Raw genomic sequence first — 118,290 nt, forward strand, 5'->3', positions numbered from 1 at the left:
ACAATATAATAAAAAAATGCTAATTAACTGACACACTGAATTTTAAGATCGGTGAGTTTATTTTTTTATTTTTTGTCACTTAATAATTATTAATTTTATTCAGAAAGGATGCATTAAATTGATTTAAAAAAAGTTAACTTAAAGACATTTAAAATGTTACAAAAAAATCTATTTACAATAAATGCTGTTCTTTTGAACTTTTGATTGATCAAAGAATCCTGAAAAATTTCTCATGGTCTCATAAAAATATTAAGCAGCATAGCTGGTTTCAACATTGATAATAATAAGAATAATGTGTCTTGAGCAGCAAATCACCATATTAGAATGATTTCTGAAGGGTCATGTGACACTGAACTGGATTAATGATGCTGAAATTTCAGATTTCCCTCACAGGAATAATTTACATTTAAAAATATTAAAATAGAAAAGTTATTTTAAATTGAAAATAATATTTCTTAATATTACTGTATTTTTGATCACACCTGAGACCTTGGTGAATATAAAAGACTTATTTTAAAAACATTAAAATATCTTACCAGCCCAAAACTTTTCAATAATAGTTTATCTTATACAATATATTATGCATCTTATACATGAATTTGAAATATTTTTCAAATACACTTGAAATATATTTCAAGACAAAAACAGGAATATTTGCAGTGTTTTAGCCGATTGTTGATTTACATGTTTTGACCAGTGCACAGTAAGGACGACTGACATTCTGAACTAAAGCTGTTTTTCAGGTTGATTTTCACAACCACATTTATTTGTTCAGTCCTTCCCTGCGACCCTGGACTCCAGGAGGCTTTTGTGTTGACTTCCCCTCTGCAGTCAATTTCCCACAATCCCAATATGCGGTTGAGGGGTAAAGAAAGGCAAGCTGTTAATTGATTGGCAGCAGTTTGCATATACAGTACTGGAAAAATGTCACGTCAAGCTGTTTGTGTGACCTAACTGGCTCTCGGTTAGAGTGACTGAAGAGGGTAATTTATCATGTGACAGTCTTTAGAACGGGCTGTCCGTGCTGTCTCGCTATTGTTAGCGTCAGCGGTCAGCTGTCACGCATGTTGGATTAGCAAGCATAGATGAGCGACTCAGCAGGATGGACACAAGCAAGACCACACAAGGAAATGTCAGGGGAAGACAACCATCGCATGACGATCAGAGCCAATGATTAATAATCTGTGCAGAGAATATTAGAGAAGGGGCTAAAATTGCTATGGGTTGGAAAACGGTTGAATCATTTTTTAATGTACCATTGGCTTTTGAAAAACGAGCAAAGCAAACAAGCATTGAAATTTTGGTTTTTTCATGGCTTGTTTTTGTTGCATTGTAAACTATGGCTGGGTTGAACATTGATTTCTCAATTTTAATTGATTCCCAGTCTATGCTGTTTTCAGTTGATGCATGAGCAAAACGTCACTAAACATTATTTATAGCGTACCTCCCATACAGTAAATCACAATAATCTGTGCTTGCTACTTCCGCTTTTGAATTATGTCAATGGGGTATATGTCAAACATCACCTGACAAAACAGGAAAACAGGTCTCTTCGCATTCACTTGTCGGAGAAAGTGTTAACAACAGTATAAACTGATGAAGACATCTATGGACTTTTATGGTAATCAGCTAACCTAGCTAGTTATTTTTAATGTTAGTGTTTTATTCAATTATAATATCCAAATGTTACTTAGATATCTATCTGCATATGTGATGGACGTCTGTCATGGTATCTCATTTGAAGGCTCCATATTTAACAAAGTACATAAAAAACACCCGAACTGGAAGTAACACAATACAGAAATTTGTTGCGCAAAACCCCTATTTCACTACAAAATTCAATAAATAGCCAACTGCTTCGACACTTTTTAATTCTGAGACAAATCGCGGTAGCGTCTCAGTTCAACCAAAGCGGCAGCGCATGAACCGATCACCTCTTCATCTTTACTTCAAATAGCATGAAATAAACACCAGAAAGTATGCTGAATGATACAGTCCAATTTACTGAAATGTTTTATTTATCATGTAATGTCAATCCTGCAAAAATGTCAGTAAATCGGTTTATAACAATGTCACGTTGCATTACATTTGACCTTAGAATTGCCATTTAATGACCATAAACTTGATAGTTTGCTAGAAACTCTAGCCGCGTTTTTCTAAATATATGCACTATATTACATATTCATTATATTTTTATTCAACCTGTTCTTTAATGCATGTTAGAATGAATCTGTCATGAAAACCATTTTTATGATAGCCATTGTTCAAATGTTCATGTTTCAAAAAACAGTATAAAGTATAAAGAGTATAAACCTATTTCTATCATTAAAATAGTGATTTATTATAACGTTGTCATACAAACTGCCTTATGTTTAAAATGATAGTTCACCCAAAAATGTCAATTTTGTCATCATTTATACACCCTCAAATTGTTCCAAACCTGTATCAATGTTGGTAACCAGTTGGCAGTAGCCACTGAATTCAATAGTATTTTTCCCCATACTATTAAAGTCAATGGCTACCATCAACTGTTTGGTTACATTCTTCAGGATATCATCTTTTGTACTCAACAGAAGAAAGAAACTCACAAGGTTTTGGATTTTTAGGGGGAACTATGCCTTGTTTGTATACAATTCAGTTGTAAAATGTAACTATTTTAACTTGAATCTTCCAGTGACTTTCGCTTCTGGTTATTTTAGTTGCACAAAAACAGTCTGCTGTGCTGCTTTACATTGCAAACTAGTATTTGTGACCCTGGACCACAAAACATAAAGGTAATTATTTTATTTTTTATTTTTTTATTTTTTTATTGAGATTTCTACATAATAAATAAATTAATAAGCTCTCTATTGATGTATGGTTTGTTAGGATCAGACAATATTTGGCCGAGATACAACTATTTGAAAATCTGGAATCTGAGGGTGCAAAAAAATCTAAATATTGAGAAAATCGCCTTTAAAGTTGTCCAAATTAAGTTCTTAGCAATGCATTTTACTAATCAAAAATTACATTTTGGTATATTTACGGTAGGAAATTTACAAAGTATCTTCATGGGATACAATCTTTACTTATGATCCTAATGATTTTTGGCATAAAAAGAAAAATCGATCATTTTGACACATACAATGTATTTTTGGCTATTGCTACAAATATACCCATGCTACTGGGTATATTTTGGTTTTGTGGTCCAGGGTCACATTTGTTATCATGTTCTTTACATTTCTATTAACATCATCATAAACACACTGGTGGTTTTTAGTGCAAATAGTTTTCAGTTTACTGCACTTTGTTATTCTTAGTTATTTACCAATGCTAATGAATCTAAAGACTTGCACATTCAAATAAAAAATGGCTTACTTCTGCATTGGAAAATAAAGTGGAACGTTTTGAGCATTAGTTAAGAGAGAGATTTTTTTAACCAGAGGAAAAACCAATGTACTATACCTGATACACATCCAAATGAATCAGTAACAAATCAAATTGAATCGAGATCGGATACAAATCGAATCGCATGCCTGGTAATCGAAATCGAATTCTGAAATGTGTGCCCTATAGTGCACCCCTAGGCTACTGTAGCGCAGTAGAAACATATTAAATGACAAATATTGGAAGTTCCTTTCGGGTCGTGACAATGACATCGCTTCGGCTTGTACTAAATATCCTGAGCTGGAAAGATGAACGAGGTGAAGAATGTGAGTATGATAGAAAATGAAATGAAGACACTGACATCAGGCCCTTATCAGATGTTTCCAGCAGGACTTGGAGACTCCTGGAAATGAAGACTTAGAGACCTCTGTAGCGAAATGAATGTTCCCATATCTCGCCGTTGTCAGCTGTTGCATTCGGTGCACTTTCGCCCTCGTGCCCGTCTTCCTCTCTGTGTTCGTGCATTAAGTTCATATCTCGCTGTGCCATAAGCATCCCGTTCCCTCTCACCTCTGCTCTCTCTTTCAATCACTCTGTGCAGTGAATGGCAGCCATGTGGAAAGGTGACATTCAGGTGTCTGGTGAATCGTAGACGTGAATCAATCAGTTTTGGTAGATTCAGCTCAGAATGGCTTGCGGTCAGAGGAACGCTGCCTTGCCGGTGTGCATCTCTATAATCCTATTTTGCAGGCGGCCCTTGCGCTTCAGTGTTTGGCTGTTGCACGGCTGACACCGGAGGATGCTGTTTTGTAGCGCAGCACATTACCGCTGAGAGCTTTACCTCTGACATAGATACTGTAATGAAAGGTTTCTGGCTTGTTTCTGTAGAAACGTCCTCAGCTAGGATCATCAAAGCTGTCGTGACCTGTAGGTAATATGTGCAAGGTATTAAGATGTTTGTAAGTTCCTACTTATAGAAATTTGGTTTTAGCTCTAATGCAACATTATAAAGCACAAAAGGTGCACATTGGGTGTATAAATGATGTTCATCTGTGTATTTTATCAGGGAAATGTTGTTTGGAGGTACAAGTCTTTACCCTCATAAATCAGCTAAATGAATGAGAGTTTTTTGGCATGTTGCATCTCTATTCTCTTATTTATGGAATGGAAAATGCTGTTTATTTTAACAAACTGATTATACTGTCATCATTCATAATTACATAATACTTTATAAAGCTGACATGAAATAATAGTCAGAAAATGTAAAAAAATTTACATGTTTTTTTGAGTATCATATTTGATACATCAGGCTTTTATGGCTCATATAGTAGCCCATGATACAGTGAGAATATGGAGTTCATACTCGAGGATCCTTTACTCAGAGATCCAAACTAAGCAAAAGTATGCAATTTATTGCAGCTGTTGTTTAAGTAGCCAAAAAGTAAGATGAAAATTTGCTGGCTTGTAATGTAAATCAATGAGATTTTAACAGTGTAACAAACTACCAGCATAAAATATTATAAAATTCCTCAGAAGCCTGATTTTAACATGACTTTTCCAAAAATGATACAAGGGATGTGGAAGTTTTATGTTTACAATTTAGAGGCTTGAGAAATTTGCATATCAAATATGATACAGTAGGTTTTATAGGGTTAAAAAGTACCATTTTTCTCACTTATAACTTTGTTGGCATTCCCATGCACTGAAACTCAATCATTCTGACATGATTTGAATGCACTGTTGCTTTACAATAAATAAAAAAATTACAATCTACACCTATGCAGAAAGTCATGTAAGGACTGAAAGAGTTCTGCACAGAATTTTTCTTTTTTTTTTTTATAATTAATTTAAGACATTTTTATAATCTTGCCTGAGGCCTCACAAACCCACCGGCCTGCCCTCCAGGTCTGTAAAATTCAGGGTAATATATGTAACAACATTTAGGGAATTCTGCATCCATCCTGAAGATTAGCGCTCAGAAACTGAATCACACTGACATATCTTTGACCTTCAGTTCAGTAACAATGGCAAATACGTCATGCTTAAATGAGAAAAGGAGTCTTCAGACATAATTTGTTACTGTAGGATACTCCAGGACTCTCGTTCAGAGACTGTCCCGCAGGAGGTCAAATATGCCGCATTCATGCTTCATGTCCTGCTTATGCTGACCGTGTATTCAGTGAACAATTCAATTAATTCTGAGGAAACATTACTTCATCCCGCGTGACCCTCAAAGTACTCGCCCGAATCAAAAATTACCCGGGCAATGTGAAGAGTATGTTTGGTCCCATTGGAAACTATCTCCCTTAACAAAGTCACCGTCTCCGCTTCATCTCTATGGTCCCGTGTGAAGGACCCCAAGGGGCTGAAGGTGGACAGGTAGGGTGACAACCAGGTCTCAGTAAGGTTTGGAAACACATTCCAGACCTCTTTTGAGAATGGGGACACTGGCCAGAGATGATTAATGGCGGGCGTGTGTGACTGCTTGAAGGGCAGACCATAATTCACCACACGGGCCTGGAGGAACTCGAGCAACGTCCGCCTACCCCGTGGGCAAAGCGTGTCCCTCCACTTGCGTTAATCTCAGGTGCAAAGTTGTCTTCCTTTATGTGTGCACTTGTTTTTATCATGCTAATACATAATTGCCCACTCGCAATTATCAATAATTGCGGGGAGTTCTCCTTCGGTTTTGCCTTAATCAGAAATTTGCACTATAAAAAGAGTCCTGGGTTTAGATTTCACACAATTACACATTCACTGCTTTTCATCTCTTTTTAATCTCCTGCAAATCTGAAACATGGAGTTTGTTCATAAACACAGCTGAGGCCCTACGATTTGCTTTGACATTTTGCTAAACGAATGAAGCAATCCTATCAATGTTGTGCCTCTCTGTCTACTGATTAAAATCATTTGAATTGCAGATGACGTCTTTGTCTAAAGAGTTCAGTAAACAGAGGCATCACGTTGATAGGCATGCCAATTTTTAATTGAAATAAGATCGCCACCCGCTTTGAGCCATAACGCGCATAATGATGTGTGACCGCAGAAAGACTTTTTTCGTTGATCAAATGTGGCTGTAATGACTGCGATAATCCGGATTATTTCGGAAATCTATTATAATCTGTGTCATTCAAAATTATTTGGAGAAAACTATCAGCTGAGGCGCAGAGCTACGAAAATCAAAGCGCCTGCCTTGTTGTCCTTTCATTCTTTTTCGGGTTTTTCCGCCTAGGCGAAAAACTGTGGCTAATTTATTCATAGCTCAGCATTTAGTACCTCTAATCTACGGCTGATACTGTTACTGGTGCTCGTAATTGTATGATATTGTTAAAGCTGGTTTTCAGGCAGGGTGCTTATCAGGGCCTGTTTAGTGTGCAGCTTGCGGGAAGGGAAGCCCAAATTGAGGAGAAATCAAGTGGCGCCTTGGTAAGCAGGGTCGGAATTACCGTGATGGACTGGGGCTGGATTTCTCTCCCGTGCATATTTTTGCCCATTGTCACGATCTTCGTCCTTAATAGGAGCTGACAGAATGTAAATGGGATTTTAAGGGAACTGGCAAAGTCTGTAATTTTTCTCATTTAGTCCATGGATGAGTGAGCCAAGCCGGTAAGATTTGTATGGGAATTTGAGATGGTTCAGTGCGACATGTCAAACCCTGATTATGAACTCAAGGGAGCCTTTTTACCTTAGCCAATCATCTTCGTGCCATGCCGCCGCCTTCCTTGCAGGTTGTCTTAGAAGGGCTAATTGTTCGCAATGACATTTTCAGTGGATAAAATAGATATCAGCAAAATGACCAAAAAAGATGACTGTACAACACTTACTGCTGAATATAAAATGGCTCGTTTTTTAAACAGGATTAATCAAATTATGCCACAGATTAAACCCATAATCTACAGTAGCACTCACTGTAAAAACTACAGGCAGTAGAAGATCAAACCAAACAGAGCTGCAAAAATAAGGTCTGTTTTCAAACAGGTTTTCTGAACACGCATTAATTGAGCCAATGTTATCATGGAGAGCTGATCAGGATTTTTACATTGTTTACAATTTTATGGAAGTCGGCCTACAGATATTTCTAGGTGTCTCAATTTATTGAGCTGGCATAGAAGTATTTAATATTGACAAAATTACACAAGTGTTGCCTACACTATATTCAAAAGTTTGGTAAGGGTTTTTAATGTTTTTTTCACGGAGGCTGCATTTATTTGATCAAAAATCCAGTAAAAACAGTAAAATTTTGAAATGTTATTGCAATCTGAAATAACCGTTTTCTGTTTGAACACATTTTGAAGTGTCATGTCATCTATTCTTGTAATGCAAATAGTTGAAACAAATGTCTTTGTCACTTTAGATCAATTTAATGCATCCTTGCTGAACAAAAGTGTTAATTCTTAAAAATAGAAATAATAAAATAAAATCTTACTGACACCAACCTTTTGAACGGTACCATATATTAGTCATTTACTTCAGTTATAAGTTTTTAAGACCTTCTCAAAATCAAGACAACCAGCAGCATTCAAACAAGATTTCCTGAGCACTCTTTGCTATTGATCAACAGAAAGCTCCGCCCCAAACTCACCCCATTGGTTGAGCTGGTGTTGCTATGTTAGGCAGGTCAGGATTCTCAAGCAACAAAAATGAATTGAAAATGCCACGAAGATTAGTGTATAAAAAACACACTTTAGTTTAAATATGGCATTAAGTATTGTTTCATATTATGGTGCTCATTTACTGATTTTGAAGTTATGTTCTAAATAGTGACAATAAAAGCCAACAGCAATCAAACAAATAGCTCCACCCAAACTCACATCATTGGTCGAGCCACCGTTGCGGGGTCAGGATTCTTAAACAGAAAAATGTTTTGAAAACACCGTCTCCGTCTCTCTGCATATTAAACGGAAGTAGAAGAATGTATTTTAGCATCTTAGCATATTTAACTTCAGGTTTAAGTATGAAGGGACACTTTTTTCGACCTACAACTGAAGTAAATGATTAATGCAAGTTGTTAAAGTCTTATTAAAAGCCTCAATAAAGCCAACATCATTCTCCTTCAAACCCTCATAAACACTCCGGCTACTTTTGGGCCGGGCCGTGAGGGGGGTGATATTGTGGGGCACTGCGGCTGTAGCTGAGAGACGCCGTGTGTAATGCAGGCTGTTAGTGATGTTAAATGAAGCTTGAAGCCTGGCTGACAGCAGCATTCCTCCACTGGCTCGGCGCTGAGAGAGGAGGAGTGGGGCCAACAAGGGCAGAGTAATGGTCTAAGAGAAACCACACAGGACACGGTGCTCGTTGTGGCGGACGGGCCATTATCTCATAAGGGCCATTATCTTAATGGGGTGACCGTCTCGATATGACAGATATCACAGAAGGACTGACACATAAACAGTTTTTATAAGATGAATTTGCCAGTGTACAATCTCTGCGGTAAAACACATTTGACCCATAGCCGTATACTGATGTATATAACCTTGTCAAGGTGGGTTACAGTTGCTTTGTGTGTGTATATTGTCGAATGTTGATACAAAACAAAAATTTACTCACAAATACACAAGTACACTATTTTCCTTTCTATGTTCATTTGCGAAGAAAGCAAGTGAATAACTTTCCAGGACATGACTGTTTTGAATTCACCCTTTATGAATAGGATCACATTGTCAGTGTTAAATAAGGTTCGCTACAAAGGTACATCATATAAAACTGTTAAATATATATATATAACTTTATGACTCTGAAAATACATAGGATGGTCTCTCCCGAAGCGCAAGTCTGCGCTAGTCTCTTCAGGTCAGGTAGATAATGTTCGGTTCAACAAATCCCCTGCCACGTTCGCTACGTTTCCAAATCCTGACAGATTTCAGTCCAATTCACAACAATGGCAGAAGACCTACAATCAAAGGAAAGTCAACAGTTTTGTCGCAAACGTCTTTGTTGTTCATTTTGCGTGTGCTAGGTTGGAAAAACTCCTCACAAAGCTCAGGTATGTGTGTTTTTGCTTGCGTTTGTGAAAGCTGAAGCATCTGAAGCAGCTGATGTGTGTATTGGCGTTCATATTGAAAATCCTTCCACAGAAATTTGCCCGTATTTCTTTGGTCTGTAAAATTTTGATAGATCCATACATGTTTCACGATCCAGGTTGCAAACTATCCTGCAACCGATATTGCCAGTTTTTGCGTCCGCAAACAAAACATTGGCCGGTTCCAGCTTTGATTGACAGCACAGGGGGATCCGTTCCTCATGGTCCACGTAAACTCCATGACGAGAGGTCCTCACCCCTTATCTTATGAGACTGAAGGACTAATGGAGAGACTGACAGACAGGGCTAACAGGACTATGATGAATGCTCCCCTCCCCCGCCCGGCTGTAGCTTTGGAGAATGATGAGGTGCTTCCGTAAGTTGCGCCTCTCTTGGGAAAATCGTCCCCCACTGGCGTCAGGATACCTGGTGGGATTTAACAACACAGTAGTTAGGGCATATAACACGATACGTTATGCATTCTGAGAGGTTTTGGTGTTGTCCCAGATCCTTCCCTGGTTGGACCCTAACCAAGGATGTACTGTAGACAAATATTCAAGACAGGTAGGAGATGTATTCTTTATTTTAGCCCTCTCAATGCCAGTGACACTAATGGCTGAAACCTTTTGGGATATTTGATTCCGTATAATAAGAAATCCGTAGCTAATTGCTTTTTGATTGTATATAAATTAAATGCATAGTTCACCCAAAAGTGAAAATCCTATCATCATTTACTCACCTCAAGTCATTCCAAACCCATAAGACTTTGATTAATCTTTGAAAAACAAATTAAGATTGGATAAATCATTATAAAATCCTAAATTCAGTCATATAAAGTAATCGTATCTCTTGGATTAAACTAAGATTAAATCAAGAACTGCTCAAAATCATACAGTATGAATTAGTTTTAAAGCGCCTTTATAACCTCTCTTTATAGAGGATCTTTTTGGTTACCTGAATTTTTAAAGGAGGGACAAAAACCTCTAAAGCCTTATTGGGTTTGGAAAAATTAAATTGTAAAAAATATATTATATAATTCAGCCATATATTTTCTCGCCATGAAAATAGCCACAGAAGCTGGCATGGCGTTAAACACAAACAAACAAACTTATGGGTTTAGAACAATATGAGGGTGAGTAACTGATGACAGAATTTTCATTTTTGGGTGAACCATTCCTTTAAGCAACAAAATTATGTACTTCATACATGCATATAACCGAAGCTTCAAACATGAAATTAAACACATGGTAAACATAGTGTTCTCTGTTATCTTGCGGTTAACAAGCTAAACTGCATGACATCCCTAGTGAAAAATAACTGAAGATATACTGAAGTATATTTGATTGCAAGTAGGTATACTTATATCTTGGAATTAAAGTACAATATTATTTGAAGATCATACAATCCTTATCAAAAGTGACATAAAAACACATATTTGGCATAATATTAAGAAATGTGCATTGTGCACAAGTAGTAATAAGTTTAATTATTATTTTAGTCTTTTAGTGATATGTCAATAGATTTGTATGTTAATAGATTTGAACTATACTTAGTATTAAATAAATGTATATTTAAATATATAACTTTTTTAGGATATCTTACAATTTACTATACATAATCATACAAACTTCTATACACTTTCAGGCTATCGTTGTTTGATATGGCATCTCTGATTTTATTAAATTAAAAATAAATTTTTAAGCATTTATTTAATTAAAAACAAAATTTAATTACATTTTAAAAACCTATATTCTCTGTAAGGGAAACATACAGTGATATTTACTATTCTTCAAAGATAGGCTTACATGTTTATTATTATTGGGATCCAGTGAGGTATTTTTCATGACACCAGCCTTTTTGACAAGCAAGTCCTGAGTTGTTTTGTTTTGTGACACTTACTGTGGTTGTTTTCACTCGGCCTCCCGGCTGTGCACACGTCCAGCCCGTTCTGTTTACCAATAGGTCACAGCCTTCATCATCCAAACAAGGCATCATCTCACACCATTGTCTGCTCCTGACAATGTGCACTGTTAAAAGAAGAGGAAAATGAATATGAAGAGAAATTACATTTCCAACCTATTTCACTTCCGCAAGGCCATATATTTATTTGTGAAACATGCTATGTAATATGAAATTAAACTTAGAGTGGGGCTTATCATGGTGTAGTCATTTTTTTTACTCTGGATTGACTAGAACTGTGTCTTAAGATGATTTCATTGGTGCACCTGATGTGCAAAAGAATTGCTTTAGAATAGTACTTTACATAGTAGAGGAAATTTACCTAATAAATGATTTTAGCATTATGTATTAATGTCATGAATGTTAAGTTTAGTTAATAAATATAAAACCATCATATGACATAGACTAACATAGTTTGTCTTAAAGGAATTCCCATAAATGCATAAAATTCAGGAGGTCAAGACATGGTAAAATCAGGACATTTCATGCAACAAAGGCAAACAGCAATGAGAGAAAAGCGCTCCAGCACTTGGCCTAATATCCTAAGCCTTTCTCTTTGAAACAGATCGCTGAGGTCCAACAGTGAGAATTTTTTCCTGAGGTAAGATTGTTTTTGCACTTAATCAAACATAAATGTCTATTTATAATAACTAGGGCACCCTTACATGTTCATTTGCATACCATGACACCCCAATTGGCCCTTAGAGAGAGGGAAAAAGGGAGGGAAACTGAGAGAAAATGAAAGAGAGAGAGAGAGAGAAAGAGTATATTTGTAAGGTAGAGAAAATGATAATTAGAGTGAAATATAATCCAGGAAAGCAAAAGTACATAAATATCAGGGTGGCAGCATTTGTACGTTTGGAGGAAGGCTAACAAAGTGTTTGGAGAACAAGTAGGTACAAATGGAGGCGAAATGTCATTCTCACCAAAGGAAAAGGCACGTTCTTTAAGGTAAAAAATAGTTGTTGAGATCCCTTCCAAACTCGGTAGTTTGTCATGTAGTGAATGTTTCCCTCACAGCGTCTACTCTAGGGACTAGCTTCCGCTACTAATCTCCAGCATTAGTATTCACTGTTATGCCCTGGGCCATAACGACAAATAAAAGAGCCTTTCATGCAAATTCGGTACATCTTCATTCTGTAGGCATAATTCACAAAACCGTAGGTTCCAGCCATTGGTGCTCTTATCTATGCTTTAAGAGTAGCATGCTATTCAACGCTAGTCTTATATGTAGTTTTTCAGATAGATAGATAGATAGATAGATAGATAGATAGATAGATAGATAGATAGATAGATAGATAGATAGATAGATAGATAGATAGATAGATAGATAGATAGACAGACAGACAGACGAGTAATTAATAGATGGATGGAGGTATAAACAAATAGACTGGATTACATTCCAAGGTTTTCATTGAACATACTGTAGCTGGATGGATGAATAGGTATATGGTTACACAGACAGACAGACAGACAGACAGGCGGATAAATGGATAAATAGACAGACAAACAGACAGGCGTATAAATGGATAAATAGACAGACAGACAGGTGGATAAATAGACAGACAGACAGACAGATGGATAAATGGATAAATAGACAGACAGACAGACAGACAGGTGGATAAATAGACAGACAAACAGACAGGCGTATAAATGGATAAATAGACAGACAGACAGACAGACAGGCGGATAAATAGACAGACAGACAGACAGACAGGTGGATAAATAGACAGACAGACAGACAGGTGGATAAATAGACAGACAGACAGACAGGTGGATAAATAGACAGACAGACAGACAGACAGGCGGATAAATGGATAAATAGACAGACAGACAGACAGACAGACAGACAGGTGGATAAATAGACAGACAGACAGACAGGCGGATAAATAGACAGACAGACAGACAGACAGGTGGATAAATAGACAGACAGGCGGATAAATGGATAAATAGACAGACAGACAGACAGACAGACAGGTGGATAAATAGACAGACAGACAAACAGACAGGCGGATAAATGGATAAATAGACAGACAGACAGACAGACAGGTGGATAAATAGACAGACAGACAGACAGACAGGCGGATAAATGGATAAATAGACAGACAGACAGACAGACAGGTGGATAAATAGACAGACAGACAGACAGGTGGATAAATAGACAGACAGACAAACAGACAGGCGGATAAATGGATAAATAGACAGACAGACAGACAGACAGGTGGATAAATAGACAGACAGACAGACAGACAGGCGGATAAATGGATAAATAGACAGACAGACAGACAGACAGACAGGTGGATAAATAGACAGACAGACAGACAGGCGGATAAATGGATAAATAGACAGACAGGCAGACAGGCGGATAAATGGATAAATAGACAGACAGACAGGTGGATAAATAGACAGACAGACAGACAGACAGACAGACAGACAGACAGGTGGATAAATAGACAGACAGGCAGACAGGCGGATAAATGGATAAATAGACAGACAGACAGGTGGATAAATAGATAGACAGACAGATGAGTAATTATATGGATGAAGGTATAAACAAATAGATTGGATTACATTCCAAGATTTTCATTGAAGGTCTATGTGATTTTTGATAATGCTCTATGGGAAAAGCGCAAGTCAGATCAGAAAGCAAAGTAACAGCATCCCGAGTCAGACAGAAGGACATGAAAAGCTGGAAAGCTCTAGGAGCCGTTACATTTTATAAATGTCTGGTCCTGCATTAGGGATTTGTCAAGTTGACATACTGTAATAATGATGCCCCTAAAACCCTTTATTTCACAGTAAAATACTCAACTATTCCGAAAACCCCCCCAGATCCCACCCCAACTCATTCTCTGCCTGTCTCGGGTAACACGTCGGATCTCCGGCCTCCAGTGATGCATGAAACATGACAGATCATCAACATTTTAACACTTTTAAAGAAGTAAAGTCAACAAATCCACAAACAACAGCTGAAGAGAGTCCTGTCAGCACAACACAGTAAGCCCTCAGACTCTGTCTCTAATGAGCTGTCCCTCGTCTCCTGCTATTGAGCATCGAGACTGTCACTCCACGGATGCCAAACAGACTATGACAGAGTGCACAAAATGCTTCTGAATCAATACATCAAAGGACTCTCTGAACTTGGAGTTTCTGGGCAAAGGGGCACAAAAGTAATATGGAAGTTGCTTACTGAGACCAATGTGTGACATTGTCCTGATAAAGATTTTGTGTACCTGATTCTGAATGAAAATATCTTGTTTTTGCTTAACTCAGATTTGCATTGCAAATTCCTCTTATTGCTAGATGCTGGAAATCGAATCTGTTGAATTATAATCTGTATATTTGGAGTATCCACACGTTGGCAGTTTGAAATTAGAAAAAGGCAAAACAAATATCAAAATAATCCCTGCAATCAATTCTTGTGAGAAGATTTTCTTGCTAACTATTCATGCATCTCTCTTTGCTGCTACAGATGGCATCTAAATTGTGACAGATCACTGGATACCTCCATTATCACACCCAAAATGATTTCTCTCTAATTATGTTTTGTATACGTAAAATATTCAGTGTGCCTTTCAGCTGTGGTTCTGCAATTTACAAATATTTTATCATTAATCAAAATTTCAATGTAAAAATGGCATTTTCAGAAGGAAATATCAGACCTGGAAAGGCTCTGAAAAGCTGAAAAGCTTTTGTTCTGTGTAACTGTTCTTTGTCAGCTTTATATGAAGCTGATCCCACAAAAATGACACTTTTCACTGCTTTAAAATTGACACAAGGAAAAAATGACCAATCACAAATCAGTATGCAAATATATTTAAGAAAAAAGGCCAATCACAATGCAGTAAAATTACAATTTGAATATTTAAGAAACAAACAGAAATTTTACAATGCTACCATGATGACAAATAAATCATCTGAATCAAAGATTTGAGTTAATTTGTTGAAATGGATAGTTCATGAGATGAAGTGAATTTCGAATATTGTCTTTGTATCTAAAAGGGATAGTTCGCCCAAAAACAAAAATTTATGTCATTGTTTACTCACTCTCTACTTGTTCGAAACCTGTACAAGTTTTTTTCTTCTGCGAGCGCAAAAGAAGATATTTTGAAGAATGTTAGTATCCAAACAGCTGCTGGTAGCCATTGCCTTCCATAATATTTTTTTCATAGTTCCATACATATGGAAGTCAATGGTTACCGTCAAAATACCTTCTGTTGTGTTCAACAGAAGAAATTCATACAGGTTTGGAACAACATGAGTGTGAGTAAATGATGACAGAATTTTCAATTTCGTGTGAACTATCCCTTTTAATTTACATCGGAGACATTATTTAATTACTTATTATTAATGGGCAAATAAAAAGCACATTAAAAACAACAAAATGTTGCTTATTTTGTTGCGAATATTAGATATTTCACCTATATGCAAGCACTGTAATGGTGAAATTTAGTTAAAAAAAAAAAAAAAACTAAATTAGATTTTTATAATGGGTTCTTCGTAATGTTCTGAGGAAAGGTAGTTCCAGTCCTCAAGGCCCTGTCATTCCTGCCCCAGTTAAGACTTTAGCTGTGACTGATGACCGATGCAGAGGCCGGACTCGAGATTTATCGGGACAATAAATGAGATGGGCTGCTCATTGCAGCGGACTGCGATTACTCAAACGTTTGGCACAGACGAGAACATCAAACATCTGTCCATACATTTTTACAGCGGACACAGCTTGAGAATCCTATATGTTTAACATTCACAGTAATGGTACACACTACTATTCAGATCAGTGCTGCTGACACAAGACTACACATAATTTACAAGTAACACATGTTGTTGTTTATAATGAATTCATGAGCTTACATTTCAAACAGTTTCTAAGCCAAGCCCCTTCTGTTCTCAATGTTAAGCCCCCCGCTGTGATGAAATCAGTGAGAGGAATTTATGATGTCATAAATTGGCCAGCTAATGAATTGGATGTGAATATCAATTAATATTTTCTGTCTATTGTTTTGCGTCCATCGTTCTAACAATGCCATTACACTAGTATTGCCTATGCCGCTTTTCACAAAGCTGATGATTTTTCTATTGCACATATTTCACTCAAAAACAAACATACAGTATGATCAGTGTAGTTGGATTCACAAATGAACAAGTCTTATAAATCAGGTCTTTTAATGAATCAGTCACAAGTTATTGGTTTGAATCAGTCTGAATGAATCTTAATGAAGGAAAAGCTAATCTGAATGAATCACTTGATCTGTTCAAAATAATAAACTCTCTGGCTTGAATGAGTCTAATGAATCTTTTTTTAAATGAACTCTAATCAATCAACATCTGAACCACAAGTTATTACTTATAGTCATACTCAACTCAAAATCAAGGAAAGAACTGTTTTGTGTGTTTGAATCACTATCATTACTTACTGGTAATATTTAAAATTTTACTTTTGACTCTTTAAGACATTAAAATGTTTACTTCAATAATTTTACTTTATTTAATGATAATAATAATTATTAGGAAGCATAATTATCAAATGTATACACAAGATCTAATATTTTAAATATTTATTAATAATGTAACCTTTTAATGTTTTAAAGATTGAGTTTATTAAATTGTGGTATTTCATAGTAAATTTATTTTCATATTTATATATTATAGAAATACATACATATTCACACACACCAATGCTATTCAAGTATAGTTGAGATACTACTGTATTCTACTAGATTCAGTTAATATTAATATATTTTGAACTAATATTAGTTGTTTTCATTTTAATTTTACTTATATAATTTTGTTGTGTTTGATTTTAATTTTCTAAAAATATGTAATTACTTTTTATTTCAGTTAAAAGAAATGAAAATGAGAAATGTTGAATGGCAACTATAATAAAATAAGTTTTACTATGTTCTATTTTATTTCAGTTTTTTCAAATTGATTTCAAGCAACTAAAATGATTATTAATGTTTTTACCTTTAGACCTTTAGTTAACAATAGTAAAATATAATACTGTGTATTTTGAAATATACACTGTATATTTATATTTGTATATTTGTACAAAACATTTCATTACACCATCCCAAAGCTTGCTTTGATAGTGCCCCTGAAACAGAATAATACACTTGGATTAATCACCAAATGCACAAAAATGTGTACACTGATGGTCCTCACCACCGTAATTGATTCTAGAAAACAAAATTAAGGTATCTTTGTGAGAGGATGTTTGTGTAAAATAATATATGAGGAGTCAAGGTGGAGAGTCTGTGTAATCTGTGTTATCATGGGCACACCTGCAGACACTTCATCACAGGGCATGCTAATTTTTAGAGCATTGTGGAAACACAGAGGATGCATTATATAATTAGTTTCTAGTGGGACCATTTATGTCAAGTCTCTGTATTTATTTAGTGGGTGAGCCAAATAACATTATATTTTGTGTCCTTATCTGTCCTTAGACAAATATAAAGTCACGCCAGCAACTGCAACCTGTATTAAATCTAAACAATGTGTACATGGCAGTTGTAGCTTTTGGTGTCCCTGACGTGATATAATCCCATATGAAGCAGGAGCCATCTTGACTTTGGTGTCTTGATTGATGGCGCAGAACTTCTCGAGCCACTCCCGAATGTTTTGGGGAGCCGGTATCCCATTTGTAATGCTGGCGCATAGACACCCGCGATACGAGGTAGATGCTTTTGAATTGGCTGCTTGAGGTCAGCGCTGACCTATCACATCCATCTAGGCTGTGTGACTAGGGAAACATTACTAATCCTTGGGCTGACATTCCGAATTCGATTGCGGAGTCAAAGATATGGAATTAATGCAGGTGCTCGGTGAGCGGGACTTGATTATCCTGACACCTGGCCGACGATCACCTTGTCTAATTGTTAAAATGCTCTCCTTCCTCTGACTTTCCGCATAGTTTTCAGGGCATATTCCAGCTGTCGGCTCTCACCTCCCCGCTACCACCAGCTGAGGGAATTGGGTTCTGTTGCTGTCACTTCCCGCCCGCTTCCAGGCAGAATCCGCAGTCCCTCTGTGTCCCAACATGCCGCAGCCGCCTCTCGTTTAGCTTTTTCTGTCTGATGCGATATTGATGTCAGATCTTTCCAGGCCACTTTGATTCTGTTCTACATGAAAACTTCATGACGGTTTAATTTCCTGTTGGTTTGATGATAAATTCATTCTAATTGCCATGTCGACGTCATTGCGCAATACGTCTTAAGAGATTCCACAGAGCAAATGTGTTTTCGGCTCTGCTTTTCTTGTTATTTATTTTACATGCAGGCGGTTTTGCAGTTAGAAGTGACCTGTCACTGTACTGTACTTGTACAAGTGAAAATTTAATTATACTACGAACATGAATTATACATAATTCCAGCCTGGTTTCATGCCAAAGAATGTGTTTTCTATTTTTCACTCTGTGTGTGCCTCCAGGTTTTGACTATATATTATTGTTCAAAAGTTTGGGGTCGGTGATAATTTTTTATTTAAAAAAAAAAAAAAAACATTAAACATTGTGAAATATTATTACAATTTAAAATAACTTTTCTAAGGGTGACCCCGAATAGTTGACAATTTGATGCTTCGATAGGAGGAGCCTGATTTGATTCCCAATCTCATAATCGAATATTTGCGGGGTGTTATGATCATGCCATTTTGGCTATATGAGGGTGCTCAAATGTCTGATTTCACATAGAACTACCGGTTTTCTCCCAATAAGTTAATATATACCCTATTATGATAATGCTGTAAATAAGAATCTGAAAGAAAGAAGCTTTAAATAAATATTTTAACGTGTGAATAAATCCAACCACCCCTATAGATTTAAGTTTCACTTTCCATAATCCTTGACCGACAGAGGAGCATCTTGGCGGCAGAGATTTAAATCTTTAACACGACTCAAACTGACACAGGCAGAGTGAAGGACTGGATTTTTTTGATCAGGTAGGGTACAAGTGATAAACATTTTGGCCAGTTTATATACAGTATATTGTGTATATATTCTTTATCTCGTATAAGATGCATTTGGTTGAGTTACGTTGCAGTAAAGCGCTTCGTTGTACAGTGATTATCTCTTCAGTACACAGAGCGAGCAGGAAAAACAGCAATAATATGAATGACTATGACTGGGACTGTCATATACATAACATTATAATAAAGCTCTGTGAATTTTTAGAGTTTAGTTGCAGTGTTTCTGCACGTTGTTGCATGAAGAATGCATCCACAAAAGGAGTTCATTCAGAGGCACGCGGACACGTTCCCTTCTGCATTCGAGGCATTTTAAGCAGATAGCCTATAAGTCGTAATATTAATGTTATGTTGTATAAATAATGAAGCGTATTCTATATGAGATAAATTAGTTAAATCCCACTGATTTAAAAAAAAAAATGCTATCATATGCTACATTCTACTGGTCATCTTCAGCGCGAGCTGCTCAAAACAGAAATGCTGTGTCTTAACGTCAGTAATTATGACTGTCGAATGTCTGACTCGACTCTTGGTTATTTATTTTGGCCCCCGCCCTAAACATATGATTCGACTCTCAGTCGACTACTGGGAAGATTAGAAAATTCTGATTCGACTATGTAAATCCTAGTCGAGGACACCCCTAAACTTTTCAATTTCAATAGATTTGAATATCTTTTCTTTGATGGCAAAGAATTTTCAGCAGTCATTATCTCAGACTTCAGTGTCACATAATATTTCAGAAATCTGACTCTAATAATAATTAAAATAATCAATTCTAATGTTTATTTGCTGCGCAAGAAACATTTCTTATTATTATCAATGTTGAAAACAGTTGTGCTGCTTAAAAGAACATAATGAGTAAAAATATTAATTTTTGGACTGTACGTGTAATATATATATATATATATATATATATATATATATATATATATATATATATATAAACTCTTCTTATTATAACAATGACTGGTTACTTCAGTATGCAAAAAAGGTCATAACTCCCCAAATACTAATATTCTATTTCAGATTAATTCATTAAAAATTTATATTAATTCATGATATTTGTAAAAGTACTTTTATTTTAAAACTTTTTTGAAATAACAATTAAGATGTGTAAAGTCAGATTTATTTAACATTTTTGGAGGTGTTGCACCACATGACATTTTAGATTAAAGTTTAATTACTTAAAAATTACAAAAAAATTGAAACATGAACTTGGCATTTTATATATAGACACTAGATTTTTAGTTGTAGATGTTTCTCTTTTCACCACAGACACTCTTATTTGTCATTGAGCCACATGTGATCTACAGTGTCATCTTGTTTTACTGGTCTTCAATGTGCTAAACACAAAAGTCTGCTCACCTTCCATCAGCAGGGCATGTTTCCTCAGTCCTGCTGTCGTGAGACTAAAGCCTGGCAGTCTTAGTACTAATACATAATGGCAGATGTGCAGCTATTCTTTCTCAGTATCAAAACCTGTCTGATTACCTGCCTTTTATCAGATGAAGCCACAGGACACAGAACAAGATAAAACAGCACCGCTGCCTCATTTGAAGAGATCAGGCTATATTTAGCAGAAGCCTTTTATCCAAAGAAACAAAACAACTGAAGAAATCAATATTTCTTTAATAGCTTCAGACACTAAGAGTAGTAAATTATACAAAATTAAAAGCGAGTAGGGTAAATAGTTAAAAGACAAACAAGACTGAGGAAATATTGAGGGAGCTGTGGAGTTCGAGAAAAGATTGTCTTCGCATACAGGGGGTAAACTGTCAATTGGATACACTGAGATTTTCTCTCTAAGCCTTAAAATTATATCCGAAGAGCAGAATCCATTGGTTGTTATGAAATAACTGCATTTTGAAAGGCCAAAGCCTCAAGAACTCTGCACGCACCGATGGAGAAATTGTATCCGGCTATCTTGTTAGAAAATGCCATCGTTGAGTGACTGATTTTTATTGTCAATTTGGTTCGTAAGCCATGAGACGATTTTACAATAATGGCAATGAGAAATTACTGAGGCACATTTTTTTCTGCTTGCATCATTCTGTTTTTGCTCATTTATGTTTGTAATCTTTATTTTTTACTGTATTCTGTGCTTTTTTACGACATTTCTTCAGCCTGACTGGCATGTGGTGTAGCCCACTACAGGTGATGTAAGGTCGTAGAAACACGGAGGACTGTGTCTTTCAAAAGCAATTACTCAAGAACACCTACTTTCATCTGGCCAAGAAGAAACTCCTACCTTACGAAATATGTCTTGAAATTACTCGGGTGTCATAGCAACAACTGAAAGCAAGAAGACATACGACCACATGAAGATAAGTGCAGGTCACGTTTAAAACCAGTCCACACAAGACTAAAACTAAATTGAAGAAAAAGGGAACACAACAATTGTACTTGGAAAAGCTGTAAATGGCAAATATAATTAAAAAAGCTCTCATTTGCTTCTCGAATACAGTACAAAACCAAGCTGAAAAGCAAGTAATGACATAAAAAGACTCTGTATTAAATATTTCCATTATGTTCACTTCACAAAACAAACGTACAGTGAGATTAACATGAAAAAATGACTCTAACAAGCCAGTTCTTTCAATTAATTGCTAAAAAGACTTATTGGTTGAGTCTGTCTGACGAATACTTCATTTAATGAACTCACTAAATCTGTCAAAGTGCTTATAAATATCTGATTCACTTAAATAACATCTGATACACATACTAAACTGCAAGTCATGTCAGTCATGTTTGTCTCAAAATTAAGCTGTGCATGTTTAAGTTTAGTTTCTCAGATCTTTAAATAGACCATTTAAACACAATTTGGTTGGTTATGAGACTATATGGTTAGAGAGTTGGACTCGTAATCCAAAGGTTGCGGGTTCGAGTCTCCGGCCGGCAGGAATTGTAGGTGGGGGGAGTGAATGTCCAGCGCTCTCTCCACCCTCAATACCACGACTGAGGTGCCCTTGAGCAAGGCACCGAACCCCCAACTGCTCCCCGGGCGCCGCAGCCCACTGCTCCGAGTGTGTGTTCACGGTGTGTGTGTGTGTTCACTGCTGTGTGTGTGCATGTTGGATGGGTTAAATGCAGAGCACGAATTCCGAGTATGGGTCACCATACTTGGCAGTATGTCACTTCACTTGTTCATTTGACAGCCAGTGGGCAAGGTTCACTTGTCATTTGTGTTTGCAAAAGTTTGGCATTTAACAAAAACAGACATCCGATTAAATTAACATTATCTGATTCATAAACAAATTACTCTAGTTAGCCAGTTCTTTTAAGGAATTGCTCAAAACAACTTGCTGGTTTGAATCAGTCTGACAAATCCTTCACTTAATGAACTCACTGAATCAATTAGATCGGTTACTCAGCATCTTACTCATTTAATGAATCACAAGTCTTTCAGTCATGTTTGACGCTAAATGAAGCTTTGTGTATTTAAAAAATTTAGAAGCTTAATTTTGTTCATATGAAACCATAGGTGAGATTCTCTTTGCAGAAGAATGATACTTAAATAACAAAAAAAATGTATATAGTCTGATTCATGAATAAATTACTCCAGTGAGCCAATTCTTTTATTGACTCATTCAAAAAGACTTACTAGTTTGTATCAGTCTAATGGGTCCTTGATCTAATGAACTCATTAACATCATGATTCACTACTGAACTGCAACTCTTTCAGTCATGTTGGACTCGAAATGCAGCTTTGCGTATTTAAAGATTTCAGAAACTCAAGTTTGTTCATATGACAACCTGTAGTCTAGATTCACTTGTCATTTGTGTTTACAGAAGTCTGCTATTTAAATAACACACAGCAGCTCGGAGCTAATCTCACCAACTCTAAATTTCCCCAGCGTCCGTCACCTCGTAACACATTCCGCACACGTGACCTCAGGCACTGATGAAACCTGCAGCAACATCCCAAATCCTGTGAGTGACACTTCAGCCACACTCACTGAGCAGCGTAATATCACGGATCAGACTGGAATCTGAAAACCCCAGCTATGGATGCTCTGGTGGGCTTAGAGGCAGTGGCACCAAAGCCTGGATGAGTCCCACCTCAGCCCCTCCTCATTCTTACCATCCACACATGCTGGACTGGCTCTGGTAGTGCCGGCAATCTGGTCCTTCTTGCAGGCACACCTGGCTGTCTGCCGGGCGATGGTCCTCCTTGGCTGACTGCTGTCCTTGTCCAGAGTCACGATTTCACATGTACCCGCCGCCAGCTGACCTGAATGAAGGACAAAGAGTTTAGAGAAATGTCAGCTGGGCTTTCAAAACCACCAGGATGATAATCAAATCTTTAAGAAAATGTGAGTGGTGCCAAATTCCCTGCTACAGTGCTAGAATGATGTGGCTGGTGGCCATGGTGTTCTTACATGTTCTGAGTGGTTTTTAGCGTGTTTAGATGTGGTCACTAGGGTTTTCTTGGCAATTACTTGCCCTAATCAGTCATTCCAGTCCTTAAATATGGCTCAGGTCTAGGGTTATATGATTATTCGAAATAAGGCTGTGATTTATTTAAATAAATGTATGCACTGCATGTTTCAGAGAGAAGCGCAGTTCTGTGTTTATTTACAGGCAAGCGGCTAATTTTCTGGTGTTTTCAGTGTTTCGAATCGGCTCGATTCACAGTAAATGTAAATGCATCACACAGGCTCTAATCTGCATCCGCTCTGAGTTTGTCACGTATATGCTGGAAGGGATGGTTGAACCAAAAATGAAAATTCTGCCATGAAAAAATGCAATGGAAGTCAGTAGGGACCACATTCTTCAAATTATCATCTTTTGTGTTAAGCAGAATAAAGAAAGGTACATATAGGTTTAGAACAACTGGAGGGGAAATAAATGATGACAGAACTTAAATGTTTGGGTGAACTGTCCCTTTAAGTCGATTTGGGAATGCAACATACACCAAACATCATTCCTTGTTATTTAGAAGTGCTTATAAACTGCTGTCAACAAAAATAGAGAAATATGATAAATTTACAGTTGTATTGTAAAATATTTACAATGAAATATTACAAAAAATATCACAATTAATAATATTTCTTATTTTTAATATTTCAATTAATGTTATTATTATTATTGTAATTTATTATTAATAATAATAATAATTAGTAATGGTAATACTAGTATTATAGTGATTGTACGTTAATATGTAATTAATATATGATAACAATATGTATAACACAATATATAACTTTTGCATTTTGCCAAACAGCATTTTCAATTGCAATCCCAGAGTTTATCAGAAAATTCTCAAATCGATTTTTTCCCTAACTGTGCAGCCCTAAAGTTCCTTCTTCAGTGTAAGATATGGATTTTTTTCTTTTGCTCGATTTATCTTCTGGCAGGTGAAAATAATGTCTGATTGCTAAGAAAAGTAATAGAATGGTGCATGATTTGATAGCATAATTGTAGCAGAAATTGTGAGAGATGAGTAGGGAAGAGGGATGTGGGATGAGCGATGTGGTTAAGTTTAAAGGTGCATATATAAGCCATTTTATTTTTTTATTTTAATGAGTAGAGAACTTTTGATTGGAGCGACAGTGTTCTAGTACATATGTCAGAAGTGAGTCCTCAAACTGCCATCTTTTGTAAACACTGTGGGTACAAGTCATGCATGCCATGCAATAAATAAATAAATATTATTAACCATTTTATGAAACTCAGAATGATGGAAAATAAGCAAAAAAAATATAGAAAAAAAGAATTGGAACATCGCACGCCAGATTTGAACCTGCGTCTCCCATATGAGCACCGCAGTGCACTGTATTTGTAACTAGCCCACAACTTTGACAGAATAAATGGATTTTTATGGTGCTGAGCTGTTAGTTTCCCTACTAATATTGTAGACTGAGGCATCACCCTTGTTAGCAGACTGATGGGGACCAAGTTCTGCTGAAGCTGCACACTGCAGCCATTGTTCAATGTTCCTCTATTATCCTGCACCTGTATAAACAGGAATCTATATACACGCTCTCATCAAGCCAGTGCAATATGCTGGATATGGACCTGCGACGGTGAATCATGTCCTAGCGGTAACGTGTCAGCAGAAAAAAGCTTGATGAATCAGGGTGGGCTGCAGATCCACAAACCCCACCGTAAGTCCAGACAGATAAGCAGCGTACAACCTCTTGAGAGGGTGCTTATGTTATGATTGCTTATGATGATTAATCCAGCGTCAGGACACCTCAACACCCCCAACCACCCTTACAAAGAAATGCTTATGTATATAATTAGGTTATCCATTGCCAAGCTTTCAACAGGCAGTCGGTCACAACTGGTCATGTTATTACCTGCAAGACAAAAACATATTAATCTAACCACTACCACTGATCATAAAGAGTGTGCATGTCAATGCACAAGCTATCTCTTTTAGGAATCTAACTGATCATTAGTTTTGTTATTACCATACATCCAGTAAGCAATTTCACATCATTTCAAACCTTAAATAAAAATATGATTGTATATTATTATTAATAATGTACAATAAAAAAAAAAAAAAAAAAAATATATATATATATATATATATATATATATATATATATATATATATATATATATATAGCAATAAGAGAGTAAGAATAGAAAAGAAAATAATAATAAAAAATAATAAAAAATTTAAATAATTATAGTAATTATTTTAAAAATATTAATAATAAAAACTAGAATTAATATCAATAATGTATAACAATAAAAATAATCAATAATAACAAAAAATGTAATACAGTAAATTATATAATATTAATAATATTTTATGATTAGGTCACCAGAAACCGTCAGAATTTAGCTTTTCACTACCATTTCTACTCTTCTCCCTGGTCCTTATAATTGATGGTCTGTTTTTCACTGCTTCTTTACACTGTAAAAAAAAAAAAAAAAGTTGAGAAAACTTAAAAGTTTAAGGCAACCCGCTTCAGGAGATTTTTGAATTTTATCAGCTGACTGATAAAGCATGGACTTGATTCCCAAAAAGTATTAATAACGAATTGTGTTTAATGACAGGCTGAATTATATTGTGACAGATGCTCAACAGACACTAAAGTCAAACTAAAAAGATCATAGATATCATTAAAAGTAAACTCCACAGCCAGTAATAAAATAAAAATAATGAAATAAAATAAAATAACTGTTGACTGGAGAAGGTTTGAGTTACAGTTCCAACTAAAATATGCCACATAAACAGATACAATCAGTCTGAAATTATCAAAGATACTGTTAAAAGTAAACTAATGTTCATAAAATTGTAATCCACACCCAGTAATAAAACAAAATAACTAAATAAATTGCCTCTTTTTAACAGGAGATTTGAGTTCTCCAATTACAGTACGTTTCATAGTCAAGCACTTTTATCTCAGAAGATCAAAGACAATTTGATTCCTTGTGATATGGCCGTTTAAACCCCATCTACACTACAGATAGAGAGAATTACGTCCACTACTGAAGAAAGCGTCCAATCAGAGAACTGCATCTGAGTACTGCAATCATTAGCCACTGTGATCGAGTGTAGCCGTGAGTGACATATGAAGGTGTTTGTCTGTAGCACATGATGGATTATAGCATCTTCTCGGCTTGATACGGCGGCCGCTGGAGTTATTGACATGTAAAATTACCTGTATGTCTGTGTATGTATCCAGCTCAAGTTTGATCTACAGTGTGTGAAACGGTTCATCTGACCAAACTTGCATGAGCTCCAACACAAACGATGATGGATGGTGCTTCCACCGCAGACACGGCATCAGTGCAGCGGGACTGAATGTAAAAGCACATCCAGGCCGGATTGGTTTGGTTTGCATATCTGTTTTTTACACATAAATAAAAAATCCAGCTTTTTTACATTTATGATCATAGCTGGAAATCTGTTTGCCCCAGGCGGCTAGAGAAAAGAAGCCATAACTTTCAGAAGCACATGGAGTCCTCGCTCTCAGCCCATCACCGATTCATCAGGATGCGAAGCAAGCCCATCACCTTTTATTGCACCCAATATTTCAGGCGACGTTTGAAACTGAGACGGAAATATTGCGAGTTTGTCAAAACTGCCAAAATAAACACAAAAGAATCTGAAGGAAAGTTCTCCAGACGACCCTTGTTGCTAGAAACTCCCGTCATACTTTCAGTTCAATCTATTTTTGGCCAACTCAGTTGCTGGAGCGCTTCAGTGATTATTGGAACATTTTCAAGAGGTGATTTGATTTTTTTTCCCCCTCTCGATCTGTTTTCCTCTTCTCCAGACATCATTTCTCACTCTCCTGCTCTTTCTCTCTCTCTCTCCGCAAAATCAAATATCAGCATTCCTCTGTGTTACAAGAATCAGAAGGCATTGCTCTGGTGTCTGCTCTAATAGCTGTACGTCGGCTTTTTCTCTCTTCAAAGACTCTGAATGGAGCTGAGGCTCTGGATAAAGTGGAATCGTTGATATGACAGGGCAGATACTTCAGCATTACATCATCACAGAATATGTTGCTAGCGACTGGCAGGAAATGAGAGCGGTGATGTGGGTGGAAACTCCTCATTATCAAAGTTGCTCTGAATTGAATAATGTATTCTTCAAAATAAGCTCTCTGATTCTGCAGATGTGGGACAAAGCGGGCTACGGATGTGAAAAATAAACATTGATGTACAGAGGAATCATTTTGGGTTTCTTGCTGCTTCCATTTTCTCACAAAATCTGTTTTTTGCTTAAAGTGTCAGGCCATCAGATAAAAAAAGGAATGCGTATTCAGTTATTTATAATAAATATTTGCAAATCTTACTTTCATCTACAGTTAAGAATGAATTGTGAATACAGAAACAGTTTCAAAATGAATTGTCACCACAGTCTTAAAAAGAAATTATGACATTTTGCATCCCACATACTTGTTGTTGCTAGCTACAAACATGGGAAGTGATCTAAAAATCACACAGTTGTGTTATAATTTGTATTTAAAAAGTCAAATGTATGAGTTAACTGAAAAAATATTTATTTATAACAAAAATATTATAGTATCATATATAGTATATGTGACCTTGGACCACAAAATTAGTCTTAAGGGTAAGTTTTTGGAAATTGAAATAATATATAATCTGAATAAATAGCTGACTAAATAAGCTTTCCATTCATGTATGGTTTGTTAGGATAGGACAATATTTGGCCGTGATACAACTATTTGAAAATCTGAGGGTGCAAAAAAATCGCCTTTAAAGTTGTCCAAATGAAGTTCTTATCGATGCATATTGCTAATCAGAAAAGTTTTTATATATATATTTATGGTAGGAAATTTACAAAATATCTTCATGGAATATGATCTTTACTTAATGTCCTAATGATTTCTGGCATAAAAGAAAAATCAATAATTTTGACCCATACAATGTATTTTTGGTTATTGCTACAAATATACCGGAACTACTTAAGACTGGTTTTGTGGTCCTATATATAGAGAGAGAGAGATAAAAAACAGGAATATTGTTAAATATTATTAGAATTTAAAGTATCAGAAATCATTCTTATATTCTAATTTGCTGCCAAATAAACATTTATTTATTATTATTGAAAACAGTTGATCGTTTGATGAATAGGAAGTTCAAAAGAAGAGTATTTATTTGAACTAGAAATCTGATTTAATGCATTTTATTTATTAATTTATTAGGATTAACCCCTTGAGTTGTACCATCTTGTTTTCGAGGGGGTCCCACAATGTATCATATTTTGCCAAATAAAAGTATTGATTTCCTTGAAATAAAATAAATATATAAACATATTTCAATAAATATATATAAATAAAATTATATATAAATATTTAAAATAAAAATTACAATTAGCCAAAGGTATTTGCCTGTTTTTTATGTAAATCTAATTAAGGTGACACAACTGCACAAATCCTTATAAAAATTCTATTTTAATTTCTTTAATAGACTTCTATTCAAATTAACTTCTTCTGTCAAGTATTTATTCTTTTAAAGATACATTTTCATATGACTTGTTTATTTTTCCTAATTTTCAGTTTTAGGTGGTGAGTGAAATAGCAATAACTTAATTTGAATGCATAGAAACAATAAAAAGGATGAAATGCTACATTTATGTTAAAATTATTTTCATGATAATCTCTGATTAACATAAACTGCAAATTTAGAAGCTTTAAACTAATGGCATGCAAAACTGTTGGACAGAACCAGTCCACAGCTTTTCCCCCTTTCTAAAAAATGCTATCTTCTCGTCCTGTCATGTTTGACAACACCCAGCCCTTCTCTCCCTTTCTCCGTGGTGCCCTGGAGGTGAGCCTCACTCCAAAATTGGAGGAAAAAGCTTCACCATTCATCTCCAACTTCAGGCCCAAATAGGCCGTAATGACTGGGCTCTGATAGACGCCGGAGAGAGAGGAGTCCATAGAGCCATTCATGGGGGCTAATCAGCATGCCAAGAGCAAAGCCTGGCTCTGCAGTGACTGAATGCAGACTGTGAGCGCCCCTCCTTTAATCTCTCACTCATTCATTCGGCCCTGCTGTGGCTTTATGACAAACCCGACGCGGCCTTCTCTGCTGTTTCCCGCACCTTTCCTCCACTACCCTTTTTTCTCATCTGCGTCCTGTGAGTCAGAGTAAACAATCATTACAGTGTAAGAACATTGGGCTAATTCAGAGGAAAACACACTGAATGTGAGATGCGGTATTAATAAAGCGGGTTCACCCCAGGTCCAAGACGAACCATTACGACATCATTAACACGGCAAGAATGCAAGTCGACACTTTGCTAATGGTCACAGGGCCAAAATGCTCCAATAAGCTTCAGATTTGCTCGCATTGTTCTAAAACGCCTCTAAGTGCTGCAGCTTAGACGTGTTAAGCAGCGCAACTCGTGATAGATGATACACCCTCCCTGTCTGTTTAAATAGCCCCGCTGACAGCGAAATGTCTGATTCATCTCCAACCTCTTCGAGCGCTCTCCCCAGGATCTCCTGTATACTCCAGTGCATGCATTTTAGGGATGAAAGAGCTGCCAACCATGCATCTCGGAGATGGAGACTTGCTGGCTGTGCTGATCTGAAATTCAAAAGCTATCCTTTACAGGCTGTCAGAAAAGTGATGGAGTGAAAAGGGAGTCTATCATCAGGGGACCGATGCTGGACTCCACCAGCACCACATGACGCTATCAGCCTTCATTCTCATGCCAGGATCGTTCAGTTCAATTCTATAACCGAAAGCTTTATGCTGCACTTATTGCCTTGCAATGCGACTCAATTGGCCTCATTTGACTGTAAGATTTTTTCATTAAGAAACAGCACCGGTGACAAAGGCATATGTGAATAATGTCAAGTTCGGAGACACGACAAGACAGAAGTTGTGAGAAGACAACTAGGGTATCGCAGAATAATTCAATATTAAACACAGCATAGTCTGAGGTGGAGATTGGCCCAGAAAACCAGGAAGTCAAAAAGGTCAGATGAGTACAGTACAGTAAGTTTATATAATGTAATGTAAGTTCACGTTGTGAATTGAGAGGGATGAAAACAAGCTACAGCAAATGTCCATTTATTTATTTATAAAATAAGCTACATTCATGTATTTTTATTTTGTAAAATAAGTGAACGTTTTTTACGAAATAAATGTAAAATATTTATAGTTTCTTTTGGTTTTCATTATTTTATTCAAACTGTTCCTATAACTACATGGCACAGCAATGGGCAAGTCTTTGATTCCTAGGGAATGCAAGAAGTAAAAAACTGAATACCATGAATACAATGTCAGTTGCTTTCAAATAAAAGTAACTGACAAATGTGTAAATAAAGAGTTCAGATGCAAAAGCCTCCAAGTACCGTTTGAAATTTTTTTTTAAAATGAGCATTTTTCTCAGGCTCCTACATGTTTGCTTCAGTTATTTCACTTTAATGGAAATGAAAAGAACCTATTATTGCCATTAAAGTGAAATTACTACACCTCCACATAGGAGCCTGATAAAAATGCTTATTTAAGCAGAAAATTTCAAATGGCATCTGAACTCTTCAAATGTACATTTAAAATGCTGAATGCAAGTCTCTGTTTCTAAATCTGCCTCCATCTCCTTAGAGACTGTAACAAACAAGACCATGAAAAAGAAAGTTCAAATTCAAGTTCTAGACAAAAAGATCAGATGTGAGACAACACAAAGTAGAATTGTTAGAGAGACTTCATGACTTTTTAACTAGTAAAAAATTTATGCAATGCAAGTTCAACAAATTTCTACAATACAAATTTATACAATGCAAATACAATTTCATTAAATCAAGAAATCATTGGCCAAAATTCAGGTTTTGAATTGAGAGAGAAGAAAAAAGCTACAACAAATGTTCATTTATAACATTGGGTCGGGGGCTTTTGAGCGTTGGTTGGCTTTAGTTTTTTCAGTGTGTTCCAAACCGTAGGCTTTAGTTGGACATCGACAGCTGTTTTTTGGCCAATACTACATGTCGAATCGGCGGCGGAGCTCAGCGATGAGAAAGAGAACTCTGATTGGCTATTCAGCTTAGCGCAAAAAAATAAACAGAACTGATGAAAGCAAACCAATGACAGAGTGAAGATATCTGTTTCTTTCTATCGGCTGGTGTAAACAATAATAAAAGCAACTGCTGCTACTAGCTCTTCCGGTTTCTCTGTTTGAATGCCGAATACAGACTACTCCCACCTGGTGGTATGGGTCCGCTCACCGTGGGACCCCTCAAGCGCGGGGCCCGGTGCGACCGCACCAGTTGCACCCCCCTAAGGACGGCCCGAATTCTAGTGCAACTTTTCTTTTGACCCAACGTAGGTGATTTGAGGCAACGCAGTCGGCTTTCCTCAACACTAGTTCTTTGGCATCGGTTTGGTGTGTCCCTACCTTTAGAGGCTGTGGCAAGCCCATAAAAATACTGAGTACAGCTTTTATATTGAGTGGACAGAATTATTGCAACCTGAAATTGAGGACTTTACATCCTATATCATATATTTTAGTTAAATTTTTTTTTTATGGCAAGTCCTACAATTCAGCCAGTTGCTATATCATAATATCAGCTGCCAATAACCTGCTTAAGAGCTAAGGCTACTTTATCTGGGCAGTATATATCCCTTCCTGTCACCCTATACACCTATTATCCTTGTCTATATTGGCGCAGTAGTCAGAGGGAGGGTTGGCGGGGGAAGAGGGTCTCCTTTGGAGTCAGTAATGACAGTCAGACTGAGATTGGACCTGATGCCAGGTCAGTCTGGCTGGCCTCTGAGCTCAGCAGGCAGCCAAAATCGTTGCTTCCCAAGACCAATCTTACCAAAAAGCCCCTGCAAAGTGTGACTGCGAGACGTCTGCTTGTAAGGACTCCTGGGGAGTGCTTTAAACTAATTTATTTAGAATACTTCAAACTTTTACAGAACACTTTGTTAAGACACGCAATCCTTCCACAGACCTGCCGCATCCACAGTAAACCACTTTGTTAATCACTCTATGGTTTTAGTCTGGCATACATCCTCTTTCAAGCTATTTCCATCAATTAGCAACTGCTGGGGAATTCAGGTGGCCACAGTAATTGTAATCTTTGTAGCCAACTGTTCATTTGAAATGCTTAGCGGTTGCATTGTATGTGGTTTTTGAGTATTTCTTTCTGCTCTTACTGTCATCATGACCTTAAATTATTGGTCATTAGAGATTTTGTTTCAACTGAACAGCCAATCACAACAAAATGTGAATTTAAAATGCTCACTATAAGTCTCTGTTTCTGAATCTGCCTCAATCTCCTTTGAGACTGTGGCAAACCCAAGCCCGTGAAAAAGAAAGACCACTTGAAGTCAAATTCAAGATAAAACAAAAAGGTCAAATATGAGACAATGTCTAGAGTTGTTAGAGAGACACTGTGACTTTTTAGTAAAAAATCAATAAATGTGCATAATATATTGCAAATATAATACAAGTTCGTTATTTAAAAAAATAATTGGCCAAAATTCATGTTTGAATTGAGAGAGATTAAACTAGCTACAACAAATGTCCATTTATTTATTTTATTTATAAAATAAAATAAACTTATTTATTTAGAAAATACAAATATTTATTTAGAAAATAGCTTTAACCAGGAGAGAAGAAATCGTTGAAGTTGTTATTTTTGTTTTATTTGCACACAAAAAGTATTCTCGTAGCTTCATAAAATTACGGTTGAACCACTGATGTCACATGGACTGTTTTAACGATGTCCTTCCTACTTTTCTGGGCCTTGAACGTGGTAGGACCCTTGCTGTCTACGGAGGGTCAGAAAGCTCTCGGATTTCATCAAAAATATCTTAATTTGTGTTCTGAAGATGAGCGAAGGTCTTTGGCATGGTTTGGCATGACATGAAGGTAATTTAATAAGTAATTCATGACTGAATTTTAATTTTTGGGTGAACCATCCCTTTAAAATATGTATTTATAATAATTATTTTATTATCTGGGGGGGTTTTATATTTTTTGAGTATTTCCTTCTGTCCACTCTCATTGTCATCATGACCTGAGCTCACTGGTCAGAAAAGATTTTGTTTGAACTGAACAGCCAATAGCATCACAACAAAACTGAAGTAACAATGAAACTAGAAATACTTACTTTTAAGACTAGTTTTCTTTTTTATGATTTTTTGTGACTATATCAAGACTACAGCATAACAAATAAAGCAACAAATGAGACCAAAAATGGAGCCTCAATATAAAATCTATTTTAAAAAATGTATGCACTTTAATAACTTACAATCATCATGCATAAAACAGTTTTACTCATGCAATATGACATATTTCCGAGTGAAACAGAATATTAAAAATAAAAAAAGTAAGGTTTCATTTCATCCTTAAGGCAAAGCGTGTCATTATTACATTAATGTTAACCTGCATGAAATTGCACTAACTATTATCAAGATTGTAAAAAAGTGATATCAGCCGAAAAGGAAAGTTGTTTCAGTCGGAAGCAGGTTGTTATTTTTAATGAAAGCTGAACATTTTTACTTAACATGCACTGCAGAATCATTCACAATAACAGCATAAAAGTGTATTTGGAAAGTAAATATGGTCAGTTTGGACTTCATGCTGGCTTAGTAATTGTACTTGTTCATTATAACAATCAGTGCTGATGAAGTGCTATTTTTGAAGCCACTGGACAATCCGTTCTAAATTGAGCATACACAAAACTGGCCTAAAGAAAAAAAAAGAGAGAGAGATGTTGGAAAAATGTAAGCTGAGGTCTGAGGCTGGTGCATTATAATATCAAACACTCAACGCAGCACTAAGTCTCTGTATGTAGGAAATGAAAAGTGTTTGGGCAGATGCCTCCTGCGGTTCTCTCTATCACTATGCTGGAGGTCACTGCTCTATTCCTTGGCACTTTGTGAGAAGCAAACCCATGCATTCTCCAATTATTTTCTTAAAAGCCCAGTTACTGTAGCAACCAGGCCAACATGTTTTGTTTGCCATGGCGGCAGGCCAACTAAAACCTTTAAGCTGTTCAAAGCAAGCTCACACATAATGAGTGACTGCTCTTGTGGTCTCAACCTTACACCTATACTGATACCGCACGCACAAAGAGCTCCAAACATAACTTAATGATAGCGTCACTTTACTTAGAACTTCATCAGTTGGTTAAAAATAAAGGCATCTGCAAAGGCTACCGATCGAAATCCAATTCCAACTCGCCTTTACGCTGTAATTTAAGATTTGTAGTGAAAAATAATTGTCTGTTCTCTGAGCTAAAAAAACCCCATCAGACACTGGTCATGAACATGTCTGAACTTTTTCACATTGCTGAGACTCTTATGTAACATGGATCAATTTTATGAGGCAGAATTTTCTCGATTTTGCTTTCCAGAGCACAAAGAAGATAAAAGATGTCAGACTGAGCTCTAGGGTGTCACATCAGCACCTACAGGACTTGAAGCCTTTTCTTACTCATCTATCTATATGTCTGTCTGTTCACATAATGCCACCGGTGCTTCCTCGATGCCGTGCTCAAGGGTGGTGAGATTGGGAATATAGTCAGATGTGTCTAGGTTTCTTTAGGTGCATCATCTCACAATCCAGTCTCTGTGCTTTCAACATAATCATTTATAATCACAAATGATTGAGAATCAAACCATAAAACAGAGTCTTTTGGATATCATCAGCCCTCAATCTAGGTTAAATGTTGTTGTTGGTGGTGGTTGTTTTTTTTAGTTACAAAGAAAGTCAGTAAATGACATTGTTACAAATATAGCATCTCCTTAAGTAAATAAATGGAGTAGCAATTCAAACAGATGATCCTTGGTTTGGCCTTAGGCTAGATTTAAGCGCTACATATTGACAAATACACAAAAGGTCATTCGCAAGTCCTTTTTCTTATCAATTCTGATGCCAGATGAATGCAGAGTATCACTGATGCACATAAACTGGCAGAACATACATATATACATAATGTAATACATATATGAAAAACAGGTCATCATCTCATTAAAAAGTGTATAAAATTACAAAACTTAATTTTGCTTCAAAATATTCTAAAGCATTTAAAAAAAAATAACATTTCTGAATTACCTTATAATTTGAATTGAAAATGTATATTTAACAAGGCTGTACTTTTACAATAAAATATTTTTGAAATTAAGACTTAGAAACCACCTAAGAGACATTCCCACAATTCCTTCCACAAACCATCACTATTTGGATTTTATTTTTAAAATTCTTTATCAGTAATGTACTATTTTATGCTGCATTTCATGTTATTAAGTTGAAGTTTACAGCATTATTTTAGTTTCATTGGTGTTTACATCTATACTGTATAGAGGCCCATTTTGATGAACAGTCATCATGTGGCCTTTCACTGCACCACCTGTACAGTTATCATCACATTTTACAGTAACAGAGATTTTAACAGCTCAAATATGTTGGTATATTAATATTATATGGTTTAATGACATATTTGCACTTAAGAACTATAAATGAACATAAAATGCCAAAAAGTCATGTTGTAAAATAGGCCAATCACTGTATTTTCATGGTAAAGTTCTAGCAATCACAACTTGTTTTTTTATTATAATTATTTATCGTAAAATTGTTATTTATATGTTTTTTTCTCCAGCAAAATTGGTTGAATTCTGACAAAGACCGTTAAGGCTTACCTTCGCCAAAGAAATGCGCTTGAATCAAGAAGAGCAGGAAAAAGCCCACCGCCGCTCCCGCGAGCGCCCACGCAACACGGAGATGCTGCATCTTTCTGAAGATCGGATGCGTTCACAACAGCACATCCATCCCGGCTCAACACTGAGTAAACATGCCCTTATTCTCAGGACGAACAGGCTGTGTTAGGACACTTTCCATACGGACAAGCCTCTGCTGATTGTGCGGAACTGCTCAGCGACAGGTTTCTATTCGGAGAGATTAAAGTTCAATGCAAGAGAGTTTCAACGCGGCATCTAACACTTCGCGTCCCGTTAACCGCTGCATAGTCTCTCGCTCACCCCTCTCGTCCCAAAATATTTAGCAAGCACCGCGCCGCATGTCTTCACACATACACACGCAAGCCTCGAACTGCATAAACAACTGTCGCCCCCGGAATCCCGTTAAAGTCCAGGAAAAGACCTCGCATGAGTCCAGCCTCGCGCGTCGTTCCGTTGACTTCCCAGCAGAAACTGTGCGGACGCGCGTGCGTCTCCTGTTTAACGGAGGCTGCGGGTCTGCACGCGAGTTTCGTCTCGGTTCAAAATCGACGTCATCACTGTTAAATCTGTCAATCTTTGGCCGATTGCATTTACAGAGCGCGCGGGAACACCTGGTTACAGTAGGCCAACAAACATATTTTATTACGGGAAAAAAAAAATATCTCTCTCTTTCTCTCTTTAATTCTAAAATGCATAGGCGCAGTATTGACATTTTTTTGTCTTTTTCTTTTTCTTTTCATCTAACAGATCAGGAATACCTACCGTCTTCGATCTGGTGAAATTCACATTTAATATGCTGGTTTTTTTAGATCAAAGGGGAGTTAGCATTAATATTAATACACAGTAAAATGTTTTTTTCTTTGAATTACTGTTAAAAAAAAAGCCAGTTGCTAGAACTTTGCCCTAAAAAATTCAGTGATGGTAGGCCTATTACAAGCATTTTGGTGACTGTATATTTTATTTTCTAAGTGGTAGCCTATAATCTTTCATTCAGTGGAAGGCCACAAATTCAATCACACAAAAATAAACAGGGTATGACGCAAAATAGTAAATATTAACTTACATAAATGCGACACAAAACCCTATGTAAAAGATAAATACATAAATAAATAAAAAAGCAGTAGGGACCAGTGGGGTTATTTTGGACCCCACTGACTTTAATTGTATGGACGAAAGCAGTTGTCATTCTTTAAAGTATCTTATTTTTTGTTACACAAATTTTCGGTTTTTATCATTTTGAATCTTGAAGGGTACCCCATACATATGCAAGTACAAATTGGCTTCTTACATTTTCCATTTAATACCTGCAATGTTAAATATCACGTTGAATTTCAAATTAATATTTAGTAAGAAAGTAAATATCAAGCTGCCATTTACAAGATGCTTTTATCCATTACAGTACAGACTATTTATAACAGTGACAATCCCACTGGATCATCAGCGTGAGGTTAGCTATACACATAATCTAGATTAACATTAAAATTAAAGTGTTTTTTTTTATTTTTATTTTTTTTATATATATATACATCTAATTTAACGCATATATGCATTCCAGTAGGAAGACTTTTTCATGCTTACTAGTTTTAGTTTTGAAGGTTTTTTCTAAAACTTCTCTAAAAAATCTTCTTCATTCAGTGATGGATAGCTATTTGCTTTGTCCCTTGGTGATATAATTAATAGTGAACTCTTTTAATGCATATATTCAGATTTAAAAGTAATCTATTTTCTTTGCCGTTAATGTCACTTTTCATATTATTCCCAAGTACAGCTGTCCACACATGACATCCCATCACATTCTCATACCGTTCTCACGTACTCTGAGCTTCAGTAGAAGAATGGCAATCAATCAGCGGGGACCCAATTAAATATGTTCAGAATACCGCACCACTGCAAAGTCAAGCTGCTACTGAAATATTCTGCCCTATAATAACATGTTCCCCCTGTGTTGCCAATATATCTCCAACAGATCTAGTCTTTTTTCTCCCGCTCTATCTCTCAATTTCCATTTTGTCTAAGGGGAATATCTATATTTGACTCTGCAGTGTTTGTTGGAAGTACTGTATGAAAATATGTGGCGGGACAATGGGTTCCAATTTATTAAGCCTGCTTTCGTTTATTTACTTTTTACATTTGTTTTCCATAATAATTACAACGTCTCAGTGGAGACACTGGAAAGTGATCTTGGTGTGATATATATAAGCAATATGAGGCAGACCCAGTACCCTATTTTGTTTTCTATTTTTGGTAGATGAAAGGTAAATGTATTCACACCGAGATAATTCCAGCTTGCGAATGACAGCAACCCATGGAAACCAAATGTTTGAGTATGAATATTTATATTCATCAAGTATTTAGCAAGAGCTATTATAGAGAAAATAAACAATGTGATTTAAACGATCGCTGAAATTCCACATCAGATAAATACCTTGAACTCAACTGAGAAACTCAATATTTCAATTCATTGACTTAATCTCTCAGATCAATGCAGGGACGAGCCGCTATTTGCCCTTTTTTAATCTAAATCCCTTTCCTTGATTTGGAATCAGAAATCCATTTGTTCAGAGAATGTCTAAAACAAATTACGAGAAGAGCATCAGCACCAAACTTTAGATTTGAAATGAGAAAGATTACTTACTAAACATTTATCTCATGCTAATGAGAGCACTGGATACCAGATGAATTAAAGGGACAGTTCATCCAAAAATGAAAATTCTTGAATACAATGGAAGCCTATGGGAACTGAAAATGTTTAGTTCCTAATATTCTTCAAAATATCTTCTTCAAAGAAAGATTTTCATGCAGGTTTGGAAAGACATGAAGGGCTTTAAACACAATACCTCATTTTGTGCTCTATTCCACATCTCCTGAAGTCATATGAAAGATTTATGTGGAAACAGATCCAAATTATGTAGTATTCACTGATAATCTTCACGTGTAGTGAGCTCTTAACCATTGCGAAAGAATAATAGAATCAATAAATTGAACTTGAGAACCAAACTGTTTGAGTCCAAAACGGTTTGAATGAAATTCAGGGTATTTAAAAAACAACATGTGCTAATGTGCTTTACAGTCGGGATAAAATTAAAGTTGAAAAAACATGTTAATGAATCTTAACTCACACCATCTTCCTGTCTGAGAGCCAAGGTCGCTCTCACCTGCATTGTAATGTTATGCAGCATTTCTGTCACCGTTATCACTGCAACACTCTGGGGGAGCAAAGCGCAGACCACCGCTTGACTGCTGAATGTCCCTAAAGCCCAGTTTACACTCCACAATACATTTGACATCACAGCGAGTCTCTTTATAATCAATATTTGCCATTGTCAGAATTAGTCACAGGGCCTCTCCACTGACCCTGGGAATCCTGCACCTTGATGAATCTGTGAAAATGAAGTCTAGCAAATCACATCTAGTGAGCAAAGAAATGACTGAGTAAAAGTCACAGACTGCTCTGGAAAATACTCTCATTTAAAATAAACCGTTCAGCCAAAATGGCATGACTTGATTTATTCCATGTAACAAAAAAGATAATATTTTGAAGAATTTCAGAAGTGTTTTTTTTTTTGTTCATACAAAAAATCAATAGAGACCAGTGGGGTTATTTTGGGCCCCAATGGCTTTCAATGTATGGACAAAAGCAGCTGTCATTCTTTATTCATTCATCTTATTTTTTGTTACACAAAAGTTATGAAGATAAGGGGTCATGGCATGAGAAATCAAATTTGCCTTGATATAAGAAGTCTTTGGCATATAAGAAGTCTTTGTACCATTAAAACATCCTGCAAGTTTCATAGCTTAAAACGTCCTTCTCATTGTAAACAAAGCATTTATTTAATCAAGCTCCAAAAACGGCTCGTTTTGGATCCGAGGGGCAAGGTGACACCACCTGGGCGCAGTCATTTGCATAAACACCACCTCCAGAGCAAGACATCGACGAATAGTCATCTTCTCAGCATAGGCCCCGCCCACTGGTGTTCAGTCGCTTAACGGCTGACACTTGATCATGCTGAATGCGAGTGTCGCGTCGCATCAAAAGCAAATAGAAATTACAATCACTGCCGCTATCTTTTCTACACGGGGTACAGTATACAGACATGCGCTTGAGTCAGGACAAATGGATTGATAGAACGTTTGCTTAGTTCAAACAGTTTTAAAAGAAAACGTGTCTTTATCAGATATCAGAAGGATCCCAGCGTAAGGTACAAGTGGATAGTTTATTTTTAATGGCATCCCGGGTCGTGTCTGAGGATTGATCAGAGCATTTTGCTTTGTAAACGAGGCACAGTGTCATGGAGAGTTCACAAAGAAACATCTGTTGAAAGTTGAAGTGGTACTAGATCTAAATGATTTCATAATGTTTTGTCTGGAAATGACTGTTTTATTTTGATCATGTTTTCAAAACACTCACATGCAATAGCGAGGGGGCGTTGATAGTGTTTACTATGCAATGGCGTTAGCCAATCATAACAGTGGCCAACTCCTGAGAAGCCTTAAAGGACACACCCCTTAAAAACTGGCTATTTCAGAGAGAGGTTCAGAATTAGGGTTGAAAATAATCATTTTGTACACGTTTTTTTTTTTTTTGTGCAAAAAACTTCAAGGAACATATTAAAATAATAAATAAAAAAAATCCATGTCATGACCCCTTTAAAGTGATGTTCAGTCTCTAGTGTGACATTTCAGCATGTGTTGAACAAACTGTAAAGTAACTGCATTTTGTCAAAATCCAACCTGATCTGATAAGAAAACATAACTATTTTACAATTTGGCCATTTTTTATGAATCTGTATTATTGGATTTGTACAAAAACCTATTATTTTTTAGAATAAATCCCCCAAATAACGGATAAGATTAGCCTGCTTGAATTAATACAAATTCATAACCAGTTCAATAAAATAAAATAGTTATGAATTCCCATAACAAATACTCTGAACAGCTAAGATTCATCTTTATTGGGAAACTGCACCCAAGATTTTTCTTGATTTTTCAATGAATAATGACTTCAAACTCTGTTTGTCACACAAAGCTACCATATGACTTCTGAAGATCTGGATTATATGGCATAACTCATATAGACTACCTTTATAATACTTCATGATGATTTTTGTCATTTTGAAGCTTAACAGCTCCAGTCATCACTTTCATTATATTAAAGTGGCCAGAATATTCTTTTAAAAAATCATCTGTTCAAAATCATACAGATTCAGCACAAGATCAAAGTGAGTCATTTCTGGAAGAACTATCACTTTAACACAAGACAAAAGCACATCTGATTAGAATGACAATTAATAGCAGGTAAAATGACTCACAGCTTTCAAAATCAAACACATTTGATGCTGATGTGCAGATGTAAGACTTTCTGCTCTGAAAGGTGTTCGAACCACAGGATCGTGGCTTCTAGGGTGTGAAAACTTCATTCCAATTCAGCATAATTAGTCATGACAGATTTTAACCAAACAAAATGCAAGAAGCTTGAAGAGGAGAAGAAATTGATACACTTTAAGGAAATTCCACCCCCAACCAAAGTCTAACCGCACAGCGCATCCTTATTACAGTTTGGGTTGTGCAATCCAATTTGGATGAATCCCATTAAATGTGACATCCGCCTTCACAATATGCATTCCAGTAAATCTGCTGCATTTCAGCAATGTTTTTTCCCCGTTTCAAGATATGTTGATCCATATGGCAGTCAAATCTCAGGCTCTTGTTTAGTTAAACTGGAACTGTATATATTTAAAACTGCATTGTGGAGCTGTAACTGTATCCTTTGATATGAGCATGAGCGATGTGTTTCTGCTGTCAGAGGTAATCAGAACGGATTAAGCCTCACAGTTTCACTCCCAGACAGTCTGAAAGAAAAGCTGATGGTAGAGATCCCAATCAAAGAGAGGTGGGAAACTGTGACAAGTCCAGATACGTTGAGTGATAAGAAGGCAGGGGCTCTTCTTCTCTCGCCTGCCCAGAAAGACTTTTGTAATCAATCTACGCAGACTAATTCGGGCCAGACTCCAGTTTTTCAAAAGAGGTGGAGAAGGGAAGTGAGAAATGGTCTGACAGGCCAGTGTAAAGCTGTAGGTCCTGCATGGGTCCTGCAGTGCAGTACATTTTTATACCCCCATTCATGTATGCCTTAATATAGTGGATAAAATATTACATTCAATTTGTAAAGCTGGAGCATATTAAGTAGTCGCTGATGCAGTGGACAATTTTTTAAAAGCCATTTTAAATATTCATAGGGTGATGGTGTTATACCAAGTCCAATTTGATGCAACAATTATTCTTATAACTTGATTGGATTGTCCACTTTAGACTTGTCATGGTGGAGACTTAAACATTCGCTAAAAATATCAGGGAGGTTAACAATAAGAATGAAACTTACAGTAACAACCGTTCCTAATGAAGAGTTTGTGAAACATAGTACATTTTCTAAATGAGCGCAATGAAATCCAGATGTTATTTACTGATGTATCAAAATTATACAACAAAAGACGCATTACTTTTATGTGAGATTTTATTTGACTTTTTTTATTTTTATATAGTCAGTTTGAACTATAGTTAACTAAAATGGTAAAAACCTTTATGTGAAATAAAATAAACTTTATCTAAAATAAAATACAAAAACTTTAGCTAGCTGCCAATGCCATTTTTTTTATTTAATGAAAAATGAAACAACTAAAACTGAAATAAAAATTTATAAAAACTATGTAGACATATTAAAAAACAAAATGACTAAAACTTTAAAATATAAAGAAAATATGAAAATTTACTTATTCAAAACTATTATCAAAAATAGTATCATCTCTATGAAAGCAAAATATTACTTTAATGTGAATATTGCACTGGTGGTAAAATAATGATATTGGAGCAAGCTATGTGTGGGTTTTTTTAATTATGTATTTGTGACAGTATTTATCATTATCTTCTATTGTAATGGACAGATGTGTAGCTCTCTCAAAATATGTCATTAAAAACCCTTGGTAACCATTATGTTTAAATCTTGTTTCAAAGAATACTTTTGTTGTTGTGATTTAATAATTCATGCATCAGGGGATTAAAAGAACATTTTAAATCATTACAATACTTTTGTTTGAATTACTACTGCCATTTTTGTTGTGTTCCAGTGTGCCATACAAGTGTTTTCCATGCAGGGCAGGACAGTGTTATTCTGGACAGTATTGATTTGACAGAACTAACATTTTGCCCATTGACCATGATGCACTGTTGTAGCAAGTGTTTATGAAATGGATAGCATGTGTGAAATTAATTATTGACTGATTCAAATGTGCCGTCCACAATGGCTGAAATGTGGATAGTAAGCAGTTTTTGACAAACGCTGTGGATAAATCATTCAGATAAGATGTAGTGACAAGCAACCAATCTTAAAGGTTTTCGTGTGAATGATGCAGATGTAGATTATCAAGTTGTAATGCTGTATTTACTTGGCTTGTCAAAACATAGCCGACTTCTGTGACCACATTTCTAAAGTGATACATCATTCACAGTGTAAAACTCTACCGATTTCCAACATAATCACTATGGCTGTGCAGCGATTCAAAGGCAAAACCTCAGTCGGATGATTCTATGAGCAATGACTGAAAAAGAGATTGCTTATTAAAATCTAATATCTTGTAAAGGATCAGTAAAATTAAATAGAGATTTGACTAAAATATTGTTTAGGCCAGAGATGTAATCACGAAAAGGCATTCCACCGAGGATAACTCCATTTTCTCAAACTGTTGGCGGCATTACCACCAAATTGAGAGAGAGGAGAAAAAAGTTAATGTGCTTGTAAAAGATGGGCCACTTTATGAATTTTACTGCCCACAGGTCAGATGGGAATACATTCATTCTATATTCAGTGCAGAATTTATACCGGTTTCTCGTCGTTGCTATGCAAAGCACACAGGAACATTTTCAAGGCAAATCATAAAGCATCTGCCCTTCAGTGGTGAAGATGGAGAAACAATTCTGAAAAGGTGTGTGTGTGTGTGTGTCTGTCCTTTAATACTTCTCTCAGGACATGCCATTTTTTTATTTTTGCTCTGTATAAAGGTCAATGACATGATGTTCATTTTTATCCAGATATAATTTATTCAAAAAACTTAATGACTGGAATATACCTCTTATATCATAAGCATATTTTTAATTTGTCAATTAAAACTCATTTTGATATTTGGGGGGGGGGGGGGGGGGGGGGGCATACAACTGAAAAAAAATCAGGGTTGTGCAACTGACCTTCTAAAAAAAAAAATTATTAAATAGTTTGCCATAACCTGAACATATCTCTGAAATTATATATATATATATACACACAGTGCTGCTTGAAAGTTTGGGAAACCCTTGCAGAATCTGTGAAAATGTGGGTAATTTTAACAAAGAGAGATCATACAAAATACATGTTATTTTTCATTTAGTACTGTCCTGAGTAAGATATTTTACATAAAAGATGTTTACATTTTGTCCACAAGACAAAAAAAAAATAGCTGAAATTATTAAAATAGCCTCATTCAAAAGTTTGGGAACCCTTGGTTCTTAATACTGTGTGTGGTTACCTGATGATCCACAACTGTTTTTTGTGATGGTTGCTCATGAGTCGCTTGTTTGTTCTGAACAGTTAAACTGAGCACTGTTCTTCAGAAAAATCCTCTATGTCCTGCGGAATATTCAGTTTTCCAGCATCTTTTGCATATTTGAACCCTTTCCAGCTGTTAATGTATGATTTTGAGATCCATCTTTTCACACTGAGGACAATTGAGGGACTCAAACACAACAATTAAAAAAGGTTCAAACAGTCACTGATGCTCCAGAAGGAAACACGATGCATTAAGAGCCGGGGGGTGAAAAATTTTGAATTTGAAGATCAAGGTTCCTCACATTTTAAACATTTACTCACATTTCAAAATTATTCACATTTTCACAGATTCTGCAAGGGGTTCAAAAACTTTCAAGCAGCACTATATATATATATATATATATATATATATATATATACAGTGCCCTGCATAAGTATTGGAGCAGTAAAGACAAAATTGCTCTGTTGGCTGTGGAGTCAAGACATTTGCAAATATGATTAAAAGATGAATATGAGACAAAACTACAGAATGTCACATTTTATTATTAGCCGTTTCAACACATACATGTTTTACCAAATAAAAAGAACAGCACTTTTAGAGTCCATCCCACTCATTGATGTGAGCATAAGTATTGGGACAGTTGAACATAAGGCAGATATAAAAGATTAAAAGCTATTATTTATTTGCAGATCCCTTGATCACAATCACAGCAGTGAGTCTGTGACCCATAGACATCACCAGACTCTTGGTCTCATCCTTTGAAATACTTTTCCCAGCCTTTAATGCAGCCAATCCCAATTGTTGCTTGTTTTGTGGAGTTTCTGTCTTTACTCTCCTCTTCAGCTGGTGAAATTCATGTTGAATCGGATTTAAATCTGGAGATTGACTTGGGCAATCTAAGACTTTCCATTTCTTTGCCCTTGTAAATTCCTTGACTGAACTGGCAGGGTGTTTTGGGCCATTGTCCTGATGCAATATGAAGCACTTCCCAATGAATCTGGTGGCATTTCTTGAATATTGGTAGGCAAGATGGTTTTGTACCCTTCCAAATTCATTCTGCGACTGTCATCATACATTAAGTCATCAGTAAAGCTGAGAGGGCCTGTTCCAGAGACAGCCATGCATGCCCATGCCATGACACCACCTCCACCATGCTTTACAGATGAGGCTGTATGCTTGGGATCATTTGCAGTTCCCTTTTTTTCTCCACATTTTTGCTTTGCCATCACTTAGATAAAGGTTCATCTTTGTCTCATCGGTCCATAAACACAGTTCCAAAACTCTTCTGGCTCACCTTTGTGCTTTTTTGCAAACTCTAATCTTGCCTTTCTATTTTTGGTGCTGGTCAGAGGTTTGCATCTTGCTGTGTAGCATCTGTAATTCTGTGTCAAAGTCTCCTGAAGACAGTAGATTGTCAGAGCATCACCCCAGCTTTCTGGAAGTTGTTGGTGATTTTACAGACCCGTCTTTTAGGGTTCATTTTCACAGCTTTTATTATTTGTCTGTCATCAACTATTGTTGTTTTCTCAGCCGATCAGGTCGTTGTTGGTTGCTGGTGTCGCTGGTGGTTTCCAAACTCTTGATTTCTCCATGCCCTTTGTTTTTGCTAGAGCTCTAATTGACTTCCTCTTTTCTTTTAGCATCCAAATTTCTTGCTTTTCTCTCAAAGTCAGCTCCCTCATCTTCATCCTGGTTTGTGTGTCATCATCGAATCATAGATTCAGAATACAGAAGTAATGGATATAACTGATACAACACATTCCCTGCTTTTAATATCTGAAGAATTAATGCAACAGGACACAGCTGATCACTTAGAAAGACCTGTGAGGCAACTGTTCCTATACTTATGCTCACATCAGATAGAGGGATGAAACTCTAAAAGTGCTGAACTTCTTATCTGGTCAAACATCTTTGTGTTGAAACGACTAATAATAAAATGTGACATTCTGTAGTTTTGTCTCATATTCATCTTTTAATCATATTTGTAAATGTCTTGACTCCACAGCCAACAGAGCAATTTTGTCTTTACTGTTCCAATACTTTTGGAGGGCACTGTATATATCTAAAAAATGTTGGGTTAAATACAACCCAGCGCTGGATAAGATATGTTTTGACCCAGCGGTTGGGTTACTGCCCAGAAGGTTGGGTTAAACATTTAACCCAACTATTGGTTGAAAACAACCCATCATGTGTTCTGTCCAATATTTACCCAGCACTGGGTTGTATTTAACCCAGCATGTTTTAGAGTGTGTGTGTGTGTGTGTGTGTGTGTGTCTCTCTCTCGCTCATGACATTCATTAAATCACATTTTCAAAAACATATTAAACTAGCATGAACACAAAAATACATTTCTCAGAATTTGGCATGTGTTTTAAACTAGATTTTTAAAGCATCTTTCTATTTATTTGTAATTCACTCATAAACAGATGTCTCAGTGTTGTTTAAACATCCCAATGCATGAGTATATGACACTGTGCCAAGTTTTAACAGTTTCAGACACGTCTCAAGACCAGTGCATTCTGTTCCATTCAGTTTGTGTCAATCTCAGAAGATCTCAGGAACTTCCAGAACAAAGTGATTTTTCTGGTTTACACCTGGTAGCATTCATTGAGCTTATGAAAAATGAATGTAGATGTATATCATCACAAACAGATGTATGAAATGTAGGGTCACAATACTATTTCAAGTTCTTATCTGAGGTTAAAGCCGATAATAAACAAACAGGTCAATACTGACAAATGAGAGAAGGCGGGGTTAGATGGAAGAGGGGGGATAAAAAATAGATGAGTAAATGAACGAAATGACCTTGGTGGCAGCCAGGCTCTTTGCATATGACAATTTGTTTTTAGAGACCGGAGAAAGCATTCCGAGGTTGCTGCAAGAGCGATTCGTGAAAGCTTTTCTTAAATTATTTGAGCCACAAAGAGATTCTGCAACAAGCAAAGGCATCAGCTGCTTTACATTATTCAAGACTTACACAATGGCACTCCTGGCACGTCTCCTGCTTTCAAACTGAACTTGATTTAGTTAAGCTGTGTGAGCTCGAATCTGTGGATAGAGTGGCCTGCCAGACGGCAAGGAGAAGAGTCACTAACAGACACGCTGCGGTCTACATGCAGCGCGAAACGCCGGTGACCTTCTGTCTGAGAATGTAACAATGCTTTTGTTCTGAAAGTATTATATTTGCGGATGATGAACCGCGTCTCGCTGCAAGTTTTGGAGGGTGAACGTTGGGAATGAGAGAGATTCTTTTCAATATTGCCACGAAAAAACCTAATATAACACATATTAATAGGATTTGGCCTGGACTATATAGTGCCAATACAATCTAACATTTATTGCTCCTGAGAAAAAGAACAAAAGCTAGAAACCAAGGTTTCGGGGATAGAGCAGTAGAGAGATTCTGTTTCCCAGAGATGGCCAATGAAGCTTAGCAAAGCCATGTTTCAAAATGTATGAATGTATCAGCTGGAATTACACTGCTCCAGTTGAATAAATATCTTCAGGGTTTCTCTTCCCCTGTGTCCGTTGAATGAGCTCTTGTAAACACTCTCATTCCCTCTCTCATTCCTTCTCTTTCTCTCTCGTTCTTTTCTCACCCTCAATAGGTTTTGCAAACAAACGGACTGACTGATCTATCACAGGCTTGTGTGGAAGTACAAGAAGGTATCTCTATGTCAGAGCATTGTTTGAACAGAGGAAAAGAACTACACCATAAACCACATTAATTGAGCGGCTTCATTATCCGCCGGCTTTATTAAAATAGCAGCTCATTTATTTGTTGCGTGCCAGACTTTCCATATTTCTTTTCTGGCACTGCTATCAAACTTGTTTATTTTCCCAAAGTAGTTTGTTTCCTCGGCTACGAACCGTTGGACCAAATAAATTCTTCCATCTATTTTTGTTTGATTGTCTGTTTTTGATTCTTTTCTCTTTTCCCTCAATTTTTTTTATCTGAAAAGGTGCTTCCTTTACAGGAAAAAAGGCTCGCCCTGCCCCCACAGTGCAGTAGTGCCTCGGGCGATTAGTATTTTGCAAACTAAAAAACTTCTTTGTCAAGACCTGTAAGTTTGAAATTTTTCTCAAGGCATACTTTTGTGCTCTCTCATCTTCAAAGTGACTAGATTTGCTCTTTGTGGATGAACGTATCTGTGTGTGTGTGTGTGTGTGTGTGTGTGTGTTCATTTATGTTTCACTTAAGTACACACTGTTTCCTTCTATGACTATGCCATTTTTCCTCCTGTACAGTTTTAGCCACTGCTATATTTTCAGTAGTGACATTTGAGCTGTTGTTTTAAAAACACGTAATAATAATTAGTAGCTACTTTTTGCAATGAGTAGAGCAGTAGCATGTCAGAACTCTACATCACTGCTTTTTAATGTTGCTTTGTGTGTGCACCCCGCTGTACTACTGTGTAAGGCGTTTTAATAATTCAATTGTTCAACTGTTCATTCAGTTTTATCCTAGTTAATCAGTTCGTTCGAATGAGAATTAAAAATTTAAAAAACACTTTCATTTTGCAGAGCCTTTTATCCAAAGTGACTTACAATGTTTTGTTCCTGAATGAATCAGTGTTCGAATCAACTGACTGAATGATTCAGTGGCTCATTCATAACATTGCTGATTGAATCAGTGAATTTGAGCAAAATGGTTGAGTAAATGATTCAGTGACTCACTCAAAGACAGCCACTTGTTTTGATCCTGAATGAATCAGTGTTTCTGAACAAATCAATTGACTGAATGATTCAGTTACTCATTCATAACATTGCTGATTGAATCAGTGTATTTGAGCAAATTGGTTGAGTAAATGCAAACGGAAAGCCCCATCCTTGCCACGCCGGAAAGCGATCGCGATCGGACCGAGGGGGAAGGAATACGATCGCGAAGGCGACAAGGGGGGAAGGAATATGATCACGATCAGACCAAGGGGAAAGGAATGTGATCGCGAACGGACCGAGGGGGCCCTGCGTCAGCTAAGGACAGCCCTGCCTGAATGAATCAGTGTTTCTGGACAAATTGATTGACTTAACAATTCAGTGACTCATTTATAATGTTTCTGAATGAATCTGTGTATTTCAACAAATTGGTTGAGTTAATGATTCACTGACTCCCTCAAAGACAGCCACTTGTTTTGTTCCTAAATTAATCAGTGTTTCTGAACTAAAGGGGGGGTGTGTCCCTCAGAAGAAATCGTGTTCGCCCCCCTCCCCCCTCGTCAGGCCCTTGGAATCATCCTAACACACAGACCCCCCTTTATGGTGCCCCTGTTTCAACAAATTGTTTGAGTAAATGATTCAGTGACTCACTCAAAAGATGTGTTCCTGAATGAATCTGTGTTTCTGAATAAATTGATTGACTGAACGATTCAGTGACTCATTCATAACATTCCTGAATGAATTACTGTTTTTGAACAAATCGGTTGAGTGAATCATTAAGTAATTAAACTAGACTAATTAAAATACAGCTAGACTAATTAGACTAATTCAAATACAGCTACTTGTTTGTTCCTGAATAAATCTGTTTTTGGATGAAATGGTTGAATATATGTTTCAATGAGTTTGTTCACTCATAAAGATAGTCACTGTCTTAATGATATAACCTGCAGAAAGAACAATTAAGAGTCTGTCTAAGCACTATTGGAACTTCACTCAGACAATCAAATTCAAGAATGAACAAACACAAACTGTTGCATATAGTTTTATTCTAGTTGTATTTTGTATTTACATTTACATTTAAATGTAAGTTTGCTAGTAGCCTGTGGTGTATCTAAAGCTAGTTTTCATTAAGCTAGTCTTAATGTAGCTCCCCCAACAGTACTCTTGTTTTTATTTTAAAATAGTTTATATAATACAAATGGGAGCTATGAGTGCCTGTTATTTTGCAAATCTCTAAATAACCAGTGAAAAGAGTTCCTGAATGATCTGCTTCAGTGTTCACTTGGGGGAACGCCTTTATAGGGGGCTGAAGCTCATGTAATGGAAATCCAAAGTTAGCATTATGGCTTTCAAACTGTTCAGCTACTTAGGGAATCTCTTCCACCCTTTGCATCTGAAGAACCATTTTAATGAATCCCATCCATGCTCTTAAAACGGGGAAGAAGCAGCACGTCAGAGGGATCCAATGTCTCATAAGCACTTTAGAGGGGATGGTTCTTAGAAATTCTATATATTTTTAAGCTTTGAAAGGAAGTTTAGAAGAATGCTGGGGTTCTTCACGCCACCACATCACATGCATAATAAAGCATATGCCTGCACAGAATGATTAATGTATAGAAATACAAACAATAAATGGCTGCTTTCATGCAAGTACTTTATCATGAGCAACTTATAGGTGCTCTGCATAATAAGCCTGTAAGTCAAGAGCCACTCGCACCCCGCTGGTCATCACAGTCATTGAATAACTTGATTTTCAAAAGCCAGAGAACAGTATAGATGGATTAAAAGAGTATGGTGTCAGCTCTAGAATAACGACTCCTTAAAGTGCCATTATTTTGTCTTCTGACTTGCACAACACTCAATATATTATGAATTTTCGGGATGAATAATTTGTGGTCAATGTCATGCCAAAAAATGGTTGATTCAACTGGTTTGAACATTACAGCTGCTGGTTAGAAAACAGATTTTGGGTTGTTGTTGTTGTTGTTTTTTACAATATTATTTGTATGCACAGAACAGATTACCTGTCTCCAACCTTATTTTGAGTTATAGACTCGAGTGTGGAGCTAGTGCATTCTAGCTTTTAAGAGATAATAGCACAAATGCATGAAAAAAAAAGATTATTGTTGCTCTTAATGAAATGATTTTGCTGTCTTAGGCCCCCACAGTTGAAGTCCTAAAATCTGTTGAGGGGGTAAAACGGTGTGTGAATGCTGTCTCCGCAGAGCAATCAATAAAGATTTCCATTTACTGGCCTGTCTGAGGAAGAACTAAAGATTTTAATGTACTCAAGTCAATATGCAATGGGGACTCAGACAAGAATACAGCCCTTCTGAAAGCTACAATGGGCTCTGGGTGTCTGGTCCAGAAATGCTACATCCCCTAATAAAACTGATTAAGGGGTCTTGCCCATTTGCTGAAAGGCCACTGGGGAGGAAGTGTCTGTTTTCTTTTTGCTGTGTCCTCTAACTAAATGCAATGCTATAGATTCAATCGATAGGACAACACAACGCTAATGAAGACTCCCACAGCCACAGTATACAGTGGGGCTTGACTCCTGAGTCCCCAAACACCAGACCGGTAATCTAGTCATATAGAGGGGACAAACCTGATTACTACATGGACATCTCTCTATCTCTCCCCCTCTCTCTGTCTTTCTTGTAGTATTGAAAATTAGGGGAATTAATGCATATCCATCTATCAGCGTAAGAAAATTGGGAGGGAAGTGGAAAGATAAATGTCCAAAAATGATTAGGTTAAATGTAGTTACTGCATGGACATCTCTCTATCTTTCCCCCTCACTCTCCCTTTCTTGTAGCATTGAAAACTAGGGGAATAAATCCATCCATATCTATCTATCTATCTATCTGTTTGTCTGTTGTTTGTCTGTCTGACTATCTATCTGCTGCTCTATTGATAAATTCATAGTTGCTAAAAGTGAGGGAATTAATGGCTAGAAAGTATTTATCGGTTCATCCATTAGCAATTAGAAATGAATGTCTAAAATCTCTGTCTGTCGGTCGGTCGGTCTGTCTGTCTGTTTATCGATCTGTCTATCCATATGTTGATCTATTTATTGTTGGTAAAAGTGAGGGAAAAGTGTTAATTAATATCTAGAAAGTATTTATCCATCCATCCATTAGCAATAAGAAATGAATGTCTAAAATCTATCTATCGATCTATCTGTCTATCAGCATTAGGAAACTGGGGGTAAAATGAAGAAATTGTTGTCTAAAAACTCACAGTTGCCTTTTTGTCGACGAGTTATGGGAATACATGAAAGAATCATAGGCAGAAGAGCGGTGTACTTACCGCAGGAGAGGATCAGCAGACCGCTCAACAGCACCACAAGCCAGAAAGTTGAGGACATCGTCAGCCACGCATCCCACTGTCTACTCCTCTTCCTAAAGGGCGAAGCCATCAGTCTCAATTCTCCAGTCAAATTAGCCTCCAATCAGCCTCGTATAGCCAACAGCTATTCACGCTTCGGCGTTCGTCTCAAAGTTGCCATACAGAAACGAAGGAGAGACGGAGCGAACGTATCCGTGAGAAGCGCTGGGATGACCGCAAATGAAGAAGATCCTGTTTGCGATGCTGTGTAGGTCATAAGCGATGTGTTAGAGACACCATGTAACCATGTAAAGAAAAATAGCCTACATCGTGTCTTATTTAGCTAGTAACATTAAAAAGAGAAAGGTTACTGCGACGTTTACAAGTTGTAAAACTTGAAAAAATAAGGAATAAGCTATCTAAAATTTGAGTTGGAGAGAAGCAGCGCTGCTGTGTTTCATGTGGCGAATACGGAAAATGCTTGATAACTGAAGTGAAGGTGTTTTGATTCTAAGAGAGAGAATCGATTGTTGTGCTTATTTACCCTCCATAAAGCGAATTCAAATCATGCCTACCTGACTGAAACGTTTAGCTTTAATAGTCTATTTCTATATACATAGGTAAGCGACGATATTTTGTTTGTCTTGACATATCAAGTACATAAAACATTACACAAAAAGGTGATATTTCCATAAAAAAAAATATTTAAAAAAATGCAATTCATACCAAATAATGCAGTTCAATAAATTCAGTCACTGTGGTGTCATGTGGCAGTAAAATATATTTTATAGCCTACAGATATATGCACTGTATATAAACTTAAATCATACAGAATTACGTTTTTTGAAAATGTGTGAGGGGTAGGGTTAGGGTAAGGGGATAGAGAATATAGTTATACAGTAGCCTATAAAAATCATTACACCTATGGAATGAACCTGTGAATAGTGTGTCTGTGCCTGTGTGTCTAGTGATAAAAGTAGGTGCAAAGGAAGTTTTTTATATTATTATTATTTGATGGCTATGGCACCTGACGTTTTAGACCCAATACATCAAAATTTCTGTTGAAAATGTCAGAAACACTTCAAAAAAATGATTACTCCAGTTTAAATATAAAGACAACATTTAAAAACATGGCACTTGAATCTAGAACTACATTTTTTACAAGATTTATCCTGTTTTTCATCTCAGACATCCGCAATTGTCATTGATCTGCTATGCTTTTATCTCACTGTGTGCGTTAGCGTTTTTCCCTGTGATAAGCCTCAGCATTCAACATCACCTCAAGCTGTGGACACCAACATAATATCCAAGCAGAGACCAGAGGAAATGGAAACCTCTTTGATTTGAAACTTAGGAAAAGTGCTGTTCGTAAATAATATTCAGTCCCTTTAGATGAACCTGCTAGTCTCAAACATGAAATTGAAATTGCATTCAAGGCCATTGTGAAGTTTGTAGCATATTTATGAGTTGTGGAGCCATACGACGCCTGCTATGTCACTTGGTTGAAAAAAAAAACTCTACTTCACTCTACTTTTAATGATAAATAAATTAAGATAAATATAGATAAATAAAGAATGCACATGACGTGTTTTTGCTTTGTTATTTTTAAGATTTTGTAAATTAAATCGTAATTGTTGCCTACAACACTTTGTACATGTAACTTAGTTTTATTGTAAATTTAAAAAAAAAAAATTATTAATTTCATTGATTTCAACAAATGTACTCTCTGACAACTCGCAAACTCTGTTCTTAAAGGAACAGTTCACCTAAAAATGAAAATTCTCTGAAAATGTACTTAACATCAGGCTATCCATGATGTACATTATAGTTTGTCTCTTCATAGGAACATATTTGTAGAAATTTATCATTACATCACTTGCTCACCAATGGATCCTCTGCAGTGAATGGGTGCCGTCAGAATGATAAAAACATTACAATAATCCACAAGAAATAACATCTTTTGAAGCGAAAAGCTGCATGCTTTTGAGAAGTCCATCATTAAGACATCTCACTTTAAACATTGGTCTAAATACCAGTCTATATTCCATAATAATACTTCCTGCAGTGAAAAAGTCCATTTCCTGTGGTTCTCTCAAAGCAAAATCCACCAACATGTTTGTTAGAACTGTATTGGAGGGTTTTTGCTTGTAAACAGTGCTTTATCTGTGCATATTTCTCCCCTGATTCAGACAAGGTGACTTTTTCACTGGAGAAAGCAATATTATAGATAGAGGGCTAGTATTTTATCTCCAGAGCATCCATTGGTGAGCAAGTGATGTTTTGTAAGTTTTGGAGTGAATTTTTCATCAAATTTTTATTTTTGGGGGAACTATTAATTTGAAGGAAGTTCAAAATTTTCCACTAGTAATTACAATATTGTGGTGGTGGTCATGAGCTTTCAACTTGCATATCTTTCCAACATAATACTCACTAACGCAGGATGGATAGCGTGCAACCTGACTTAAGTCAGCTTCCAAGCTTCCAGCTTCCTCATGGGAAAGTCTTGTTTTCCTACGTCATCCACATGAGAGATGACGGTCTTTGATGGTTTTATTTATGACATGCTAAGTTTCGTCCCTTTGAAGGATCAATAGATCACGTGTGGGTGGGTTCCTGGGGCAGAGAGTCGACGCCGGTGTCTGGCGCGTGTCTATAATTCATAGTCCTACAGCTTGGGTTGCTGGGCTGCTCAGATGATTGTGTACAATAGCAGACAGCCCTCGACCCACCTCTTTCGAAACCCCTCACTGTCCACCCCTGGCCCCCGGTGACCCCCGAGGGAAATCACAACTACTTCAAAGCGGCCTGCCGAAGGAAAGGAGAAGAAATATTTCGTATTGTATAATTTTTCATTCCTTTCCATCACAACATCCCAGCTTTCTGAGCCCCCAGAAAGTGGAGATTACTGACCTTCAGCACCAGCTTTCCTCTTCTCGTTGTTCAGAAACAAACAGTATTATAATACCATGAATTTCTATTTCCTGTAATGTAGCGAGTGAGTCCAGACTCTTTTCTAACAGGCATGTATTTTCTTGTTTTACAGCTCATTAAAGTTTCATGAGTGACTACTCGGCTTGTTTTCATTCAGGACACGTATCAAAATTGTTTGTCAGTGCGTGCGAGTGAGCGTCATGCGGTTTCACTGAGGAGACAATATACTGCGTTTAGTGGAAGGAGCAAGGAGATGTCATGAGAGAAGAACATTACTCAGCCACTTAAGAGGTAGGAACCTTCAAAGCAACGTGTGCCACAAGAAGGATTGAGGATGCGCGACACCGATCTGATAGGGCCTGAGGGAGCAGTCAAGGTCCTTGTCACGCTGCTTATGAGATAGATTAACCATGAGTGACTGACAGGAAGTATGTCTTCATACAGCCTGTCGAGATGAATCTAACATCTAACGTGATTATGCAACCAGTTATTACTGAAGTTTGGACTTAATTGCACTTGTGTCCCTTTCTCATTACTTGTTTTGAATTAAACGGAATTGTTTATTATCCTGAGACTGTTTGGAATGAAATAACGGGGAGTTATAATATCGTTCCTGTATCTCCTGTTCATTATTTCTTCATAAAGTGCTTTGTTAAAAACCATTTACATTGACGTAGCGTGTCAAATGGAAGGTAGCATAGGCCTACATGATCTGGCTCCCAAGGTTTTAAAGTCAGACTGGGCCTTCTGCAGTTTAAGTGCTATCTATTTGTAATGCAAAATGCATTCAGATGCATTTTTGAAGTAGCGCTAAAACATTTCCAAAAGTTCCAGTGTTGAATTAGTTTTCTCTATCCATGATTAATGTGGATAGACAAGTGTAAGTAGTGTAGGTGGATTTTCCTTAAAAGTGTAAACACTGTGGCGCTATCAAAACTGCTGTTTAAGCATCCTACAATATAAATATGAAATATAAATATTTGTCAAAAATATAGAAGATGTGGTGATTGTTTGATAACCTGTTTACACTAAAGTTTGCAATATAAATTGTCTAAGTATGTGATTTTCACAAGTATTAATGCATTAGTTCAAAAGTTTAATAAAGTAAAATTTAATTCAGTAATTATTATTTTATTATTATTTTTTTATTCAGCAAGGATGCATTAATTTGATCAAATATGACAGTAAAGAAATTCATAGTATTGCGAAATATTTCTATTTTAAATTTTACATTTATTTTAAGCTATTTAAAAATAGTTAAAAACTTATTATTCATCAAAGTATCTTAAAAGTGTAAGTGTTTCTACTAAAATATTAGACAGCACAACTGTTTTCAACACTGATAATAACAAGAAATGTTTCTTAAGCAAATCAGCATATTAGAATGATTTCTGAAGGATCATGCGACACTGAAGACTGGAGTAATAACTGATGAAAATGTACCTTTACATCACAGAAATAAATAACATTTGAAAAAATATAAAAACAGTTACTTTAAACTGTAATAATAATACACAATATCACTGTTTTTTTGTAATGCAGTCTCGGTAAGAGTTCTTTCAAAAACGTAATCTTGTTATAAAAAACAAGTATATTCAAGATATCAGTATTCAAGAATCAAGACCAGTAGCCAAGGGCAAAACATTAACGAGAATAAGAAACATTTCATTAAACAGCTGTACATCATTATTTTGGTATCTGTCGTTCTGTTTTCTTCTCAAACAGATGCTAATTGGGACTGTCTGCTCTTAGATGTTATGCGGAGATTCTCTTGGTGTTTATGAAGTGAGATGGGGACAGAAAGCCTGACGAGACCTTCTCTGCAACGGTCAAATGACTCAGGAGAACTTTTCAGACTCCAAAATGGCTCTTCTTCTTCCTTCCAGCATGTCTTGAGCGGGGTGTCCTTGGTCCTTTTGTGGCCAGTCGTCAAGGGAGTTTTGTCTTTTGATGGTGAAAGAGACCACACACAATCTGATGCTGTCATCTGTAATTGGTTGCCTGCCCAGAGGACCCTCCTAGCTGCCATTCTTCTTTATCTCTTCACTCTTATCAGTCCTTTTTCTCCTGGAGTGTCAGCAGGGCACTAGATGTGTGTTCATACAATTGGAGGGCACTGCGGCAGTGATCAACCTTGGTCTTTGTATTGCCAGGAACATTATTTTCAACTGAAAGGTCTGAAGTAACCTTTGCACCCAAAAAGCTGTTAAGTCAGGTGAGCTCTAAAAGAAAAATATAAGACAACAGTTGATCAAACAGTGTGACCAGAGCAATGAGATTTCTATGGGAACATAAACATCATACTTAAAATTATATACTAAAATTAAACTGATATTTGTATTAGGAACATAATATTGAATAAAATAATAAAATACAATGTTAAAAATAGGCCTGTATATAACAATAAAATTTGTAAGTGTCAGATATATTGACTCCAGAATAAAGATAAGTTGATTTTTTTGGGGATGGAGGAAGTGCAGAAGTGAGAGCTGTCAGTGAGTTTTAATCAGTCAAGGCCAACCCCGAGCTAGCCAAACTGAACTGCTGAAAAATTCACTTTTATTTTCTACAGCTTTTGAAATCGTAAAGTTTGTTCCTTGAGTCATCGTTTTAATTTGTTTTAATGGCATGTAAGGTCAAAGTACTCATTGTGAACTGTTCCTCTGTTACAGTGAAAGCAAGCATAGGCTGAGTCGCTTTGATGGATTATAGTCATTTTAATAATGGAGCTAAATTTGGACGTGGATAACGTCAACATGAGTCCCACCCGTACAGTCTATTGTGGTCTCAACAAATATATAACATGATTATCTGTCCCTCATGGCCCTGTTCTAGCTGTTACTTGGCTCACTGATGTTCAGGCATTAAAGTTGATGTGTATTTTTTATGCACCACTAGCACTGTTTTCAGACAGGTTTTGCAAATACTGTCATTAAAAGTGCTGTCAAATTAGTCAAATTTCATGTGTAGAATAATTTTATTGTAAATAGTGTAGAAAGTCCCTTTCAAAGCAAGCAGCTTCATGTTGGTCAATGCAACGAATCCATGAGAGCAACTTTAACCTGTTGCGCAAATGATTCCTACTGAAATTACTGTATTTCATCAGCGAAAATATGCAAATGTTTTTGTTTTTTTTTCTATGCAATTATAGAAACATATGGAAGATCGCTTTTAACACACAATTTGGGCTTTTTTCTCACAATTGTAACTCACAATTCTGAGGTAAGGAGTCAGAATTGCGAGATTAAAAACTGAAGAAATCTTACATTCTGAAAATTTTGACTTTTTACTCACAATTCCATGTTTATATCTCGCAATTTTCACTTTTTTCTCTGAATTCTAAATTTACTTTTAATTGCAACTTTTTATCTCACAGTTCAATTTTCTTCATGCAACTGCGAGTTTATATTTCACAATCCTATGTTTATATCTCACAATTCTGACTGAAAAAGAATTGCAAGAAAAAACGTTTCCATAGAGATGCACTATTCGCAGACACCGTTAATATATTCCACCATTGAAAGTTTCCAAAAATAGGGGGATACCAAGAAGAACAAATTGCTTTTGTGTGGCTTTAAATCCTTTTCTAAATGAATATTGCCCCCTATTACATTGTGACTAACTACATTTAGTATGATTGATGGCAATTATCTCACTAACTAGATCTGTTATCAGTGTACATGAGACAATATGCTAAGCATACTGGCCCAGACAAGAAAAAGAGCAGGCCGGAATGAAATGACGGAGAGTGATGAGAGCAGAAGACTCGTGGAAAGCAGGCTCTCGCCAGGGAAACAGAGGTGACAGTGACTGGGAGAGAGGGAAAGGCTGTTTCTGCCTTGTTGCTCCAGAGATTCATTGCCCTCCTCATCAATCATGGAGGGCTGATGAAATTGTTCCTGCCCAGAGAGATCCTCATGGCTCTCATGTGCAGAGTTGGCATAAATCCTGCTGGCAGGGAATAGAAGTGGATTATATTGTGCAAATTAATTGTTGCTTGAATTTGCCACTTTTTCTTCTTGCCCGGTGGAGGGCTTGGAACATGAGCGGCGTATTGTCTTATTCTCAAAGCTCTTTTTTGTGTGTGTATGTGCTAGCACATCTCCTAGATTCTTACCTTTTCAAATGGATCATGTCAAAAATTTCAATTTGAAAAGGAAACGGTTGAGAATCAGCCTCAGAGAGCAATTTCCAGATGTAAGTGTTCCAAACAGCAGGTCAAAATGGACAAATCTTCATTATTTCAACCAGAAGCTTCTTCTCCGTTCTCCCAGCGGCACGTAAAAATCCACACCTTCACTGAAGAACAAACAAAGAGCACCGCCTTCGCTATACCTGCAGATCACTCATTAATGTGTTCAGTTTATTTTTAGACCACTTCCCCTTTGTTTGATCGGGCCAGAGCTGTAGACAAGCTTGGGAACATCTCTCGCAATAGTGTTTAACACGGGACTCCTGCCATCAAGGTCAATGGTACCCCTGTGCCTCGGCCACTATTGGGAAGGCCTTGCCAAAACTAATGAGAAGACCACCGGTCACAAAGAACAACTACTACTTTTTGCTTCTTTATTTTCCTGCTCTGGTTCAAACAATTATTATCCCTTGCCTGACCAAAAGGTGATTTTTGTGCACTTATTTGCTTGCAGTTAGTTGTAGCTGTAGCTATGTGACATTTATTTTATTTTTATTGAGATTAATTTAATCTATTTTGATGTTTATTGCTAGGCATTTCCAAAGAAATAAAAAAAATACTGGTGAAGATTTGTAACATGAATGTGTTTGGCCACATTTGCTTCCAGTTATTTTTAGCTTTAGGAAAGAGCTTGTTATGCTGCTTGATATTTTAAACTGTTATTTCCTGTCATATTATTTGTATAATATATAACACAATTGTTTGTAGCACACATTGTTGTACTGTTTAGGCTACTGGTCTAGTTATTTACCTATAGCAGCTAATGTTTCACATTCACAGAAAATTACTTCCATGTAGCAGAATAAGGCGGAAAAATGTATTATAAAATAAAACAGCTCATATATTATTTAGTTTGACCTTCTGAGTCTGACAGGCAACATTTTGCAAAGGTTAAGCACCTAAATGATAATTAAATATATATATATATATATATATATATATATATATATATATATATATATATATATATATATATATATATATATATATATATATAAAATAATAATCCAGTGCCTGCATATGCAAACTGTAGGTTTTCCTTTGAAGGCAGATCGATACTTAAATGGTAAATCAGCAAAAGAGAGAAAGAAAATGGGAAAATATCCCTTGCATGTTACTAAAACTCATGAGCAGTGCAGTACTGCCCTCTAGAGGATCATGCACAGAAAGTCATTTTGCAGTAGCTACTGACCAGGGGCGCGTTTCCCAAAAGCATCCTTAGCCAACTATGGTGGTAAATCACATTGAACTCTGTTGGTAACGACGTAACTTGCGACCATAGTTGCTTTTGGGAAACGCACCCCTGATGATCATGTTGTCATTGTCAAATCTTTAATTACATTTCTAAATTCAGTATGCGACTAAGCTGTTGATCTTAGGGGTGAAAAAAACATACATGGCCTAAAGTTTTTGTCAGCGTGCCGTCTTGGACTGCTTATTTGAACTTAAATACATAGCGAAGATGCTTGGGGATTAAAGGAAACCACAGAGTATGAACATGGTAAACTCTGGTCCCAAGTCTGCAGACAGTGGCGATGCGTGCCACACATGACCGAATAGTGAATTAATATTTCTGTGGAGTAGGATGTTTTCAGTGAATCGGTTCACAAAACCGATCTGACAGTTCTCGAGTCAACTTTATTGAATCGACTCGTCTATTTGTCAGATGCTGAGATTTGAGTGATAGAACATGAATTAATTAAATAGCCTAGAAGTAGTTTTTTTATAAAACGTAGGACTGCTATAAATAATAGCATATAAGTTTTATCAACGCAATAAAACTTAAATTTTTCAGAAATATGGCCTAAATGTAGGCTAAATGCATTAAATGAGCTGAACCGTGACACATTGCAATAATCATTCAACTTTGACAGAAAACGTAATAAACAGTAATATGCGTTGCACGTGATAGCGCTATAACTTCATGACGGGAAAGAATCACTCTAATGTTTGTGAACCGATCTGTTCGAGAGAGCCGATTCGCGGAAATGACTCGGACTCGCTACAGCACACTTGTTGCATGTGTGATAGAGTTACAGTAAACTCATCCCATGGACCGCCCACAGCGGGCGCTTCACAGCGGAGCATCTTGCTTTCTTCTCTCACCCGACCGATGCTTAGTTGATAAACAGGGCTTGAGGGTAGAAGTTTTATTTTTAAAGGTAGTCTTAACGGTAGTTACGGCAGCGTTCGTCGAAGTTGCATTGAGTGTTTAATTGTGTGAAATGTGGCTAAACTAACTCTCAGTTAGGACTGAGAAGAACAAGCTGGTAAGTGAAACATTTACTCAGTAGCTGCTCGACTTGTAGATCCTGGAGGTTAATGAAGATACTCCAGAGAATCTGATGAGAAGATAAATGAAATGTGTTGAACTTAATGGCATTTGAACTAGCCTACTGATTTTAACTTTCGAACTACTGAATATAATGTAGTATTGTTAGTTACTGTCCTTAATGAATGCTTTTAGGTAGTGTTACAGAGAATAGCTCACTTTTTATCAAATTTAATAAGTTGTAGAACCTAGTAGTAGATGATTCCCTGACATTGTAGATAAATGGGATGTTTCGTTCTGTGCTTTAAAAGTTGTGGGCTACCTAGACAAAATTTTTAGGCATTGATTTATAGGTACGTTTGGGGAAAGCATTTTTGCCTTTTACTTAATGCAGAAATACTGGGTAGTTAGTTCACACAAAATTAAAACCATTTACTCTCTCTCGTGCTATTTTGAAAAATATTCAGTGACAGTCAGTGAGGTCCAGTTTGGTTGTGGATGCCAAATACCTTCAAAATATCTCTTTTATGTTCCACAGAAAAGAGTCATACAGGTCAGGAATGACATGTGGGTGACTAAATATAGCCCTTTTCACTTTTGGGTAAATTATTCCTTTAAATGATTTGGAAAGAACTGACTGTACTGAAGCGTTAAAATACCATAATATGTTTGCAGATATTTAGGAAACATGCTGAGTTCACATAGCCTACTTGTTTCTAAGAAAAACAATCAGAGCTAGTTATTCTACTTTGAAATGTGCATTCTTTGTCAGAATGTTTTGTTTTGGTCTGTGCGATTCTGCCCGCTGCCAGATTACCCGAAAGTATTTTGACCCACCAGGTTGACAGTTCACGGAAAATACAGCGTATTGCAGCCATGGAAGCCAGCAAACAGACAGGGTCAGAAATCGAAGATTCTACCTGACCTAAAAAGCCTCTGCATCCATATAAATGACCAGAGGCGTATTAAAACAACTTGCATCAATTTACTCATCGCCTTCCCTTGTCAGTTCCATTCATTCTTTTTGTTTGTCTTTAATCTGGCAACCCTGGATTCTGGATTTAACTGTTCTCATAGAATTACAATGAATATTTAAACTTTACATTTATTGTAATTGACGTAAATGGGTGTTTAAAAACAAGACTTTAAAGGCCTGTTAACATCAAGAACAATAACTTTATTAGCATACACGTGCTTTAAATGCACCAGCTATTTAAAACTGGTTCATTTATAGTTCTTGTTCTCAGTGTAAACGGCTTTTCAAAAAGTTGACGTTGACTTTGAGGGTCCACTTAATGTACTTAAGCCTGGTCAGCAGTTGAACGCGGATGATAAATGAGGCTGTTTACTCTCCTCCGGTCATGCTTTGAGATGCTGCAGCCTTAATTGCATTACCTAACTGGCCTAAGTACTTGCTCATGTATGTTATTAGAAGTTCCCCAGTCAACCATCTCAGCAGACAACCCAAGTCCTAATTCACCAAAGCACTTGGTGAATAAATTAATATACCAGAACTGAAAGAATGAGATTATACTTAAGGAGCCGGGCAGAAACTTGATGTCTTAGTTAGTGTGATTTATGACCAGAGGCGCCCCATAAGCTCAATTCATGCGAATTATGCATAGAGTGAATCAACTGCTGTGGGAGTCTGACTTGTTTTTGGCCTCGTAATTAGCAGATGGTGAGTATGTTTGCATAAAATTTTCATTCATGAATGTTAGATTGCGAATGAGCTCATTTTCTTGCAGCAAATGGAGCAGATTCGGTGCGCCATCTGATATTGCCATCTTCTTGCTGGGTGGATAAAATACCAATTTAACCCATCACAGGCTTTACAAAGGCAGCCTATAATTGGAGATATTGTTTGCCCTCTCATGGCAACATAGTTGTCATTGCTGCAGTGTTTTTGTCAGTGTGGGAACAGGCCGAACCTATTATTACGCAGATGAGATAAATATGTAAGTTTACAGTTGGTATCAGATGTGTGTTGGATCAAGTTGTGATGCCATCGAGAGTGCAGCTTGTGAGCGAGACAGCTTGAGTCAGAATTCTGGGAAGCATTTGTGCATAGGAAACCATGATGAGCGCTGTTTGAATGTGTCAGCATCTGATACAGGCATCTGGTTAACTGCATCCTAACTGCCATTTTCGCAATTATCAGATGCTTCTGTGTACGAGCGTAGCGCAGCCATAGGTTCACCAGGAAGTCTCATGTGAGGCTGCACATCAAAGGAAGTATACTTGTTTGTGTCATAGACGTTCTGTGTGACTTTCATTATGACACAGGCATCGATATAAATGAGTCATCGCAGCTGAACCATGTAAACAACTGCCTTTGTGGTTGTTTCGCGCATTCTTTGCGTCACTCTTTCGGTGTACCTTGTGGGAAGTTTTGCCTGTAACGTGACATTTGATCTCTCATATTTGTTCTAGCACGTGCCTGTCCTCATTTCAACTAAACCATGGGGTCATTCCGAAAGCCCAGGCCCCGTTTCATGAGCTCGCCTGTGCTGTCCGACCTCGCCCGCTTTCATGCCAGCTCGCCAGCACTGCAGCTGTCCAACGCTAGTGTTTGGAACAGGTGGGTGGTTCAGGATGAGAGAGAAAAAAAGCATTGTTTCATTAATTGCCATGAGATTTTAGGGGTTTTTATAGACACAACCGAGAGTTTTTAAAGGTAAAGTTCATTCAAAGATGACAAATCTGTCGTTATTTAATTGTTAACTTCAAAAACATTTTCAAGTATATTTTCCATGGTCAATTTTATTTTTACATTAATCGTGAACTATTCATTTATTAATATTATTACATTTTTGGAGGAGTCGCACCACATGACATTTTACATCCTGAAGCTTATTTTAGCTAAGCTGCTTTTAAAAACACAAGTTTTTAATACATTTTAAATTTTTGTGAACTTTATTTTTTCTTTTCTTTTATCATTATGATATCAGGACAGTAACTAACATTTTTGACTGATAAAACATAAAAAAAACAAAACATATTTCGCTTTGAAATTTGCTTTTAGGTAGCCCTGAACTTTAAACTTGAGTCAAAAAGGGCGGTGTTTACGGTCACTGTATCTCTGACTCAAAAGTGAAACCTTGCTTTTTCATATATGATTTCACATTTTGCATGCCATATTTAGTCTCTAGGGAAAAACCCCTTAGAGACGCGCGTTTTTAAGGCGTTGGAGTAGGAAGCAGACAGCATCCTTTGCCTTTACCACTTCCTTATGGAAATGGGACCTCTGCTGCCCCTCTCTCAGGAAGTGTAGAGCAGGATGTTAGTCAGAAGTGGTCGGTTGGACGGCGGGCAAGCGAAAGTTTGCTGGCAAGCGGACAAAAGCGCTGACTAGACACTAAAAACTGCTGGATTTTGAAATGTTTTTACAAAGTCTTCATGCATATAAAGGGATGTTTTGCATAGAATTTTCTTAGTTTGCAAATCAGCGATCAGGCCACTTGAATGAGGTCTAGTTTCCTGATTTCTCAACAAAAAGAGTCTTTTCTGTTTTGCAGTGTTCAAACGGCTGTAATTAAAGTCTTCCAAGGTGGGGGGCTACAGGCCAATGAGCTCTACACCCTGAACGAAAGCATAAGGTAAGAAAGTAATACAGAGAATTGCAGCCATGTATACTCAATTCACTTCCTATACAATGATTTCAAGTCAAGATTAGAGATTTTTGACTCATGCCAGTAGGCAGTGACCCAAAATACACTACACAACCACATAGCAAGCAAATGGCAAACACCCACAACACCTTTGCTTTGTGGTGTTGTTTTTTACAGGCAGGCAACAGGATTTTTACTATTTTAAAATAAGAAAAAGTACAACGTTTTTGTTTATGAGGGTGTTTGTAACTAACTGAGCATTTGACCTGTTCTATCAGGTGGCTTTTGAGGACCGAACTGGGATCATTTATCACTGAATACTTTCAGGTAATGTATTTTTCAGTTCTGAAGACATAATGAATTTCAAAAATAGTTGAATTTGATGTGAAATTATGATAATGAGAAATGGAAAAACTTATATAATCTAGGTTCAACCCAGCTAACAAAAATACATTCTAAGAAATTTTTTAATGTTTTAAAAACATTTCTTTCTTGGTTATACGAACATTCTGCAAACATTACGGAATTTTTAGTGTGGAATGTTTTCTGAACATTCTGAAATGAGTAGTAACATATAAAAAATGTTATATGAACATCCAACTAAAAAAAAAAGCAATATGTATTAATTGAGCTTTAAAGATATTTAAATAATAATTTTTACAGTTGTTTCCAGGTTTTCTGGTATTATGTTGTTATGAAATAAATCTAGTAAGCATTTTTTAAAACTAAAATCATGTTAACTCTCATACTGTTTATATCTTGTGGCTGAAACAATAAATATTTCAGCATTTACAAATTAACCCCATTCACTCACTGTAAGATCAACATTACGCCACAAATGCTGTCAAATGAGCTTAACTTGTAATGAATCTGGAATATTCTCTAAAGTACCTGCATGACTCATTTTATCCAGGATCAGCTCTTGAATAAGGGTCTGACGTGTGTTTTGGAGAAGATTCAGCTTCATAACGGTGAGTGCTGAACCCATTTTATAGGTCTTATTGGTGCATTTGATGGTCTGCGTGAGCTCTAATAAGGTTTTATACAAATGTGTGTAATTCAATCGCTCCTTGCATTCTTGTCTCATTTCTCATGCCCAGATGAGACTCATCTCCAAGCGCTGTCTGAGATGTGGGTGAGGTTTTTCACAGACATCCTGCCAACTCTTCAAGCTATTTTCTACCCCGTGCAGGTATTAAAATGATCTCACCTACCATTCAAATCAGTGGGTTGGTGTCGAGTTATCGACACTATGGTGACTGGTGTTTTTTGGCTGGGTTTAGGGTCAGGAGTTGACTGTGAGGCAAATGGCTCTGCTAGGCTTCAGGAACATGGTTCTGTTGAAGCTTCCTTTGGAGAACATGTTTCAGGGCTCCTCGTTTCCTCCTTCAATCACACAGATGCTACTGATCCTGCAGGTGAGCTCTCACTAGGTCATTTGTGCACTAATAATGTCCGATTTTATTATGCATCATGAACATTTCCACCACATCTGTAATTTTGTGATGGAAATTACATTTTAAACATTTTTGATAATGTTTTGGTCCTGATAGATTTAGAACTAGCATTGTGTTTGTCTTAGATGCTCAAAAGTAATTTGGAAGCTTGAACAGAAAGGATGCACAATAAGTCAATAAGCACAACAGGTCTCTCATATTTCATCTCACACCCTTCACTGACATTGTTGTCTTTTCTCCTTGGTAACCAAGTACAGTAACACTTGAAAAAAAAAACTTTAGGTGATACAAATATTGGTTGTTTGTGGAAATGATGCCACAACTGAGACACAGTCAGTTTGTGTGTCATAAGTGTTAAAAAGCAGAAACGTGAAGCTTAAAATTTTATAAAAGCACTAATATTAATCCTTTTTTTAATATGCATAAGGTGTGCATCTGTAACATAGAAAAAAAATGTTCAGGGGAAAAAAATGGTTGTGGAAATGACGCCACAACAAAAAGTGCACACATCCAGCAGGCAACTCCTTAAAAATATTTTTCATGCTATAAATATTGAATATAAATATTGTTTGTGCTTAATAATTCTAAAAATGTAATAACTTTTAAGAAAAGTTATATATAAATAGATATACAGGCCTCTAATTTTACCTTCATATCTATATTGTTATTAGTAACTAGAAGTAAAACTAAATAATAAAATAAAAATAAATATTGAAATATGAATTGAAATATTGAAAAATCTAACTTATTTAGCCTTGGCAACTTATTGATATAAAATAAGTTGAACTACGAAACTAACAATAAATGAATTTTAGCTAAATACAAGCACGTAACAAACAAAAATCACACACTGTAAAAAAAAATCTAATTAACAAAATGTTGGTATTTAAGTTGAGTTCATTTTATTGCTTGGCCTTAGTTGAGATGACATATTATATTAAGTCTACACAAATATATTTGAAAAACATTGAATGAATGGTTATTTTCAAATCCAGTCAACAATTAGCTATGCCAATGTTGACTAAACTAATAAAAACACGTGCACGTGCACTATAAAACTTCAGTAAAGGTTGAGTCAACTAAAAAATAACAATTCAGGCAACACTTTGAAGTCAGAAATTCACTGAACGTAAAAATGTCTGTGGAACTAGTTACTAAATAATAATTAGTTGAAACCGCTTGAATTTTTTTACAGCAAACAAAAAATTCAAATGAAATCTGAAAATAAAAAAATTCAAAAGCTAAATTCAAAACAAAAAAAATACAACATTAATAATACTAAAATAACACAAGAAGAAAAGTTGTATATTTTAATAAAAATCAACCACTGAGACAAATGATAAGCAAACATATGCAAAATGTTGTTGATGCACAGGTGAGAATATGAAGCAGAGATATGAAGATAAATGAACATTGGGAGAGCATTCCCTGAGTGCTGGTGTGGGAACATATACGGATCTGCTTTGTGCTGCTGTAATCTCAGATGAGATTTGAAGAGCCTCCATGAAACCAAGCACCCTGACCCAGCATTCGTTTTCAAATACGGCTCCTCCATACAAAAGAAATTTGTCAGCTTTGTTCTAGAACAAACCCAGATATTTAACTATTCATCTAACAGTAGTGATTGTCGGCTCTTTGTATTGGATCCTTATTTTCATGATGTTCTTTTTTTGGGGGCAGGGCATTCATGAGCCTAATGGACCTACGCAAGAGTACTTCCGGCTCGAGAGGCTAGTGGACATGGTTATATCTCCCTACCTGAGTAACTACCTCTACATTAACGCTAGCGATTCGTCTTCAGGTGCTCTTTCACTTTTTTGGGGGGGTGGGGGGTGGGGGTCAATGACATTATGCCCTTTCTTTGTCTAGGTCAATTAATGTATTCAAAAAAGCATTAACATTTCAATTCGTACATACAATAACTTGAATACACCTTTATGATGAATTAAATATTTATGATATTTTTTAAGGGGGGACTAAAGTAAAATCTGTCAGGTTGGTATAACTGTCCAAATATCATAAAGAAAAAGGAATATCATGAAGACAAAAGCCTCATTAAAAGAATAATTTATTTAGTAGCTTGTTTTAACCTTTTAATATTATTTATTAGAAAAAAAAAATTTTAGTCACTATTAATTTATGTTATTTATTAGTAATTATATTAGTCAATGATATGTATTAATTAATAATTTGTGATATTTAAAAAATATATTAGCAACTTTAAAAATAAATTCATAGGATTAATTATTAATAATTAAAAAACATTTTGTCCACCAAATTAAAGTGATATGGAGTAACCAACATGTAGAAAAAAATGTTAGAAGCCTTAAGATCAAGAAGTCATTTAAATTATCAGATAATTTGACCATTTAATGGCAAAGTTAGTTAATGTTATAAAATGTCATGTGGTGCAACTCCCTTTAAATTTTATAATTTGTAATATTTGTAAAAATGTCTTTGTACCTTGTAAATATATTATTATTAATAATTTAAAAAAATACGTTATATGGTAAAAAATAATTAAAGTCATATGGTGTAACCAACATGCAGAAAAAATGTTAGAAGTCTTACAATCAAGATGTCATTTAAAATATTAGATAATTTGACCATTTTATGGCAAAGTTAGTTAATTTTGTAAAATGTCATGTGGTGCAACTCTCCATAAACTTTATAATTCATAATATTTGTTAAAAAAAAATGTCTTTGCACCTAGAAAAAAAAATATTTTTATTAATAATAATAATAATAAAAAAGCTATACGGTAAAAAAAAAAAAGAAGTCTCGTGGTGTAACCAAAATGCATAAAAAGCATGAAGATCAATAAGTCTAATAAAATATCAGATCATTTTTATGAGAACGCAAAGTTAGTTCATGTTTTTTTAAATGTCATGTGGTGCAACTCCCCAAAAACCTAATGAAGTTTATGAATTAATAGTTCATGATTTTGGAAAAACTGCTGTGTACTTTGAAAAATTTATTTAAAAACTTTTAAACCCCCATTACTGTAGAATTGAACAAAACACAAAGTGTACCATGGGAGTTACAGTGGAATGCTAACAGGTCAATAAATAATGAAAAGTAAGTTATTTTATTGATGATTATGCTGCATGACATTTTCAATAAATATAAGCATTTCTTGAAAATAGTATAAAAGTTTATCAAACCCATGTGAAACCAACAGATATGTCACTGACCCTAGTCTAACTTATGCATGTTATAGTCGGCGTTAAATCTAACCAGCGTCATAATCGCTTCCCCCGCAGAGGATCATCTGGAAGGCCTGAGGTTGGTTGACACTCCACACCTCAGTCAACCTGAGATTATGGTGACACACTTTGCCCATGAGTCTTTCCTGGCACCTCTAATCGAACACGAGGGTGAAGCCTTTTTGGAAAGGACCGGTGGTGTCCGACGCCACACAGTCGCCAATGTGCATTCAGACATCCAGCTCCTGTCCATGAAAAACAGGATGTGTTCAGAAAAAATGGAGGTCAGTGGATGACCAAGACAGAGAGCAAAAGGACACCTAAGACTTTCTGCAGTGAACCCGCCTATTTTGACTCCCGGCCAGGTGGCGTGGAAATCCTCCGAGGGCAAAGCACTGCAGAGATGAAGTGTGGCCTAACTAGCTAAAAAAAGCTTCTTTCTCACACTCTCAAACCGCCCACTGAGATCTTGTAAAGTTACGATAACTGAGACAAGCTAGAACGTGCTGGCTTAATACAATATGGACTCTACTGCTGTGGAAATGTGAGCTGTTTTGTGTGCTAAATACTGTTTGGCCTGTTTTTAAGAATTTGGAGGGTGGAGGATGGTTGAAGAAGTTTCGCTTCAGCCATTTCTTGTAAAGCACACCAAAGTCACACTTTTTTCTATCGTGGAGGTGGTAAAGCGGTGTGAAAGTATGCCAGTGAGCAAACGGTACAGCAGAAACCATACTGAGACAAACTAACAGCACTTCCTTTCAATTAATGTCTTTACCTTCTCTTTCTTAAGTGGTCTCACCATTTCATTTCTTTGTACTAAGTTCTTTCTACTAAACTAAGAAAAATACGATTTTTAGTCTTTTATGAATGTTTTGTTTTATTTTATGAAATTTTCATATTTAAAAAATGTCATTTTAAATAATTAAAAAAGAAACTTAATTCAGTGTGTGTAAAATAATGTTGTGTATTTTTGTAGTAATAAATTTGATGAAGAAAGTGTTTTTGAAATCATTTTGGCATTTGATTGTTCATTGAACACTGGACTTGTACGTCTAAGGTTTGAGTAGATGTCTTTAGAGGTTCATGTGAGCATTTCTATGCGGCTCGGGCATACAGTTTAGAGTTCCTTCAGTAGATTAGCTTTTAAGGAGCTTTAGATGCTGTTGTCAACAGCAACATCACCTTAGAAAACCTTTGTGGCGTTGTTTCAGAATGTGAGCTGCCAAAGAGCTTTATTGCAAGTGTACTATACAAGGACTTTTGACCTTGGAGCAGATGGTTATGTGTTTATCAATGTCTTTTATGACAACGTTTTTGTTTACTTTTTTGAATTTTATGTTATTTTAGCTTGGTTGTATTCGTAATGTGAATATTTTAAAACTTAATCTTTAATTATTTTTGTTTACTGTGTTGAGAGTTGCTGAAATCACGTTTGGTCTCATACTGCATCGCGTATCTTGTCAGTGTCTGCACTTGCTTGGCTATTTTTAGTGATTAATAGGAAAGTGGGTTCAGCTGAATTCTAGTAGTGATTTGTTAGATAGGTATAAAAAAGGTTATTATACCGCGGCAGCCCGTGTGAAGCCCTCTTAGTGTGAAGACAAAAGAGTGTAAAGAGCATCGACTCCACCGGGCTAGGACACCGGCAAAGGATATAAGTATCGCTTTTTATTTTTATTTTATTCATTTATTTTTTTCCCTTTTTATGTTTACTATTGAAATGTTGTTGTATGCATTTGTCAATTTTATTGAATTTCTGTATTTTCTTAAATGGGTGTGTATAGAGTATTTACAGAGTGTTAACTTTCAGTTTTAGTCGCTTTGGATAAAAGTGTCTGCTAAATGACAAAGTAAATAAGTAAAGTAATTAAATTATAAAAGTTTGGAGTGAAAATGTGCGTAATTATTGTGAAAATCATTTCACAATGCCAAAAAAAGTCTTAATGGTCAAAACAAAATATCCTGTAAAAATAAAGAGTGTGTGTGTGTGTGTGTGTGTGTGTGTGTGTGTGTGTGTGTGTGTGTGTGTGTGTGTGTGTGTGTGTGTGTGTGTGTGTGTGTGTGTGTGTGTGTGTGTGTGTGTGTGTGTGTGTGTGTGTGTGTGTGTGTGTGTGTGTGTGTGTGTGTGTGTGTGTGTGTGTGTGTGTGTGTGTGTGTGTGTGTGTGTGTGTGTGTGTGTGTGTGTGTGTGTGTGTGTGTGTGTGTGTGTGTGTGTGTGTGTGTGTGTGTGTGTGTGTGTGTGTGTGTGTGTGTGTGTGTGTGTGTGTGTGTGTGTGTGTGTGTGTGTGTGTGTGTGTGTGTGTGTGTGTGTGTGTGTGTGTGTGTGTGTGTGTGTGTGTGTGTGTGTGTGTGTGAGAGAGAGAGAGAGAGAGTGAATACCAGCTACTGTTTTTTGGGGGATTTTACATCTGCCAAAAAGAGCCAGACTCATTGAGGAAGTTCCTCCTCTGACTGCCACTGAAAGGAAGTTCACTGTAATCTTATTTGACGTGATTAGTTCAGTAAGGCTTTCCTATTAAGAAGAGGCACAAATACATGGGGAAGTAAGAAGAAAAAATGTACTGGTCTTTGATGCCATCTTCTGGAAGGTTTACTTGATTGCAGGTAACAGTCAATAAATAAAAATGAGTTTCTTTCTTACATTTCGGTTTTTAGAGTTAAAAGCTGAGAGTAGTGTGTGTGTGTGTGTGTGTGTGTGTGTGTATACACTACAACAGCTACAGCACTTGGAAGTTTAGATGTTTGTTTAATACAGTGGTGGTCAATATTATTACAACACTAGTATTTTCACCAGCCAAAAATGGTTTTAAGTCAGGTATTATTATCTTTTGCTGTACACTGTTAGAAAAAAAAAAGAAAAGTTGAGCCAACTTAAAATTTTAAGGCAACCAACTTCAGCAGTTTTCTCTCTTGTTGTTTTAAGTTTATACAACAAAAAGTTGAGAATCTCCTACAAAAATAAGTTGAGAGAACTCAAAAATCTGCAAAAAGCTCGTTGCCTTAAAATTTTAAGTTGTCTCAACTTTTGTTTTTTTTACAGTGTAGTGTGTCACTAGGAAATATCAGTTTACATTTCCAAACATTCATTTTGCCATTAATGGTAATAATCCAGTGAGATATTTGTCTGACAGCAGCAGAACAAACTGATCTGTGGCCACATCTCCAAGATGCTTCAAGAATCCTACCTGCCAAACTGAAACACTATGCAAAAGTGCACCGTACACTTTAAACCTTTAAAGGATGGTCACACCAAATGTTAATTTAATTTAGTTAATAGAAGTTAACTGATAAAGACATTATTTTTGACAGCATCCTTATTTTACAGCATTTTTACACAAGTGCCTAAAACGTTTAACAGTACTGTAGCTTTGCAGGGAGGTTTCTTGAAGCATCTTGGGATTTAGTCAGGCTCAGTTTGTTCTGTTTCTTCATGTCATTCCAGACAGACGGGATGATGATCAGATCAGATCTCTGTGTGGAGCACAAAAATCTCACTGGATTATTACAATTAATGGCAAAATGAATGTTTTCATTTTTTTCTAGCACTTTTTTTAGACAGTAGTGCCATTATTTAACTCAAGTCAGTTCTGTGTTGGTTCAGTGGATCAATAACTGTGTAAAGTTCATCAATACGTACAGTGGAACTAAAAGGCCTCAAAAAGATGGTTAATAGTGACATTTCCTTTCAATAGCGCCTCAAATGATTAGTGCATTAGAGACCCGATCCAGCAGATGGCGCTCTTTCCCGGTGGCGCTGTCAGTCATCTCCCAAAAGCGTCGAAGAAGCGTTCCTCCCGCCGCCGCAAACCCAAGCTGGCGTACTGCACGCGAGAACAACGCTCGCTTCCAAAATAACATCCCAGTCCAGTCCACACCACATCTGTGATAAAACACCGCGACGCGTTTCGAGACATTCGGATACAGCGGAAGCGTCGCCGGAGGAGCAGCAGAAGTGCCGTTATTCATTGAAACCCCTCGGTGAAGTCAAACACGCTGATGGCGGCGACAGTGGAGGAGCTCTACCGTAACTACGGCATCCTCGCCGACGAGAAAGAGGATCTTAGCAAAGTAAACAAAGCCTCATATCTCTGTGTTGTCCGTCTGAAGGAAAAGTGCTCGTTAGATAATCCGTTTGGGAGGGGTTTTATTCATTTAAAGGCTCTACGCGGCCTCCTCTAACGTACTAGCATATTAGCGCTAATAGCTGACTGGAAATGTTTGGGGTTTTTGAGTAAAAAAAGCTAACAAGGCCATGTGCGAGCTTTTAGGGCAGCTGTGCACGCAGGAAGAGTTTATTGCGTTTGTGTCTGATGAAGTACGTTTGTTAAATTTGAGGTGTTAAAGAAAAAGCTATCACGTTTAGCCAAGGCTAATGTTACGCTGTGTACGTAAGGCGTTTGTGAATGCAGGCCTGCGCACTCAAATACTGATGAATGATCAACAGCTTAGGATAAACTCGCATCAGGAGCGATGAGAGAATTTACATAATGCAAATATGGTAGTTTTTCCTTATTTTGGAGCATACAATCTGATAAAATGTTAAGATATGTTGTGTAATATCAAACGTAATCTATAATAATAAACCGTAATATTTCTGCTAATATTACATAGTTTATTTGTGCTATTATATTTCATTTCATTTAATTTTACTGTCTATATAAATAAGTAAACACTACCAGTCAAAAGTTAATAATGAAGTTTGTTTTTGAAGTCCCTTGTTTTCACAAAAACTGCATTTATTTGATCAAAAATAAATAAAACAGTAATATTTTGATATTACAATTTAGGAGAACTGTTTTCTATTTTAATATATTTTGAAAATCGAACAGGAATTGTGTGCACTCAGGAAAAATATCAACTTGTGTTTAATACAATATTCTTTGGATGAGAGTTGCTGAAATCGCGTTTGGTCTCGTACGTATCTTGTCAGTGTGTGCACTTGCTTGGCCATTTGTAGTTGATAAACAGGAAAGTGGGTTCAAGCGCCAGCAGAAGGCAGTGTAATGAAGTGGTCTTTAAGAGAAGCAGTCTATCAGCGGAAGTTTAAAATCAGCTCGTAAGTGTATTTACTTGTCTCAGTGTTTAGCGCATTTGCCGTTGCTAGGAAACGCTTATTTTGTTTACTAGGATGAGAGTTGCTGAAATCGCGTTTGGTCTCGTACTGTATCGTGTATCTTGTCAGTGTGTGCACTTGCTTGGCCATTTGTAGTTGATAAACCACCGGGCAGGGACACCGGCAAGGGATAGTAGTAGCTTTTTATTTAATTTTTTCATTGATATGTTTATTATTGAAATGTTGTTGTTATATGCATGTTAATTTTATTTAATTTCTTTATTTTCTTAAATATGTGGGTAGATAGTATTTATAGAGTTGTAACTTTTTAGTTTTAGTTACTTTTTCTTATTTGTAAGTCGCTTTGGACAAAAGCGTCTGCTAAATGACAAAAGTAAAGTAAGTAAAAAAAGTGAATTATCAGGTGCGTAAACAAAAAAGAAGTTTAGTCAACCAAGTTTGTTTTTAAGACACTTTGCACTTTTTCACTTTTACATATGGAAAATAAAATGTTTTTGATAGACCTATTTTGGTCTGGTTGTATTTTTCCAGTGTGTGGACAACTTCAGCTAATTGGTTGAATATATTTTGAGAAGTAATTTGTTCATATGATGGCAAAGCTGAATAAATTATTATTGATCCGCAATTATTAAAAATGGGTCTTATTACCATTGTTTTTCCCATTTAATATTTTTGTGAGAACATTGATAATTCTGCTGAAAATTAAGCTTTGCTGTCATCAGAACAAATTACATTTTAAAATATATTCAAATAAAAAAACTGTTATTTTCTTGTAATAATATTTCACAGTATTACTGTTTTTTACTTTATTTTTGATCAAGTAAATGCAGCCTTAGTTTAGTTATATAATTTTGATGGGTATTATAATCGTAACTCAATGCATTAAGATGTCATGTTAAAATTATAAATGTTTAAATATATTATTATTACTATACATATTATTATTATTATTATTATTATTATCATCATCATTTATTATTATTATTATAAGACGTTACTTATTCTGATCTTCTTTTTTCCAGCACAAAGACGCTTATCAGGTAATTCTGGATGGTGTTAAAGGAGGTCCAAAGGAGAAGCGACTGGCCGCACAGTTCATTCCAAAATTTTTCAGCAGTTTTCCAGAGCTGGCCGATGCAGCCATCAACGCACAGCTTGATCTGTGTGAGGATGAGGATGTTTCTGTGAGTACATCATCATCATGTCAGGTCAGAGATTTGCATGTTGTGGCTGTGAAACCTGAAAACAAATCTTGACGTTGTTTCATCTTTCCTGGTTTACTGATTATAGATCAGAAGGCAGGCTATCAAGGAACTGCCCCGTTTCGCATCAGGAGAGAATTTACCCAGAGTCGCAGACATCCTCACACAGCTGCTGCAGACAGGTCGGTCTCACATCTACGAAGACCCTGGTTTTTAGGCAGTGTTAAGCTCTTGCATTTCTGGATAAATTAGTGCATTTAAACAACATACCGTTTTTTCCAGCTGTTTGATCAATGCCGTTTCTTCTCATATCTTTTAGATGATTCTGCTGAATTCAATCAAGTCAACACGGCTTTGATCTCCATATTCAAAATTGATGCGAAAGGTATTTGTTCATCATACACTCAATGCTTTATGGGTAGAATGTGTTTTCTGATCATTCTACTGACAAAATTACTGATTGTTATTGTATTGATGACTAAAGGACCTCCTAGCTGAAGTTATTGTCTTTTCTGACCCTGGTGTCTTTCTTTGCAGGAACTTTGGGGGGCTTGTTCAGTCAGATCCTGCAGGGAGAAGATGTTGTTCGAGAGAGAGCAATTAAGTTTCTCTCTACTAAGTTGAAAACAATGCCAGATGACACAATGACAAAAGAGGTGGAGGATTACATCTTCATAGAGACAAAAAAGGTATCATTTATATTTTAATTTTCCGCACATACACTACTATTCAGAAGTTTGGGGTTGTGATAGTATTTTTGAAAGAAATCTCTTCTGCTTACCAAGACTGCAATTGTTTGATCAGTATAATATTATATCATATCTATGATGCAAAGCTAAATTTTCAGCATCATTACTCCAGTCTTGTCACATGATCCTTCAGAAATCATTCTAAGATGCTGATTTGCTGCTCAAGAAACATTTCTTATCAATGTTGAAAACAGTTGTGCTGCTTCATGTTTTTGTGGAAACCGAGATACATTTTTTAGGATGCTTTGATAAATAGTTTTTTTGTTTAAAATAACAGCATTTATTTGAAATATAAATCTTTTGTAACATTAGAAATGTCTTTACTTTTAGTTTTGATCAATGTGTTATATTGTTCTTGAATAGAACAGTTAATTCATTTCATACACAAACAAAAATCTTAATAAATGTTTAAAATGTTCAAAAAATTTTATGTGCTCTATATGCATAATAGTTTCATATAGTTTTGGAAAAACTGAAAGGTTTAAGGTTAATTACTCTAAAAATGCCATGTGGCATAACCATCAAATAAAAAGTAATAACACAGGATGCTTTATTTTTAAAAAAGTAAATATATATTTTAAGTATTGTACAACATATCATGAATTATTGAAAGTCGTACAACCTGAAATTTTATAACCTGAACTAACCTTGTCTTGTCAATTCTTTTAAATTATTATTTTTATTTAATTTATTTATTTTGCTGCATGTTATTTGCACCACGTTTTTATTGGTTGCACTACATAATATCAAACAGCTTTTTTTGGCCGTTAATCATTGTCACACTTGACCCGTCACTCTTTGATCGTCTTAGGTCCTAGAGGATGTGACAGGGGAGGAGTTTGTGCTTCTGATGCGTATCCTGTCCGGGCTGAAGAGCATGCAGACTGTGAGCGGGCGGCAGCAGCTGGTGGAGCTGGTGGTGGAGCAGGCTTTCCTGGAGCAGGCGCTGAACCCCTCAGATGCAGACAGCGTCGACCGGCTCCTGCAGTGCACGCGCCAGGCCTTACCACTCTTTTCTGTGAGTGAAACAACAGCAACGGTCAGCAATAATATCAGAATATTTCTCCAATAATATTCAGCTTGTATTTTTGTCACATTCTGACAAAAGCTTGCTTGCCTGAATGAATTGTTCACAAAATTAAGTGCCAATCTTTAATCCAAATGAAAAAAAAATATATTTTTATTTATATAAGCAACATTTCACAGAACAGCATTTTTCTTTTTGTCATTTAATTCTGTTTTTATTAAGACTGTTTTATTGTTAGTGTTTTCATGTATGTTTTCCATTTTGAAATTTTTGTCCTGTCTTCTATGTTGCATTTGTGCTAGTGCATAGCATCAATTTTTTTAATGCAATTCATAATTAACTTTTCTCCTTCTCTTCTCCAGAAAAATGTGCATTCTACTCGCTTTGTGACATATTTCTGTGAATCTGTTCTGCCCAACCTCAGTCTGCTCACCAGCCCTGTAGCAGAATTGGACATCCAGCTGGAGGTGTGTATCATGAACCCTGCATAAAGCTTCTGCATATTAAAGGGATTGTTCACCCAAAAATGAAAATTCTGTCATTAATTACTCACCCTCATGTCGTTCCAAACACATAAGACCTTCATTGATCTTCTGAACACAAATTAAGATATTTTTGATTAAATCCGAGAGTTCTCAGATCCTCCATAGACAGCAAAGCAACTGCAATGTTTCCAGGTTCAGAAACATAGCAAGGACATTGGTAAAATAGTCCATATGACATCACGGGTTCAACTGTAATTTTACGGGTTCGGAACAACATGAGGGTGAGTAATGACAGAATTTTCATTTTTGGGTGAACAATCCCTTAAAGCTTGTATAGGAGTCTTTTTTTAACATGAAAAAAGGCACATTTTCATTGAATACTTGTTTGTTGGGTTGGGAATTTATTTTGGCCCAGGCATTTGTAGAATGCCAGAAAATAAACTCTATTTTCTGCTTTGCAGGTACTTAAGTTATTAGCAGAGATGAGTCCGTACTGTGGTGACATGGACAAACTGGAGGTCAATCTCAACATGCTGTTTGAGAAGCTACTGGTAAAGGAATATGTTGAACTCCTGACCCCACGCAAGAATTTAGAAAGCTTTCCACTCCAGCCGCTTCAGCCTTAAAATACAGGGCTCCCGCAGGTCCTTAAAAACTCTTCAATTTAGATGCATCAAACTTAAGGCCATAAAAAGTTTTAAAAACGTTAAATGGTATTAGAAATGTCTTAATTATAATTTCAAGAGGTCTTACAGTTGGGGACGGAAAAACAAGAATGGCAACACGGCTGGATTAAACTTCAAAAGGCAATGATGTCATTGAATAAATATGAGTGCTGCATGTTTCAAATCAAAATACAACACGGATGTCTTAATGTGAACGTATCTGAAGGGAAGCGACTGTCCTCAGAAACATGTCGTTGGCATTTTCATTTCATCTTACCTATAACGCCTGATAAAGCAGCATTTATGAGCGCGGGAGGTACTGCTTTGTGTACTGGAAACCGCTATAGGTCTATTAAGCCGCTCTTAAAGAGCTACCTCATGACAGAGAATGACTTTGCATTTCCAATAAGCCTGTTTATGGTCAGATCAATGCAAATATCAACCATTGTTTTTAAGCAGCGCAAACAGAGTTGTAAATGAGAAAGCAGTTAATGTGCCTTCTAAAAGTCTAATATTTATTCGTTTTAATTTAATAATAATAATTTATATGCTTGATTTATCCCTTTTCATAAAAATGGTCTAAGGCTGAAATGCTGTTGTATACGATTTTAGTTTTTTGTGAAAACCTGTAGCCTATCTGAACTGTAAATCATGTAATCATCTTAATACTGTATGTTACCATAGAGGTTGTCCAACCCCGTCATACAGTATTCGTTTTTCTTGTGCAGCTCTTAAAATGGGTCATAAATTGCCTTAAAAAAATTTTTTTAATTCTTGCTGTTGATGTTTGTGTATTGAAAATATTTTTGATCGACAATTAGACTCCTATCTGATTTTCTATATTTAAAAAAAAAAATTGTTTGGTTTTTTTTTTGGGGGGGGGGGGGGGTTATTTGGGCTAGTTAAATTAATTTTCGGGCTACCAAAATCTGAAGAGTACCTGCCCGAAGGGCTACCAGGGAATTTGAAATTTTGTGAGCCCTGCGCTTTGTCGTTAAATATCCTCTCATGCTGTGGTTCTGCATCTCTTTGTCCTCTAATGTCTGCAGGAGTTCATGCCCCTGCCTCCAGAGGAGGAGAACGGAGAGAACGCAGCCAATGAAGAGCCCAAGCTGCAGTTCAGCTACGTGGAGTGTCTGCTCTTCAGCTTCCATCAGCTGGGCAAAAAACTACCTGACTTTCTCATCGACAAAATCAGCGCAGAGAAGCTGAAGGACTTCAAGATCAGGTCCGATCTCATATTTATCATCAAAAGGATGATTGAATGTTGGATGGATGGATTAATCATCAAAAGGATGTTTGAAAGCATTTAAAATCTTGAAACATTTGTCATTATTAGGGTCTTTATGTGGAAAAACTAAATAGTACCAATACAAATGGAGATTCATGATTCTCAGTACCACAACAAAAATACTTTTTTTGTACTTCAATACAAACACTACTGCTTTTTTCAGGGTTCCTACGGGGTTTGGAAAATTATGGAAAAAAGAAAGCAGAGTATGGAAAAGTATTTGTGTTTCCAGACTTTTGCCCCATTTACTTTTTTATAATAGAAAATTAAGAATTTATTGAAAGTAAATTTATTGTACAAGTCCGTCAAAATATGACTGAATGAATTCAAGGTGCAATTTTTCATTATGCAGAATTCAGGTTATAAGCAATTTGGCTTTCTTCTCACAATATTCTTAGCACTTTATTACATGGCCTTAAGGACCTTTTCAAAAATAAAAAATATATACACTTATGTGTGCATGAGAAACTTGGCATATAGGACAATGCACATTGAGCCACCTATTGTGCCATCAGCCCATTTTGCAATGTGGTTTCTTGCCCTCCACAGTAAAAGTAAAAGAGACCTAAGGCCTTGAAATATGGCAACAACAAAAACCAAATTTAAAACACTTTTTTACAGTACCTGTCTTATAAACCCTTGAACTTGGCAAATTTTATGCCATCATAATATATATATGTATGATTCTGAAGATTGGAGTAATGACGCTGAAAATTCAGCTTTGCCATCACAGAAATAAATGACATTTTAAATTATATTAAAATGGTAGAATTTTTAAATTGTAATATTTTACAATTTCTGTTTTTACTGTATTTTTGGTGAGAATAAGAGACTCTTAAAACGTCTGATTGCTTTAATTTGTGAAGGGCAGGTGATGGTGTGCATTCAACTTATTTTATTTATTTCACAGGTTACAGTACTTTGCACGGGGGCTCCAAGTATATATTCGACAACTGCGTGTTGCTTTGCAAGGCAAGACTGGAGATGCACTAAAGACAGAGGAGGTATGATTTTTTTTTTTTTTACAGTGATCTGTGCTTTGTAGAGGTAATAGAAATAAAGGTATTTTTTTTATTTGCAATTCCAAGGTCTTTATTTGTCAGATTTACCTAATGTGTTTCAAAAACCCTGGAAAAGTATGATGAAAGATGTCATGTTATAATTTTGTTTCTTCACAGAATAAAATCAAAGTTGTGGCTTTGAAGATCACCAACAACATCAATGTTTTAATCAAGGTAACATTCCTGAATTCTCACACTTTTGTAAGACTTTGCTGTTTTATGTCAAATTTTGATCTCATTTCTTCGATCTTCTCCAGGATCTGTTCCATAACCCTCCATCCTATAAAAGCACAGTCACTCTGTCCTGGAAACCGGTGCAGAAGACAGAGGCAGCAGCAATCGGGTACGTGAACAGATCAACCTGGACATTCAGATCACCATGTTTAGTCTGCTTATTAAAGTTTTTGCCATGATCTCTGCATATCCTACAGCCAGAAGAGGCAGTCAGGAGAGGACATCGGGGCAACAGCGGCAACAAAGAAGCTTCCCACAAATCTGCCCAGGAGGGACGCCCGGCAAATATACAATCCGCCCAGCGGGAAATACAGCGCCAGCATTGGGAACTTCTCTTACGGTGATTGTCTTAGCAAAAACCTATTCAGTAGTACTACATTAATTAGTATCTGTGTATATAACTGATCTCATCTGTGCCCTCAGAACAACGAGGAGGCTTCAGGGGCGGCCGAGGACGGGGTTTCGGAGGAAGAGGAAACAGAAGCCGAGGCCGGATTTATTAAGAGGACTGCATATGCTTCGATACCCATGCACCTGCATTACCACAACACAAAAATATCTCTCACACAGTTTCTCCCATTTGGTCCTTCCTGCATCTTCATCCTTTTCTCTCCACATTTTTTCTTTTTATTCTTGGGTGTGTTTTTGAGAATCCATTCACAGCCTCCTGTCACTGGTTATCCCGTTGGTTACAAATGTGTGGGTTGTTTTTCTTTCTGGATCATCTTTGTGGAACAAAAAAACTGCCAAGGTGTATTTTCTTTTTTAAGAGTTTTTGTATGGTGACATGCATCCTTTGTATCTTTTCTTTTTTAACTTTTTAATTTTTTTCAGAGTTGGATCAAAAATCACAGATTTGTAAGAAGTAAAAAATAATATCCTTCTGAATTTTATCAAACTTGTGTGGGTCAAATCTTATGCTGTCTGTCTTATTTCAGGACATAAATATTTAAGTTTGAATGATGCCCCTTGTGCCCTGATGTTGGTTTGTTAACTTGATTATATTAAGCTAAAAGATTTTGTTTTTTTTTTTCAAGATAAGTGAAATATTCCACGGAAATTGTCCTTTTAGAGTAGGATTGCCTTGTCTTTTCAAACTATTACAAAATAATGTAAGGAACCAATCGTTTTCAAATATTGCTTGCATACATTTGAGTTCACTTTCGGTTTCAAACATTGTGCATGCTTAGTTTGTAGGAGATATTTGAATGCTTTTGATTGAAGGAAATCAGACATTATGTATTACAGCTGTTGGTTTTCATTTCAAACAAGATTTTTCACCCACATTAAATCTTTTTGCCTTTTTCAACAGATTTTTATTGGTTGATTTCAATATGAATGTTAAGTATAGTCAATACCAAAGATGCCATGAATTTTGCATTTCACACATTCGCCACCAGCATTCATCTGCTTATAAAGAATTAAACTGTAGTTCATATAGAAGAATCTCACCACTAGATGGCCATGTAAGTCCACAGTCTGCAACCAAGAAAGCAGATTTACATTCAAAACATGACTATGAACTTCTAATTGTTTAAGTCTATTTTTATCTACTATTTTTCTAATCACAATCTAATTCATAATAGTTTTTCTAGTGTTGTGCATTTAGCATATCCCTGTTAACCCTAAAATACATAGGCTTTATACATGCATTACAAACAAGATGCAATTAGACACAAATTTAATGATAATGAGGGTTAAATTTAGGGGTAGAGTAAAAGAATAAAAAATATTAACCTAACTTAATCACATACAGATAATCAGTTTCGAACATTCGACAGTAAAAAATATAATTATACATGATTAGCACGTGACTAATTATGGCTACGTCAGATGAAATAACAGCCTCGTGTGAGGTGTATAGCAAACGACACATTACACGGATTTTAGGGTAGTTTTTTTCCACACTTCAACAGGTGTGTCGTACTGAGCGCTAGGTGGCGCTCTCAGACCGCAGGAACGCAGCACCGGTTGCTCGTGACTAGGTATTTCCCAAATCAGTCACCGTAGCTCCTCCGAAAGAGACAAAGTGACTGAATAAGAAACCTTCTCTTTATGATTCTGATCGTGTGACAGACGCGCTTTGCTTTTGCCGTTTAACAAGACCGGAAGGATTAAAGAGCAGCACGACAACAGACGAGACGCAACAGTAGGCGTCTGATAGTGATCGGCTATTTCTGTAAGACGTGATTAATCGATGGAGGTGGTCAAATAGGCTGGAACAACAAGCGTACGTATCAAACAACATGTTCATGGTACTGCAGCGGAAAACCACCACAACAAGTCGACTAATTAACGACTGTGCCACTTAAATACAGCCCAGATCCTTAACTAGCAGCTCACCTGAGGTTTCACAAGACTCTCTGTTAGGTTAAGTGACAATCTAAATGGCTTTTTAGAATATCTTATTTAATCAAATACCGGAACCAAGTCATTTTTATTACATTATAGTTCCGTTTTTTCCCCGCCCATTCGAAGCAGTTAAATACTAGACACTTACATGCATTGCTATTAATTAATCACAACAACAATACTCATTGTAACATACAGCATAGACTTGACTTTTAAGAGCCGTTTATGTTTTTATAAAAAAAAAAAATAACACTGCGCGAGCAGCTGTAGTGCTCTAAAGATGGAGTCAAATTAGTCGGTTCTTCTTAGGAAGTCAGTGTAGACGGATTTCCAGCTAAATGACTCATGTGGACCGATTATTTTAGTGAATTAAAAGCACTCAGCTTGACCAGTGTAGTGCGATTCCCGAATGAAAGATTCCTGAGCAAATTACTCTTATGAACCGATTCATTTTAGTTATTTATAAGCATACAGCACGATCAGCGTAGTCTGAATCCTGAGAAGAATACGATTTACCAAGAAGAACGATTCTTTTTAATAAATTAAAAGCATTCAGCATGACCACGGAAGTCCGATTCTCGAGTGAATGCCTCTCATAAACCGTTTATTTTTGTTCAGTCGAAAGCATACAGCATGACCAGTGTTGTCCGATACCTGAGTGAATGAGTTTCATAAACCGAATCGTTTATTAATGAATCAAAAGCATTCAGCATGACCAGTGTAGTCCAATTCCCAAACAAATGACTCTAATAAGGTAATGAGTCAGTCTGAGCAGTTACTGAATAAACAGTAAGAGCTGTTACTGTTTTTATGGCATAGTAACTGACTGGTGGTTCATATAGTTAAACAAAAAACATTTTGAGTATTGCATACAAATAAATATGTTTATTTGCTTACATTTTTATTTTAATCCATGATTAGAACCAGTTACTGTTTGTTTTTTATTTACTGGTAATATTGTTTTTTATTTATGCCACCTCTTAAAAATCTGTACAACTGCAGCTTTTTCAAGAACTGCACTGAATTTATTTCTGATTTGTTATGTTTGTACTGACGAAATCTGACATGATCTAATCATTTGGCAACAGCTCGGCCAAAGTGAGTAAACATGATAAGAATAGCATTTCTTATGTCAAGATGTTCCTCCTTCAATGTAGAACCAATAATGGAGCAGTTAACGAATCATTCGTGATTTGGAATCGTAACCAAAACCGTTCAGTTCCCAATAAAGCACACATGATGCATTCAACTGAATGGCATTAATTTGAACACATATTCATTTGTTCGCAGCGTTGTTCTGCAGCAGAAGTCGAATCGTCGCACCTTGCACAGACACGCGACAGAAGTATGGCTGAAGAACTGCAGGAAAAGAACGCTATCCTCTTTTTCACACAAGACTACCATCCGCCCCCTCATGTACAATGCCTGGAATAGTAACAGCATTGCCAGGCTTACTAAATATAGCAACCAGTGAGTGTTAACATGTCAACTAGGAACCCAAAAGAAGTGGTTTCCACACGTGTGGCTACACACAATGCTATAAATAGACAAATAGCCCATGCAACATGTCTTCAATAACTTATAACCCTCCATCAAATTGTTGCACATCAGTGTCGCTTAACCCTGCACATGTCAGCTGTCTAAGTTATGTTAACCGTAAATACATTTTAAAACCTTTCTCTCTTTCGCGCAGGCTTGTTATGTAATAGGCTATGTATGTGAATGGAGACAAGGGGCTGGATGAAACGTGAAGGATCATGCGATGTGGGCAAAGCAGCAGCAGCAGAGATGCAAACAAGGCAGGACCCTTTGGCTTTTCGCTTGCACAAGTTAGTTATTTGCTATTTGGTGCATCCGGGAAGTTTCGGTCCCAACTAACTTTTGAATGAAAGACTAAATAAATTAGCAGAAGGGGGTAATGAATGAATAAATGGCGGCGTACTTTATGGATATGGTAAGGATGTGCACATGAAAGCACGGTCTGACTTTCTTAACATGTTACGCAGGAGGAACATCATGTGACAGCTTGCCCGTTCATAAATATTCACCGTCTCTATTCATGCAGACTCCTCACTTGAGGTAGTCATTGTGCCTCGGCTCTGAACCATGTGATTCTGATGGGAGGGGGAGATTCTATAAATAGCTCTATAGCTCGGCTTCCATTGACATCATTTAGGCAGGAGAGACGGAAAAATAAACAGAGAGAAAGGGCTATAAGGGCGGAGATTCTTAATCTGAGCTTGAAATTCAAACAAACCCTCATCAATTTTGATTCCCCTCTCAACTCTCCAATAGAAACCACCGGGGCAGTGTCCGTTTCCTAGAACATCTACGTCTTTTCCTGTGGTGGAACAAAACTGAGGAGATAGGGAGGGAGAGAGGGATTGGGGGCATCAAACAAAGGAAAAAGAAACGTGTGACGGAAAGCCAAAGCAAATATTTTGGATTATGTTATTAATGGCAACTGGAGGAAGATTATGGGCAAGACTGCCTATGTGTCAGTGTCTGTCAACAATAAAGATCGATGACATGTAGCCATCCCAGCAAATAAACTTCTGGACTCTGTATATACTGAATCGTTCATGTCTGGTCTGATACTGATGGTCAAAGAACACATTAAACCTCTGAGTAATGCAAAACTTGATGCTTGACAAACATTAGGATTGTCCTTCGTAAATATGATTCATTCAACACAATTATTGGCTTTATATGTAATGCACTGAGAGAAACCAGGGTGTTTCTTGGCCAGTACACGTAAGGGGCCCAAGAAACCCATTTTGACCCCCAAATCATACATATAAGGTGAATGCCTTGTTTGGTCTATAAGCTATAAGACTCGAGACTTATAATACCACCACTTGTGGCGCTTTCAAAAGCACTCAAATCTCTATTCAGATCACTATTCTATTTATTTTTTTTTCTGTTGTGGCTCATATATATATATATATATATATATATATATAATATTACATTTTATTATATATTATACATTATATATATATCATATTAATATCATAATATTATCCATTATTACTTCCATAATTACTTCCATTATTGCAGTCTTTAACTTTTATATATATATGTGTGTGTGTGTGTGTGTGTGTGTGTATATATATATATATATATATATATATATCGGTAAATACATAATTAAATGCATAAATATTTGTTAATTCATTCATACATTCATTATGAAATGGGGGAAGTCGTGGCCTAATGGTTAGAGAGTCGGACTCGTAATCCAAAGGTTGCGGGTTCGAGTCTCTGGCAGGCAGGGATTGTAGGTGGGGGGAGTGAATGTCCAGCGCTCTCTCCACCCTCAATACCACGACTGAGGTGCCCTTGAGCAAGGCACCGAACCCCCAACTGCTCCCCGGGCGCTGCAGCATAAATGGCTGCCCACTGCTCCGGGTGTGTGTTCACGGTGTGTGTGTGTTCACTGCTGTGTGTGTGTGTGTGCACGTTGGATGGGTTAAATGCAGAGCACGAATTCCGAGTATGGGTCACCATACTTGGCAGTATGTCACTTCACTTAATTATTTTATTTATTTAATTTAATTATTTAATTTAATTTATTATTTATTTGTATTTCATTTATTTATTTACTCCACATTTAATTTTCAGGGTTATGTTGTCGGGACGTGCATAAAATGAATGAATGAATAAATAAATATTTATTTAATAATTAATTTATGTATTTAATTATGTATTTAACGATTCTTTAACATATTTCAGCATTTATTTAATGATATAATTTTTAGTAATTTGGCCCTCCATACCATGTATATTTTATAATATATAATTAAATAATATAATATTAATATATATTTGTTATAATATATTATATTAAAATATTAGAATATATTATTTTTCAGTATTATAATATATAATTTAAATATTTTGAAATTGTATATTATACATTATATATTTTATTATATCATTAATAATATTAATATAGTTTTTATTTTATTTTAAATATACTTTCTTATATATATATATATATATCATAATATTTCATTTTTCATTATTTCTTTTAAATTTCCTTTTATTTAAAAAATATACAATTGAATTATATAATAGATATGTTATATATAAATGTTTGCATAAATTATAATTATGTAATACATTTATATTAATATTTATATATATTAAATAATCATATTTTAAAAACTAATTTAGCTCATTTTGCAGGTTTGTGATTTTCACTTTATACCAGCAACTCTTGGAGACAGACTCGAGACTGCTGTCCCTGTCAAATTTGAGGTAAGGTGCGTTAAATGAGGAGAATCTCTGAGCGAGCTCAAGCCCCCACAGCCGAAATCGAGGTATTTTTAGATTTAGCGGAGGGTGCAAACGTCCAGCTTCATTGTCAGATCAAAGCTGCCACTTATGGCACTCCTGGCAGAACACTGATGTATTTTAAGGGAAACATGATGACAAATGTTATATTTACGCCCTTGATCTAAATATTTACCTATTTCCAGTTCCCCCCACACAACTCGTCACCGCCCGCTCATTCACGATCCTCCCGTTTTAGCAGCAGGAGTCCGACAAACACTCCGGAGCTTCCCGAGTGTCGCGAAGGTAGGATTATCCCCGCACACCGCAGTACTTCGTGTTGTTTATGAATAGGCGCTTCTGTTCATTCATACACTTGTAGCTAACCTGTCAGAGCGATGGAATGGTGTCTCCATGTGTTTAATATAGTATAAACAGCCTTTGCGTGTATGAAGCGTATATTTAAAGTTGGTGTCTGTCGGGAAAGCACTGCATAAAGCTTGATGCGATAGTCGAGTCTATATTTCAGCACCACGGACAGCGACACTCCAATCGCAAAAAAACATAAACTCTGCGTGACTTTTCCCATGTTTTTGATAATCACAATAAGAAACTTCATAAACAAAGACACAAAAAAGTAAAATACTGTTATAAGTAGATTTTCAAATTGGTTTTAAGTGAACAGCCACTAGTTTTAGCAGCTCTCGAATGGAGTTTGGCGACACCATGCGGCAAGACGCTTAATTTATGTTTCTACCGCACTGGTCAAATTAGTGTACTTTGTGTTCTGCGCGTTCTCTTTTAGTGTTATGCTTTGCAATTCGACAGCTTTAGAAGCCGCAGACTTTCTGTGACTACTGCACGGTCGTTTATAGCATCGCATCGACTTGAAGCTGAAATTGAGAATATTAGACACACCTCTTCATATAAACGAGGCATCCCCAACTTAATGCTCTCCCTAAACAAAACCCCAACATGCGCAAAGCAACTACCAGGTTTAAAGAACATAATATAGGCTAGTGGTGCGCGTCTGCCACAGAATCCATTGCCAAATTAGTTTTTCACGATGCCTGGCGACTGCAAGGAGTGGTTTCGCTCTGGGAAACCGGGGCTGTGGTCACTTGCAGCGCGGACACGGTCCGTCTTTCACCTATTTAGCCTGAGCCATTTTCATTAACGCGCGGCTGTGTGCGAGAACAACAGGGACGGTTGTAATCAGCAGCCACAGACTGTGAAGTGGGAGAACCTAAACGTGACGTCAATGCCTAGTAACTGACGCAGCCCTAAAAAAAAAAAAAGATTCTGCAAGCGTTAATTATCATCGTTTGTGTACTGCTCTAAAGACAAAACATATTCCGTTCGCGGTGCAACTGATTAGTGTTGTTTGCGCGCGCGGGTCCGTTTGTGTGAGTGCGTGCGTGCGTGTGTTTTCTTTATGAGCAGCGAATCCGTCCCGAGTTTCCAAGCAAAAGTTGCATGGAGACACGCCGCGTAAGACGCGTATAATAAAGAGGATGGTGAGCAGCACCATAAAGGAACGAGGAGAGCGGGAACAACTTGTGCTGAGAAAGCGAACGTTTAAGAAATATTTAGCCCATAAGAGAGGGGGGCACTGAAGCAGTTCGTTTGGGAAAAAAAAAAATCACTGCAGCGATGCATCGGAGGCAAGTCGGAGCCCTTGCATGGAGTTGGAGAGGCTAAATTAATGTACATTACATGCACTCCACGTAACGCTCCTGAGCGATGTCTTTGTGAGTGTGTGTTTTTTTTTTTCTTACTGCGTGCTAAAAATAGCATCAGTGTTTGATCGTGGTCCAGAAATAGGCAGAGGGTATCACTTGTATAAAAAGGGACTGCGATTCTGAGAAAACTTGGACGTGTCGCTGAGGATAGATATGAATCAAGGGCAGTATTTGATTTTCGTCTTGCTTGTTGTTTTTGGTCACGTATGATTGTTTTATACTCATGTCTGTGTTTCCCCTGCTTTCAATCAGGGCTTCCTGCACTGGTAAGTACACATTCGCGACGATTTCTTTGGTTCGTTGACATGTTTATTTGATTTCTTGCATGCATTAAGTAACGTGCCATTCCCTCCACCGAACACCATCCATTTGTTTCACGCATACCGTGTGCACTTCTCAAATAGGTGCTTTGTTGTTTTCACCCACTTGTTAAAAATGAAATAAACCACTCTCTCTTCAGACCAGGAATCTCGCGAATGGTAAATAAGTGAAATCCAAATCCAAACTCCTTTGTCTGACGGCGCTGTTGAGTCGTGTTTTGCTTCTTCGCCACAGCTGAAAGTGTGAATGGAAACCGATAACACTAGAAGAGTGAGGGGACATATCTCTCAAAATATGTGAAGAGGAAAATAGGCTAATAAATATAGATGGAAGACGCCGCGCCAAAAGGAAAATCACCAGCAACAGCCGACGAGGGAAGCCCTGGTGTGGCGTCAAGGGGTTCCGTGCATCCAAAATCTCCCTTAAATGGTCAGCCCTGTTTTGGCCATCACCCGTGAAAGGGATGCCACTCGGCACACGTTCTCAAAATGCAGCTTAAGTTTTTTTTCTTGTTTTTCTGTGCAATGTTCCCGCGTGCGTTGTTTGAACACTTCCATCAGATGTGCTCGAGACTGTGTAGCTATAGGCGGATTCACATGGATTACTCTTCCGCCCACGTCATTTTCATTATACAGTACTGCAATCGACTGTTTTCTATTGCTGTGGACTATAATACTGGTCTTGTGCCAAAACTAACGCGTTTGTGCAGTTGCGCAAAACAATCACGTTGTGATCGCCAGTGTTGTTTTAATCAAAGCATCTCTTAATAAATGTCTAAGTTCAATCCTGCAGCGTGCATAAGTGCCTTAAGCGTTCGCAGACAGCAGATTTCAAATGTCTCAGAGGGTTTAAATGGTCATGTGCATGTACTCAGAAGCAAAATTTACATGTGAGTTCGCGTAAATTCTTAAAACCGTACATGCCAGAGTAGTGAGTCCAGGAATGACCGCGGATCGTTGCAGAAAAAAACTCATTACCTTGACCTTTTCAAAGACACTGTGGCTCTCTATACACCTATCCCAGACATAGCAAGATCTTCGTAAGTCAAAGCTGGCGTTGTAATTTTAGTGGAAACACGGTTTTATCCGAGTCGTGACTGCTATAGTGAGTAATATGTGCGCGTTGGCTGCGTCAGGAGATGCAGTCGCTGTGCGGTGCAGACAGAAGGGGGAGAATCGTGACTGACTGGAAACGTCCGCAAATGATGCGACCACCAAATAAAATCCTCATAATGGTGGCATCTGGGCTTGATTTTTTTTTCTTCTTTTTTTTTCTTTTTACACCTGTTACATCTCATATCTCTTTTGCCTAGCCACCTCAACCTCCCCTTGCACCACGAAGGCGCAAGAAGAATATCAGTGATTAAGGGGAAGGGAGGGGGGAGATCTTGGTTCGGGATGATTTTAGACTGGGTGGGGGGAGGGAGAGAGGGAGGGATGGAGGGGGGGGGTCTCCAGATATAGATCGAGACCCTCCCACTTCGTATAGTTTTTTGCATAGTTCCAAGAAGAGCCACTCTTTAACAATTTTGACAAATGATCGCGTGGATGCAAGAAAAGAACTTCACGGGTAAGTGAAATGAAGTCGCATTCCACAGCTGGACTGAGTTTATGGCCAAAATATATGCCAGAGGCATCTCACTTTTGCTGTGTTGTCATGCCATTATTAATTGTTTCCCTCAAGTTGTGAGAAATTAACGGCTGTTGATGCATTTGCAAAATGTTGTTGTTGTTAAGTTAAGGATCTAGAACATTTATGTAACGTTCTTCTGATGCCAATCGCTTAGTAACGCACCATTGTTTTGTTTGTTGTGCCAGCGGACGATGATGCATCTGTAATGTATAGAATTTGTTATGTTCTGCTGATAGTTTAGAGACCCCCGTGTCCTCACTTAGTGGTATCAGCCAGTGAACTCTCTGTGGTCATGCAATGAAATTGCCTCAGAAGCCTGTCATGTTGTTGTCGTCTTGTTGGCGATGTGCTGCTTTGTTTTACATGCACGTTAGAACCCGACGCCTCCAAAATGTTAGTCGTTTTGAAAACAATCCTAATGCCCGTTTTGAATAGATACATGTCGATGTACTTGCAGACATAAATGCACGCCACCCCGACATGGTGTGCGAGAGACATAGCAACCCGTTTTGAAACGTGACATCGCGAACGAATTCGGCTTCCAAACAGAAAAGGATAAAAACATTTAATGTTATTGTCTTACACGGAATATTTCTGGTCACTTGCGCCAACTAGGATACAATTTGGTTTCCCCTCTCTTTCTTCCTCTTTTTTTTTCAAAAAGGGGGGTCCCTATATGAGCAAGAAACCGATTGGTGGATGACGATTTTTTGTTTGCGCCAATAAGATCTCTCGCTGCTCTATTTATTGCGAGCAGATTACAGACTGCTCTCTCCTCACCAAGAGCGCTTCATCTGCTCAGTTCTCCGGCATCACGAACCAGAGGATGGATTTCATAGTAGCAACAAAACGGCGAGGCGAAAAGAAACGAGCTCAATGGTCGCTCTATCATATGTGTGTCTTTGTTTAGATGCAATAATCGCAGCGCACGTCGGTAGGCACGAGCGACTAGAAAAGCCAGCGAAAATAAACTACTGGGAAGGAGTGCATTCAGCACCGCGGACAGCGCTCGCACGCAGAATACAGGCATTTGGATGCTGGCTGCTCTCAAAGCTTCCCATGCTCGTAGAATGTGAATGAGTTGGATACAGTTCAGCCACGGAAAAGGGCTTCGCGGTCTCGCTTTTCCCGATGTCTGGACACAATGGGATTGGGAAACCAGAGCCATGCACAAGCCACCTGGATGTCACTGTTTGATGTCACGGACTTCAGACTGCGATTTGTCTTTCGCGAATCTTTTTGCGGTCTGGGCTTGCTGTTCATAAGTATCTAGCTGGGAAGCCCTTACCCCAAAAAGCATTTGCGGAAGGCGCATTCACCGATGGATGCTCCATACGATCCGTGGATTAAATGCTTGCATTATTATTGTTGTTATTATTATTATTATTATTATTATTACTGTATTTATTTTTTACAAACACTTAGTTATTTTTTATTTATTTTTTAAATGTCATCACTGTATTGCGGCTCAAATGTAAAGCCGAACTTCTCTCCCACTTACGTCCCCAAAGTCTAAGATCCCTCCCTGTCGAGAGTTATCTGGCGTCTCCATTGCCAGAATATTTGCTCTCGTTAATACGATTACAAAAAGTCACCCAAACAAAACCACAGTTCCACCAACGACCCTCCCAGTTTGCACGTGGGAAAACACAGTGGTCCATTCGGGGAAGAGAGAGACAGAGAGAGAGAGAGAGAGGGGCATCTCGTTAGTGTGCTATTCATTTAGAAGCCAAACAATGTTGAAATGACCCCACCCTGTTCGCAATAACATATAAGCTGTATAACCCTGCCGGACGCAGTTATAGTTCTACACAGGTTTAAAATTAAAATATCAGCCCATTGACAGAGTGCCAGTGTGTGTGTGTGTGTGTGTAAGAGAACACGTCACCGTAGGTGCCCAAAGACAACAAGGTTTCACCCAACCTCCTTTTCTTTTATTTGATTTCTTTTCTCTCCCTCTTTTTACATACACCCTCGTTCCTTCTCTCTCTCTCACACACACACACACACACTCACACACACAGTATTTTGGAAATATGACACCTCGATGAAATATGACACACCTACGCACAGGATATAACATGTAGACACATTGGGTGATAAAGTTTTTATGCCATGCAGATACAGTCCATTGAGAAATTCTCAGCAACTGAGAGGTGACGTGATCCGTGTCACTACTATCTTCAAGGCAGGTCCCCCAAGTACCTCATAAGTCATTTCCCGTTTTCGGTGACACTCACCTGTCCCCTGGCCTATATGCAAGAGGAAGCGCAAATACAAATGCCCCCATTATAGGCTACAGTATTTGGAAAAGGCTCCAAAGTCCCTTAGTGACGACAACCCTAAATTCCTTCAGGTCAGACTAACATTAATTTCGTCTCAACCGTATGTGTTCCCTCACACAGAAGTCAGTTAATTCTCAGCACATAGAGACTCCTTCACCCAGATATCACACTATAGAGACTGTGTCTGTTTCCCGAACTAGAAAATACAGAAAATGTCCAAACCAAATTAAGAGTAACAATTTAATTGATGTTCAACAAATAAAAAATGTTTACAATACAGAGAAACAATTGATAAAGCTTGGCTTACTGAATATCAGGTCCCTTTCTACAAAAGCACTTTTTGTAAATGATTTGATCAATGATAATAATCTAGATTTGCTCTGTTTGACAGAAACATGGCTAAAACCAGATGAATACATTACTTTAAATGAGTCCACACCCCAAGATTAGTGCTATAAAAATGAGCCACGTCCGAAAGGTAAAGGGGGAAGTGTTGCTACAATTTATAGCAATATTCTCAGTATTTCTCAGAGGGCAGGCTTTAAGTATAACTCGTTTGAAGTTATGGTGCTGCGTATAACATTATCTAGAGAAACACGTGTTAGTGATAAATCCCCTGTGATGTTTGTACTGGCTACTGTATACAGGCCACCAGGGCACCACACAGACTTTATTAAAGAATTTGCTGATTTTCTATCTGAGTTAGTACTGGCTGCAGATAAAGTCTTAATTGTTGGCGATTTTAATATCCATGTCGATAATGAAAAAGATGCATTAGGTTCAGCATTCATAGACATTCTGAACTCTATTGGGGTTAGACAACACGTTTCCGGACCTACTCATTGTCGAAATCATACTCTAGATTTAATACTGTCACATGGAATTGATGTTAGTGGTGTTGAAATTCTGCAGCAAAGCGATGATATCTCAGATCATTATCTAGTCTTGGTTAAACTCCATATAGCTAAAACTGTAAATTCTACTCCTTGTTACAAGTATGGTAGAACCATCACTTCTACCACAAAAGATTGCTTTTTAAGTAATCTTCCTGATTTATCTCAATTCCTCAGCATATCCAACAGCGCAGAAAAACTTGATGATGTAACAGAAACTATGGACTCTCTCTTTTCTAGCACTTTAGATACAGTTGCTCCTTTACACTTAAGGAAGATCAAAGAAAACAGTCCGACTCTGTGGTATAATGAGCACACTCGCACCTTAAAGAGAGCAGCCCGGAAAATGGAGCGTAGATGGAGGAAAACAAAACTAGAGGTATTTCGTATAGCCTGGCGGGAAAATACCCTATCCTACAGAAAAGCATTAAAAACTGCTAGATCTGATTACTTTTCGTCTCTTCTAGAAAAAAACAAACATAACCCCCGGTACTTATTCAATACAGTCACTAAATTAACGAAAAATAAAGCATCAACAGGTGTTGGCATTTCCCAAAAGCACAACAGTAATGACTTTATGAACTACTTTACTTCCAAGATCGATTCTATCAGAGATAAAATTGTAACCATGCAGCCGTCAGCTACAATATCGCATCAGACTATAGATCCCCTGAGGGACAATTTCACTCATTCTCTACTATAGGAGATGAAGAATTGTATACATTTGTTAAATCATCTAAACCAACAACTTGTATGTTAGACCCTATTCCATCTCCAAGAGCTGCTTCCAGAAGTCATACATCCTCTTTTGGCTATTCTTAATTCATCACTGTCATTAGGATATGTCCCCAAAACCTTCAAATTGGCTGTTATTAAGAAAACCACAACTTGACCCCAAAGATTTAGTTAATTACAGACCGATCTCAAATCTCCCTTTTCCGTCAAAGATACTAGAAAAGGTAATATCCTCGCAATTATATTCCTTCTTAGAGAAAAATAGTATTTGTGAGGAATTCCAGTCAGGATTTAGACCATATCATAGTACTGAGACTGCTCTCATTAGAGTTACAAATGACCTGCTTCTATCATCTGATCGTGGTTGTATCTCTTTATTAGTTTTACTGGATCTTAGCGCTGCGTTCGACACTATCGACCACAACATTCTTTTAAATAGACTAGAACACTTTGTTGGCATTAGTGCAACACACCAAATTGAGAAACTAACAGAATGCATAGTCGATATAAAAAACTGGATGACAAGTAACTTATTACTGCTAAATTCTGAAAAAACATAGGTGTTAATTATCAGACCTAAAAACCCCACATGTAGTAACCTAGAACACTATCTAACACTTGACGGCTGCTCTGTCAATTCTTCTTCCTCAGTTGGGAACCTAGGTGTGCTGTTTGATAGCAATCTTTCATTTGAGTTTCTAGTTTTACTAGTTTTACAGATGCTAGTTTCTAGCATCTGTAAAACTGTGTTTTTCAATCTCAAAAACATATCTAAATTGTGACCTCAACATCAAATGCAGAAATACTAATTCATGCATTTCTGACCTCAAGGTTAGACTATTGTAATGCTTTATTGGGTGGTTGTTCTGCACGCTTGATCAACAAATTACGGATGAAAAAACGCTGATTTGGGTGGCCTAATAAGCTTAAATCATTATATTTGACTGCAAGAATCCCTGATTAAATGAAGGTTACAAATATTATAATAGCCTACTGTATAAACAGCATCCGGAGGAAGCTCCTGCGCCATACGTGCATCATGAAAAGATTTTCTTTATTTTGCTTAAACAGCATGTTTATTTCTGTTCCTTTAACTTTTACCAAAAGTTTCTATAATTTCTACTCGATTTCAGAGTTTTCTGCTCGAGGGGCTGAATTCCAAGCGGTCAAAAAAGTGCAAGAAACTTTTCTAAACAAACACATTAAGCCAGCGATTACTGTTAAGTTTTAAAGTTGTTTTTTTATTGACATGAATGTCTTTTTGTACTGTCTAAACACATTTAATAACGCTTTTCTGGTGTGTGTCACGTTAGTGAGTGAATCGTAACTTTTTTGAAAAGTGCACCAGACGTGTTTTTGTGTGGACAGAATGGCACGATGTAGCTGCCAAAGGCTGTCCTTTCTCTCATTTGTTTTTCGCCCCATTATCTACTGTGCACACCTTTTTCCAAAAACATGCCTTGTATATTTTCCAGAAGATGTTAAACTGCCCCGACTGCGCAATTAAACGATCCCACTGTTATTTATGTACAACTTTGTGCTCTTGTGTTTGTGCACAGGGCAGGACAAAACTCGACAAGCACGGAGGGGAAATGAAGGGCTCGAGATCGAATCACAGAACGTTCCCAAACGGGGTTGCTCGTGACGTCACAGTCTTCGTAAGTATATTCTTTCCATCTGGCCTCTGTTTATGTCATTGTCTGTCATTAAGCGTTTGAAACTGCTGCAGGGACAGGAGTTTTTTTGTAGATTACTCAGTAATACAAGGTTTTAACCGTTGAAGGTTTTTCTTTGTTATTTTAATCCCTATCAAACTGTTGTATTCAACGGGTTCAGGCCTGTGGAACGTCTTAAGTGCCCCGGATGCTGTTTTTACAGTTAAACAGTCTGAAATTACTAAAGTGTGGCGCCCTATATAGTGTGCGTCAGGACAATTACATGGTCATTTAATAGTCATTATTTTAGTTTAGCATGTGAGAATTATAAGTTTTGATAGAAAAGCTTATGAAGACTTGCATTGGGATTGCTTGTTATGGAAAATACAGTAGTGTATTGGATCACTGCTCTGGTTCATATGTTATATATTTATGCTTAATACACCTTAAATATTTATTGCACAATTATCTAGAATGTAAATACATTCTCACAAGTGCTATAGGTGTATGTGCATAAACGCATACACACACACACAAACTGATTTCAAATCTGTATGCGTATGTAGATAGTTTTAAAAAATAAAGATATTTCAGTGTTTTTTTTTTTTAAGTATAACAACTTAAAATATTTGTTATATTAGGCCCTAAAAATATTTTTGTGTATGTTTCAGCTCTCGTTGCATGCCGATACTTATATTACACAGACTTGTATTGCCTTAGTCTTAAGTGAAATAACCACTGAAGTTATATGAGCGTTCAATTAGAGCTGCAAAATATAAAAAATGAAGCTGTGTATGTTGAAAAAGTGATATATGCATTTCCTCGTCAACAGTTTTAGTTTTCTGTGGAGCTAAAGATCTTCGTGTGTGACTTTCAGCAGTATTTTAACAGTATTGCTCATTGCAGGTTGTTTAGAATAATATGCAAGGATTATTTTAGTTCATTGTTTTTTAAATTGAAAAAATATAAATGTATCATAAAAATATTTATCACCGACAAAGTAAGGAGCAGTTATTAACACAGGCTGGACGGTACAACAGACCCTAGAAGATAAAATTAGCCAAGCTTTTTTTTCTGTCTTTATTTTTTTAAGAATTAATGTCACAGTATTGTCTGATTTGGTCTTTAAACACTATAAAACTTTATAAACCTCCCAACAGAAATTTCACGACATGACGTTGAGATGCTGACAAACAATCTGAGAAAAATTATTTTAATAGAGATTTTGAAAGGAATAGTTACAGATTACTGTACTGTAAAATCATAAATACTATTTTGCACATTTTCTGTATATAACTCATATTTAACAGACAATATATTAGATTTTTTAGTGAAGCTAGAGATGGATTGCAACACCGGCTACGATGGGCTATTTAACAATCTATTTAAATTGCAGATTTAAACACTTATCAAATTCAATATTATTGTTATAATATCTCATATATATATATATATATATATTATACCTGTAGTCTGAGACTTGAGATGCGTTCAGATCTCACCAGCACTAGAAGTAGGTACTTTTTTTTCTCAGAGAGAGACTTCAGTCATGGCTATACTGTGTGTGTTTTATATGTCTCTCCCTTTTCAGAATAATTCAAACACACACATTTATTGACAACATCCATGTTTTTTTTTATAAATTAGCTATGGGTTTCTTAATTGATGAACTGGGTGAGCAAAAGACGTCACCCGGTTTTCTCACCCGGTCACTTTTAGCTTATTGAAGATGCACGTCTCCAAGAAAAGGCCCTATTGTTCAATGTTAGATTTAACTTGTGTTTGTTTTTAATGTGTAATTAATAATGTGTAATTTCATTTTTTTTTTATTCTCTACTTTATCTAAACAGTAATTAATGTTAAACTATTAATAACCACAGTCTAAATTAAACTGAAAAGCATCACAAACAAATAATTGATAGCTTCCATTATCTATTATGATTAAAAATCTGATGCTGCAGTTATTAAACACGTTTTATTACTGTTTTACCCTTTTTTCTCTTCAGCTCATCGCCTCTGGTCTCTCTCAACGTATTATTTTTTTTGGTCTGAGGAGGACATGTCGTGTCAAAAACATGTTCTATAATCTCCTCAAATTTCATTATGATCTGGTGATACACCAAATGACATTTAAAGCCTTTTCACCTTATTCTTCGACTTTCCTAAATTGTTTGCAAAATGACATGATGTAGATTTTAAACTTTAACTGTCATTTTAATCAGTCCACAGGAACAGGATGCCAATGTTAACCTGCCACAACAATAAATAACACGGACTAACAAGAGGAATATTTGCATATGTGGCCCCCTGTCCCTTCTTTCCTTCTTTTCTCAAATTCCCTCTATGCATACATGGATGAGTCAGGGAAGGTGTGAAGGATGAGTCAGTTCCGGGCGGAATTTTTAGGGAAGGGGAGTGTCTGCTTGTTCCTAAGAGGGTGGTCCCGTCATGTGAACATGGCATGACCTCACTGCCGCAGAAATACCCGTTCACGCATTCACTCGGTATTAATGTGCTCTCAACATAACCAGTGCAAAAGCAGATCATGTTTGTGTATACATACTTCCAGTTAATTTCAGCCTTTAAATGGTCAAATACATTATTTAAATATGAGTCTGAAGTTAACTAAACATCACTAAATGGCACCAAAAAATACTTTTCTTTAAAAAATAAGCTTACTTCTATTAAAATTGGGCTCTTCTTAAAAATACGTCACTTTGTTGAAACTGCAGTTAGTATTTCACTGCCAATCATATAGATTTGAATATAGTGTATTAAAATAAAACTGTGTAGGAATTAAGTTTATGAAATATAACCTAGGACTGTGCACTATGAATGAAGGAAACAGTGTTAGAGCACATTCATGCACAATCTAAAATCTAAAATAATATAATCAAATCAATTAAAACAATACAAAAATAGTAATTATTAAGTATTAAATTTTTTTTTTTTTTTTTTAATCAACAATTTTAGCACAAATAAAGACTGTAGACGCTGTGTGTGTGGGGGTGTGTGTTTATGTTTGGCTGCATTTCTAGATGTTTTTTGGGGTTGCTCTGTAATTGTTTGTGTCTTTTATTTGTAGAAAATCTGCTGATGACTGGACGTCTATGCAAAAGTGAGATGTGAAGCCGAACTGACTGTGTTCCTCATGGAAGGAGAGGAATGGCTGACAGGAATGGAAGATGTCAGAGAGAAAAGAAGGGGTTTACCAATAAACAAGGTATCAGCCGACACCTATTTAGACCCAAAAACATCTACAGGGAAGCATGGGAGTGTCTGGCACTCGAATGAGTTATAACGCAAAACGCACTTTCTGTCCCATGACATCCATTCACACCTTAAGCTTTGCTGATGGGTGAAACTCTGTGACCTGCAAATCTGGACTGATCAAACATCCCAGCAGGCACCGGACGTCAATATGACGTCAGATTGACGTTGGACCCCAACGTCGGAGAGACGTTGTATTTTGGTTGAAAGTGAAAATCGGGTTGACGTCAGAACCCAACGTCAGATTGACGTCAGAACCCAACGTCAGATTGACGTCGGAACCCAACGTCAGATTGACGTCGGAACCCAACGTCAGATTGACGTCGGAACCCAACGTCAGATTGACGTCGGAACCCAACGTCAGATTGACGTCGGAACCCAACGTCGGAGAGACGTTGTATTTTGGTTGAAAGTGAAAATCGGGTTGACGTCAGAACCCAACGTCAGATTGACGTCAGAACCCAACGTCGGAGAGACGTTGTATTTTGGTTGAAAGTGAAAATCGGGTTGACGTCAGAACCCAACGTCAAATTGACGTCAGAACCCAACGTCAGATTGACGTCGGAACCCAACGTCAGATTGATGTCAATCTCCAACGTTGGACAGACGTTGTATTTTGGTTGAAAATGAAAATCGGGTTGACGTCAGAACCCAACGTCAGATTGACGTCAATCTCCGACGTTGGACAGACGTTGCATTTTGGTTGAAAATGAAAATCGGGTTGACGTCAGAACCCAACGTCAGATTGACGTCAATCTCCGACGTTGGACAGACGTTGCATTTTGGTTGAAAATGAAAATCGGGTTGACGTCAGAACCCAACGTCAGATTGACGTCAATCTCCGACGTTGGACAGACGTTGCATTTTGGTTGAAAATGAAAATCGGGTTGACGTCAGAACCCAACGTCAGAATGATGTCAGAACCCAACGTCAGATTGACGTCAATCTCCAACGTTGGACAGACGTTGTATTTTGGTTGAAAATGAAAATCGGGTTGACGTCAGAACCCAACGTCAGATTGACGTCAATCTCCAACGTTGGACAGACGTTGCATTTTGGTTGAAAATGAAAATCGGGTTGACGTCAGAACCCAACGTCAGGCTGATGTCAGAACCCAACGTCAGATTGACGTCAATCTCCGACGTTGGACAGACGTTGTATTTTGGTTGAAAATGAAAATCGGGTTGACGTCAGAATCCAACGTCAGACTGATGTCAAAACCCAACGTCAAATTGACGTCAATCTCCGACGTTGGACAGACGTTGTATTTTGGTTGAAAATGAAAATCGGGTTGACGTCAGAACCCAACGTCAGATTGATGTCAGAACCCAACGTCAGAACCCAATGTTGGACAGACGTTGTATTTTGGTTGAAAATGAAAATCAGGTTGACGTCAGAACCCAACGTCAGAATGATGTCAGAACCCAACGTCAGATTGACGTCAATCTCCAACGTTGGACAGACGTTGTATTTTGGTTGAAAATGAAAATCGGGTTGACGTCAGAATCCAACGTCAGATTGACGTCAATCTCCAACGTTGGACAGACGTTGCATTTTGGTTGAAAATGAAAATCGGGTTGACGTCAGAACCCAACGTCAGGCTGATGTCAGAACCCAACGTCAGATTGACGTCAATCTCCGACGTTGGACAGACGTTGTATTTTGGTTGAAAATGAAAATTGGGTTGACGTCAGAATCCAACGTCAGACTGATGTCAAAACCCAACGTCAAATTGACGTCAATCTCCGACGTTGGACAGACGTTGTATTTTGGTTGAAAATGAAAATCGGGTTGACGTCAGAACCCAACGTCAGATTGATGTCAGAACCCAACGTTGGACAGACGTTGTATTTTGGTTGAAAATGAAAATCAGGTTGACGTCAGAACCCAACGTCAGATTGACGTCAGAACCCAACGTTGGACAGACGTTGTATTTTGGTTGAAAATGAAAATCAGGTTGACGTCAGAACCCAACGTCAAATTGATGTCAGAACCCAACGTCAGAACCCAACGTTGGACAGATGTTGTATTTTGGGTGAAAATGAAAAATGCAACATCTATCCAACATTAGAGGTTGAGGTCAATCTTACATTAAGTTCTGATGTCAACCTGATTTTTGTCAGCCTCCAACAGTGGACAAACACTGCATTACATCCCTATCGAAACTGGCCATTACCACATTTGTTATCAACCTGTGAATACAAAAGGAAGAGGAGTTAAATGTCCAAATAATTAATTATACATAACACATTATGAACCGCTTGTTATAGTTTGTGTTAGGTTTGTCATATCTAATGTAGATGTCACATTGGTTGTACTGTGGTGCTAGATGGAAGATCATGGGCCCACCCAAATTGCTATGCTTTTATCTTCTGAAGACAAAACTGATATTGCGAAACCTAAAACCTTCCTGGTGTTAATGCTAAAAGGCAGTGAGGAAAAATCTCTAATCATTCACTTGGGTCTGTTGTATGTACACAAAAGTGAGAGAACAAACAACTGACTGAGCAAATTATGACTCTTATATGGTACCAAAAGCAATGTTTTGGGATATTTCACAGTATGAGTTCAGTAATATCAGCAGTCTGTCATTATTTTGTAAGTTGGCAATATTAGCACACATTTGCAAACAAGGCTTGACATTAACATAGAATCATCCCGTATTTAAGGCATATGAATGGTATTCCACATTACATCGATATGAGCGTGGTTTGTCCCATTTTTTTATTTACTTCAGTTTTATGTTTTTTGTTTGGCAACCGTTACTGCCAGTCATTTGACCGTTTCTTTATTTTTTTAACAGTGTAAAACTTACTTTATGGATTTTTTACTGACCAATTAAATAAAGTGATATCACTAAACCGTGTACAGAGGAACACTGTCCTTTCACAGATTTTCCTAGATTATTATGATCAAACGCATTCAATAAAGTGCTAAAAGTAAAATACTAGCCTAAACGTTCTACAGAGAAACACTTCTTATTTTACAGCTTATTAAAAAACAAAAAATTATAGTGTTAAAGGATGCTGACAATTGTAAATTAATAAAAGTTTTATTTTGAAAGACAAAATACAAAGTCTCTACATATACTGTACAAAACTGAAAATGCAATCATTCAGTTTTTGAAGTAAAACAGTGCAAATTTGAAAGGAAATACATTTCAACATTTAAAATACTGCACCAATTAACAGAACAGTTTGATGAGAAGTTAATGAGTTGAATTAAATATTCTCAGCACAAGAAATACAAAACATCTACAAGTTTCAAACGACTATTAATTCTAAAGGCTGGATTACACTACATGACTTTTCAAATCTGAACAGATTTTTAAAACACTAGGCATCATACATACAGTCAGGTCCATAAATATTGGGACATCGACACAATTCTAACATTTTTGGCTCTATACACCACCACAATGGATTTCAAATGAAACGAACAAGATGTGCTTTAACTGCACACTGTCAGCTTTAATTTGAGGGTATTTACATCCAAATCAGGTGAACGGTGTAGGAATTACAACAGTTTGCATATGTGCCTCCCACTTGTTAAGGGACCAAAAGTAATGGGACAATTGGCTTCTCAGCTGTTCCATGGCCAGGTGTGTGTTACTCCCTCACTATCCCAATTACAAGGAGCAGATAAAATGTCCAGAGTTAATTTCAAGTGTGCTATTTGCATTTGGAATCTGTTGCTGTCAACTGTCAAGATGAGATCCAAAGAGCTGTCACTATCAGTGAAGCAAGCCATCATTAGGCTGAAAAAACAAAACAAACCCATCAGAGAGATGGCAAAAACATTAGGCGTGGCCAAAACAACTGTTTGGAACATTCTTAAAAAGAAGGAACGCACCGGTGAGTTCAGCAACACCAAAAGACCCGGAAGACCACGGAAAACAACTGTGGTGGATGACCAAAGAATTCTTTCCCTGGTGAAGAAAACACCCTTCACAACAGTTGGCCAGATCAAGAACACTCTCCAGGAGGTAGGTGTATGTGTGTCAAAGTCAACAATCAAGAGAAGACTTCACCAGAGTGAATACAGAGGGTTCACCACAAGATGTAAACCATTGGTGAGCCTCAAAAACAGGAAGGCCAGATTAGAGTTTGCCAAACGGCATCGAAAAAAGCCTTCACAGTTCTGGAACAACATCCTATGGACAGATGAGACCAAGATCAACTTGTACCAGAGTGATGGGAAGAGAAGAGTATGGAGAAGGAAAGGAACTGTTCATGATCCTAAGCATACCACCTCATCAGTGAAGCATGGTGGTGGTAGTGTCATGGCGTTGGCATGTATGGCTGCCAGTGGAACTGGTTCTCTTGTATTTATTGATGATGTGACTGCTGACAAAAGCAGCAGGATGAATTCTGAAGTGTTTCGGGCAATATTATCTGCTCATATTCAGCCAAATGCTTCAGAACTCACTGGACGGCGCTTCACAGTGCAGATGGACAATGACCCAAAGCATACTGCAAAAGCAACCAAAGAGTTTTTGAAGGGAAAGAAGTGGACTGTTATGCAATGGCCAAGTCAATCACCTGACCTGAATCCGATTGAGCATCCATTTCACTTGCTGAAGACCAAACTGAAGGGAAAATGCCCCAAGAACAAGCAGGAACTGAAGACGGTTGCAGTAGAGGCCTGGCAGAGCATCACCAGGGATGAAACCCAGCGTCTGGTGATGTCTATGCATTCCAGACTTCAGGCTGTAATTGACTGCAAAGGATTTGCAACCAAGTATTAAAAAGTGAAAGTTTGATTTGATTATTATTCTGTCCCATTACTTTTGGTCCCTTAACAAGTGGGAGGCACATATACAAACTGTTGTAATTCCTACACCGTTCACCTGATTTGGATGTAAATACCCTCAAATTAAAGCTGACAGTCTGCAGTTAAAGCACATCTTGTTCGTTTCATTTGAAATCCATTGTGGTGGCGTATAGAGCCAAAAATGTTAGAATTGTGTTGATGTCCCAATATTTATGGACCTGGCTATATACTGACTTTGTAAATCGTGACAAAGGAAAACTGGGCATCATACACAACATGACCGAGGATCATACACTACCAGACTTTAAAGTTGTTCCGAGCACAACAAACTCACTCAGAAACATGAGCCTTGGAGACGCGTGACAAATGGAAACAATATACGTTCTAAAATCGGCTGAAAATATCAAACATTTTTGATATCCTCCAACTGGATAGAATCTGAGTCTGAAGCTAAAAAACCGGAGTCTGTGACTATCAAATCTACAGACTGGCTCTGACTTTCGGCAACTAGTGTCAACTTCTCCAGACTGTAAATTGGCGGAAAATCAGGACAAAAAACGTGTAGTGTATTCCAGGCCTAATTATATATGATGCCCAGCTTTCCTTTGTCATTATTTACAAAATCGGTAAGTGTATGATGCCTGGTGATTTAAAAATCTGTTCAGATTTTTAAAAGTCGTGTAGTGTATTCCAGGCTTAAAGGGATACTCCACCCCAAAATGAAAATTGTCATTAATCACTTACCCCCATGTTGTTCCAAGCCTGTAAAAGCTTCATTCATCTTCGGAACACAATTTAAGATATTTTGGATGAAACCCGGGAGGCTTGTGTCTGTCCCATTGACTGCCAAGTAAATTACACTGTCAAGGTCCAGAAAAGTATGAAACACATTGTCAGAATATGTTATGTAATGTTATGAAGCGATGAGAATACTTTTTATATAGAAATACAACAAAAATAATGACTTTATTCAACAATTAGGCACCGTAACGTCTCCTCTGCATCAGCACAGCGCCATTTTGGAGATTATGCCCTGGACGCAAAACACATACACTCTTCTGTATCAGCCTTGACACAGGGATGCGCTGTTTCATCCAAAATATCTTAAATTGTATTCAGAAGACGAACAAAGCTTTTATGGGTTTGGAACGACATGGTGGTAATAGATTAATGACAAAATTTTCATTTTGGGGTGGAGTATCTCTTTAAAACTGTTTCATTATTCAGATGTAAATTTGTGTAAACAAATTTCCTGAAGAGGAATTCTTGAGAAGCAATTGAAAAAATTAGGGTTAGTATCATAATTTTTTTATTTTAAAAAGATTGTGCAGGGAACTGTACTTTAGCTTGTATTATCCCAATCAGGTTTATAGTGTTTTTATCAATATTCTATTGACCCTTTTGGGCTCCAATATAGCTCTGATAATATATGTGGAAAAAAATTACATTGTATTTTAATCCTGAATACTAGCTACACAAGTGTAATAAAAAGTAAAATCAAAACATACAAATAAAGGTCCATGATTCTGCACCAGAAGTGACAGACACAGTAGATAAAGAGCAGTCCTCCAAATCTGAAGTAATCAGCTGGATCCTTGCTGCATCTGGGGGTTAAATAAATGCAAAAAAAAAAAGACAACAGATTTATTGAAAAGTCCTTAAAAAGGAGGATTCCATTTGTGTACCTTTTCTTTAAACAACATTTGACATTATGAGATATTCTGACTAATTTAATTATTTAGCTGTGACCTAATGGTTAGAGAGGCAGACTTGTAGTCTGAAGGTCATGGGTTCGAGTCTCAGTCCTGGCAGGAAACCCACTAGTGTAAACAGGGCTTGAGGTACCCTTGAGCAAGTTACAAGTTAAACCTAAGTTACTTGTAATTATAAACACATTTACATTTAGCAGACGCTTTTATCCAAAGCGGCTTACATTGCATTCAAGTTACAGTTTCTACATTTTTATCAGCTCTTGCTTTCCCTGGGAATCGAACCCATGATCTTGGCGTTGCTAGCGCCATGCTCTACTATTTGAGCTACAGGAAATACAAATAAAGAAATGAGTATTCACAACAAATAACTTTTCCCAGATGTAAAAAATGGCAATTAGTACACTAAAAAAAATAAATATAATATTTTTATCAATTGCTAAAATGCTAATACCTGTATATTTATAACTAATAAAATTATTAATCTGTTTACACTGCTTTTCTATCACACGTCGGTGATGTCTAACAAATGTACTTGAGGAGATCATTAAATTACTCAAGTATCTTCATACTTCATCCACCTTATTCCTAAACGCAGAAGTAAGCCTGGGCGAGACTTCAAGTTCATTAGCCTTAAATAACAATAACAACATGCAGTAAATAGTAAAACTGTTTGTATTACAAACCAGTGTGTTCATAATTAAGATAATACACTAAAATAATATGGTATGACAAACCAATTTGCAATATCAAGCAGCAAAACGAGCAGTTCTGTATAGCTAAAAAAGTAAAAATATCTGGAAGCAAGACCCATAAAATCTATAAATGGGCCATTTTTATGTGAAGAATAAGGTGAATATGATGTCATCATTTACTCACTTATGTCTTTTCCAACCTGCATAACTGACTTTTTTTTTCTGTGGAACACAAAAGAAGATTAAAAAAGACATGAGGGTTAGAAAATGATGAGGGAGTTTTGATTTTGAGTGAGCTAAACTCAAGAATTAAGTTTGAATCAGAGTGGTGCCTTGGTGCAGAGTTTGCCTGCTTTGCTCATGTTCACATATAACGGCACATGATCATTAAAGTATTATGAATACTCACTTTTACAGAAGATCATATGGCAGAAGATTTTCAATCCCAAAACCTCTGGACCATGAGAGGGGAAACACACACACACACACACACACACACGAATATTTAACAGGTTTAATAAAACAATAGTAATTGTTGACTTACTGACAGAGACAGACAGGCTTACAAAAAGTTTGGCTAACGTTACTCACCAGCTTTATACAAACACTTAGCAGTAAGTTGGATCAGAAAGCATGGTTTGCATAGTATTCTTAAGGTGGTTTCATGATCTCTCTGTTGAACACATGTCAGTTGTTCATGTTCCAGAGTGAGACATTTTATTTGACAATAAAATAACAATATTGTTATTTTTACTATTTCATTCTGTTATTAAAAATAAGATCAGCAAAAGGCGGCCTTCAGTACTTAACTCATATTAAGGTCCAGCTCCCGCTATTTATTCTGTCATTCATGTATATGTATCTATTACATAAACCTCCAGAACTTGTAGTACTAACGCTACGCGGATATATTTACATTTCGCGATATAAAAACAACAACAACGAGTCACTTTTAATCATTCCCAAGACATCGTCACACAGCCTTATCTGGACAGTATTAAAACATAATAACAAAACACAGAAACAGATTATGTCATCGCGATTATCATATCACTTTAACAGTAACAAAAAAACAATTATAAGAGGTACTTACCTTCTGTGTTTCCATTATGTGTCCATAGCCATTGTGTCTGTGTTCTCAATCGACACCGCATAACTCAAAATCGGTCAAAATAATAACTCATCTGTCAGATATGAGACAATCATGTGAAAGCCATTCCTAGAGCACTGAACGGAGCAGGACTGCAGATAAACAGAGCTGCAGTAACGACTGAGGTGAACTTTCAAATCTGAGCGGGAGGAGGCGTGCCCTGCTGTCATTGGTCAGATTCCTGGATGACATTCAGATTAACCAATCACGAACAAAGCAACATAGAGAGACGTCAAACAACTTTGTAACTGTAGAAAAAAATGTTTTAAACAAAAGATAGCAAATATGTATTGATTTTTTTTTTTTTAGGCTGTTACATGTAAGTAATTGGTAAAATTGTGTTTTCACTTATGCTCACAACCAGGGGCAGGCACATCTGTGCCATTCACTATTCACCTATAATTTCCATATGAATTTATAGTTAAAATAGGGTTAGGTTTAGGAGTACAGAGAAGGTGTGTACACGTCTGGCTATACTTGTAAATTACAGTTTCATTCACATGACCAATGATGACCCTTTTGAACTTTAACAAATCCCTTGCCTCAACTGTATAACCACTCTTATGCCTAAATGCAGCTGTGCCTACAACTGTGGCATTTTCTATATCTGACCCTTTGCTGTAAGTGTTACACCACCTGTTGGTTTAGGTTTATTCCTTTGTCCACAGTAACACTTACTAAAAACACTGTCATAATTGCAACATTTGTCTACAGATTACACTGTTGACTGCAGTGGCAATGCTGTTACAGCATTCGTGGTATGGGAAAATGTAAACGAAATGTTGATGTGCGACTAATTCAACAATAATTGAGGCCTATGATAATGAATGTACTCTTATTCATTTCATCACTGTATTGCTTGCAACAGCAAATGACTCCGTGGTTATGCAGTCACCTCACAGCAAGGTGTTTCCATAACGCAGACATGCACATTTGACAAATTGAGGATTCTACATTTTCCATATTTGAATGTATGTTTTCTACAAATTGCATGGAATGTATGCATTCCAGTCCTCTCAGACCCTTTTCTCTATGCTCTTGTTTTTTTCTCATTTCAAATTTCTCAGTAGATATAGGGTTTCTCTCACACAAATAACAAATGTATACTCTGATCAGATAACATACCAATATTTTTCGATGGCTGTATGACGTGATTGTGAAGTCAACATCTAATGATGTTAGAGTTTGACACTGAGTGAGCATTACCAATATGATGTCTAGGAGACGTTGGGTTTTGGTTGCCATACCTGACGACTGTATATGAGTATTTGACATCAATATGAACCTGGCTTAAGATGTTGGCTTGACGTTGGATTTTGGTTATTTTTTGCCACAACCTAATACTAACTATAGATCAACGTCAAATTATGTTATAATTTGACGTTGTGTGGACGTTACCATTATGACGTCTAGGCGACGTTGGGTTTTGGTTGCCATACCTGACGACTCTATATCAGTATTTGACGTCAATATGACGTTGGCTTAAGAAGTTGGCTCGACGTTGGATTTTGGTTAGTTAATGCCACAACCTAAAAACAACGTCAAATGATGTTAGAATCTGACGTTGTGTGGACGTTACCATTATGACGTCTAGGTGACGTTGGGTTTTGGTTGCCATACCTGATGACTGTATATCAGTATTTGACGTCCGTATGACGTTGGCTTGAGACGTTGGCTCGACGTTGGATTTTGGTTAGTTAATGCCACAACCTAAAAACAACTGAAGATCAACATCAAATGATGTTAGAATCTGACGTTGTGTGGACGTTACCATTATGACGTCTAGGCGACGTTGAGTTTTGGATGCCATACCTGACGACTGTATATCAGTATTTGACGTCAATATGACGTTGGCTTAAGACGTTGGCTCGACGGTGGATTTTGGTTAGTTAATGCCACAACCTAAAAACAACTGAAGATCAACGTCAAATGATTTTATAATCTGACGTTGTCTGGACGTTACCATTATGACGTCTAGGCGACGTTGAGTTTTGGATGCCATACCCAACGAATGTATATCAGTATTTGACGTCAATATGACGTTGGCTTTAGACGTTGGCTCGACGTTGGATTTTGGTTAGTTAATGCCACAACCTAAAAACAACGTCAAATGATGTTAGAATCTGACGTTGTGTGGACGTTACCATTATGACGTCTAGCCGACGTTGGGTTTTGGTTGCCATACCTGACCACTGTATATCAGTATTTGACGTCAATATGACGTTGGCTTTAGACGTTGGCTCGACGTTGGATTTTGGTTAGTTAATGCCACAACCTAAAAACAACGTCAAATGATGTTAGAATCTGACGTTGTGTGGACGTTACCATTATGACGTCTAGCCGACGTTGGGTTTTGGTTGCCATACCTGACGACTGTATATCAGTATTTGACGTCAATATGACGTTGGCTCAAGACGTTGGCTCGACGTTGGATTTTGGTTAGTTAATGCCACGACCTAAAAACAACGTCAAATGATGTTAGAATCTGACGTTGTGTGGACGTTACATTATGACGTCTAGCCGACGTTGGGTTTTGGTTGCCATACCTGACCACTGTATATCAGTATTTGACGTCAATATGACGTTGGCTTAAGACGTTGGCTCGACGTTGGATTTTGGTTAGTTAATGCCACAACCTAAAAACAACGTCAAATGATGTTAGAATCTGACGTTGTGTGGACGTTACCATTATGACGTCTAGCCGACGTTGGGTTTTGGTTGCCATACCTGACCACTGTATATCAGTATTTGACGTCAATATGACGTTGGCTTAAGACGTTGGCTCGACGTTGGATTTTGGTTAGTTAATGCCACAACCTAAAAACAACGTCAAATGATGTTAGAATCTGACGTTGTGTGGACGTTACCATTATGACGTCTAGCCGACGTTGGGTTTTGGTTGCCATACCTGACGACTGTATATCAGTATTTGACGTCAATATGACGTTGGCTCAAGACGTTGGCTCGACGTTGGATTTTGGTTAGTTAATGCCACGACCTAAAAACAACGTCAAATGATGTTAGAATCTGACGTTGTGTGGACGTTACATTATGACGTCTAGCCGACGTTGGGTTTTGGTTGCCATACCTGACCACTGTATATCAGTATTTGACGTCAATATGACGTTGGCTGAAGACGTTGGCTCGACGTTGGATTTTGGTTAGTTAATGCCACAACCTAAAAACAACATCAAATGATGTTAGAATCTGACGTTGTGTGGACGTTACCATTGTGACGTCTAGGCGACGTTGGGTTTTGGTTGCCATAACCGACGACTGTATATCAGTATTTGACGTCAATATGACGTTGGCTTTAGACGTTGGCTCGACGTTGGATTTTGGTTAGTTAATGCCACAACCTAAAAACAACGTCAAATGATGTTAGAATCTGACGTTGTGTGGACGTTACCATTATGACGTCTAGCCGACGTTGGGTTTTGGTTGCCATACCTGACCACTGTATATCAGTATTTGACGTCAATATGACGTTGGCTTTAGACGTTGGCTCGACGTTGGATTTTGGTTAGTTAATGCCACAACCTAAAAACAACGTCAAATGATGTTAGAATCTGACGTTGTGTAGACGTTACCATTATGACGTCTAGCCGACGTTGGGTTTTGGTTGCCATACCTGACCACTGTATATCAGTATTTGACGTCAATATGACGTTGGCTTTAGACGTTGGCTCGACGTTGGATTTTGGTTAGTTAATGCCACAACCTAAAAACAACGTCAAATGATGTTAGAATCTGACGTTGTGTGGACGTTACCATTATGACGTCTAGGCGACGTTGGGTTTTGGTTGCCATACCTGACCACTGTATATCAGTATTTGACGTCAATATGACGTTGGCTTTAGACGTTGGCTCGACGTTGGATTTTGGTTAGTTAATGCCACAACCTAAAAACAACGTCAAATGATGTTAGAATCTGACGTTGTGTGGACGTTACCATTGTGACGTCTAGGCGACGTTGGGTTTTGGTTGCCATAACCGACGACTATATATCAGTATTTGACGTCAATATGACGTTGGCTTTAGACGTTGGCTCGACGTTGGATTTTGGTTAGTTAATGCCACAACCTAAAAACAACGTCAAATGATGTTAGAATCTGACGTTGTGTGGACGTTACCATTATGACGTCTAGGCGACGTTGGGTTTTGGTTGCCATACCTGACCACTGTATATCAGTATTTGACGTCAATATGACGTTGGCTTTAGACGTTGGCTCGACGTTGGATTTTGGTTAGTTAATGCCACAACCTAAAAACAACGTCAAATGATGTTAGAATCTGACGTTGTGTGGACGTTACCATTGTGACGTCTAGGCGACGTTGGGTTTTGGTTGCCATAACCGACGACTGTATATCAGTATTTGACGTCAATATGACGTTGGCTTTAGACGTTGGCTCGACGTTGGATTTTGGTTAGTTAATGCCACAACCTAAAAACAACGTCAAATGATGTTAGAATCTGACGTTGTGTGGACGTTACCATTATGACGTCTAGCCGACGTTGGGTTTTGGTTGCCATACCTGACCACTGTACATCAGTATTTGACGTCAATATGACGTTGGCTTTAGACGTTGGCTCGACGTTGGATTTTGGTTAGTTAATGCCACAACCTAAAAACAACGTCAAATGATGTTAGAATCTGACGTTGTGTAGACGTTACCATTATGACGTCTAGGCGACGTTGGGTTTTGGTTGCCATACCTGACCACTGTATATCAGTATTTGACGTCAATATGACGTTGGCTTTAGACGTTGGCTCGACGTTGGATTTTGGTTAGTTAATGCCACAACCTAAAAACAACGTCAAATGATGTTAGAATCTGACGTTGTGTGGACGTTACCATTATGACGTCTAGCCGACGTTGGGTTTTGGTTGCCATACCTGACCACTGTATATCAGTATTTGACGTCAATATGACGTTGGCTTTAGACGTTGGCTCGACGTTGGATTTTGGTTAGTTAATGCCACAACCTAAAAACAACGTCAAATGATGTTAGAATCTGACGTTGTGTGGACGTTACCATTATGACGTCTAGGCGACGTTGGGTTTTGGTTGCCATACCCGACGACTGTATATCAGTATTTGACGTCAATATGACGTTGGCTTTAGACGTTGGCTCGACGTTGGATTTTGGTTACTTCCCAACACAACCTGAAAACAACTAAATATCAACGTCAATTGACGTCGGTCTTGGACGTCAAATCAACGTTGTCATTAGACGTTGGCTTGACATTGAATTTTGGTCACCTGACGTCGCGACCTAAATCCAACCTAATTTTAACGTCATATGACGTTGTGTGCCTGCTGGGATGTAACTGAAGAAATCATTTTGCAAATGTGAATCAGTTCTAGAGAAAGTTCAAAGACAGTAATTCAGAACACTAAAGTCCTTTAATTTAGCAAGACACAACGAATTATATGAAAAGAAGCAGAATTCAGTATTTTGAGCATATGTCATAAAATCTTCTTAAAATCTTTCTCTTTCTCAAAAAATCAAGTAAGCAAAATCTTCAGTGCTCACATTCCGTCGTGTTTTTGCATGCTTGCGTCATCTGCTTCGATTGAAATGTCTTCCAAAAGAGAAATTATCCTTATTACATGTGTTAAAAGAAAAAAATATGTTTTTTAATGGTTGCTGATCATGTATATAATGTTAAAAAACAATATAAATGTAACAGGTCAGGTCTGATAGTGACGTGAGGAAAGTACAGGCTCTGACGGCACATAAAAAGATGACGACATACAGAGGGAAGCACTTATTATATATTATTGCAGCCTTGCTGACCAAAATAGATTCTATATATATATATATATAAATACAGGTATTTTTTTTTAAACAGCTAAACATTTGAAATGTATTAATCAGTTTTGTCAAACTATTAAAACCAGCAATCCAGAAGGGATGTATCAGAAACAGAGGCATTACACAAAAATGTTGAATGAACAAATTACTTACAAATAATACAATATATTTGTTGAAGTGAAAGCAATACGTATTTACATGTATATCTGTATAAATTTGGTATTTCACAGTTTTTAATGATACATCAACTAAACTGACATTAAACGGTGATTAAAATGCTTAGTATGTATTTTATCTGACATTTAGCTCTTTAGTAATGCAAAAACCTCTATCGAAAATAAGACAATTTAGTAGAAACTAGTTTTATACTAATCATATGGAAAGTAACAGAAACCAGTGAACTAATCTGCATTGTCACTCAGTTTCACCCAAGACTTTGAGGTAGTATGCACATTTTTAAGTCGTTACATGAGTTTTTAAAGGGTCGTGTGAGTCGTGTGCCCTGTTTTTGATCTTTTTGTGTGTTTTTTTGTTTGTATATGAATGTAGAGCCAGCAGACTGAGCAGACTGCCATATAACCACATTAGACGTACAAGCACGTAACCTCAGACAGTAGTACTTGATGCACTAGAATATTATACATACACATATATATATATATATATATAATAAGAATTTTTGCTGTGTATCAGATTTCAGCATAGATTATCATTAGGTTTATATATATATAGTAAAGCTAATTGTCATCATTCTGTTTTATATTGATACTTAAAGTACTATGTATTGTACCCCTTAACTAATCTGTAGGTACTGAGAGAAGTATGGAGGGTCTCAGGAAACACATTTGACCATAATCACATTGTTTTTATGACTGTCATGAGCAGATTTTCATTGAGCAGGCCAGATCTGTGAGTGTGTGTGTATCAAGTGCCCACATATAGCTGTGAGATGTGTTGCTTGTGTCATATGTTTGCATACCCACACAAAATGCACTGGGAATGTGTGTGCAAGTGTGAGAATGCTTTGTAGATTGTGGATGTGTGTGTTAAGTGTCTTGTATGTGTCTTGTATGTATACCTCTGTTAGAGAATGTAAAGGCAGATGTGTGTGTTTCATCAGAATACAGTGGGAGATGGAGTGTGTGTGATTGTGTATCAGCAAGAATGCATATGAAATGTGTGTGTTTGTGTTAGTTTAACATGTCTGTGTGTGTGTGTGTGTGTGTGTGTAAAACATGGTGTGTTTAAAAGTGTGCATACGTGTGTGTATAAGTTGTGGTGTGTGTATGCAAATATACCATGGTAAAGTGATGTGTGCACCAAAATGAGCGCAAAAGGAATGTGCGTGTGTGTGTGTAAGTATTAAAGAATGCATTATTTTAATACATTTATGTGTGTAGCAAATATCTTGTGCACATTTATGCATATTGTGTAAATAATATGACAGGTAAAGCGAGTGTGTGAGAGTCTGTGTGTGTATTAATGTGAATGCGTGGTTATGTGCATGTGTCAGAAGTTTTGTACGAAAAAAGTGGTTGTGAGTGTATATCAGAAAGCTTTGTATCATTATCGCAAGGCTTCTATGTGTGTGTGCGTAAAATGTGTTGTGTGAATTTGAACGTACGTACGAGTGAGTGTGTGTGTGTGTGTGTGATTTTTTCAACTGTACTGACAATATAACTATAAGTGTGTGTGTGTGTGTGTGTGTGTGTGTGCGTGTGTGTGTGTGTGCGTGTGTGTGTGTGTGTGTGTATTTACGTACCTAGAAGAGGCTTTATGGGATTGTTTCGAGGCCCTAAAACCGCTTATGCATGCATGCATGCATATATGAGTGTGTAAACGCAAATGTGTGTGTGTAAATGTGCACAAAATGCTTGTGTATGATTGTTTGCGCACATGTAGAGAGCTGGATTTGTGTGTACGTTAGTGAGCACATGGCCAAGAGGTTGTGAAACGTATGCGTGAGCTTTGAGAAAGAGACGGCAGGCCAGACGAGCCAAATACATTCAGTTTTATAGTACAGCATAATTTAGTTACATTTATATTTATCAAATTTTATATTTCAAATGCGATTTGTACAGATGTGAAAATATATTTGACGCACATGTTATATTTAAGTGTTTAGTAAGGAAACATACGTACTTTACAAGTAAACTTGTTACATGTAAGCTTCTTTTATTAAATAAAAGGACAATGAATAATTTTAAACATTGTAATTTTAATCTAAAATACAGATTTATATGATTTTAGTAGTTCATAGCAGTTTTGCTTCAAAATATATGAATTTTAACAAATTATGTATTGTAGATGTTTAAGAAAGGGACAAAGATATACTGTTTTAAATCACTGGTATTTGAACAAATGGGATTAATATGAAAAGGCTGTTTGAAATCTAATAAAATCTATGAGATGAACAAGGATGAAAGTGGATATGATACACGTGGATGTGCATGAAACAATATGACATTTGACTGTCTTTGCATCTGTGGTGCATGTGTGTGTGTGTGTGTGTACAGAAGTATGTGTG

At 37.0% G+C, this 118,290-nt stretch overlaps 3 protein-coding genes across 4 annotated transcripts; 2 read left to right on the top strand and 1 right to left on the bottom strand.

Moving 5' to 3' along the window:
- Window positions 1-6,581: 6,581 nt before the first annotated feature.
- Window positions 6,582-53,086, bottom strand: LOC306868597 (chemokine-like protein TAFA-5; the record flags this gene model as incomplete). The annotated part of the gene is made up of 4 exons (XM_079414849.1): window positions 6,582-9,811; window positions 11,285-11,412; window positions 23,391-23,540; window positions 52,978-53,086. 4 exons carry the CDS (start codon window positions 53,084-53,086, stop codon window positions 9,803-9,805), a joined length of 396 nt encoding a protein of 131 aa, XP_079270975.1. The 3' UTR covers window positions 6,582-9,802.
- Window positions 53,087-64,735: 11,649 nt separating this feature from the next.
- On the top strand, window positions 64,736-71,216 carry LOC306867938 (proline-rich protein 5-like). Its single transcript, XM_079413891.1, is given in 9 exon segments — window positions 64,736-64,971; window positions 65,909-65,989; window positions 66,280-66,328; window positions 66,915-66,972; window positions 67,102-67,193; window positions 67,285-67,419; window positions 69,139-69,259; window positions 70,722-70,955; window positions 70,958-71,216. Coding segments are annotated over 9 exon segments (1,023 nt in total). The 5' UTR covers window positions 64,736-64,852; the 3' UTR covers window positions 71,092-71,216.
- Window positions 71,217-74,434: 3,218 nt separating this feature from the next.
- Window positions 74,435-83,763, top strand: LOC306868437 (apoptosis inhibitor 5-like). Of its 2 annotated transcripts, none has more exons than XM_079414600.1 (14): window positions 74,435-74,732; window positions 76,761-76,922; window positions 77,029-77,122; window positions 77,260-77,325; window positions 77,478-77,629; window positions 78,501-78,707; window positions 79,079-79,183; window positions 79,663-79,752; window positions 80,916-81,094; window positions 82,068-82,161; window positions 82,336-82,392; window positions 82,476-82,561; window positions 82,650-82,792; window positions 82,876-83,763. In XM_079414600.1, the coding sequence occupies exons 1-14, from the start codon at window positions 74,661-74,663 to the stop codon at window positions 82,953-82,955; spliced, it is 1,587 nt and encodes a 528-aa protein (XP_079270726.1). In that variant the 5' UTR covers window positions 74,435-74,660; the 3' UTR covers window positions 82,956-83,763. The 2 variants fall into 2 exon arrangements, with proteins under 2 accessions (XP_079270726.1, XP_079270725.1); XM_079414599.1 differs by having other exon boundaries at window positions 74,439-74,732; window positions 78,501-78,728.
- Window positions 83,764-118,290: the final 34,527 nt, after the last annotated feature.

This window comes from Barbus barbus (assembly GCF_936440315.1).
Source record: "Barbus barbus genome assembly, chromosome: 50".
Lineage (NCBI taxonomy): Eukaryota > Metazoa > Chordata > Actinopteri > Cypriniformes > Cyprinidae > Barbus > Barbus barbus.

Coding starts and splice junctions, on each gene's coding strand:
- LOC306868437 (XM_079414599.1), top strand. CDS start 74,661: ATGGCGGCGACAGTGGAGGAGCTCTACCGTAACTACGGCATCCTCGCC. Junction 79,184..79,662: donor AATTGGACATCCAGCTGGAG/GTGTGTATCATG, acceptor TCTGCTTTGCAG/GTACTTAAGTTATTAGCAGA. Junction 79,753..80,915: donor TGCTGTTTGAGAAGCTACTG/GTAAAGGAATAT, acceptor TAATGTCTGCAG/GAGTTCATGCCCCTGCCTCC.